This window comes from Colletes gigas, unplaced genomic scaffold, assembly GCF_013123115.1.
Source record: "Colletes gigas isolate AHSC1104 unplaced genomic scaffold, ASM1312311v1 Colletes_gigas_Sc00054, whole genome shotgun sequence".
In the NCBI taxonomy this organism is placed as follows: Eukaryota; Metazoa; Arthropoda; class Insecta; order Hymenoptera; family Colletidae; genus Colletes; species Colletes gigas.
The window spans coordinates 1-144,179 of record NW_025106683.1 but is presented as its reverse complement, the minus strand read 5'-3'; the positions used below and the strand labels follow the sequence as shown (position 1 = coordinate 144,179).

Sequence of the window (144,179 nt, the reverse complement as noted above, 5' to 3'; positions counted from 1 at the left end):
GACATTTCTAGCTTGAAATTATATTTTCGGTAAGGAATTTTTTTCTCGAAAATGGTTAGGAATTCGAAGGTATGTCTATTGACCAAAAATGATTGTAATTGACCCTAGCATCCAAAAATAATTTTTTCACAATGATTTAAAATTTTTTCTAAATATTTGTACACCTACCCCTGTCAATTTTTCTTATAAATTCGTTTTTTGATTTTTAATACATACAGCAATGGGTAATGTAGTAATACAATTTATTAATAAAGAATAAAGTATATAAAATTTGTACACTTTATTCGTCAACTGTTTTTAGTATCGACGTCACTGTTGGATGCATTCAGTCTACTATAGTTGTATTCTTCGTGTAGAGGATGAAGAGCCCTTTAAAATGAAACTCGTTTCAAGTGGATAGCTTTATTAGTTCCGGAGATATAACGATTTTTGTTTCAAATCGATAGTAAAAAAAAAAAAATATAAATCGTGGTAGGCAAGACAGACTACATATTTTCCTCAGAAGTAAATATTAACAAATTCATTGCATGTATATTATAAGAAAAATCGTCAAGTTAAACGACCCTAAAAGAACATTGAATGAAGAAATTTTAGAAACTATCATTTAACCAGTCGGGATAGATTTAGTGTTAATTGTCGCGAGAAAGCTGCAAAGAAGGAAGAAAGAATCCAAAAGGGCTGGATCGAGAAACGTGAACGAGTACCCCGACAAGTAAAATGCAAGGAAATTTCGTGAAATCGTGGCTTCATCCTCTAATCGATGAGTGCTTTCCTTCTTCACCTGTAGACGGCTTCGTAGATAAGAGCAGTCAGCAATGCGTCAATAGAGACGAGACGTTCCTTCGAGCCGTTTCTAAAGCAATCTGCATCGATCCGAACACTACCTTTATGCAGGCTCTCGAGTGTGCCTGGTAAACGCTGCTCCTTGGATGAGCGTTAAACCAAGAATTACGATTATCTTATTGGGCCAGGACAAGCTAAAGCCGTGTAAACCTCACGGATAGTCTTCGATAAACCTTGAATCGACTACCCATAGTTTTCGGCGTTTGGTTTATTTTGTTACGCTTTGGAAACTCGTTCCTCAAACGTCAGACATACAGTGGCTCACGAAAGAAATAAATGAAACGAAAGAGATATTTATGTTAGAGTTCAGTTTCGATGATAACATCTTAATAGCTATTAGACACAAGTATCAGGATAATATGTGCAAAATTTCAACTCGATCCAACAGTGTATATTGAAATTAAGAAGAATAATGCATTTATTATACAAACGTACTGCATGAGGGTCACGAAAGTGTTCAAACGGAAGAAATAATTTACATTTTTCACTACGTTCGTATTTGGTTGGACCTCCTTTTGCCTTAATTACTTCACTTAGACGTCGTCCCATGCTGTGCACCAAGTTCTCCGTCACTGTGAGTTCAATGGAATTCCATATTTGTAATATTTTTTGTTTTAATCCATCCTTTGATGAAATATTGTGGTTTTTTAATCTTCTACCGATTTTGGCTCACAAATGCTCGATGGGGTTCATGTCTGGACTTTGAGCTGGTGTATTATATAATAATCTTGCACAATCTTGGCTTTGTGCTTAGGGTCGCTATCTTGCTGAAAGTAAAAATTTTCTAACAAGCCTAATTTGACAGCACTTTCTTTTAAAATATGTAAATATTTGGCCTTGTCTAGAATACCGTCTATAAATACAAGATTTCCTACCCCGCTTGCTGCCATACACCCCCAAATCATAACCTCCTCCGTGTTTCACAGTTAAATTTCTCATATTCATTTCCGTATTCGGTTTTCTCCACACAAATCGCTGTCCATCCGACCCAAATATGTTAAATTTACTTTCGTCGGAGAAAATAACTCCGTTCCAAAAGTTACAATCTTTACTTTCGTATTCTTTTGCAAACTTTAATCGTTTAGCTTTATTCGCTTTACCGATGAATGGCTTCTCCCTTGGTACTCCACCATTAAAATTATTTTTCCGTAGTATTCCGCGGCATAATTCGGGGTGAACAATTTTTCCAAAATCCTCACTAACCATTCGAGCAAGTCTTGTTGCCGAAATAGTCGGATCTTTTTTAATTTCGCGAACAACAATCTTCTGTTCCCTTGCACTTAACTTGGTCGGCCGGCCTGCACGCTGTTTGTTTATCACTGTACCTTCAATTTTTAACTTTTTTATAATAAGTGGGCACAGTTCTACCTACACACTTAGCTATTTCTCGATACGATTTTCCATCTTTGTGCATCCTCGCTACAATTTCCCTTTCGCATATTTGCGTTTCTGTTCTCTTTGAATTCATTGTCACCGAACACACGATAATCGACAACTAACGACATAGAATTTACCATACGATGCCTAGAGACGGGATCAACTTACAAATGTTTACATATTTCGAAGCAAAACAATGTTTACTTCAATGAATTCCTCGCGTTCAAACACTTTCGTGACCCTCGTGCAATACGTTTCTATAATAAACGCTTCTTAATTTCAATATACACTGTTGGATCGAGTTGAAATTTTGCACATATTATCCTGATACTTGTGTCTAATAGCTATTAAGATGCTATCTTCGAAACTGAACTCTAACATAAATATCTCTTTCGGTTCATTTATTTCTTGCATGCGTTCGAACACTTTCGCGAGCCACCGTACGTCTGACATTTTCTTTCCACGGAAATTATTCTTCTCTTGTCGTGTAATTAATACAGCTCACGGCAGTGTTTCTCAAACCTCGTATTTTCAACATTCAAATAGTTCTCATATTTTAATTAAAACTTTTTAAACGTAAATACCTAACGAATTCTTGCGGAATTTTGTTGCATTTATCTTACGTCAGAGTAGAATTAAATTATTACATTTTTTAACTATACAGGGTATTTTACCTAACTTGATCACTTTAAATTATTATTTTGTATGATAGAAAAAATGTCAGGATTAGAAAATATTCTGTTCGAAAGCACCAATACGGTGATGGGTCAAATATAAAAAACTATAATTTCCCTTTCGCATATTTGCGTTTCTGTTCACTTTAAATTCATTGTCACTGAACACACGATAATCGACAACTAACGACATAGAATTTACCATACGATGCCTAGAGACGGAATCAACTTACAAATGTTTACATATTTTTAAACAAAACAATGTTTACTTCAATAAATTCAAAATTTAAAACACTTTCGTGACCCTCATGCGGTACGTTTGTATAATAAATGCTTCTTAATTTCTATATGAGCCGTTTATTTTGAAAGTGGCCTAACTCCATTTTTCAATTTTTTCCGGTTACCATGGTTACATGTACAACTTCGTGTTATTTATCAGTAAAGCATTTCAGGTTGCTTATATTCCGAGCAAATACGATCATTCTTGACACATAAGTTTTCAGAGTTAGTTCAATAATTGAACCGTGTAGTTTGAAAGTGGCCTGACTCCATTTATACTTAAATCAAGATATTTAATGTTTACATGCACGTTTGGGATGAAACTATTGCATCCAGAGGTGCTCAAGAAATTGTTTCATGCATCCTAAAACATGTTAAAAATTTAAGAAATGAAAGACACATTATAGCTTACAGTGACATGTGCGCCGGGCAAAATAGAAACATTAAAGTAGCTTTAACGTGGTTAAAAATTGTCCAAACTTTGGAAAATAATGTGGAAATCATAGATCACAAATTTTTAATATCAGGACATTCGTTTTTACCAAATGATAGAGATTTTCGCGTGGTAGAAATGTCATTAAAAAATAATAATTTACCGTTCGTTCCCCGAGATTATTACTAGATCATTAAAAAGTGTCGGAAAGGTAATAATTTTATTGTAAATGAAACGAGACAAGAAGATTTTGTATCAACAAAATTATTCGAAGACGCAATTTTTAAAAGGGTAAAGAATTCTGATGGAGAATCAATAAACTGGTTAAAAATATGTTGGATGCGTTTTGTCAGAAATGAACCGTATAAAATTTTCTATAAGACATCGATGAATGAGAATGAAAATTTTAAAGTCCTGAATTTATTACCAAGTCGGGGTAGACCAAGAAAGTTCGAAAATATTGTATGGACACCACTGTATAAAAATATCAAACAAATTACAACAGCAAATTTCAAGGACATAACTGACCTATTACGATATATACCACCGGAACATCATGATTTCTTCAAATCCCTTTCACACCCACAAAATGTAGATGACTAGTAAATTGTTTTGTAATAAATTTATGTTTGTAATTTTGTACGTTATGTAGTTAAAAAATGTTTTGAATGGCATAAATTATGTTTCCAAAGTGTTTTAAAGATATGTAAAATAAATTCAGTATTGTTTTTTTTCAATTTGAAGCATCTTAAATTATGTCGAATGGACTTGGACACCTTCAAATTTTATAATGAATCTGGTTGTTAATTTTGAAAGTGGCCTAACTCCATTCTTGATAAGAAAACGCATATTAAGTAATAATTGCCAGTATTTTAATAGGAACTATAAATTTAACACCCTTAGATACACTTAAGCAGTATGACTCATTAGTATACGTATATTTTTAAATTCATTGAAACGCAAACCCTTAAATATCTCGATTTGAAGTTAAATGGACTTAGGCCACTTTCAAAACAAACGGCTTATATACACTGTTGGATCGAGTTGAAATTTTGCACATATTATCCTGATACTTGTGTCTAACAGCTATTAAGATGTTATCATCGAACCTGAACTCTAACATAAATATCTCGTTCGTTTCATTTATTTCTTGCACGCGTTCGAACACTTTCGTGAGCCACCGTATGTTTCAATTTTCACTCGTTCGAACGTTTCACACGTATTTGATGTATAGAAATCGATAAATACTTGCAGCAGCAACTGTACCACATTGATCCACAGCAATTCGCAAGTGCTCGTAATACTCAGTCGAACACCAGCGATAAGCCATGGATCGTTATCCACTCGATATAGTTTCCGGAAACGTATCGACACCGTTTCGACGAACGGAAACAGAGGTGATCACTGACAGATGCTGCAAGGGCTTAATGGTAAGCAAAGTGAAACGCAGAACTGTAGAATTCTGTGCAAAGTGTTCCAAATCCTTTCGATAACCGTTGCACTGATTTACGTCGTTAGAAATATATTAATTCATTTCTTCTTTGCCTCTTACTTTCGTAAGTTATTCGATCGGTCGAAGAATCGATTGCAGTTAAAAACAGAAAATTCAATTGCAACTAATTTCAATTTTCTTAATATATAATACAACTTGTACGGGATTAAATTCCAGATAATTTCACACTTGTTTTGATGTTTTCTTAACTGTAATCGTTGATCTCTACACTCTGAAGAATCCATGTATTAAACCTACGTCGAAAATAATTTACTGTTCATTTAATATTCTATTGGTATAATTTGGATGTTTTATTGGAAAATTTGGTATAATTCCTCATATATTTTCAGTCATAAATTGTTTACTACTTCTGACATATATTTTTGCATAACAAAATGAACAAATTTTGATCGAATGTACAATAAGTAAAAATAATAATTCGTACTGTCACGTTAGTTCGCGATGCTATGTTTAGTTTCCTATTCGAAGAACGAGTAATAGAAATTATTGGAAACAAGAAAATAGTACACCTTATTACCTGACCTACAAATGTTATCGCATGATGGTTAAATACATATGTACAAAAAAAGATTAAACCTCGTATAGTGGAAACAGGTTTTACTGTGCCTTGATAATGCTAGAGTACAGGTAGCAAAAGAACCTGAACAAGAAACAGAGAATTACTCTTTGGAATTATGTCGCATCCGCTCAACTTTCCACGCGGATTCTTCCAAGCGACTGTTTCCACCACTTTGAAACTATTCAACCGGTGAACAAATTTAAAAACGAAAAGGTGGAAAGAACTATCGAGGCAGAGTGGAACTCATTTATTCGATTTAGTATGAAAACACGTTTCCCAGGGGTGAATTTGCATAAAGATCCGCAGTCTAGTGATTATTTTTGTATGGATCATACAGATAGTAATCTACACCCAATAAGACTACACGAAATTAATAGACACACAAAACAAACCCTACAAAACCCACACAAAACCCTCCAGAAATGGCAAGAAGAATGGAACACAACAACTACACAGCTAAAACTAATAAAATCAACAAAAAAAATGGGCAAAATGGGAAACAAAAAAGACAAAACAATACTAACAAGACTCAGGATAGGACATACACAACACATAACCATTTATTCGAGAATAAAGAACCGCCAAAGTGCCCCGACACGTAAAACAACAATCTCAATTAAACATGTTTGATTGTTTAGTGCACAGGGATCAATGCCACAAATAATTGTCCATATTTCGAATACAATATCGACACACTTGGCTAATATTAGGTCGGGGAAAAAGAAATCCATTATTTTGTCGGTAGATGTCTGTTAGTGATCGATATCTCGTAAAGTATCGATCAAACAATTTTAGATTTATGCTCTTTGCAAGGTGACATTTCACACTAAAAAATTTCTTTTGTTGTTTTTTTATTTGGTCTATTCAGTTGTGAGTTACAGGGTGTTAAAAATGGAAGTGAAGAAAAAGGAAATTCGGTACATTTTATAGTTTTTCGTTGATAAAGGCGAAAATGCAAGCCAGGCGGCTGAAATTGTAATTAGTGTTTATGGTCCCTATACTGTAACGGCTAATTACGTGCAATTTTGGTTTCGTCGATTCCGTTCAGGTATTTATGATGCTAAAGATGCACCTCGCACAGGCAGGTCCGTCGTCGAAAATGTCGATAAAATTACAGAAATAATCGAAGTTGACTGACACGTTAGTAGTTGTAGCATCGCCCAGGAGCTAAAGATCGACCATAAAACAGTTTTAAACCATTTGCACAAAGCTGGATTCAAAATGAAGCTCGATGTTTGGGTGGTACACCGATTAACACCAAAAAACATGATGGATTGAATTTCCATCTGCGAAGCCTTAGTCAAACGGAATGAAATCGACCCATTTCTTAAACGGATGGTGACTGGGGATGAGAAATGGGTCACATACGACAATATTGTGCGAAAACGATCGTGGTCAAAGCGCGGTGAAGCAGCTCAAACGGTGGCCAAACCAGGACTAACGGCCAGGAAGGTTCTGCTATGCATTTGGTGGGACTGGAAAGGAATCATTTATTATGAGTTCCTTCCATATGGCCCAACACTAAATTCGAATCTCTACTGTCAACAACTGGACCGTTTGAAGCTAGCGATTGACCAGAAACGGCCAGAATTGGCCAACAGAAGAGGTGTTGTGTTCCAGCAGGACAACGCTAGGCCACACGCGTCTGTAGTGACTCGCCATAAACTCCGGGAGCTTGGTTGAGAAGTTTTAATGCATCCACCATATAGTCCGGACCTGGCACCAAGTGATTACCATCTTTCTCTCGCATTGCAAAACTACCTGAGTGATAAGAAATTGGCATCAAGAGAATATTGTGAAAATCGGTCACTAGAGTTTTTCGCCAACAAGGACCAAGATTTCTATGAGAGAGGCATTATAAAGCTACCTTTAAAATGGCAATAAATTATAGAACAAAACGGCGCATATTTGACCCAAATCGGAAAATCCGAAACATGTTAAATAAAGTCTTGAAGTTCACGCATAATGGATTTCTTTTCCCCCCAACCTAATAATACTCGACTAATCAATTTCTAGTCTTTACACACGTGTAGTTAGAGACAGAGTGGGCCCAAACATGCCCCGTCTCAATGCAAAACAAATGATGTCGCGATTTCGGTGCTAATTCCTCGATAAACTAGTTTTCTATATAATAAATACAAAACACATAATAGAAGACTGTCCAGCCCACGATAGACTGATGGACAGATTACAAATGAAAAGGTCACTGCACCAAGCACTAAACAATGATAATAATATAAATAACATAAGAAAAATACTGACATTTTGCAGAATAACGAATATAACAGAGAAAATAACAGGAAAACAAAGTAAGAAAAATAATGCAAGGATTATATAATACATACAAAATTACAAAAAAAAAAGTTGTTGAAAATAACGTCCCTCGTAAGGTATTTAAAGATCGATAAAGAGGTAGGTATCTTAGATCTATAACAAAACTATTTACCGCGTTTGGTATGCGATTGTTCGACTGTGCGCCATTATGGGCACGTTCTTTATCGCTTTATTATCTCTCACGAGTCATCGCGTACGTAAAACATGTTCGAATCGAATTCCGATGGCGCTTAACCCTTTTAGTGCCGAACGACGATATATCGTTGCGTGTGCGATGGTGCCTTATTCTTCGCATTAGGAGAAAGATCTGTCACAAAAAAAATTTGTAAAACATTATAAAGGGTCTAATTTTATTGCAAAAGCATTTAAAAAATTATTTTTGGGTTTAACCCTTTGCCCAGACGAACCAACAACTCGACACTACTTTGTGGCGGAAACGTATGTGTTCTGGAGTCGTCATATTGTACAGGGTGTTCGGCCAACCCTGGGAAAAATTTTAATAGGAGATTCTAGAGGCCAAAATAAGACGAAAATGAAGAATATCAGTTTCTTGACTGAGGCCTCGTTAAAAAGTTATTAACAATTAAATTAAAAAATTTCAAACTGTTCTGGAAAAATTATCTTCGATTGCAGGGGGCAATTACAATCATTTTTGGTAAATACACATACCCACGAATTCCAACCCACTTTCGAGAAAAAAATTCGAGTAGGTACTGAACTTTTCAGATGAAATTAAAATATTTAGAATCACACTAAAAAAATTATATTTAGTTACAGGGGTCAATTGCAATCATTTTTTATCATTACACATACCCACGAATTCCAACCCACTTTCGAGAAAAAAATTCGTGTAGGTACTGAACTTTTCAGACGAAATTAAAATATTTAAAATCACACTTAAAAAATCATATTTAGTTACAGGGGTCAATTGCAATCATTTTTTATCATTACACATACCCACGATTTCCAACCCACTTTCGAGAAAAAAATTCGTGTAGGTACTGAACTTTTCAGATGGAATTAAAATATTTAAAATCACACTAAAAAAATTATATTTAGTTACAGGGGTCAATTGCCATCATTTTTTATCATTACACATACCCCCGAAATCCTACCCACTTTCGAGAAAAAAATTCGAGTAGGTACTGAACTTTTCAGATGAAATTAAAATATTTAAAATCACACTAAAAAAATTATATTTAGTTACAGGGGTCAATTGCAATCATTTTTTATCATTACACATACCCACGATTTCCAACCCACTTTCGAGAAAAAAATTCGAGTAGGTACTGAACTTTTCAGATGAAATTAAAATATTTAAAATCACACTAAAAAAATTATATTTAGTTACAGGGGTCAATTGCCATCATTTTTTATCATTACACATACCCCCGAAATCCTACCCACTTTCGAGAAAAAAATTCGAGTAGGTACTGAACTTTTCAGATGAAATTAAAATATTTAAAATCACACTAAAAAAATTATATTTAGTTACAGGGGTCAATTGCAATCATTTTTTATCATTACACATACCCACGATTTCCAACCCACTTTCGAGAAAAAAATTCGTGTAGGTACTGAACTTTTCAGATGGAATTAAAATATTTAAAATCACACTAAAAAAATTATATTTAGTTACAGGGGTCAATTGCAATCATTTTTTATCATTACACATACCCACGATTTCCAACCCACTTTCGAGAAAAAAATTCGAGTAGGTACTGAACTTTTCAGATGAAATTAAAATATTTAAAATCACACTAAAAAAATTATATTTAGTTACAGGGGTCAATTGCCATCATTTTTTATCGTTACACATACCCCCGAAATCCTACGCATTTTCGAGAAAAAAATTTCTTACCGAAAATCTAATTTTTCTTCCAGACCTAACCTAGACCTGACCCAAACCTAATCTAGACCTAACCCAGACCTGACCCAGACCTGACCCAGACCTGACTCAAACCTAACCCAGACCTAACCCAGACCTAACCCAGACCTAACCCAGACCTGACCCAGACCTGACCCAGACCTGACCCAGACCTGACCCAGACCTGACCCAGACCTGACCCAGACCTGACCCAGACCTGACCCAGACCTGACCCAGACCTGACCCAGACCTGACCCAGACCTGACCCAGACCTGACCCAGACCTGACCCAGACCTGACCCAAACCTACCCAGACCTGACCCAGACCTGACCCAGACCTAACCCAGACCTAACCCAGACCTAACCCAGACCTAATCCAGACCTAACCCAGACCAAGATGCCTAAATTTTTCGAGGAAAAAAAAAAATTTCTAATCGTTCTGGAAAAATTATTTTCGGTTGTGGGAGTCAATCACAATAATTTTTGGTGAATAGACATACCCTCGAAATCCTGCGCGTTTTCGAGAAAAAAATTCAGAACAGGCTCCACTTTAAACGTTAATAACTTTTTAACAAAGCCTCATCATATTTTGAATTGATAATTTATTAAAAAATCGTTGAAAATCAAATACTTATACTTTATGCTACGTGACCTACATGAAACTGTGATCAAACAATTCTTATTCTTATGTGTAAATATTGTTTGTAGAAGAGAAACTTGTTCCATGTTTTTTATCATATTTATAATTATGTTATTTATATGATTTGCAATAAATATTGAAATGCAATTGTCATTACATTATTCTTTCTTTATTTCGTAATATGCTGCTTTTTGAATTTTGTAAATATCATTCTTAGTTTGGTTTTTATGAGCTTTTTCTCCAACTATAACAAATTCGTCAAATTGGGTTAAACGTATATTATGGATTTACCATAAAAAAAGACAAGATGACCTTGAAATAACCTTGAAAACGTTATCTAATGTAACCTTGAATAACCTTAAAAGACTAGTAGTGCCATCTGGCTCTCCACTCGAAACACTAAAGGACATATGTCAGTTTGGTTTTCAACCATAACAAACTCGTCAAATTGGCTCGGTATTCTTCGCATAGGCACTAAAAGTGTTAATACCGGCTCCTAATCGTCGATTTGGGGCCAATCGATTCGAAAGACAAGACACGGTTTCGATCGCGGTCTTCGTGCCCCCCTGGTTCCCAGCGCGGTGTAATTTTACCCCCGTAATGACGACGCTGGGCATCGGTTTGTTGACCAGAGGGGGAAACGGATGAAAGTTCTTTATTTTTCGATGCCCGGGGGCTGGTTCTGGAATCGCCATCATCGTAGCGGGAGAACGCTGGGTGGTTCGGACGAGTGGGTGTCGGTGTAACTGTCGAGGCGAAGACAAAGTGTAGAAAGGGCCCGAGGAAGGGCGAGAGCGGAGAGTGGACGATAAAGAAGGAAGAAACGATCTCGGCGGAATGGCAGAAGGGAGTGAGCTATCGTTTTCACTGGCGTTCCCTGAGGTTAAGGGGGATCCCTGGATCGGGGCAAGTGTGGTTGCGCTCTGGCCCGGTTTTTCCGACCATCTCTCCGCTCCTGCTCGCCGACGAGAAGAGAAAAAACGAGGAAGCAGCCGGTTTTCCCGGTGTGGATTTTCCAAGCAGAAGATTGGCCGTCGTAAACTCCGGGAAGGGCGTCAGACTTTCGACGAACGAAGCCCGCGGAGAACGATGAATCACGAAGTAGGTCTGGGGTTTTAGGGAGAGAAAATGAGACACGCGAACAAGCCTGATGATTTTTAAAGGAATCGTTCCGTCCGTCTAATTTAAGGGGGAATCTCGCGTAACAGGTATAAAAAAAGTCGATAGCACGATACGTCCTGCGCAATTTTATTTTTGTATGCCTCAGAGTTCGAGGAGATTTCCAACAATTTATCTTAGAGGATACTGTTGGAGTCCAAGGAAAAACACGAGTTAGTTGCGTAGACTGGTTTACAGTTTCGACTGGACACAAGAAGGGCCTTTTTCCGGGGGTTTTGTCCCTATTTATCGGTTTGTAGTTAGAGGGGAAGGATGACTACTCTAGTTGCACATGGATGAGTCCTAGTGTTGATGAGTAATACCGTGTCCTAGTGTATACAATCTAGTGTTGACAATCTAACTAACAGACTGAATAACTAAGTAGTTAACTAACTAACTAACTAACTAAGTAACTGACTGACAAACTAACGATCTAACTGACAAACTAACTATCTAACTAACAGCAAACTAACTAACTAGCTCATATACTATCTATCTAACTAAGTAACTAACTAACCAACTAACTAACTAACGAACTATATAACTCACTGCAAACTAACTAACTAACTGCAAACTAACTAACTAACTGGCAAAACTAACTAACTAACTATACACTGACTTTGCACAGTCTTACTCAGCTGTTGGATGACCAACCTCCTTATCAATGTATATTCTGGCTCATCGCCTCTTACAAGGAACCATCGCGAACGGTCCGGCTTCGATTTTGATGAAACTTTGTACACTTATAAAGCAGCCAAAAATAATCGACACGTATTTTTTTTTAGCTGCGGTAACTCGAGTTTAAGGGGTGAAACCACCCCTTGAAGTTTTGGCTCGAAACGGCTATCTCGAAAACGGAAAGAGATACAAAAAAATTGTTACTGGGCGAGGTTGATGGTTTCTTATGTACAATAACATGGTGTTAAAAAATTTAAAAAAATACAATTTGTTTATAACAAAAAAAAATTTATTAACTTAATTTTTCATTTTATTGAAATTTTCATAATGACAAAAAATGACGAGCATTTTATTCCAAATCCATTGGTATGCGATTTTTTAAAATTGCCTCCTACAGTTTTGCAGATTTTGATGATTTACATCTTGCGCGCACATCCATTATGGTAGTAGCTGTCCTAACTTTGATTTTAATGAAGCACTGTAGGCTTGCACTACTTCTAGAGGACAAAATCGGGAAAAATACAAGAATACCAATTTGTTGATGGAGGCTTCGTTAAGAAATTATTAACGTTTAAAGTTCCGCCCGTACTGAATTTTTTTCTCCGAAATGCCCAAGATTTCGGGGGAATGTGTAATGACCAAAAATGATTGTAATCGACCCCTGCAACCGAAAATAATTTTTTCAGAATGGTTTGATATTTTTTAATTTTGTTGAAAAATTTCACACATTCTCGAATTTTTTTCTCAAAAGTGCGTAGGATTTCGGGGGTATATATATTGACCAAAAATGATTGAAATTGACTCCCGCAACTGAAAATAATCTTTTTAGAACGATTTGAAATTTTTTTTTTCGCTGAAAAATTTAGGCTACGCCCTGTCGATTTTTCATAAAAATTCGTTTTTCATTTTTAATAATTTTGTTTGACGCCCTACAAAAAAGTTGGCCAATACTTTTTTGTAGGTACATATGAGCTCTACTTCAGAAAAAAGTTTCATTGAAATATATTCACTATTGTAGGAATTATGGCTGTTTGAAGATTGGACCATTTTTATGGGGTTTTTCTCATTTTGCGGGGTCAAAGATCAACTTTTTGCATATTTTTGCGATTTCTACATATTCTTGATTAAAATACGCGTCGTTTGCATTTTTGAAAATTAAAATCCTTCAATCCGTTCAGAAGTTATAACATTTTAAAGATCCGCATGAAATTTTCGGGCAACATTCTTCTGGCCATAAATTACATTTTCGATTAGGAATTTTTTTCTCGAAAGTGCGCAGGATTTCGTGGGTATATGTATTGACCAAAAATGATTGTAATTGGCCCCCGCAACCGAAAATAATTTTTTCCTGGAGGATTTGAAATTTTTTAATTTAATTTTTTAATAACTTTTTAACGAAGCCTCCATCAACAAATTGGTATTCGTGTATTTTTCCCGATTTTGTCCTCTAGAAGTAGTGCAAGCCTACAGTGCTTCATTAAAATCAAAGTTATAACGGCTACTACCATAATGGATGTGCGCGCAAGATGTAAATCATCAAAATCTGCAAAACTGTAGGAGGCAATTTTAAAAAATCGCATACCAATGGATTTGGAATAAAATGCTCGTCATTTTTTGTCATTATGAAAATTTCAATAAAATGAAAAATTAAGTTAATAAATTTTTTTTTGTTATAAACAAATTGTATTTTTTTTAATTTTTTAACACCATGTTATTGTACATAAGAAACCATCAACCTCGCCCATTAACAATTTTTTTGTATGTCTTTCCGTTTTCGAGATAGCCGTTTCGAGCCAAAACTTCAAGGAGTGGTTTCACCCCTTAAACTCGAGTTACCGCAGCTAAAAAAAAATACGTGTCGATTATTTTTGGCTGCTTTATAAGTGTACAAAATTTCATCAAAATCGAAGCCGGACCATTCGCAATGGTTCCTTGTAAGTAACTAACTAACCAACTAACTAACTAACAAACTATATAACTCACTGCAAACTAACTAACTCACTGCAAACTAACTAACTAACTGGCAAAACTAATTAACTAAGTATACACTGACTTTGCACAGTCTTACTCAGCGATGTGACTCAAGGAGAAAAATACCATGATTCATGCGTGTCATCCGACAATACATCATTTAGTTCAATATCACTTGATTTGGTAATTTAGCAATGTACCTTATTTTACAAAGGGAATTGTTGGATTTCTAATATATAATATAATCTATAGATTTAATTAAATAAATTTTGAGTTTTTTTATTGAAATATTTATTTTATAGTTTTAAATGTAATTTAAAAATTATATATTATAAATTGACTATAGCAATATCTTGAAATGATATGCAATGAAATTCTTATGAAATAGCCCGATATGATACAAAAAAGCTATTTAATAATAGAGAAAACTCAATTTTTAAGTGGATATTATAAATTGATTATAGCAATATCTTGAAATGATATGCAATGAAATTCTTATGAAATAGCCTGATATGATCCAAAAAAGCTATTTAATAATAGAGAAAAATGAAAAATTTTCGAAGTAGAAGAAAAATAGAAGCAAAATAATCTCGAAAAAATTGAAATTGTTTTAAATAAAAATGCAATAGAATCTATCGTGTGAGCATATACATACATATAGCTAGTACCTTTAACAAGTACAACAATATCTTGATAACAATGCGAACGGTTCATTTAAATATCGGAACAAATAGTTACAATTTCGATAAAACATTGACTGAAAAAATCTAAACTTTTAGTAATTAATTACAAAAATAAATCCCAAACTTTATTTTTAAGGACGCTTCTACCATATTGAGGGGAAAAATCGATATTTTTAACATTTTCTGAAAGTTTTGTGAAGTTTTAAGTAAAATTTCGAAAAATCGAGACCTGCGGGGCTATTTTAAGAGATCCATTTTATGTTCTCGGTAATCTAACTTGAAACTTTAAAGCTGTTTTTCTTAAAACAGCATTTTTCAAACTGGCGACGGAAATATCTCGGAAAGTAGTGCAGCGGACGGTGTAACATATTATATTTTATAAACGTGAAAAAACATTCTCCCCGGAATAGACTGCAGGGAACAAAAAGTGCTCGATAGCGTTTTTTCGTAAACATAAACGCCTGTGTTACTTGTTTAGAAAAGGTTTTTCTCTGTCTAAATGTATATTCTAGTGTAAAACTTTCGAAAAATTAACTTTTTTTCTCTTCATTTTCTTGGAGATCAGTTATGGCTGGAAACAGACGAGCGACTTTTCTATCTTCAATCTTCGATTCTACGTTTTTCCTTGCCTTGGAATTAAAAACTACCAAGGCAGACATAAAAATGTCGATATTGTCTACCTTCCTCGTTTTAATTGCAAAACAAGGAAACACATAGAGATGTGATGTTGCAACAGGAAAAGTTCCTCGTTTATTTCCAGCCTTATACCAGGGTGTTCGGCCACCTCTAGCAAAAATTTTAATGAGCGATAGTAGAGGCCAAAATAAGACGAAAATCGAGAATACCAATTTGTTGATGGAAGCTTCGTTAAAAAGTTATTAACGTTTAAAGTGCCGCCCTTACTGAATTTTTTTCTCGAAAATGCGCAAGATTTCGGGGGTATGTCTATCCACCAAAAATGACTGTAATTGAACCCTACAACCGAAAATAATTTTTCCACAACGATTTGCAATTTTTTAATTTTCTCGAATAATTTCACACCTTCTCTATTTTTTTTCTCGAAAGTGGGCAGGATTTCGTGGGTATGTCTAATGACAAAAACTGATTGTAATTGACCCCCGCAACCGAAAATAATTTTTCCACATCGATTTGCAATTTTTTTTCTCCGTTGAAAAATTTAGGCACCTAATTGGATTTTCAGTAAGGAATTTTTTTCTCGAAAGCGCGTACAATTTCGGAGGTATGTGCAATGATAAAAAATGATTGTAATTGATCCCCGCAACCGAAAATAATTTTTTTAGAACGATTTGAAAAATTTTTTTTCGCCGAAAAATTTCACCACCTACTCGATTTTTTTTCTCGAAAGTAGATAGGATTTCGGAGGTATGTGTACTCACCAAAAATGATTGTAGTTGACCCCCGCAACCGAAAATAATTTTTCCAGAACGATTTGAAATTTTTAAATTTAATTGTTAATAACTTTTTAACGAAGCTTCCATCAACAAATTAGTATTCTTGATTTTCGTCTTATTTTGGCCTCTACTATCGCTCATTAAAATTTTTGCTAGAGGTGGCCGAACAACCTGTATATGCTCAAACGCCATATTTGATAGAAGCTATTTGTAGAAAGATGATCAAAGAAAAAATTACAACTCTCACGATTTTTAATATTTTTGGATGAAAAAGATACTGTGTATACTTGTAAGATGAATAAATATATCTGCAAAACCTCGATACAAAGCAACCTACCTACCATTAACACTATGACTGCCACGTGACCCATATATGAGTCACAGAACTTTTAACAGTAGAACTATAACAACGAATTCTCAAGTTGAAATGCTAAAGAAAATAAATTTTAATAGTCTTCGTAAATTTTAACGAGGTTACAAAAGTAACTACTACGACCATTTTTAAGTTGTGTAGTTTACAATTGCCTAAAATGAAAGTTTTTGGTCATGTAAACAATTTTAAGATTTTAGATTGGCAGTGAACGTGTTAAAACGAAAGTGGTTGATTTCAAATGAGATTGAATTTATTTTTTGCCTTGTAAATGCAATCAACGATATTGTTTGGAAAAGAGTGGTCTTCAACACTTTGACTGCCACGTGCCCCATATATGGGTCACAGAACTTTTAACAGTAGAACTATAACAACGAATTCTCAAGTTGAAATGCTACAAAAAATAAATTTTAATAGTCTTCGTAAATTTCAATGAGGTTATAAAAGTAACTACTACGACAATTTTTAAGTTGTGTAGTTTACAATTGCCTAAAATGAAAGTTTTTGGTCCCGTAAACAATTTTAGGGTTTTAGACTGGCAGTGAACGTGTTAAAACGAAAGTCGTTGATTTCAAATGAGATTGAAATTTAGTTTTTGTCTTGTAAATGCAATCGACGATATTGTTTGGAAAAGAGTGGTCTTTAACCCTTTGACTGTCGCGTGCCCCATATATGGGTCACAGAACTTTTAACAGTAGAACTGTAACAATGAATACTCAAGTTGAAATGCTACAAAAAATAAATTTTAATAGTCTTCGTAAATTTCAATGAGGTTATAAAAGTAACTACTACGACAATTTTTAAGTTGTGTAGTTTACAATTGCCTAAAATGAAAGTTTTTGGTCATGTAAACAATTTTAAGATTTTAGATTGGCAGTGAACGTGTTAAAACGAAAGTGGTTGATTTCAAATGAGATTGAATTTATTTTTTGCCTTGTAAACGCAATCGACGATATTGTTTGGAAAAGAGTGGTCTTCAACACTTTGACTGCCACGTGCCCCATATATGGGTCACAGAACTTTTAACAGTAGAACTGTAACAACGAATACTCAAGTTGAAATGCTAAAGAAAATAAATTTTAATAATCTTCGTTTTTAACGAGTTCATAAAAGCAACTACTACGACCATTTTTAAGTTGTGTAGTTTAGAATTACATAAAATGAAAGCTTTTGGTCCCGTAAACAATTTTAGGATTTTAGACTGGTCAACGTGTTGAACAAAAAAATCATAAAAAAGTCCAACAAAACGAGAGTTTGAACAGCGATAATCCCTTATACCATTTGTACCATTTTGGACCAAATTGGGAGTTCATTCAACCGATCTCCAAATTGAATACTCACGATCATCCTCGAGATTAAGAAAGGAATGTAGCTTGTCCTGATCCTCGTTTCTGCAGAAGATATCCCGTTACCTATGCCTCGCACCTAACACTGTGCATACCAACAGTGCTGAAAAAATCAACTGCACGACACAGGAAATTCTACGAGGCAGGTTATGCACTTTCTGTGCTTTTAGCACGGACACTAATTACCTGTTACAAGTATACCAGCGGCTTGTCGCAAAAGCTAGTCAGTTCCTCGTTCGACCTCCAGAGAGTAAAATCCGCTGGAAACGTATACTTCTGCACGCGCTGGGATCAGTTCAGCAAAGACGACTACTTGACCCGTTTCGCTAGCAACGCACATGGTGATCTATTTTCCAATGGTGCTCTCATTCGGTCGCGTGTCATCGCTAGTATGTAATTTTATCAATTTCCTTTTACTCACTTCTGTCAAGTGTTACTGGAATAACCCGTATCATCCTCATAGTATTTCAAACAGTGATAAATGGATAAATGGAACTATGAAGGAAAGCAAGAGTTGCTAGTAGCTGTTTAACGAAGCGTCGCATAGTGGGGCAATTGGCATACCAAACTGATAATAAATGGGATTTTTACCATATTTGTCACGTAATTCTAGATCTATTAATCATGTTTACTATTTTTCAAACGTAGAATCCTGCATTTTCATACGCGTCCATTTTGATTTCTTCTTTAGAACTCGAGACTTTGCCTAGCTTCCTAAATTATTTTTTGGTTTCTACAGCAACGAGGTCACGACGAGTATAAAAATGACCAGGGAAAGAGAGCCAACAACATGACAACAACAATTGGTAAGTCGTACTGAAAAATTCATTCTTAAATAATAAAAGTATTATGATTAAACAAATATCAGTTCGATCTGGGCCAGAGAACCATAAACTTTGCAAGCGTGTCTGAGGATCATAAGGTCCTATCGAGAATGCAGCAAGGAAGTACCGTTTAAATCATCGTATCGAAGTTTCATCGATTCTTTTCTCTTCCACAGTCGCGAACTAGCACCAGCGAAAGTCGAGCCGTGGAAGTATGAGAGAAAGAAAACCTAACGGCGCAGGAAGCTGAAGAAACAATTTCGAACAAGTACCACGGGGGAGTTTCGCGGCAGAACTGAAAGCTACCATAAAATATCGAAACCGGGGAGACGACGTTTAAAATGAAAGTGGTCTCGAAGTTGGCCGTGACTCGTTAGAGAGGCTCAGGAGAGGATGAAGACAAGGTGGTCGGAAGTCGAGGGATTCGCGGTTTAAGTGACGGAGAAAAGGAACGCTGACGAGGCTAGTTCCTGGCCATTTATTTCAACCGGGTGAATTTACATAAGGATCGATGTCGCCGGTTCTCGTGCTGTCGTTCCTGCTGGTAACGCCGTTGGCGAAAACCGAGGAAATGATGGATCCGTTAGCGCTGATACGACAGACGCTCAAATATTGGCGCAGAATCTACGAGATGTACCACGAGGAGGTGGCTCTCGGTTATTGCTGGACAGAGTATTTCCTGCGGTCGGAGAACGGCACGAACAATGTGCGGACGTTGCGCTCCTCGGTTCACGATTGGTCGAATTTCGGACCCGTGGAGGACCAATTGCACACGGAGACGCGAGAAGACTGGCTTCATTCGTCGGATAGCCGCCGTGGGCACGCTCGTCGCGAACGTTCCTACGAAATATTGAACCCCGCCGACGGAGACGTGGACGAAATTTCGATAACGAATCATTCTAAGCAAAGATCGCCTACTTCTGAAAATGGGCACAATCCCGAGTCGATCAAACGTCGTAAACGCGAGCTTCGAAGGAACCGTGTGTCGGTATTCGAAGAGAACAGGGAATTATCATCGATTCTTACGCGACTCTTCAACGCGTTCAAAAGTTATTTGAAACTAATGGACCAGAGATATTCGTTGAATGGAACTGCATCGAACAACAGGATGCTTTCTGTCCAAAAAGCAGACAGTTTGAAAACCTCCAAGAAACACGTGCTTAGAAACGTGGACGATCAGGTGTTAGGCATGGAATCCTTTCTTCCAGCTTCATCAAACGCAACGAGAGAAGAAATCTCGACAATTTTTAAGAAGGGAGTAAGAAGACATGAAAAGGAAGTGTTTAATCAAAAGAAAAGTCGCCAGTTTTCAGGTACCAAGACCCCCAAACGATCTTTCCATCCCCTTCCATCTTCATCGAACAAAATGAAGATAATTTCCATCCAAAAGACAGGAAGCTTTGAGGTCAACCCAAAACCCAGAACATGGTACGATTTATTTGGAAGGAACGTAAGCAACCAGGTGACAGATTTTGGAGAGGTTAAGAAATTGTCATCATTACTGTCGTCTGAAGATTTGACGACTTATAAGATGGAAGTTGGAACACACGGTCAGGGGAAAGTTTCTATTCGAAAATCCGTTACTGGAAATAAAGTACAATCGATAAACCGTCAGAAACATGTGTTTCGTCGTCGAGGAAGGGGAAATAACTTCTCAGGCGTAGAGGAACTCGAGGGATCTGTCCACTCTCTTCCATACTTGTTGAACGGGTCCCTTTCAAAGATTTTCAAGATTTCTACGAACTCGACAAGGAATGACAACAGAAGATTCATTCAAAAATCTGCAAGTTCGAGGATCCACGCAAAAACATCTAGAATGGATCAGAAGGAACAAGTGTTAAGGAGAAACACGAGCTACAAAGATGTCGAAAAGTTGTTTACGCTATATCCATCGTCGTCAAACGCATCAAGAGACAACATTTCGACTATTTATGAGAAGAGAGTGGGTGGATACGATCAAGAGAAGGTTTCTGTTCGAAAGTCTGGAGCTCTCGATGAATTAGAATCGACAAATTTTTCTTTCTATTCTCTTCCATCTTTGCTAAACAGAATCCGTTCGAAGAACGGCAACAGGATATTTTCTGTACAAGAGTTGGAAAATTTGAAGGTTTACCTAAACTGTTTCAAGACGAAGTACGAACTGAAACTCCCAAGTTGGTGCAAACAAGCGTTTCGGACAGGTTTCGAAGGTGTTAAGAAATTGTCATCATCCGGAGGAGATATTTCGACAATTTATAAAAAGCAAATGGAAGATCAGGGGAAAGTTTCTTTTCAAAAGCCTGAAGATAGAAGCGAATTGCAATCGATAAACAGAAGACTTTTCACTCAAAAATCTGCAAGTTCGAGGATCCACGCAAGAACATCTAAAATGGATCAGAAGGAACAAGTGTTAAGGAGAAACACGAGCTACAAAGATGTCGAAAAGTTGTTTACGCTATATCCATTGTCATCAAACGCATCAAGAGACAACATTTCGACTATTTATGAGAAGAGAGTGGGTGGACACGATCAAGAGAAGGTTTCTGTTCGAAAGTCTGGAGCTCTCGATGAATTAGAATCGACAAATTTTTCTTTCTATTCTCTTCCATCTTTGCTGAACAGAATCCGTTCGAAGAACGGCAACAGGATATTTTCTGTACAAGAGTTGGAAAATTTGAGGGTTTACCTAAACTGTTTCAAGACGAAGTACGAACTGAAACTCCCAAGTTGGTGCAAACAAGCGTTTCGGACAGGTTTCGAAGGTGTTAAGAAATTGTCATCATCCGGAGGAGATATTTCGACAATTTCTAAAAAGCAAATGGAAGATCAGGGGAAAGTTTCTGTTCAAAAGCTTGAAGATAGAAACGAATTGCAATCGATAAACGGAAGACTTTTCACTCAAAAATCTGCAAGTTCGAGGATCCACGCAAAAACATCTAGAATGGATCAGAAGGAACAAGTGTTAAGGAGAAACACGAGCTACAAAGATGTCGAAAAGTTGTTTACGCTATATCCATCATCGTCAAACGCATCAAGAGACAACATTTCGACTATTTATGAGAAGAGAGTGGGTGGACACGATCAAGAGAAGGTTTCTATTCGAAAGTCTGGAGCTCTCGATGAATTGGAATCGACAAATTTTTCTTTCTATTCTCTTCCATCTTTGCTGAACAGAATCCGTTCGAAGAACGGCAGCAGGATATTTTCTGTACAAGAGTTGGAAAATTTGAGGGTTTACCTAAACTGTTTCAAGACGAAGTACGAACTGAAACTCCCAAGTTGGTGCAAACAAGCGTTTCGGACAGGTTTCGAAGGTGTTAAGAAATTGTCATCATCCGGAGGAGATATTTCGACAATTTCTAAAAAGCAAATGGAAGATCAGGGGAAAGTTTCTGTTCAAAAGCTTGAAGATAGAAACGAATTGCAATCGATAAACAGAAGACTTTTCACTCAAAAATCTGCAAGTTCGAGGATCCACGCAAAAACATCTAGAATGGATCAGAAGGAACAAGTGTTAAGGAGAAACACGAGCTACAAAGATGTCGAAAAGTTGTTTACGCTATATCCATCGTCGTCAAACGCATCAAGAGACAACATTTCGACTATTTATGAGAAGAGAGTGGGTGGATACGATCAAGAGAAGGTTTCTGTTCGAAAGTCTGGAGCTCTCGATGAATTAGAATCGACAAATTTTTCTTTCTATTCTCTTCCATCTTTGCTAAACAGAATCCGTTCGAAGAACGGCAACAGGATATTTTCTGTACAAGAGTTGGAAAATTTGAAGGTTTACCTAAACTGTTTCAAGACGAAGTACGAACTGAAACTCCCAAGTTGGTGCAAACAAGCGTTTCGGACAGGTTTCGAAGGTGTTAAGAAATTGTCATCATCCGGAGGAGATATTTCGACAATTTATAAAAAGCAAATGGAAGATCAGGGGAAAGTTTCTTTTCAAAAGCCTGAAGATAGAAGCGAATTGCAATCGATAAACAGAAGACTTTTCACTCAAAAATCTGCAAGTTCGAGGATCCACGCAAGAACATCTAAAATGGATCAGAAGGAACAAGTGTTAAGGAGAAACACGAGCTACAAAGATGTCGAAAAGTTGTTTACGCTATATCCATTGTCATCAAACGCATCAAGAGACAACATTTCGACTATTTATGAGAAGAAAGTGGGTGGACACGATCAAGAGAAGGTTTCTGTTCGAAAGTCTGGAGCTCTCGATGAATTAGAATCGACAAATTTTTCTTTCTATTCTCTTCCATCTTTGCTGAACAGAATTCGTTCGAAGAACGGCAACAGGATATTTTCTGTACAAGAGTTGGAAAATTTGAAGGTTTACCTAAACTGTTTCAAGACGAAGTACGAACTGAAACTCCCAAGTTGGGGCAAACAAGCGTTTCGGACAGGTTTCGAAGGTGTTAAGAAATTGTCATCATCCGGAGGAGATATTTCGACAATTTATAAAAAGCAAATGGAAGATCAGGGGAAAGTTTCTGTTCAAAAGCCTGAAGATAGAAGCGAATTGCAATCGATAAACGGAAGACTTTTCACTCAAAAATCTGCAAGTTCGAGGATCCACGCAAAAACATCTAGAATGGATCAGAAGGAACAAGTGTTAAGGAGAAACACGAGCTACAAAGATGTCGAAAAGTTGTTTACGCTATATCCATCATCGTCAAACGCATCAAGAGACAACATTTCGACTATTTATGAGAAGAAAGTGGGTGGACACGATCAAGAGAAGGTTTCTGTTCGAAAGTCTGGAGCTCTCGATGAATTAGAATCGACAAATTTTTCTTTCTATTCTCTTCCATCTTTGCTGAACAGAATCCGTTCGAAGAACGGCAACAGGATATTTTCTGTACAAGAGTTGGAAAATTTGAGGGTTTACCTAAACTGTTTCAAGACGAAGTACGAACTGAAACTCCCAAGTTGGTGCAAACAAGCGTTTCGGACAGGTTTCGAAGGTGTTAAGAAATTGTCATCATCCGGAGGAGATATTTCGACAATTTATGAAAAGCAAATGGAAGATCAGGGGAAAGTTTCTTTTCAAAAGCCTGAAGATAGAAGCGAATTGCAATCGATAAACAGAAGACTTTTCACTAAAAAATCTGCAAGTTCGAGGATCCACGCAAAAACATCTAGAATGGATCAGAAGGAACAAGTGTTAAGGAGAAACACGAGCTACAAAGATGTCGAAAAGTTGTTTACGCTATATCCATCATCGTCAAACGCATCAAGAGACAACATTTCGACTATTTATGAGAAGAGAGTGGGTGGACACGATCAAGAGAAGGTTTCTGTTCGAAAGTCTGGAGCTCTCGATGAATTAGAATCGACAAATTTTTCTTTCTATTCTCTTCCATCTTTGCTGAACAGAATCCGTTCGAAGAACGGCAGCAGGATATTTTCTGTACAAGAGTTGGAAAATTTGAGGGTTTACCTAAACTGTTTCAAGACGAAGTACGAACTGAAACTCCCAAGTTGGTGCAAACAATGGTTTCGGACAGGTTTCGAAGGTGTTAAGAAATTGTCATCATCCGGAGGAGATATTTCGACAATTTATGAAAAGCAAATGGAAGATCAGGGGAAAGTTTCTGTTCAAAAGCCTGAAGATAGAAGCGAATTGCAATCGATAAACCATCGCAAACACATGCATCCTCATCGAAGAGAAAGAAGACGCCAGTTTTCAGGCTTTTTCCGTGTCAATGGGCCTTTCTCTCTTCTTCCATCGTTGCCAAACGATGACAACGAAGAACTTTTGGAGATCTATCCTAAAAACATGAGAACGTGGCACGATCTAATATCGATAGACCCCCATAAACGCGCGTTTCGATGCTTTAGCGATCTTTCAAAGGACAATAACGTTGCGGGATTGTCTTCCCTACCATCGTCGTTGAAAGTCTTCATCCTCAAGGGTAGCTCGACGCCCTCGAAGGGCGGAAAGATCCTCGAAATCCCATTCGATTCGGAACTTAAGGGAAACAGAGCAGAAAGCGATCGGGAACTTGGCGGGAATTCGAAGGGCCTCGAAGTGAATGCGAGTCGTAAAGTTTTATTCGTTTTGAGAAGCCAAAATTTGCTCGACGACCGTTTGCTTTCTCTTCGTTCGCGATTTAAGGATGGTACGATTAAAAATTTCGATATTACAAAAAATCCTCGTTGCGAGAAGAAGTTGAGTCCTCAGTTCCAAAAAGCGGAACAACGTTCGATAAAAAGGAATTACCAACATATACGTCCGAAACGCGATACAAATAATCGGACAAAAAGAAAATTACCTTCCGCCGCTGTGACGTCTTTCAACAAAACCGGTGGATTTCTTGCGTGGTCGGTGTACACAACGCCAAAGAGCACCGCGCGGAGAACATTTCGCTCCAGAAACAATGGAAGAAGAGCTTGGAAGGCGGAAAACAACGCTGGGCACGCGTCTCGGCCGGAAATCGTTGGCCCCGTCTATGAACCTCTAGCAAAGTCGTTCCATTCGAAGTATTACGAGAATATATCTCGAAGAAGCACGCATCGATCGTCCATATTTATAGATACCCAGATCAAAAACGTCCTATCGCCATTTACAAGCAATCGCTGGACGTTTCGTCCGTTAAAAAACTATGTGTACCTGAAAGTTTCAATAGAAAACCCAAAACAAGGCAATTCTAAGCAATTATCGACCAGGAACGATAACGATTATCAAGAAATGGAACTGCATTTACCTCTGGAAAAGTCAGAAACAGGAAGAAAGGAACCCACTCGGGATCCCTTAGAACGACCCTCGTTACTTCCTGTCAGCTACCAACGATTTATGGGGGATTATGGGAACCCAACGAGCGGAACAAGTCGGAATTCGAGACCAAGTCGATCGTCGGGAGCCAAAGATCAAGGTCGACGATCCTCGAATAACGTCGTCGAAGCACGTGGACTCGATAGGGCGATGGCCACGCTATTCAATCTTCGCGCGGCATTTATGGTGTTTTTAAGGAACCTTGGATTTTTCGTTCAAGTCGGTAGACAAATTATAGACTACGTGGAATCTAACGCGGCGCTTGCCTGCACCAAAGATTATTTGTGGAGCAAAGCTGTTCAATGGATAGATTCTTAAGCTAACAAGAAACGCTACCAAAACGTTCAAAATGGATTTCGTTTTTTATGAAATACATTGTTAATCCTTTGCACTCCGAATTATATTTAAATCTTGTTACCAGCTGCTCCCCAATGCTTTTAAGTGTTTCGTTTGAAATTTACGTTGATTAAAAAATATTGTATTTTGTCATTTTCAAGTGTATATCTCTTTGGTTTGTTTCGGACTGTTATAACTGCTTTATTATACGAAAGTTTAATTTACAACGAGGCAACGCGAACCAAGGAACAGATCAGACAGACGAAAGAAAAGAAAATGTGCCCTGTGTATCGTTTATTCTAACAAAGATTAATGTTGAAGATAGACAGCAATAGATATCGTTTGCTAGAGGACTTGTCAGTAAGGCTAAGACTGAGATATTTCTGAAATTTCTGGGTTGGTCGAGCGCTTGTGAGAGCGCGAGCCCTCTGGCGGCGAATTATATTTAAATCTTGTTACCAGCTGCTCCCCAATGCTTTTAAGTGTTTCATTTGAAATTTACGTTAATTAAAAAATATTGTATTTTGTTATTTTTAAGTGTATGTCTCTTTGGTTTGGAGTGGGACTCGACAAAGGAGTTCCTGAAATAAAAACTGACGTCGAGTAGCATTCGACATAAGAGTGCAGAGGGTTAAGGGAAGATTCTGGTTTGGATTTCTTATTCTATTTTTACTTTTTGCGCCCTTTATGTGTGTAGAATATGCCAGCAAATAACTTAGGTCAGTATAAGAAATTATTGTTTATTTCGTTTATTTTTTTTGGGACATTTAACCGCTAACCCTTTCAGGATGTAACTTTAATTCATATATCAAATTTTAGTAATTGTATGATCTGTAAATAGTGATATTTTGTATTATGTATAACTAAATGATACATAAAATATTATTACAGTATGCATAAATATGTTTATAGATAGTAAACTTTATATGTGAAAAAAGACTAATATAATGTATGTTCTATTAATAATTATAGTCTAGTATGTACTTACAATTATTAGTGAAACAGTATTCTAAATAAACTAATATATTAATAAATGTTTAATTTTTCTGTAAATTCGCATAATTTTACTCACTTCGCTATCAGACAATATATTAGCCAATAATTAAAAACGTTATCATAAATTTTGTACAACTTAAAAAACTATAGAAAAGATACTACGTTCAAAACTAATCACAAAGTTTTGACAATTTAGAAAATTTTAATTCGTTAACAAAATTTGAAAACATTTTTTCTAGACGCGCATAGAACAAGGTATAGGATGATACTTGCATTTTTTATTCGTCGACTTTGATACAAAGTCATCAAATTATATTTGAATGTGAGATATGAATAATATAAAAATCAATCATCATATATTCAATAATCGTCATTTATAAATCAAAGATTTTTTTATTTTTTTATTTATATTATGAGCATTACTCTACGATATATTTTCATGTCATAATAATCGCGGAGTACAAAAAGACCCTAGCCTGAACTACAAAATAAAACAATGTACATATGTTCCTATTCACGGGTATAAAAAATACCCACGGTCGCTATACTCGCCAAAAGTACAACGTATACAACCGGACACCCGTGTTGATTCGGACCTTTCGTCCTACAACATGATTGGGTGCCAGAGGAACGAAAATAACATGCGGCTCACCAATGATGAAGTAGTACCCCTGCGACGAGTCCATGACGATGATACTGCCCAACGAAATTCATCAGCAAAGTCATCTGCATGGTCCTGCTGGTTTTCAGGATGTAGGGATGAGATTCGCAAACTGTAAAGAAAAAGAAAATAATTATAATCTACCCTAAAAATTATAGATATTTCGTAATTTAATATAAAAGATACTACGTTCAAAACTAATCACAGAGTTTACAATTTAAAAGATTTTAATTCGTTAACAAAATTTGAAAATATTATTTTTTCTAGACGCGCATAGAATAAGGTAGGATGATACTTACATTTTTTATTCGTAGACTTTTGCTCAATACATATGTCTCTTCAATGATGCACTGACTCTACACCGGTAACGTAGTAATTTGAATTGTTAAAGGAAAAATAAAAAAAAATATTAAACTAACGCGACTGAAAATCGACATCGGCGAACAAATGACTCTACCAGTCGCGAATTGTAAAAGAGAGCCCCGATGCTCTGGAAGAAATTTACAGGCGTGCAATATACGTACACACTGACTCGACCTTCGCGCGTGCCTAAAGTATAAACGAAACTCTACCAAGTCACTGCGGTTCGAAAAACAATAAACTATACTACGCAACAAGCACTGATTCTACCCACCGCATTGCGCGCGGTTATCAAAATTTCTGAAAAAAAAAACTGGGGTTAGAAATAAGAAATAATTAAGTAATCACACAAACCTGTCTATTTATCGATCTAGTATTAAATTTAATCGATAAAGAACAAAAATATATAAGCATATATAGGTACATACTCGTTTGTTACAACGAAGTCGACTTTGCCAATATACAGTTTCGAATTGAATGACGAACAAATATGGCGTCGATTGCATGCCGGTGGCGTCACTTCCAGTCGAATTGAAACAACCAAAGTCTATAACAGCGAGAAAACACAAATTACGATCCAATGCGTTAAAATAAATGTACCTACGACTTAATTAAATATCGACCGAATACGAAATATGGTCTATGAGTTGGTAATTTCGTTTCGAGATATCATAATTGACGACAATTAAACATGGAAGAAAAGTCGCGAAACATATCGTACATTTTTCGCGGGTCCGATTGAACGTATAATAGAAACGAGTTCGTATTAAACAAAACACAGTGACGGAGTGTAGCAATAGCGATTAGAAATATTTAGATGACAATAATTAAAGCGTACGTATCTCATTAGACGCGAAGCCTGTCAATGTATCCCATCACACCAGTTTCCACAGCACGAATGACGAACGCAGAGAGTAGCCGTCAACCGACGCGAATTAATAGGTGGCGGTGGGGTGAGGTTCCAACGTTTCGATTTTCGATCTGCATTTACAAAGGAAAGGTTAAACCTTATATCTCGAATAACTGAAACTAAATAAAGTAAATATATAAAATAAATAAAATAAATACAAAAAGATATCAAACAAACAATTAATTAATAATTTATTACCTTTATTCTCCTGTGACGTCATAATGCGAAGCAGCCAATCAGTGGCGCTGCTTGAACATTGAATATCGATTTGTTACGGGATGCATAAGTAACTAGATCGATTGTAATATATTAATTCTAATCATAGAAACGTAGATAACTCGGTTAATCGAAATATGTAACTAATAAAATGTGATTATATTGATTTTTAAACGAAATTTTAATCAATGCTTACATATAAATTTAATGAATGCAACAACAACAGACAAATAATATTTATAGAATACAAACAACATTTATTTTTCTAAATATTTCACTATATACTAAATCACATATCACTAAATATTTCACTAAATACATAGCTATTTTCAAACGGAACGGTTCCACCGTTTCGCAAGTGATCAAAAACTGCAACACTTATGAAATAGGGGGTTTCGTTAGCTACCACTGTTCGATAAATGTACCAATCCACTGACCTTGCGAAGATACGAGTACACAATATTTAATTCAATATTATGGTAACAAATATTGGCCGATTTATATCGTGTTTAGTCTCATTTTAATTAGAAAAATCTTCCCCACATGATAGTAAAATTTTTATTAAAAAAAAGTAAAAAATAAAAAACTTTCTTCTTGTACAGTAGTGTGGTCGTACTGACAGGAACATTTAAACTAAGATGACGAAGGCAATAAAGATTTTTAAAGAAAGCCGCTACGTCTCCGGTTACACTTCGCCTCACTGGTTCAAGGGGGATCCCCCTAGTGGTGGGGATAAAAATGTATCATTTATGGAACAGCTCTTGAGGACATTTATCGAGTCTTCACTGTACTATCCTAGTCTATTATTCGTCTGTACCTACATCTCGTGTATTCTACAGGATTTTTAAAAAATAATTTTATTCTTACCATTGGTAGTATTCCTACGCGAGGGTCAGTAATCCGATACGCTTGCAGTTTTTTTAAGTCTGTGTTTACGTTCTCGGCCGCTGGCCGCTCGAATTCACCTTGCAGTTGGGTTCACGAATCCTTGTCCGTGTGACACGAACAAGTATTGCTTTACTCGTCTTCACTATGCATTGTCTGTGCTCTTAATCCGTGTGTTACGTAAAAAAATATTGCGTGTACGTCTACTGCAAACTTCGTCTATGCCTGGACCAGACTCCTTACCACAACTGTGTCAAGTTCAATGTTATCGACATCGCGCCAAAAGAAGATTGGTACGTAATCTAGTGAGAATTAAAACAAATATCTTTAGAAAATTTAGTATAAACATAACAAACTTTTATATGAGAAACTTCGTAAAATTTACGTTGAAAGTTAATATTTATACATTATATGTTTCTATGATTTGAATTAATATATTACAATCGATTTAGTTACTTATGCATCCCGTAACAAATCGATATTCAATGTTCAAGCAGAGCCACTGATTGGCTGCTTCGCATTATGACGTCACAGGAGTGTAAAGACAATAAATTATTAATTAATTGTTTGTTTGATATCTTTTTGTATTTATTTTATTAATTTTATATATTTAATTTATTTAGTTTCAGTTATTCGAGATATAAGGTTTAACCTTTCCTTTGTAAATACAGATCGAAAATCGAAACGTTGAAACCTCACCCCACCGCCACCTATTAATTCGCGTCGGTTAACGGTTACTCTCTGCGTTCGTCATTCGTGCTGTGGAAACTGGTGTGATGGGATACATTGACAGTCTTCGCGTCTAATGAGATACGTACGTTTTAATTATTGTCATCTAAATATTTCTAATCGCTATTGCTACACTCCGTCACTGTGTTTTGTTTAATATGAACTCGTTTCTATTATACGTTCAATCGGACCCGCGAAAAATGTACGATATGTTTCGCGACTTTTCTTCCATGTTTAATTGTCGCCAATTATGATATCTCGAAACGAAATTACCAACTCATAAACCATATTTCGTATTCGGTCGATATTTAATTAAGTCGTAGGTACATTTATTTTAACGCATTGGATCGTAATTTGTGTTTTCTTGCTGTTATAGACTTTGGTTGTTTCAATTCGACTGGAAGTGACGCCACCGGCATGCAATCGACGCCATATTTGTTCGTCATTCAATTCGAAACTGTATATTGGCAAAGTCGACTTCGTTGTAACAAACGAGTATGTACCTATATATGCTTATATATTTTTGTTCTTTATCGATTAAATTTAATACTAGATCGATAAATAGACAGGTCTGTGTGATTACTTAATTATTTCTTATTTCTAACCCCAGTTTTTTTTTTCAGAAATTTTGATAACCACGCGCAATGCGGTGGGTAGAATCAGTGCTTGTTGCGTAGTATAGTTTATTGTTTTTCGAACCGCAGTGACTTGGTAGACTTTCGTTTATACTTTAGGCACGCGCGAAGGTCGAGTCAGTGTGTACGTATATTGCACGCCTGTAAATTTCTTCCAGAGCATCGGAGCTCTCTTTTACAATTCGCGACTGGTAGAGTCACTTGTTCGCTGATGTCGATTTTCAGTCGCGTTAGTTTAATATTTTTTTTTTATTTTTCCGTTAAGAATTCAAATTACTACGTTACCGGTGTAGAGTCAGTGCATCATTGAAGAGACATATGTATTGAGCAAAAGTCTACGAATAAAAAATGTAAGTATCATCCTACCTTATTCTATGCGCGTCTAAAAAAAATAATGTTTTCAAATTTTGTTAACGAATTAAAATTTTTTAAATTGTCAAAACTTTGTGATTAGTTTTGAACGTAGTATCTTTTATATTAAATTACGAAATATCTATAATTTTTACGGTAGATTATAATTATTTTCTTTTTCTTTACAGTTTGTGAATCTCATCCCTACATCCTGAAAACCAGCAGGACCATGCAGATGACTTTGCTGATGAATTTCGTTGGGCAGAATCATCGTCATGGACTCGTCGCAGGTGTACTACTTCATCATTGGTGAGTCGCATGTTATTTTCGTTCCTCTGGCACCCAATCATGTTGTAGGACGAAAGGTCCGAATCAACACGGGTGTCCGGTTGTATACGTTGTACTTTTGGCGAGTATAGCGACCCTGGGTATTTTTTATACCCGTGAATAGGAACATATGTACATTGTTTTATTTTGTAGTTCAGGCTAGGGTCTTTTTGTACTCCGCGATTATTATGACATGAAAATATATCATTGAGTAATGCTATTAGCGTTGCGAAATACGAATTATTCGCTTATTATTGTTTCATTATCTAGCTAAAGATACAAATAATTTCCAGAGTAGAGTTGCGTATAAACATTAATCTCGATTTGACGTAGCGTTGCGAAATACAAATAATCGCGTTGCAAATTGCAAATAACATGGATTTCATCGGGATTGTTTTTAGTGTTGCGATTATTTTTTCGCGTTTTCTTTTCAGGGTAGTAGCCAGGAAGTAGTAGGAATCACGAAGCAGCTAAATTGGATGCATTAGCTGTGATTCCCCGTAGCCTAAAACTGACTACTAAATTTTCGAACGCATCCATCTGACGTTAGATGTCCCTTGAGGAGGATAATCGACCATTTGCCACAACAGGGTACAGTTAACGGAACGATAACGCGAGTGTCGTCGACAATTCGAGATTACAATTAAGAGCGGCAATCGATCCCCAGAAACAGGTGTCCGTCGTAGTCGATAGCATTGCGAATGAATTTTTGATGCCACCTGTTGCAGTTAACTCCCTCTTTCTCACTCTCTCTCTCTCTCTGTGAACGTAATTTTTTGTATTTATTACACTATGAACCCCCTACGAGCAATGTGCATGTCAATATACAGAAAATTAGAACATCTGAGAAACGCTAACAAAGAGAATTTGCATTAGTAGGGTCACCATATTTATTCAAACCTCTTCTTGTAATTATAGAGCAAATATAGAGAGAAATTATTTCAAAATTCGTTCAATGCTCAATTTAATTTTTGAATTGCTATATACAGGGTGTTCAACCACCCCTGGGAAAAATTTTAATGGGAGATTCTAGAGGCCAAAATAAGACAAAAATCAAGAATATCAATTTGTTGATTGAGGCTTCGTTAAAAAGTTATTAACAATTAAATTTAAAAATTTCAAATCGTTCTGGAAAAATTATATTCGGTTGCGGGGGTCAATTATAATAATTTTGGATGAATAGACATATCCCCAAAATCTTTCGCATTTTCGAGAAAAAAATTCGAGAAATGAAACTTTATGACAAAATTAACAAATTACAAATCGTTCTGGAAAAATTATTTTCAGTTGCAAGGGTCAATTACAATTATTTTTGGTCAATAGACATACCCTCGAAATCCTATCCACTTTCGAGGAAAAAATTCCTTACCGAAAATATAATTTGAGGCCTGAAATGGTCCCCCAAAATTTCATGTGAATCTTTGAAACGTCATAACTTCTGAACGGATTGGAGGATTTTAATGTTTAAAAAAGGAAACAACGCGTATTTTAGTGGAGAATATGTACAAATTGCAAAAATATTCGAAAACTTGTTCCTTGACTCCGCAAAATGAGAAAAACCTCATACAAATGGTCCAATATTCAAACAGCCATAACTCCTACAATAGTAATAATATTTCATTGAAATTTGGGGGAGGACTAGAGTTCGTGGATACCTACAAAAAAGTATTAAACAACTTTCCTATACAGCGCCAACCAAATTTATTAATAATAAAAAACGAATTTTTAAGAAAAATCTTTGGTGCCTCAATTTGTCTACGAAAAAAAAATTTCAAATCGTTCTGTAAAAATTATTTTCGATTGAGGGGGTGAATTACAATCATTTTTTGTGAATAGACATATCCCAGAAATCCTACGCATTTTCGAGAAAAAAATTCATAAACGAAAATATAGTGTATGGCTAGAAATGTCCCCTGGAAATTTCATGTGAATCTTTAAAATGTCATAACTTTTGAACGGATTGGGAGATTTTAATGTTTCAAACGGCAAACAACGCGCGTTTTAGTGGAGAATAAGTAGAAATTACGACAATATTGAAAAAGTCGTTCCTTGATCCTGTAAAGTGAGGAAAACCCCATAAAAATGGTCCAATTTTCAAACAGCCATAACTCCTACAATAGTAATAATATTTCATTGAAATTTGGGGGAGGACTAGAGTTCGTGGATACCTACAAAAAAGTATTAAACAACTTTCCTATACAGCGCCAACCAAATTTATTAAAAATAAAAAACGAATTTTTAAGAAAAATCTTTGGTGCCTCAATTTGTCTACGAAAAAAAAATTTCAAATCGTTCTGTAAAAATTATTTTCGATTGAGGGGGTGAATTACAATCATTTTTTGTGAATAGACATATCCCAGAAATCCTACGCATTTTCGAGAAAAAAATTCATAAACGAAAATATAGTGTATGGCTAGAAATGTCCCCTGGAAATTTCATGTGAATCTTTAAAATGTCATAACTTTTGAACGGATTGGGAGATTTTAATGTTTCAAACGGCAAACAACGCGCGTTTTAGTGGAGAATAAGTAGAAATTACGACAATATTGAAAAAGTCGTTCCTTGATCCTGTAAAGTGAGGAAAACCCCATAAAAATGGTCCAATTTTCAAATAGCCATAATTCCTACAATAGCGACGATATTTCAATGAAACTTTTTTCTGATGTAGAGCTCATTGGTGACTACAAAAAAGTATTAGACAACTTTTCTATAGAGCGTCAAACAATATTACTAAAAATCAAAAACGAGTTTTTAAGAAAAATCGAAGGAGGTGCCTAAATTCGGCGAAAAAAAAAATTCAAATTATTCTGAAAAAATTACTTACATTTGCGGGGATCAATTACAATTATTTTTGGTGAATAGATATACCCTCGAAATCCCATTCACTTTCGAGAAAAAAATTCGAGAAGGTATGAAATTTTTCGACAAAATTGACTAATTTCAAATCGTTCTGAAAAAATTATTTTCAGTTGCAGGGGTTAATTACAATTATTTTTGGTGAATAGACATACCCCCGAAATCTTATGCATTTTCGAGAAAAAAATTCCTTACCGAATATATAATGACTGACCATGAATGAATGATTCCCCTGAAATTTCACGTGTTTCAAATTATTCTGAAAAAATTATGTTCGTATGCGGGGGTTAATTATAATCATTTTTGGTGAATTTACAAACCCCCGAAATCCTACTCATTTTCGAGAAAAAAATTCAGGAACGTGGACAAATTTTTTAGCGAAATTAAAAAATTTACAATCCTTCTAAAAAAATTGTTTTTAGTTGCGGGTGTCAATTACAATCATTTTAGGTGAATAGACATACCCCCAAAATCCTACGCATTTTCGAGAAAAAAATTCGATTAAATGGACAAATTTTCCAGCAAAAAAAATTTCAAATCGTTCTAAAAAAATTATTTTCGGTTGAGGGAGTCAATTACAATAATTTTTGGTTAATAGACATACCCCAGAAATTTTATGTACTCTCGAGAAAAAAATTCTTTACCGAAAATATACTGTGTGGCCGGAAATGTTTCTATAACTTTTTAACGAAACCTCAATCAACAAATTAGTATCTTGAATTTTCGTCTTATTTTGGCCTCTAGAACCTCCCATTAAAATTTTCCCCATTAAAATACATAATAATTCATTTAGCTTTAACAAAATGGTCACACTGCCAAAAAATTTATGTTTTACATGTTTTTATGATGCATACCACTCGAGACATGGTAAAAAATAATTAAGAAAAGAAGCAAATTTAGAAACAAAAATAAAAGAACAAATTCAAAAAAGGAAAAAAATGTTTTTACTTCGTGTAAGATTCAAAACCGGAACACTTTGGGGTATAAATCTATTACCATTCACCATCATTGTTAATTCATTAACAATTCATTGTAATTACTTGAAGAAACTACATATACATATACAAAACTACGAAAATTCAATATTAACTATTTTTGTAAATAACGAATATTAGAAAAGAAGCTTGCATATGTGTCTGCTTATTTTTGCTATAGAATTGTTAGAAAATGTTTAAATAAAATTGTTGATCCCACAAATGCGATCTCTCCTTGTAAATATAAATTACACATGAGAATTGAAAGTAAAAACTAGTTACATTTAATAGTCAAAAAACTAAAATGTCGTCCTATTACAAAAATGACGAATACTTTCAAAGAAATTTATAAATAATAGTCGACGCAGAGAAGAAGAGATTCCCTTTAAAAAATACATAAAACGCTTGTTTCAATTAAAAATCTTCGTTCCGACAAGAATCGACGTTCATTCACAAGTTGGTAACTGAAATCAGGAAGGAATTTATTCATGAACCCGGTACTACAAAAAGAGTTTGTCCTTTACATCGAGACAGTCAAGAAACAATTCAACCAGGAGCACCGAACGACCGATACCGTGCAACTAACGAGATGCAACAATTCCAGAGCAATTACCGTCGAAAAGGATAATTATTTCCAGACAAAAGGTACGCCGTAGTGCTCTCGATAAAAAGGAAAAGCGATTTTCCAAAGGGGTCGATGGAAAAAGAGCAGCCAGAAGAGAACTGAATCCTCGCCGCGGGTATCTATACTATTATATAAAGAGAGAGCCGATTTTTATGTTCGCGCAAAACTCAAGACCTATCGAACCGATCTTCCTCAAATTTTGACACGTTATTCCTGCATACTCTAAGACGGACATAGGCTATGTAGCATGTCTCAGAAGCGCGTTATTAACATGTAATTTATATGCAAAGATTTCATGTGTACGACTGTTTGGCAGACCACGTGACCCCTGTATACGACAGTCTACTTGTGCGCGCATGCGCGTATTCGGCCCGCGCGATACCTCGCCCGTAGCAGTACTGCGATGTTACCGCCAGGTGGCGAAGCTTCTCGAGCGCTTTCTCGCGAGAGAATTGCACTATCGCGGTTATATATGTCAGGACGATCGTCTGGTCATAAATTGCTTTTGCACAAGGTCGGGCGAAGCCGTGACGGGGCATGCTAGTAAGGTATATACTCCTTGGCTATTTATAACTCATATCTGTCTGAAATAACATAACCATCATCTAAATTTTATTCATTCGTATCAGCCTGTATTACTTATGGCTTCAAAACACTATTGTCGTGTTATATAGCATAGATCTTAAATCATAAATAAATATACAGGGTGTTCGGCCACCTCTAGTCTTTCTCGTCGGAGAAGATCCATCGACAGTACTAATTTCTGTCTTTAACACATTTAGTATATACTATGTTTTCGGATCCTTCTTTCTAACTCATTCCATATATGTTCATATGCGATCGAGAATTATATCTCCGTGTTTAACCTGGGTTAGGTCTGGGTTAGGTCTGGGGTGAGACCGCCAGAGGAAAGGAGGCAAGCGGTCGAGGAGACGAGGCGCCATGCCCAACGGACCGTTGTATTTATGTGGTTCCAGCAAATGATTCCGGCTGGAGCCACGCAACGGTCCGTTGGTGCAGTCCTGCCACATTGGCAAGAGTGGCAGGATAAACCGGGTAGGCTGTCCTACAGGATGACACAGGTACTCACCGGGCATGGTTGCTTTGATGAGTACCTGTGTCGAATCGGGAAGGAGGCGACGGCGGTGTGCCACCATTGTGGAGGACCCCAGGACACGGCGCAGCACACGCTGGAAGTCTGCCCAGCGTGGGTAGATGAGCGCCGTGTTCTGGAGCAGGAAGTGGGAAGAAATCTCTCGCTGGCTACCATAGTGGGAAAGATGGTGGCCAGCGAGAAAACCTGGCAAGTGGTGGCCTCCTTCTGTGAAGTTGTTATGTCACAGAAGGAGGCCGCCGAGCGGGAGCGCGAGCGGACCGCGCATCCCGCTCGGAGAGGGAGGGCTCGGAGAGGGGCCAGAGCGAGGCATCCTTCGCCTCCTGGCCCCCTCCGACGCCCTTGAGGTCTAGTGGGACCTCCAGAAGTGGGGCGGCCCGCCAGCACTCTCCTCCGACCACCACGTCGGTGGTCAGGAGATTGGCAGGCCGCCCCTGGGGGTTGCAGGTGCTCGGTGCAAGGGGCCCGAGCACCGAAGGCAGCCCCGGGGCTGCGGGCGTCGGGTGACCTGGCGTCCGTGGCGGAGAAATCAGGGGGGGAAGGACATGTCGTCCTTCCCCCCGGGATGAGCCTCGACAGGCAAGGCAAGGCGGGGGACTCTGTGATGTCTCACTAGAGTTCCCGGTCCCTCGCCGCAGCGCCGGAGGACGGTCACCGTGGGGTTTTAGCCGGTAAGAGTCCGGCACTACCCCGAGGCCCCCCCTACTTAGGGCCACGGGGTGTCCCTGAGGATTTCCCCACGTACAAAAAAAAAAAACTGTCCGGGTTAGGTCTGGGTTAGGTCTGGGTTAGGTCTGGGTTAGGTCTGGGTTAGGTCTGGTTAGGTCTGGGTTATGTCTGGGTTAGGTCTGGGTTATGTCTGGGTTAGGTCTGGGTTAGATTATTTGGGTTAGGTCTGGGTTAGGTCTACTTGCGCGCGCATGCGCATATTCGGCCCGCACGATACTTCGCCCGTAGCAGTACTGCGATGTTACCGCCAGGTGGCGAAGCTTCTCGAGCGCTTTCTCGCGAGAGAATTGCACTATCGCGGTTATATATGTCAGGACGATCGTCTGGTCATAAATTGCTTTTGCACAAGGTAGGGCGAAGCCGTGACGGGGCATGCTATAATAAGTAAATACTCGAAACGGATTCATTTGGTTCGTTAAATTCGACGATTCGATGTCTACTGGTGAACAGTCGCTGAGACGATGGACAGATGCTCGCGAAAGGATTAAAAGTCGTGAATGGACTCGCGTGGATAGCACGGAGGAGATCAAACAGAAAGGGAGACGAGGCATCAAAGGGACAAGGAGCACGATGAAAAGCGGAATGATAGGGGCAAAGAAATAGGAACGATCATTTATGTAGGCGGTAGGAACTCGCGTGAAACGAGGACCGCACCGCTTATATTCTCGGTCGACTTGTTGACATTGTCTTCGTATGGAAGGAACCGAAGTGAGATGTTGATTAAACGCTGTCCTCTATGTATGCGATGCCCTCTTCGTTCGTTTTTGCAATCACCCTTGATCTTAGATCTTTGTTTACACGACCGCGTTTATACAAGGCGCGCACAATCATCCAAACGATGATGAACTTCCGGGATTTTGGACAAATTCTGCGCCCCTATGATCTCATGAAAACACGAGAAATCAGTTAACTATATTAATATTAATTCTTGAGGGGATTGGCACAAAGTTGTCAAAAAAGATTTTTATTATATTAGTGTATCTTCTCATTCAAAACAATAGATAGATAGTGTATTAATAAATAAAATAAATATTTATTAATATATAAATATTAAAATGATTATTAATAAATTATGAATTGTAGATTAATAGATAATCTATTGATTGTATAAAATCATAGATATTTATATATTATCAAACTCTAGATATTAAATTAATAAATTTATATAGATAATATAATATACTTATTATCTATAAAATAATTATTAATAACATTCTTTGTATATGAGGCAAAGAACTAGTGTCAATTGCTTTTACAATCAGAAGGGGGTTGGCTTTAAGTTGACAATTTTGTTGAAGATTAATGTTGAAGATAGACAGCAATAGATATCGTTTGCTAGAAGACTTGTCAGTAAGACTTTCTAGCAGATTCTGCCTCAGACGACTGAGATATTTCTGAAATTTCTCGGTTGGTCGAGCGCTTGTGAGAGCGCGAGCCCTCTAGCGGCGAGCATGAGAAGCAACGCCACAAATGTGATTTCTACCCGAAAGATAAATGACCCACGACGACTGTCTGTCATTGATAGTTATATTTCGAACAATTTAAAGGAATAATCTACGAATTTGGACCCAGGCCTACTTTCTAACGATATAATTTTTCACGGCAGTTCGTCGCTTTATCGCTGCCTCTTTAAGCGTGGAGAAGCTCTCGAGAAAAAGAGAACGAAGAACAAACCAAAAGTATGCTCGGAGCCCCAGATATCCATCATTCACCGGTACTCATCTGCACTAATATTCGCAGTTGTTCATACATTGAATCCGCTCATACGCCGTGGCAGGGAAGAAAAAGAGCCACCGTAAATGTACGGGTTCGCGTGAGAGGGTGTCGCTACCGGCCAGCATTCAGAAGGGAATTCATTATTAAGGAACTCTTAAGGATCGTCTTACCGAGGACAGTCCGACGCATCGTTTCCCGGCACCGTGGCTATAGAAAGAAGGGTGAAAGACACGACGCTTTCGTACCGCCTCGAAGAACCACACCTATTTCCATCCCCTTTTCAGCCCTCTGTCCCGCGGTTTTCATCGTCGCCTATTCACCACGAGCGACGTCATCAACGCGACTCGAATTCCCGCAAAGGGCCGCGGACACGATCCCCTATAAATATTTAATTTTTAATCACGAGGTCCGTACACTCCCAAACGGAAAGACGATCTAGAAGTTTACGGAAATACAGCACTCTCTTGTTCCAATTAAATCGAGTCGAATTCAAGCACGAAATGCGTACACATCAACCACCACGAAAGAGAAAGATGCACGAAGAGTATATTGTTCATCAAACGTTGGTGGTTCTACTATTGTCATACGTAACTTTTGCTGTATCAGAAGGATGTTTAAATAGAACTGATAAAGTTACGATCTTTGATATTCACGATGTGTGGTATGTTTTAGATATAATAGTGTTTAATTAAGCATATTAAAACTATTGCTAGTAATAAAGAGAAAACGATTATTTACAGTGTTCAAGTTGGTTATAAAACAGAGAAGTTCTCAGTATCGAGCCACTCCTTTTTACCGAATGATTCAGATTTCAGGCTATTTATGTTACTGAAGATTGGTAGTTGTGTCAACTTTATAGTTCGTGAAATAGAAATAAAATGAATTTTTTTCACCCAAAGAGTTAGAACGATCTATAAACGAAGCATAACGAAAAACAGTTGTAGCAAACTGTAAATTGGCTTTAACTCCCTTTTTCGAATAAACGTTCACTCATGCTTGAACGAAGAATATACAAATAAAACACTTCTTGAGAATTCCGTAATTTCGAAAGTTCCGAAACATTTCCTGAAAAGTCCCTTGAAATTCCGTCATCCTTTCAAGCCTCTGTCCCGCGATTTTTACCGACGTCTATTCACGACGAGCGACGTCATCAACGGGACGCGATCTTCCGTAAATATTTAATTCTTAATCACGCGTCCGTGTACCGTAAAACACCGTGGAATGAAAAAACAACCCCGTGAGCCTAGTGAAGAGACATCCCCTACGTTCTCCCGCCACCCCCTCCTCCCACTCGTATTCGGTACACGTCGCCGCGATTATTCCTGGGCCTCTTTTCCGAGGCTGTATCAACCCCCGTTATCTTTCTCTCTCTAGGCTTTATATCACGCGCTGTTATACGTATTGTATACCTAACTCGCGCGTGGGTCGGATGAATGGTCTTCTAACTATCCGACAGTCTCTCGAGTTCTTTCGAGGGTTGGAGTAATTAGTCCTGCTCCGAGCTCCCCCTCACCCCCCCTCGCCCTTTGGCTTCGTACAGCTGCATTCGGTAAATGCGTATATAATCGAGACCTAGAGAAATCTAGAGTTCTTTCGAAATATATATTACGTCGAGTCATAAGTAACTTCCGATGCAGCTAAGTAGAATCTATTGTTCGTATCTACCCGCTGTGAGTTACCGTAACAACAAGTTTTTGTTTTCACTATATAGACGAGGCTTCGGTTAGTCTTTTGTCAACTGTTTTGTGTGATACACGTTACGTTAAACTGTTTTTTTAACCTCTGAAATGGAGAGTCAAAAAGTACATATTCGTCGTGTAATGCTTTGGGAATGTAAACAAGACAATAGTGCTAAGGCGACAGCTGAAAAAATATGCAGTGTATATGGTTGAGGACTAATAAATGTTCGGGCAGTTAGAAATTGGTTTATAAAATTCCGTTCTGGAGATACGACCTTAAAGGACGAACCGAGGGCGGGACGTCCTTCCGACTTTGACGACCACCTTTTAAAGGCAATATTGGAGCAAAATCCACGTCAATCAACAAGAGGTATACCAAAAAGGTTGAATACATCACAATTAACTATTAACCACCACCTGGAAAAATTAGGGAAAGTCAGCAAGTTAAGAGTATGGTTACCTCACAATCTCAATGAATGGAATAAAGAAGATCGCATATCAATCGCCACAAGTCTGCTCTTACGGGTAAAAATTGAGCCTTTTTTAAACAGGATTGTAACAGGCGATGAAAAATGGGTTTCCTATGACAATATAGTCCGCAAAAGACAGTGGCTTGATAACAATCAACCACCTCTACCAGATCCGAAAGCAAACATCCATGGCAAAAAGATTTTATTGTGTGTATGGTGGGATTGTCAAGGAATAATTCACCACGAGTTGTTGAAGTCAAATTTAACGATCACTGCGGATAGATACGTTCAGCAGTTGCAAAGAGTAAAAGAGAAACTCTATGAAAAGCGTCCTGCACTCGTTAATCGCAAAAGCGTCATTCTTTTACACGAGAATGCGCGATCACATACAGCAATGGTGATTCAAGAAAAAATTCTTGAGCTTGGATGGTCTGTTTTACCACATCCACCTTACTCCCCGGATCTTGCCCCGGCAGATTACCACCTTTTCTGTTCCTTACAAAACTTTTTGTATGGAAAAACCTTCAATTCTGAAGAGCAAGTCAGGCAGGCTGTCGAAAACTTCTTCCAGTCCAAACCAACCACATTTTACAAGGAAGGAATTGATAACCTGCCAGGAAGATGGGAGAAGGTGATAGATAATAGTGGTGAATACATAATAAATTAATATAATTTTGTTATTTAATGGGAGCAAAATAAATGTCTGATAAAAGAACGGAAGTTACATATGACTCGACCTAATATTTTGTGTTGGAATTGCGGCCAATGTCGGCATGGTTGCCGGGCCTGCAACCGTTGGGTAGAGAGGGGGAATCGGGGTTTCCCCGTTCGTGAACGCTCTTATGTTGTTTCCTGGCCATGAGGCGACTTGTAATATTCCATAACTACGATATTGTTATTAATCAGTTTTGTTATAATTTGGTATAAATAAACTTTATACATGTGTTCAGTTGTAACCTCTAATAGTTATAATTTGGTATAAATAAACTTTATACATGTGTTCATTCATAACCTCTAATATTTTGTTTATCTACAATGGCGGCCATAAACACGAAGAAAAGTAAAAATGAATGTTAAAATTGCAGATATTGGGTTGTTCGATAAATTCGTAGTGTTTAGTAATGTTCAAACTCGATATATATATTCGTTAAGTTTAACAAGTTTTATAACTGTTTTTTGAAATGTTTGGACGACACGAATCTTCAAGTTTATTTAGCTGAAAAAGAAACTTTCAGCGAAAGTAACAAAGTGTAACAAAAGGGGTTAGTAATTAATAACATTTCCCTTATTTTTAAGCAACGTTCTCATTCGTTTCGACATTAGCTCGATTCAACTTGTTCCAAGGTTATTTGGAATTTTAATATTAACTTTTATTTTACTTAGTCCAAATCCTATTAAAATGTGACTTTGGGCCACGCAACAAGTTTGAGTAACTCTAGAGTATCTAAATAAATAATTTTATTTATGGAAGGGGATCATGAAGAAGAAGACCGATGAGAGGCCATCTTACATTTAGTGGGCTATACACCTACGCCACAATGATCCAAAGATCTCATAAACATCTACCCCCTATCTTCACATATCTACCAGGGGGCCATAACTCCGAATTATTATACCTCTCAACGTTTTTCATAGCACCCAGGGTAGATGTTCGATGGACCATTTTGACTCCACGTAAAAATTGCCTATAAGGACATTTTTTCTGTCTTTTGCAACGCCATCCTTGATCTACGAGGTCTGTTAAAAAAATAACCGAACTATTTTTAGAAAATTTTGTTTATTTAATGTACAACTTATTGCTCTTTGTCTTCTTCAAATTTGCGATAACATAGATAACACTAAAACTTCGAGAACTCTATTCAAGATTTAAATTTTTTCTCGAAATTTCGAACACGCGCAGGATTTCGAGGGTATGTCCATTCACCAAAAATTATTGTGATTGACTCCCACAACCGGAAATAATTTTTCCAGAACAATTTGAAATTTTTTAATTTTGTCGAATTTGTTCACCTTCCTGAATTTTTTTCTCGAAAGTGCGTAGAATTTCGAGGGTATGTCTATTCACCAAAAATTATTGTGATTGACTCCCTCAACCAAAAATAATTTTTCCAGCACAATTTGAAACTCTTTAATTTTGACGAAAAATTTGTCCAATTTCTGAATTTTTTTTCTCGAAAATGCGAAGGATTTCGAGGGTATGTCTATTCACCAAAAATTATTGTGATTGACTCCCACAACCGAAAATAATTTTTTTAGAACGATTTGAAATTTTTTTTTTTTTGTCGAAAAATTTAAGCACCTTGGTCTGGGTTAGGTCTGGATTAGATCTGGATTAGGTCTGGGTTAGGTCTGGGTTAGGTCTGGGTTAGGTCTGGGTTAGGTCTGGATTAGGTTTGGGTCAGGTCTGGGTTAGGTCTGGGTTAGGTCTGGATTAGGTTTGGGTCAGGTCTGGGTTAGGTCTGGATTAGATCTGGATTAGGTCTGGGTTAGGTCTGGATTAGCTCTGGGTTAGGTATGGGTTAGGTCTGGGTTAGGTCTGGGTTAGGTCTGGATTAGGTTTAGGTCAGGTCTGGGTTAGGTCTGGGTTAGGTCTGGATTAGGTTTGGGTCAGGTCTGGGTTAGGTCTGGATTAGATCTGGATTAGGTCTGGGTTAGGTCTGGGTTAGGTCTGGATTAGATCTGGATTAGGTCTGGGTTAGGTCTGGGTTAGGTCTGGGTTAGGTCTGGATTAGGTTTGGGTCAGGTCTGGGTTAGGTCTGGAAAAAAAATTAGATTTTCTTCTAATTCTTTTTTGTAGGTGTCCATGAGCTCTACTCCAGAAAAAAGTTTCATTAAAATATATTCGCTATTCTAGAATTTATGACTGTTTGAAAATTTGACCATTTTTATGGGTTTTTTTTCATTTTACGGGGCCAAGGAACAAATTTTCGAATATTTTTACGATTTGTATATATTCTCAGTTTGAAATTTTTCAATTTAATTGTTAATAACTTTTTAACGAGGCCTCAGTCAAGAAACTGATATTCTTCATTTTCGTCTTATTTTGGCCTCTAGAATCTCCTATTAAAATTTTTCCCAGGGTTGGCCGAACACCCTGTATAATACGACGACTCCAGAACACATACGTTTCCGCCACAAAGTAGTGTCGAGTTGCTGGTTCGCCTGGGCAAAGGGTTAAACCCAAAAATAATTTTTTAAATGCTCTTGCAATAAAATTAGACCCTTTATAATGTTTTACAAATTTTTTTTGTGACAGAGCTTTCTCCTAATGCGAATAATAAGGCACCAATCGCATACGCAACGATGTATCGTCGTCCGGCACTAAAAGGGTTAAAAATCGCCCGTCCAGGTAGCGATCTTCTCTCGCGAGCGTCATCCCAGGTGTATAGACTCGCCTGGGAGCCACACAAGGGATAAAATACAAGCTCGCGCTACAATTATCCGTATTAAGCCGTCGTCGAATTATTTCTGGTGCACGTCAGCCGTGCATTCACGCGTTAGTTCTATCGAGTTATCGTTCGTCCTCGCCTCTTACGCTTTCGTCGTTGTTCGAAATAGCTGTTCCCCGGGCTTCTCGTCTCGAGGAAAATCGCATTCCTCGATGTCGCGTGGTATTAACCGTATCAGCAACCTTCATCGTGTAAGGTTCTCTCTCGACTTTGCTCGGCGTATTACGCCTCGTCGTCTACTCGTCAGCCCATTTACCGGGAAACATCCCCTTTTGTTCTCAGACACGTTCCTCCTATAAGATCCTCCACCTTGACGAGCCCCGCTCGTAGCTGTTCCAGATCTACGGGAATGCTCGATAATCGTATTATTTTTCATCATTCTTCATCGAGAGATTCTCATATCCCGCTTTTGATTTTTTCCCTCATCAAACGTCGCCCTTGCTACCGGGTATTAAATTCCACAGTCCTCCTTGGTTAATCGAGAGACGCTAGCTGCGATCGTCCATTTTAATTTATGGCTTAATACCGCGAACGGGGATACAAGGCAGGAAGCTTTACAGCAGTTGCGTAACTAGACATTTATCTATTTTCATTGAAAACAACTGTTGGATTATTAATAAATAATCATTCACAAAGCTGAATCTAACAGTGAGAAACACTGTCCATTGTCTGTAGTCGAAGACCGTATTGGCACCATCGGTTCTAGGGGCCTGGGTCTGTCTTTGTCATCGAAGGCAAGGGAAATAAACACGATGCAGGCAATGGGTTTCTTTCATTTTAAGTGGACACCAGTTTTCCTTTTTAGGGGACCTAAGCGTCGCGTCACTTCTTGTTCAGTTTTAGCAGAGTAATGACGTCCTTCTAAACCAAAGAATAAATTTTCATTTAGTAAAAGAAGGACTACTACTTTTTCACCCAAATCCAAAAACAACAATGGAAACAAATAATTCGAGACTTTGAGATTTCAACAGTTTCGTGAAATTGCTGAGGAACGTGCATTTCTTATCCCCTGAGAGTTATTTGAACAATAACTACGAGCGTCAACTGGGTCAAAATGGCACTTATAAAGATGTTGTAATGTCTAGAATCCTTTCACAATCATTTTTTGTACATCGAACGCGGTTCTGAAATTATATTCATGTTTCGGGGAATAGGTTGCACCGTCCAGTGTATTTCCGCGGCGTCCTAATTGACTTGTACAGCTGAAAATTCAGAATTTCGACCGTTCATGCTGCGTAACCGGAAATCATACAACCAACGTTTAATTGCGTAGCACTATGCCCGAAAATAGTAGGACTATTTACATGAAATCGCGACGCCATTCTCTCGAGGTAGCCACCTGTTGTGGTGACACGCGCTGAACCGAACGACGATCGTGCCCTATCTGCTCGTTCTCGTCAAACAAACCGTTTGCATAGTGTTAATTAACCGTTTTCCTGGTCGGCATAGGTCAGCCACAATCATCTGGATCGCGAACGACAGCCAACGCGATTACAATTTGAAAAACTTGCCGCATTCCTGTAACGTGACGACGTATTATTTGTCTTCGTAATTAATCTATTCGGAAAGAGGCCAATTTGTATGTTTCCTGAATCGTGTATCCTTGTCTCCTGTTCGTTACATGTGCATACAAACAACGATAAAGACATCCGCGTTGTTGCACCTATGATTAATCGACGCGTCCTGCTAACGACTTCGGAACGTGGCCAAATGTCTGTGTACGTTCTAGCTCGTTCAGGACAACAGGAATGAATATACAGTAGTTATACAGGGTGTTCGGCCACCTCTAGCAAAAATTTTAATGAGCGATAGTAGAGGCCAAAATAAGACGAAAATCAAGAATACCAATTTGTTGATGGAAGCTTCGTTAAAAAGTTATTAACGTTTAAAGTGCCGCCCTTACTGAATTTTTTTCTCGAAAATGCGCAAGATTTCGGGTGTATGTCTATTCACCAAAAATGACTGTAATTGAACCCTACAACCGAAAATAATTTTCCCACAACGATTTGCAATTTTTTAATTTTCTCGAATAATTTCACACCTTCTCTATTTTTTTTCTCGAAAGTGGGCAGGATTTCGTGGGTATGTCTAATGACAAAAACTGATTGTAATTGACCCCCGCAACCGAAAATAATTTTTCCACAACGATTTGCAATTTTTTTTCTCCGTTGAAAAATTTAGGCACCCAATTGGATTTTCAGTAAGGAATTTTTTTCTCGAAAGTGCGTACGATTTCGTAGGTATGTGTAATGATAAAAAATGATTGTAATTGATCCCCGCAACCGAAAATAATTTTTTTAGAACGATTTGAAAAATTTTTTTTCGCCGAAAAATTTCAGCACCTACTCGATTTTTTTTCTCGAAAGTAGATAGGATTTCGGAGGTATGTGTACTCACCAAAAATGATTGCAGTTGACCCCCGCAACCGAAAATAATTTTTCCAGAACGATTTGAAATTTTTGAATTTAATTGTTAATAACTTTTTAACGAAGCTTCCATCAACAAATTGGTATTCTTGATTTTCGTCTTATTTTGGCCTCTACTATCGCTCATTAAAATTTTTGCTAGAGGTGGCCGAACACCCTGTATAGTAGTTATAAGTGTACGAATAATTACACTTTCATTATCTCGAGGATTTTTTCTTCTTTTTTAATTAAGTGATAGCTTCTGGCTCTTCTTCGTTCCGTAGTCGTCGACATTTTTCAGCAGATTGTATTATACTTTGTAACTTCTATTAATTTCCTTTGTAACTACCATAATGATATACTTACAAAGAAATAATTAATTAGCTGTAGAAATATTAAAGACAATAAAGTTTGAGTGTGATGTCAGTTTTGTCTGTATTTTCATGTTATGCAACCGAAGAAATTAATTTTTTGTTTGAGAGTGTGCCTTAATCCTTTAACGTTCATGCCCGAGTCTGACTGCTTTGAAAAACAATATTTGTTTAATCCAACGGTTTAAGGGATGATAATATTTGTTTTCCTTCAAATTATACGTTAGATACAACATTGTAATTAACAAAAACCGTATTTTTAGAAACAAATCCAATAAAGAAAACTGATCATTGTTGGTTAACCCGAAAAATATGAGCGTTAAGGGGTTAAGGGGCCTTTCTACTTTGTGAGATTAAAAAAATCGAATTTTCTTTTGCATTGTCTTTTAGTATGTAGTCTCGAAAATATATCTACCAAATATTAAATTGAAATTTGGAAAAGTAACGAAGCTATAGTCTGCTGAAATGTATAGCGCGCAGGTAAAACCACTGGACGTGAAACTTTAAGTTGCATTTCCATCTTGTGCGATTAAAAAAAATCGAATTATTTTTTTTTGTGTGTTGTCTTTTAGTATGTAGTCTCGAAAATATGTCTACCAAATATTAAATTGAAATTTGGAAAAGTAACGAAGCTATAGTCTGCTAAAATGTATAGCGCGCAGGTAAAACCACTGGACGTGGAACTTTAAGTTGCCTTTGTACTTTGTGGGATTAAAAAAATTGAATTTTATTTTGCATTGTCTTTTAGTATGTAGTATCGAAAATATGTCTACCAAATATTAAATTGAAATTCGGAAAAGTAACGAAGCTATAGTCTGCTGAAATGTATAGCGCGCAGATAAAACCACTGGACGTGGAACTTTAAGTTGCCTTTCTACTTTGTGAGATTAAAAAAATCGAATTTTTTTTTGCATTGTCTTTTAGTATGTAGTCTCGAAAATATATCTACGAAATATTAAATTGAAATTTGAAAAACTAGCGAAGTTATAACAACTGGACGTGTGATACTTTCAAGCTGTTTTTCTCGAAACTATTTGTCAACATTGCATATGTGATAACGAAAAAACTATTCAAAATATCAACATGAAATTTATACAGTACCTTTAGAACTGGTCTCCCTATAGCATGAACTAGGATAATTGCGTTATATGCAATACTTTTTCTTTTATTAACAAAAAAGCAACCGAATATACGAAAATATTCAATATTTTTTCGTAAAATAGCTACCATTTTGCCAATTTTTTGTTTTTTTGAAAAAATCCTAATTCATGCTGTAACCACATTCATCTATATTAAGAATATCTTTGGTTTTTGGATTTCGGATAACATGTTCTCAAAATATCACCTAAACAGTCGAGCATCGTTCGTAAAAACTGTTGTTCATTGATCAACAAAAAACAGCGTAATCGATAGATATTATGCGTTGCAAAAATTCGTAAATATAGCTAAATATATAATAAATGTATCTACAAAACCTGAAATTAATCGCTCTTTAATAGCCCCCCCAAAAAAAATCACAAAGTAACATGTATTTTTCGAGCCTACAAGGTAGAATGGCCCCTTAATTATATCAACAAAAACAGCGTAATCGATAGATATTATGCGTTGCAAAAATTCGTGAATATAGCTAAATATGTAATAAATGTATCTACAAAACCTGGAATTAATCGCTCTTTAATAGCCCACAAAAAAAAATCACAAAATAACATGTATTTTTCGAGCCTACAAGGTAGAATGGCCCCTTAATTATATCAACAAAAACAGCGTAATCGATAGATATTATGCGTTGCAAAAATTCGTAAATATAGCTAAATATATAATAAATGTATCTACAAAACCTGAAATTAATCGCTCTTCAATAGCCCCCCCAAAAAAAATCACAAAGTAACATGTATTTTTCGAGCCTACAAGGTAGAATGGCCCCTTAATTATATCAACAAAAACAGCGTAATCAATAGATATTATGCGTTGCAAAAATTCGTAAATATAGCTAAATATATAATAAATGTATCTACAAAACCTGAAATTAATCGCTCTTTAATAGCCCCCCCCAAAAAAATCACAAAGTAACATGTATTTTTCGAGCCTACAAGGTAGAATGGCCCCTTAATTATATCAACAAAAACAGCGTAATCGATAGATATTATGCGTTGCAAAAATTCGTAAATATAGCTAAATATATAATAAATGTATCTACAAAATCTGGAATTAATCGCTCTTTAATAGCCCCCACAAAAAAAATCACAAAGTAACATATATTTTTCGAGCCTACAAGATAGAATGGCCCCTTAATTATATCAACAAAAACAGCGTAATCAATAGATATTATGCGTTGCAAAAATTCGTAAATATAGCTAAATATATAATAAATGTATCTACAAAACCTGAAATTAATCGCTCTTTAATAGCCCCCACAAAAAAAATCACAAAGTAACATATATTTTTCGAGCCTACAAGATAGAATGGCCCCTTAATTATATCAACAAAAACAGCGTAATCAATAGATATTATGCGTTGCAAAAATTCGTAAATATAGCTAAATATATAATAAATGTATCTACAAAACCTGAAATTAATCGCTCTTTAATAGCCCCCCCCAAAAAAATCACAAAGTAACATGTATTTTTCGAGCCTACAAGGTAGAATGGCCCCTTAATTATATCAACAAAAACAGCGTAATCGATAGATATTATGCGTTGCAAAAATTCGTAAATATAGCTAAATATATAATAAATGTATCTACAAAATCTGGAATTAATCGCTCTTTAATAGCCCCCACAAAAAAAATCACAAAGTAACATATATTTTTCGAGCCTACAAGATAGAATGGCCCCTTAATTATATCAACAAAAACAGCGTAATCAATAGATATTATGCGTTGCAAAAATTCGTAAATATAGCTAAATATATAATAAATGTATCTACAAAACCTGAAATTAATCGCTCTTTAATAGCCCCCCCAAAAAAAATCACAAAGTAACATGTATTTTTCGTGCCTAAATAACCAGAATCTCTGTCGAAGCTGAATGACTACAATTGTTAAAAAATGTAATAAAGGGAAAGATTGGTAGAAAGGAAAGAGCAGTCGTGATTGGAGGGCAGATGTGACCCCCAAACGAGATAATAAAAGTATTTATTCAAGAACTGTACAGATTATAAAAACACGCTGCATGGATTCACGCAATTACAACGATCTTGTAAAAAGCGAACAATAAGGTTAGAAATTGTTACCATTTTTGCAGTAACTTTTGTCAGGGGATCGTCCCATGGAAAAGAAGGGTCCTTAGTCGTGTTTCCCAATATTCAGGCCTTTTTCAGTCAACCACGAGGACTCGATGACGGACAAACCACGAAGATAACATCTTCCAGTGGCTACGACCTCCGTGAACAATATTAGCGGTGGCTTGGTACCGTGTAACGTCGAGGAAGGATGTATAGCTACCGGCTGCTTCGAGCTCACCTACACAGACGTACAATCCAATTACTCCTAAATTCTCGTTACTCACTCGCTGAGAGAAAACTTACTTAAACTGCGTCCTATATCCGGCAAAATTTGTTTAAGCTTCGAATTCCCGGCATGACTACAAAATAACGCTAACAGTCTCCAAAAACGTCACGTATTCTATGCAGTGTATACTATTCGCACCCTCCTTTCTCGCAACGTAACGAACGTACGCTCCTGAACGTTGGACGATTGACCCTCTCGGAATCGTGTTCTTTTAATTAAAGAAAACCGACAAAAAATTGCATGCTTTAAGCCACCGTGAACTCGACGTTACGTAGTGAGGGTAAAAAGTAATTCTACAGCGAGGAACTACAGTGAAACTTTCTGTAATCTCGTTTCTTCACCGATTGATAAATACAAATAAATTCCGCGCAAAAAATTAATCGAGAGTTGTTTAATTAAAGGAGCTTTGCAGAAAATGAAAATTTTTATTTTGAAACGGAAGAACCACTTTTGATAGATGCGTTCTTTGATTCTCTCTGTATATTTTTCATTTTTTATAGGTTTGCGATTCATTGATTTCTCTTGCAAAATATAATAACATGATTTTTGATACCCATTTGCAAAATTATTCCGGAATTATAAAACAAATCTTGATGAATGAAATGTGCTTTCACGATGTGAAATGAAATTAACTGGAGGTTTATACAACACTAATTTCAATTTTAAAATCATTCAAATATGAACGTCCCGGCTTATGAATGAATATTGTATTGATAATAGTCGATACCGTGTGCACTGACTTTTGAAAAGCTTTTGATTCTATTCATCGAAACGAATTCAAATATTTATATTCAAGAGAAATAAAAATTATCTCTGATGTTTCATAATGTTCTCATTTTGGGACCTTTCTTATTTATATTATACATATGTATATTGATGACATCTCTAAAGTATTCCAACACACTAAATTTGTATTATATGCTGACGATCTTAACACTTTACCGACCGGTAGCGGTTGATTAATCGGCTATCGGTCGGTAAGCGTTGGTCGGTAAAGAAGTTGATTAATACGCTATCGGTCGGTAAGCGTTGGTCGGTAAAACAGTCGATTAATAGGCTATCGGTCGGTAATGTGTTAAGAGGGTAATTCCTGGCGATCTTTGTTCCTCAAAATTAATTATGTGACTAGTTAATGCTCATCGTTTTCCAGATTTTTGTCATTTTTATTTTAAATTAATCATTATTAATGAGTGCTCAGTTTCGTATACAGGGTGTTTCCTTAACTTTTGCCCACCTTTTTTCAGTTCAAGGTCATCCGAAGGTCATGCTATAGCAGGTCGTTGAATTCGTAAAGCACCTAATTTTGGCTACAAGAATGGTGCTCCTTAAATAAATTGTCTTTCAATCTAGATAAGTGTTTTATCGTTAAAATTTGTAATAAGAAAAATAACCTAGTTTGTGATTATAGTCTAAATGGTATTTTAGTCACCATACTTACAATTAATCATGTTAAAGACCTCGATATTACCAGAGACGGGGTACACGAATAGATCTTACACCCAATGTATTTTTTCGACCTATTTTTCTAGAGCTGCGCGCATTTTTGTGCAAAGGAAATGAAACAGAAAATAAAATTTCAAAAATGTTACTGTTTTTTAACGGAATAAAAACTGTACGGTCCAGAATTGAGTATCAATCGATTAATATCATTTCAAAATACGCGTTTGCATTTTAAAATGCTAAAATTCTTCAACCCGTACGTGAGTTATGATTTTTTATATCGAAATTTCGGGGAAATATTTCTTCTGGCCACACATTATATTTTTTTTCTCAAAAGTGCATAGGATTTCGGGGGTATGTCTATTGACCAAAAATGATTGTAATTGACCCTTGCAACTGAAAATAATTTTTCTAGAAGGATTTGAAATTTTTTAATTTCGTCGAAAAACTTGTCCACTACTGAATTTTTTTCTCAAAAGTGGATAGGATTTCGGTGATATGTGTATTCACCAAAAATTATTGTAATGGGCCCCTATAACCGAAAATATTTTTTCCAGAAAGATTTGAAATTTTTTTTTCATCGAAAAATTTAAGCATTGTCGATCTTTTTTAGAAATTCGTTTTCCATTTTTAATAAATTTGGTTGGCGCTCCACAGGGAAGTTGTTTAATACTTTTTTGTAGGTATCCATGAACTCTAGTTTCCCTCAAAATTTCAATGAAATATATTCACTATTGTAGGAGTTATGGCTGTTTGAAAATTGGACCATTTTTATGGGGTTTTTCTCATTTTACGGGGTTATCGAACAACTTTTCGAATAGTCTTGGAATTTGTACATATTCTCCACTAAAATACGCGTAGTTGGCTTTTTGAAACATTAAAATTGTCCAATCCGTTCCGGAGTTATGATGTTTCAAAGATTCACATGAACTTTTGGGGAACTATTTCAAACCTCAAATTTTTATTTTCGGTAAGGAATTTTTTCCTCGAAAGTGAATAGGATTTCGAGGGTATGTATATTGGCCAAAAATGATTGTAATTGATCCCTGCTACCAAAAATAATTTTTTTAGAACAATTTGAAATGTTTCAATTTTGTCGAAAAATTTCACACCTTCTCGAATTTTTTTCTAGAAAGTCAGTAGGATTTCGAGGGTATGTCTATTGACCAAAAATGATTGCAATTGATCCTTGCAACCAAAAATAATTTTTTTAGAACAATTTGAAATGTTTCAATTTTGTCGAAAAGTATCACATATTCTCGAATTTTTTTCTAGAATATGGGTAGGATTTCGGGAATATGTCTATTCACAAAAAATTATTACAATTGACCCCTGCAACTAAAAATAATTTTTCCAGAACGTTTTGAAATTTTTTAATTTCGCCGAAAAACGTGTCCACTACTGAATTTTTTTCTCAAAAGTGGATAGGATTTCGAGTGTATGTCTATTGACCAAAAATGATGATAATTGATCCTTGCAACCAAAAATAATTTTTTTAGAACAATTTGAAATGTTTCAATTTTGTCGAAAAATTTCACATCTTTTCGAATTTTTTTCTAGAAAATGGGTAGGATTTCGGGAGTATGTCTATTCACCAAAAATTATTGCAATTGACCCCCAAAATTAAAAATAATTTTTTCAGAATGATTTGAAATTTTTTAATTTTATCCAAAAATTTAGGCTCCCTGTCGATTTTTCAGGTCAATATGACAGCCAGATTAGGCCACGAAAGTCCATAAAATATAAGATCTATTCATATACATCGTCTGTGGTATTACTTTCTCTTCTAAAATATCTTTCAAAGCACATTATGAAAAAATTAATTCACATAGTCTCAGCTCTCTGAGACTTATTCATAGATCTTCCAAATTCTTTGACAACAATGATACAATAAAAATTCTCTACTGTGTTTTGACAAGTTTCCATACTTTAGAGCATATCAATAATTATGATGACTCACTTAACAATACAAATTTTCAAACATTGCATAATAGACATATGTAATCAAAGATCGTATTTCAATCGTTCCTCTCGTATGTGCCATCAAAATATCAAAAAAAAATCTGCAAACCACCGCACAACATATGGATCTCAAAACTGCATAAATAGAATGATCGATAACTCCGTACATACAAAAACAAATACGATCAAACATAAGAAGTCTAAAACTATCTTTGCAACGTATTGTACATCAGTTATTTTACTAAATTTAAAAAATTTTTAAACGATAAAATTTTCCCTTTTATAATTTTTAACAATGTAAAAATATAAACGTGGTCATTTAATAATTTCCATTAAAAAAAAATATTTTCATACTTTTCGAATTTTTTAAAAATCCATTTTGCGGTGAAAAATTCTGAAAAAATTCACAAACACGTACGCCGTAGAGCAAAATACACCCAATTTTTTTCAAGATCTTTGATACGATACAACAAAAGATATACTGCTTAAACTGAAAATTGCGTTTACGCCCTGTAACTACCATCTCAGTAAGGGTAGGGGGTTGATATTTGACACAAATGGTTTTCTTTGAATGGTCTATTAACTGATCAGTTTGGCTCAAGGGCACTTTTGACCATCCTATCCGGCTATACCCTTTAATAATCGAATACTCACGGTGACGTAGGTTTGATCCCTCTGCAATTCCGCTAGATTGTCACAGAGGCCCTCGAGGAGCGCCTTTCTCAGTTGCTCTGTATTCGTACCGCAGCTCGTCTTCTCTAAATTCGCGCGTTTCGCCAATGCGGCGAGCTGCTGTCGCACCTCCGCGGCGTACTCCAGATTTCTATGATGCAGAAAGTTCTCGTGACACCAGACCTTCCTCTGCTTCGTGTTCATGTATGCGCGAAAAACGTTCAGCAACGTGACATGGTCTCCCTCGGGTGAAGCAAATCTGGAACGAACGAAACACCGGCAACGTGCCACGTAACAAGCTACAAGTATCGATCACGCTTCGGACCATTTCACGTTTAAAAAGAATACCGGGCTACGCTGCTCCAGATTCTGCAGATTTTTAAACGACGTGACTTCCGAGACCACTGAAAGCCCACGGATTCTCGAAGGCTCGCTATTTACTAGTTGTTTATGGAAACGGTCGATTAAAAACTGCCTTTCAAACGGATCCTCCACTCTTTCAAACACACTCCACTTGGATCTTTCACCAAATCGTTCTTTTAGTTTTTTTTATCGTATGGAAATCATTACCAAAATATAAATTACCAGCAACCAACAGTTACCGTATCAATTCTTTTTCTTAACATTTTACCGACCGGTAACGGTTGATAAATCAACTATCGGTCGGTAAGCGTTGGCCGGTAAAACAGTTGATTGATAGGCTCTCAGCCGGTAAGCGTTGGTCGGTAAAACAGTCGATTAATAGGCTATCGGTCGGTAATGTGTTAAACACAAAGTTGTATTAGATAGTTGACGTAGATTTAACGAACAATAATCGAGGGCGATTTAAGACTTTTCAAACGATATCTTGTTTAGGTTCTTTGGAACATGGGCTCTGGGTACTATAATGCCTACACTTTAAAAACTGAAATATAAAGAACTTACTATACTTGTTTAATTGTTTAAATACGCCTCTGTTAGGTATCTGAACCAGATTTTAACACATTACCGACCGATAGCCTATTAATCGACTTTTTTACCGGCCAACACTTACCGACCCATAGCGTATTAATCAACTGTTTTACCGACCAACGCTTACCGACCGATAGACGATTAATCAACCGCTACCGGTCGGTAAAGTGTTAAGATTGAAATGTGAAATTCTAGCTTTTGTAAGCATTTATTCGTTGTTCGCTGAGAAATTGGTATCTTATGAGATAAATACCTTGCTCTGGCAACGTAAGCTTGTTGTCTCTTAGCAGGTGGATCGGTGAAGACAGATTCTCCTGACAATAACGCAATGACTGTAAGCGCTTCCTCGAGGCACTGATGATCCACCGACGCAAGAATCACTTTGGTGAATCTTGGATCCAATGGGAATAAGGACATCGTTCTGCCAAGTGTAGTCAGCTGCGGCGGAGAACCTATTCGCGTGAAAATCAAACGAGAAAGTTTTGTCTGATACGGCTACACAGCATACCAACACCGTGAATCGAAGAAAAATAAATCGATTGACCCCGATTGTTCTTATTCCTTTTGGCGACCGAGTTTGCACTTTTCGTTGGATCTTAATCCGAGTCTTTCTCGTCGGAGAAGATCCATCGACAGTACTAATTTCTGTCTTTAACACATTTAGTATATACTATGTTTTCGGATCCTTCTTTCTAACTCATTCCATATGTGTTCATATGTGTTCGAGAATTATATCTCCGTGTTTAACCTGGGTTAGGTCTGGGTTAGGTCTGGGTTAGGTTAGGTCTGGGTTAAGTCTGGGTTAGGTCTGGGTTAGGTTAGGTCTGGATTAGGTTAGGTCTGGATTAGGTTAGGTCTGGGTTAAGTTAGGTCTGGGTTATGTCTGGGTTAGGTCTGGGTTAGGTCTGGGTTAGGTCTGGGTTAGGTTAGGTCTGAGTTAGGTTAGGTCTGGGTTAGGTCTGGGTTAGGTCTGAGTTAGGTTAGGTCTAGGTTAGGTCTGAGTTAGGTTAGGTCTGAGTTAGGTTAGGTCTGGGTTAGGTCTGGATTAGATCTGGGTTAGGTCTGGGTTAGGTCTGGGTTGAGAAGATCCATCGACAGTACTAATTTCTGTCTTTAACACTAGATTGCCCAAGGAAGTCATTTTGACTGCTTTTTAATTTCAATTAGAAAAACAATTATGTATATAATGACACAATTTCTTAGAATTTTGTGACTTTTTGTACAACATATGAATGCGTTTATTAATAATTGTAGTTACCTCCCCCTCCTTCATTTCCGGTATATATACAGGGTGTTCGGCCACCTCTAACAAAAATTTTAATGAGCGATAGTAGAGGCCAAAATAAGACGAAAATCAAGAATACCAATTTGTTGATGGAAGCTTCGTTAAAAAGTTATTAACGTTTAAAGTGCCGACCTTACTGAATTTCTTTCTCGAAAATGCGCAAGCTTTCGGGGGTATGTCTATTCCCCAAAAATGACTGTAATTGAACCCTACAACTGAAAATAATTTTTCCACAACGATTTGCAATTTTTTAATTTTCACGAATAATTTCACACCTTCTCTATTTTTTTTCTCGAAAGTGGGCAGGATTTCGTGGGTATGTCTAATGACAAAAACTGATTGTAAATGACCCCCGCAACCGAAAATAATTTTTCCACAACGATTTGCAATTTTTTTTCTCCGTTGAAAAATTTAGGCACCTAATTGGATTTTCAGTAAGGAATTTTTTTCTCGAAAGTGCGTACGATTTCGGAGGTATGTGTAATGATAAAAAATGATTCTAATTGATCCCCGCAACCGAAAATAATTTTTTTAGAACGATTTGAAAAATTTTTTTTCGCCGAAAAATTTCACCACCTACTCGATTTTTTTTCTCGAAAGTAGATAGGATTTCGGAGGTATGTGTACTCACCAAAAATGATTGTAGTTGACCCCCGCAACCGAAAATAATTTTTCCAGAACGATTTGAAATTTTTGAATTTAATTGTTAATATCTTTTTAACGAAGCTTCCATCAACAAATTAGTATTCTTGATTTTCGTCTTATTTTGGCCTCTACTATCGCTCATTAAAATTTTTGCTAGAGGTGGCCGAACACCCTGTATACCGGAAATGAAGGAGGGAGGAGGTAACTACAATTATTAATAAACGCATTTATATGTTCTATAAAAAGTCACAAAATTCTAAGAAATTGTGTCATTATAATAATTGTTTTTCTAATTGAAATTAAAAAGCAGTCAAAATGACTTCCTTGGGCAATCTAGTGTTAAGTTAAATTTAATTAACTCAACCCTTCGCACGGAAGATATTTATTATTTATTATTAATATTGACGCGTATTTGTTTCTGTCAATTTTATTCGAAACGATAGATCCTCGTCTTAAATCTCTCCTACTTTACCTCTAAAAAGAAGGTTTTAATGCAAAATCTTGCTTCCAAAAGACCTTAGTTCTAAGCTTCTCTAATATCTAACACAAATTTTTCTAACAGTTGCAAAGTTAGAATCCGTAACTTTGTACCTTAATTAAATCTCCGTTTAGAGAACCTGCACACTGCAATTATTTTACTCGAAAGACTAAATTAAGAAGAAAGTATTTTGCTACGTTCTTTAAACATGGTCTGAACAAAATGAGATTAAGAGAAGCTGTTGAAAATCATACAGATTCTAGGACGCTCGAAAGCTCAAAATCGATGAAGATTGATCTTATGGTACCTTACATTCGAACATATAACTCGTCTAGAAAGCTGCTGAAGACCTAATTAGTAACACAAAATTAATTTCAGGCGGCTTCTTGCAATAATTAAATCAAAAGAATTAGTTTGCATCTCGATTCTGCTGTTATTTTCCAAAATACATACTTCAAAAATAAGATTCACCCTCATATTATTTTGAATGTTTGTTTTTGACCGATTAAACCTAGATATATTTGCTCCAGTGGTCTGATTATAAAAGGCAGCCATTTTCCCAAAAATCCGTGTTACAAAATCAGGTCACTGCAGTCGCATAATCGATTTTAATCAACTTCTTTTTGGTAAATCTAGAATTACACTAGGTTTGTGTTGGAGAACAACGATATCCGAATGAATGAAGTACGCGGAGTGACGTTGATATCATCGATCTGTGATAATGCGTTTTTTTGTTTCCTCTTTAACTGTTTTTGTTCATTCTGTTCAGTTCGTTCTGTTTCTATCTTCGTGTCTAATAAAATTTATATATTGCTGCTTACGCTAAAGTCCACTGTTATTATACTGTTAATAAACCAAGTTCAACAGTTTGGTACGCGTGTATTTAAATACGAAGACTTTTTACACGAAACCATTTATACCCCCTTTCGATCGTTTCTTTTTACCGTCGGTAGCAGCGGAAATAATTTAGATGTTCGATTTAAATGGGGCTGTATGTGGCTGTAGGCGATTGATACATTCGTAAAAAGACGAAAAAAAGAATTGATCGAAATCCGCGAACTATTCCTGGATCTTCTCGTCAGAGAGAATCAATCTTTCGATCGTCGAACAAATAGAGAATGGTCTCGAATCGTGGTTAGGTCAATACTTTCTCTACGAAACATAATCACGCTCACCTTTAACGGCGCCGAGGTTTTCCAAGCAGGTCACCGCGACATCGACGGCTTCCTTTGGCGGTTTGTCCATAAAATCAAAGGTAGTGATATCCACCCCGATAGCGAGCAGCTGTAGCGCCACTCCCGCGAGGGCACACCTTTGTATCTCGGGCACAGGCATTTCCTTCATCCTATCAAATTCTTCTTTCGTGTAGGTTCTGTAACATTTTCCTGGCGCTTCCCGGCCCGCTCTGCCCGTCCTCTGCCAGGCCTGTGCCTTTGAGACTTTTTCCACCCTGAGCACGTCCAATCCCGTTGTCGGGTGATGAGTCCTCGCTTTGACCACTCCGGTGTCGATCACATGTCGAATTCCTGTGTAATTTCATCGTGAACGTCTGTGTACGCCGAACGCCACGGACCTCCTCGCGGAACGTAATCACGAGAACGAGCCGAGCAATCAAGCCTGTCGCGAACGAGTAACCCGGTTTACGGCTTGGGGATATTAACAGATTGCGGCGCACGCGGAAAATGAAATCGACCCCTCGCCAAACGGACAATTTCCCGAATTAAACCGTTCCAAGACGAGCCACGAACCGGAAAACCTATCTTTTCTTTTCGACAAATTGTCAAATATGCTTTTCAAGTAAAATTGGTCCGGAGAAACCAAAATTGCAACTACGGTCAGTCCCATAAGAGACAGGGTATAGTCGAATAAGGGGGTCAAATGTGACCCCAAACCGAATTGAACGAACGATGGGTCATTCGATAGCTCATCCAAAAAGAACCCTCTGTGCCAATTTTTAACTTGAAATCTCGACCGTGGGGGTAGTAATGGGGTGAAAACGAAAATCATGTTTTTGTACAATTGCTCTAGGTTTTTATTTTTTTTCACTGTGACGCACCAAAGTGAAAAATCTGAAAAAAATTGAGAATAATAGTAACAGTAATACCTGTTTACTGTAAAAGTATCAAAGCAGTTCCGGACCTCATTCGATACGTAATCGACATTTTTCGGCATTTTTTGCGGTTTTTTATTTTTTACTACGTGGTTCTTTAAACAAAAAATCTGAAAAAAATTGAGAATAATAGTAATAGCAATACCTGTTTACTGTAAAAGTATAAAAGCAGTTCCGGACCTCCTTCGATACGAAATCGACATTTTTCGGCATTTTTTGCGGTTTTTTATTTTTTACTGCGTGGTTCTTTAAACAAAAAATCTGAAAATCTCCCGAAATGTGTGCCCCGGTACCCGAAATGTCTCTGAATTTTTTTACATTTTTTTACCTGATAGGTCTAGAGAAATTGTACAATAAACATGATTTTCGTTTTCACCCCATTACTACAAGTTAAAAATTGGCACAAAGGGTTTTTTGGTTTTTGGTTTTTTGAGGGTTTGGGGGCACATTTGACCCCCTCATTCGACTATACAATTTGTTGAAATCAAAGGATTTAAAGTTTCGCAATAAATTTTTTATTACAAACGAACAAATCTATAAAGTTTATTTATACCAAATTATAACAAAACTGAGTAACTAATAACAGAAATATATTGATTTTACTCCGCATAGTAGATAATAGTAGTCCAGAGAAGATTTTGTCAAAAAATCGCATATTATAGTAACTCTTTCACTTTGTATTAATTTTCGACTTAGTTTTGACGAGAAACGCCACCTTCATTTCGAGGCTCAAAACTTTTCAGACGATCCTTGTACTTCCACCCATTATTTTTGTTATTTCAACATAACTTTCACTCTCTTGGTATAATTTAACACTTTACCGACAGGTAGCGGTTGATTAATCGGCTATCGGTCGGTAAGCGTTGGTCGGTAAAACAGTTGATTAATAGGCTATCGGTCGGTAAGCGTTGGTTGGTAAAACAGTTGATTAATAGGCTATCGGTCGGTAAAGTGTTAAAAATTATTTTACGCTCTTCTAGAATAATCTCGCACTTTTTGCGACTCATTTCTGATCACTGATGTTATTTTGACACAATTTCGAACTATACAAATTATTTTCGATGTGAAATGACATTCGAAACAAAAGAAAATCGACCCTTGTACTTCCACCCATTATTTTTGCTATTTCAACGTAACTTTCACTCTCTTGGTGTAATTTAAAAATTATTTTACCCTCTTCTAGAATAATCTCGCACTTTTTTCGACTCATTTCTGATCATTGATGTTATTTTGACACAATTTCGAACTATAAAAATTATTTTCGATGTGAAATGACATTCGAAACAAAAGAAAATCGACCCTTGTACTTCCACCCATTATTTTTGCTATTTCAACATAACTTTCACCCTCTTGGTGTAATTTAAAAATTATTTTACCCTCTTCTAGAATAATCTCGGACTTTTTTCGACTCATTTCTGATCACTGATGTTATTTTGACACAATTTCGAACTATACAAATTATTTTCGATGTGAAATGACATTCGAAACAAAAGAAAATCGACCCTTGTACTTCCACCCACTATTTTTGCTATTTCAACATAACTTTCACCCTCTTGGTGTAATTTAAAAATTATTTTACCCTCTTCTAGAATAATCTCGCACTTTTTTCGACTCATTTCTGATCATTGATGTTATTTTGACACAATTTCGAACTATAAAAATTATTTTCGATGTGAAATGACATTCGAAACAAAAGAAAATCGACCCTTGTACTTCCACCCATTATTTTTGCTATTTCAACATAACTTTCACCCTCTTGGTGTAATTTAAAAATTATTTTACCCTCTTCTAGAATAATCTCGGACTTTTTTCGACTCATTTCTGATCACTGATGTTATTTTGACACAATTTCGAACTATACAAATTATTTTCGATGTTAAAAGACATTCGAAACAAAAGAAAATCAACCCTTGTACTTCCACCCATTATTTTTGCTATTTCAACGTAACTTTTACCCTCTTGGTGTAATTTAAAAATTATTTTACCCTCTTCTAGAATAATCTCGCACTTTTTTCGACTCATTTCTGATCATTGATGTTATTTTGACACAATTTCGAACTATAAAAATTATTTTCGATGTGAAATGACATTCGAAACAAAAGAAAATCGACCCTTGTACTTCCACCCATTATTTTTGCTATTTCAACATAACTTTCACCCTCTTGGTGTAATTTAAAAATTATTTTACCCTCTTCTAGAATAATCTCGGACTTTTTTCGACTCATTTCTGATCATTGATGTTATTTTGACACAATTTCGAACTATAAAAATTATTTTCGATGTGAAATGACATTCGAAACAAAAGAAAATCGACCCTTGTACTTCCACCCATTATTTTTGCTATTTCAACATAACTTTCACCCTCTTGGTGTAATTTAAAAATTATTTTACCCTCTTCTAGAATAATCTCGGACTTTTTTCGACTCATTTCTGATCACTGATGTTATTTTGACACAATTTCGAACTATAAAAATTATTTTCGATGTGAAATGACATTCGAAACAAAAGAAAATCGACCCTTGTACTTCCACCCATTATTTTTGCTATTTCAACATAACTTTCACCCTCTTGGTGTAATTTAAAAATTATTTTACCCTCTTCTAGAATAATCTCGGACTTTTTTCGACTCATTTCTGATCATTGATGTTATTTTGACACAATTTCGAACTATAAAAATTATTTTCGATGTGAAATGACATTCGAAACAAAAGAAAATCGACCCTTGTACTTCCACCCATTATTTTTGCTATTTCAACATAACTTTCACCCTCTTGGTGTAATTTAAAAATTATTTTACCCTCTTCTAGAATAATCTCGAACTTTTTTCGACTCATTTCTGATCACTGATGTTATTTTGACACAATTTCGAACTATAAAAATTATTTTCGATGTGAAATGACATTCGAAACAAAAGAAAATCGACCCTTGTACTTCCACCCATTATTTTTGCTATTTCAACATAACTTTCACCCTCTTGGTGTAATTTAAAAATTATTTTACCCTCTTCTAGAATAATCTCGGACTTTTTTCGACTCATTTCTGATCACTGATGTTATTTTGACACAATTTCGAACTATACAAATTATTTTCGATGTGAAATGACATTCGAAACAAAAGAAAATCGACCCTTGTACTTCCACCCACTATTTTTGCTATTTCAACATAACTTTCACCCTCTTGGTGTAATTTAAAAATTATTTTACCCTCTTCTAGAATAATCTCGCACTTTTTTCGACTCATTTCTGATCACTGATGTTATTTTGACACAATTTCGAACTATAAAAATTATTTTCGATGTGAAATGACCTTCGAAACAAAAGAAAATCGACCCTTGTACTTCCACCCACTATTTTTGCTATTTCAACATAACTTTCACCCTCTTGGTGTAATTTAAAAATTATTTTACCCTCTTCTAGAATAATCTCGGACTTTTTTCGACTCATTTCTGATCACTGATGTTATTTTGACACAATTTCGAACTATACAAATTATTTTCGATGTTAAAAGACATTCGAAACAAAAGAAAATCAACCCTTGTACTTCCACCCACTATTTTTGCTATTTCAACATAACTTTCACCCTCTTGGTGTAATTTAAAAATTATTTTACCCTCTTCTAGAATAATCTCGGACCTTTTTCGACTCATTTCTGATCATTGATGTTATTTTGACACAATTTCGAACTATACAAATTATTTTCGATGTTAAAAGACATTCGAAACAAAAGAAAATCAACCCTTGTACTTCCACCCACTATTTTTGCTATTTCAACATAACTTTCACCCTCTTGGTGTAATTTAAAAATTATTTTACCCTCTTCTAGAATAATCTCGCACTTTTTTCGACTCATTTCTGATCATTGATGTTATTTTGACACAATTTCGAACTATAAAAATTATTTTCGATGTGAAATGACATTCGAAACAAAAGAAAATCGACCCTTGTACTTCCACCCATTATTTTTGCTATTTCAACATAACTTTCACCCTCTTGGTGTAATTTAAAAATTATTTTACCCTCTTCTAGAATAATCTCGGACTTTTTTCGACTCATTTCTGATCATTGATGTTATTTTGACACAATTTCGAACTATAAAAATTATTTTCGATGTGAAATGACATTCGAAACAAAAGAAAATCAACCCTTGTACTTCCACCCACTATTTTTGCTATTTCAACATAACTTTCACCCTCTTGGTGTAATTTAAAAATTATTTTACCCTCTTCTAGAATAATCTCGGACCTTTTTCGACTCATTTCTGATCATTGATGTTATTTTGACACAATTTCGAACTATACAAATTATTTTCGATGTGAAATGACATTTGAAACAAAAGAAAATCGACTTTGCTAAGAATGAAACGAATACTTTTATGGACTTTTTTACTACTTAGAGTAAAATCAATATATTTTTGTTATTGGTCAATCAATATTGTTATAATTTAATAGAAATAAACTTTATACATGTGTTCATTCATAGTAAAAAGTTTATCACAAAATCTTGCATGCATCGTTTTCAAAAAATTTCTCAAAATTTCAACAAATTTCTTAAAATTGTTTTGTTACATACAGTTGATCCCATAAGTATTCGTACCCTCATTACTTATGGGATTAACCGCATGTAACAAAACAATTTTGAAAGATGCACACGTTCACTCTATGAAATAGCGAACATAATATGAAAAATAAATCGATGATCCTTCGATTTAATTAATAAAATGAATCTAAACGTATGTCACGAATAAAAAAGAAATAATTGACCCGTACCTTGTAATCGTAAATATCTCCTATTAACACTTTACCGACCGATAGCGGTTGATTAATCGTCTGTCGGTCGGTAAGCGTCGGCCGATAAAACAGTTGATCAATAGGCTATCTGTCGGTAAGCGTTGGCCGGTAAAACAGTCGATTAATAGGCTATCGGTCGGTAAAGTGTTAAATTTTGTTCTAACTTCGACTGTAATTCGATTTATACTCGACTTACGCGCGGAAAGCTTCGGTGCTAATTAACCGCCGTAAGTCAACGACTCGCGATTTATCATTGTCAATGGATAATCTCACAAAAGTCAGGCGGATTAACGTAATCGTAACTTACCACCGATGGTAACAGACGTCTCGGCTACGTTGGTAGCTACGACAAGTTTCCGCATTCCCGTCGCGGATGGTTTAAACGCTTCCAATTGCTGATGCGTCGGCAAAGCAGAGTACAATGGGAAAACCTTCAACGGTGGGCATCCCTGCCCATCCAACTGCTTAGCTACCTGTCTTGCGCTCGCTACTGCAGCTTCGATTTCTTCCTGGCCGGTTAAAAAGACCAGAATGTCCTCGCTGGATAACACACAGAAACATTCAAATTCAGAAATCGACGTTCGACGCGTTGGTATTGAGATCTTTAAGCATTCGAACAGCTTTCTTTTAACCGATACAAAATTCCATATTTTTCATTTCAATGAAACTATATTAGCTCGACGTTCGACGCGTTGATATTGAGATCTTTAACACTAGATTGCCCAAGGAAGTCATTTTGACTGCTTTTTAATTTCAATTAGAAAACCAATTATGTATATAATGACACAATTTCATAGAATTTTGTGACCTTTTGCACAACATATAAATGCGTTTATTAATAATTATAGTTACCTCCCCCCTCCTTCATTTCCGGTATATATATATATGTGTTATACCTACATCGCCCAAAAGCAGTCATTTTGACTGCTTGGGAAATTTTAAATAATCAAATGACTCTTATTATTGAATTGAGTAAATTTCTTATATGACCAGTTCGACTCTGTATTGAAATAACAGTTTTCATTTTTTTTCGATTACCAACACATGATAACATACAAGTACATGATAAATTGTCGATTTGGGCGTACCTAACCCAGACCTAAAACAGACCTAATCCAGACATAACCCAGACCTAACCCAGACCCTAGATCTGGGTTAGGTCTGGATTAGATCTGAGTTAGATCTGAGTTAGGTCTGGGTTAGGTCTGGGTTAGGTCTGGATTAGATCTGAGTTAGGTCTGGGTTAGGTCTGGATTAGATCTGAATTACATCTGGGTTAGGTCTGGTTTAGGTCTGGGTTAGGTCTGGGTTAGGTCTGGATTAGATCTGAGTTAGATCTGAGTTAGGTCTGGGTTAGGTCTGGATTAGATCTGAATTAGATCTGGGTTAGGTCTGGATTAGATCTGAATTAGATCTGGGTTAGGTCTGGTTTAGGTCTGGGTTAGGTCTGGGTTAGGTTTGGATTAGATCTGAGTTAGATCTGAGTTAGGTCTGGATTAGGTCTGGATTAGATCTGAGTTAGCTCTGGGTTAGGTCTGGATTAGATCTGAATTAGATCTGGGTTAGGTCTGGTTTAGGTCTGGGTTAGGTCTGGGTTAGGTCTGGATTAGATCTGAGTTAGCTCTGGGTTAGGTCTGGATTAGATCTGAATTAGATCTGGGTTAGGTCTGGTTTAGGTCTGGGTTAGGTCTGGGTTAGGTCTGGATTAGTTAATAATCCAAATTATCTTAACCCTTTGCACTCCTATGTCGAGTGTGATTCGACATCAATTTTGATCTCAGGAGCACCTTCGTCAAGTCTCACTCGACATTCTTTCAAGTCCAAACCAAACATATATCATACACTTGGAAATTACAAAATACAACAACAGTGTAAATAAAACACTTATTTTAACAGGTAAATTTCAAATAAAACACTTAAAAGCATTGTTCGTCAAGTCCCATTCGACATTTTTTCGAGTCCAAACCAAATCATACACTTGGAAATTACAAAATACAACAACAGTGTAAATGAGACCTAACCCAGACCTAACCCAGATCTAATCCAGACCTAACCCAGATCTAATCCAGATCTAATCCAGACCTAACCCAGATCTAATCCAGATCTAATCCAGACCTAACCCAGACCTAACTCAGATCTAATCCAGACCTAACCCAGACCTAACTCAGATCTAACTCAGATCTAATCCAGACCTAACCCAGATCTAATCCAGATCTAATCCAGACCTAATCCAGACTTAACCCAGATCTAATCCAGACCTAACCCAGTCCTAACTCAGATCTAACTCAGATCTAATCCAGACCTAACCCAGACCTAATCCAGACCTATTGATAAATTGCAGTTTCTCAATAAGCTAAAGTAGTACTTGTTATTCGAATCTTTATGCAGTGATACTTGTTCTAACAAGTTGTTTATTTTATTTCTGCGCCCTAAGTTCATAATATTATAACATAATATTAAAAATTAATTTTAAACAAATTTCTTTACACATTAGTTAGTCTTTCACAATACAGTCATTTTGACTGCTTTTGGGCAATATAGGTATATACTAAGTTTCAGTCTTTCTAGTGTTAAGCATTCAAACAGCTTTCTTTTAACTGATACAAAATTCCATATTTTTCGTTTCAATGAAACTATATTAGCTCGACGTTCGACGCGTTAGTATAGAGATCTTTTAGCTTTCTCTTAACCAATACAAAATTCCATATTTTTCATTTCAATGAAACGATATTAACTCAACGTTCGACGCGTTGATATTGAGATCTTTTAGCATTCTTTTAACCAATACAAAATTCCATATTTTTCGTTTCAATGAAACTATATTAGCTCGACGTTCGACGTACGCGTTAGTATTTAGATCTTTAACAATCCATTCAACCGTAGACAACGGATAATATAAAATAGAATGGAAAGGTGGGGAAGGTAGATAAAAGTCCCGCTTACTTGGCAGGATTATCACGATGAATCTGAAAGGCGGTAACAAGGGCAGAGAACGCATAATCTTCTTGCGACTTGACGGCGTGATAAATCTTCACGGGATGCTGACGACCCTCTAAGTACACCGTCGGTGCTTGAAAATACTTGGCGAACTTATCGACGTCCATCGTCGCCGACATCACGAGCAGCTTCAACGGCGGCAGGTTCTTAAGCTTTCGTAAATTCTGCGCCCGTCGAGCCACGCCGAGCAACACGTCAGTTTGCACCGATCTCTCGTGAGCCTCGTCGAGAATCACCACGGAATAATCCGATAGGATTTCGTCGGTCATCGCCTCCCGGACCATCATTCCGTCGGTGAGGTACTTGATTCTAGTCTGCGAGGATGTCACGTCCTCGAAACGCACGCAATAACCGACCAATTTCCCCGTCTCCACGCCCTGTTCCTGGGCCACCCTTCGCGCCACGCTCACAGCCGCCACCCTTCTGGGCTGCGTGATACCGATGCAACCGGATGCACCAGCGACTCCGCAAGAAAGAAGCAACTGAGGGATTTGGGTCGTCTTCCCGCTACCAGTCTCACCGATTATGATCAGGGTACTGTTCCTCCGAATCTCTTCGAGCAGTCTGCAATCAATCAAATCGAAAACATTACCTTCTGGAATCAATCCAATCGGAAACAAGATGTTCGCCACTTCGAAGAACAGAACAATGAAAAGAGATTTTTAATTAGAACGCGTTTAAAGGTGTTTACTATCTTCGTGAACCAAGAGAATAGAAAACTAATAAAGAGTTTGGATATACATCTTTGAAACCAAGAACCCCGTAAGTCGTTAAACGATTGCGTACAAAAGGTGTACGAGTTCGACCATGAAGAGCAAAGATAATGAATTACGAATCAATCAACTAACTTCTGTTCTCTTCCCCAAGGGTTATTTCTTTTTATAACTTCTTACAACTCTTATACACAACAATTTCCAAATATTCTAACAGACTGTTCAGACGATTACCCCTTTTATTTTTTGTATTTGCTAGCTCTTTACTTGTTTTCCAACCAAGTTGATCCGGAACTGCTTATCGCATTACTTCAGGCCAACTTGGGCTCTTAGGATCTCACTTGGAGAATATCTCCTTTCTCGGGTGTCGGTTTCATCTCTCTCACAACTCTTTTATTGAACTCGCTATATCTATCCTATCTTCACTTAATTCCAAAGTTTGCCTTCGTTTGTCTATTGCAGTAATCATCTTTGAAGAATACTTAAACTACTGTGTAAATCTCATAATTTTTGATCGAGCTACTCATTGGAATCTTAGAATTGATGTACAGGGTGTTCGGCCACCTCTAGCAAAAATTTTAATGAGCGATAGTAGAGGCCAAAATAAGACGAAAATCAAGAATACCAATTTGTTGATGGAGGCTTCGTTAAAAAGTTATTAACGTTTAAATTCGGCGAAACTAAAAAATTTCAAATCGTTCTGAAAAAATTATTATCGGTTATAGGGGTCAATTACAATCATATTTGTTGAATAGGCATATCCTCGAAATCCAACGCATTTTCGAGAAAAAAATTAGAGAAGATGCCTAAATTTTTCGACGTAAAAAAAAAATTTCAAATCGTTCTGGAAAAATTATTTTTGATTGCGAGGGTCAATTGCAATCATTTTTTATCAATAGATACACCCTCGAAATCCTAACCATTTTCGAGAAAAAAATTCCTTACCGAAAATATAATTTCAGACCAGAAATGTCACTCCAAGATTTCATGCGTATCTTTAAAACGACATAACTTCTGAACGGATTGAAGGATTTTAATGTTCCCAAAGGCAAATAACGCGTATTTTAATGAAGAATAGGTAGAAATTCTAACAATATTGAAAAAGTTGTTCCTTGACCCCGTAAAGTGAGAAAAACTCCATAAAAGTGGTCCAATTTTCAAACAGCCATAACTTCGACAATAGTGAATATATTTCAATGAAACTTTTTTCTGAAGTAGAGCTCATGGGTATCTACAAAAAAGTATTAGACAACTTTTCTATAACATGTCAAACAAAATTACTAAAAATCAAAAACGAAGTTTCAAGAAAAATTGACAGGGGGTAGCTTTTATCGGCAAAAAAAATATTGGAATAGTCCTGGAAAAATTATTTGCCGTTGAGGGTATCAATTACAATCATTTTTGGTCAATACACATAACCTCGAAATCCTAACCATTTTCGAGAAAAAAAATTCCTTACCGATAATATAATTTATTAACGTTTAAAGTCCGAACTGAATTTTTTTCTCGAAAATGCGCAAGATTTCAGGGCTATGTCTATTCACCAAAAATGATTGTAATTGACCCCAGCAAACAAAAATAATTTTTTCAAAACGACTTGAAATTTTCTTTTTTCCATCGAAAAATTTCACGCATTCTCGAATTTTTTTCTAGAAAGTGGGTAGGATTTCGAGGGTACGTCTATTCACCAAAAATGATTATAATTGACCCCCGCAAACAAAAATAATTTTTCCAAAACGATTTCAAATTTTTTTTTTCGTCGAATTTAGGCACCTAATTAGATTTTCGGTAAGGAATTTTTTTCTCGAAAGTGCGTAGGATTTCGGGGGGATGTGTAATGACCAAAAATGATTGTAATTGACCCCCGCAACCGGGGATAATTTTTTTAGTACGATTTGAAAAATTTTTGAATTTAATTGTTAATAACTTTTTAATGAAGCCTCCATCAACAAATTGGAATTCTTGATTTTCGTCTTATTTTGGCCTCTAGAATCCCACATTAAAATTTTTCCCAGGGGTGGCCGAACACCCTGTATAAGGTGATAAAAAAAAAGTGGTTTAAAATCTCACTTTTCTATCGAGTTTCGTATTTATCTACCCTAAGACAACTGAAAGTGTCTTCTATTTACACCCATAACAAAATAAATGTACCCTATAATTAGTCATAAAGAACGTTAACATAATAATAAAATCAAACACGCGTGAAAAATGAAAAGGAAACCTAAGAAATACAATATTTTCATTTCATTGTACTTATAATAATTTTTAAAATCTTGAAATATTAACAAATGTCATTTTAAGTGCGATAATTCATTGAAAATTCTTTAATTTTATCCTCCATTACAAGAAATCGTCTTTTACTCTAATCATAACATTCTTCATAAGCAGAAATACTAATAAATATTATTTATATTTAAAATCATATTAAAAATGAAAAGAATACCTAACCAATACAATATTTCCATTTCATTGTACTTGTAATAATTTTTAAAAACTTGAAATATTAACAAATGTCATCTTAAGTGCCATAATTCATTAAAAATTCGTTAATTTTATCCTCCATTACAAGAAATCGTCTTTTACTCTAATCATAACATTCTTCATAAGCAGAAATACTAATAAACATTATTTATATTTAAAATCATATTAGATTTAAATCCCGAAACGAAATCCCGAACGAATTCATCAAAAGATTTTTGAAATATTTAAAATACGCGCGCTTTGAATACAGTGGCGCCACAATGAATACAATGTCATTTTAAGTGCGATAATTCATTAAAAATTCTTTAATTTTATCCTCCATTACAAGAAATCGTCTTTTACTCTAATCATAACATTCTTCATAAGCAGAAATACTAATAAATATTATTTATATTTAAAATCATATTAAAAATGAAAAGAATACCTAACCAATACAATATTTCCATTTTATTGTACTTGTGATAATTTTTTAAAAACTTGAAATATTAACAAATGTCATCTTAAGTGCGATAATTCATTAAAAATTCTTTAATTTTATCCTCCATTACAAGAAATCGTCTTTTACTCTAATCATAACATTCTTCATAAGCAAAAATACTAATAAATATTATTTATATTTAAAATCATATTAGATTTAAATCCCGAAACGAAATCCCGAACGAATTCACCAAAAGATTTATGAAATATTTAAAATACGCGCGCTTTGAATACAGTGGCGCCACAATGAATACAATGTCATTTTAAGTGCGATAATTCATTAAAAATTCGTTAATTTTATCCTCCATTACAAGAAATCGTCTTTTACTCTAATCATAACATTCTTCATAAGCAGAAATACTACTAAACATTATTTATATTTAAAATCATATTAGATTTAAATCCCGAAACGAAATCCCGAACGAATTCACCAAAAGATTTTTGAAATATTTAAAATACGCGCGCTTTGAATACAGTGGCGCCACAATGAATACAATGTCATTTTAAGTGCGATAATTCATTAAAAATTCTTTAATTTTATCCTCCATTACAAGAAATCGTCTTTTACTCTAATCATAACAATCTTCATAAGCAGAAATACTAATAAACATTATTTATATTTAAAATCATATTAGATTTAAATCCCGAAACGAAATCCCGAACGAATTCACCAAAAGATTTTTGAAATATTTAAAATACGCGCGCTTTGAATACAGTGGCGCCACAATGAATACAATGTCATTTTAAGTGCGATAATTCATTAAAAATTCGTTAATTTTATCCTCCATTACAAGAAATCGTCTTTTACTCTAATCATAACATTCTTCATAAGCAGAAATACTACTAAACATTATTTATATTTAAAATCATATTAGATTTAAATCCCGAAACGAAATCCCGAACGAATTCACCAAAAGATTTTTGAAATATTTAGAATACGCGCGCTTTGAATACAGTGGCGCCATCAGTGCGGTGAGTTACCGAATGATTAATCACGCACAGTCGATGAGTCTCCATTTTGTTTTACATTACGTTTCCGAGTACGCCGTGAATGTTCCTCGCAGGAGAAAATAACAGGAAAAATCGATCAAGAAACAAAAGAAATTGATGCAGCACTTACCGCTTACGCAGCCTGTAGACTGGTAACGATTTCCTCTGTTGTTGTAAATTAACGTTTCCTCTGTCCGCACTTTCTGTCTGAACATTTTTACTGTCCTCGTGTTTTTGAATTTTGCTGGGACTCTCGTTAAACACGACGGCAGTAGGACGTTTCGGTGCTAATTTTGAAAAGCTGGAAGTACCTATAACATTGTACTTCGAATCTGTGTTGTCGTGGACGCCCATGTCGCCTATAATTCTACCACAAACGACGGACTTACCAACGGTAACTCTGTCCACGAGCACGCACGTGTTGCACACTATAGCTGTGTACAAATAAGCGCTTTGACAGAACCAAACAGTAGCCAATGGCGTAGCATCACCGATTTAGGCTATTTGTTTCACATTTCTCTTTCTGAATATGACAAACATGCTTTATACGACCGTGATAGCGATAGTGATGTTTCTTTTTCGATTATTCTGCTTTTGCAATAATTATGTGAAACAATCGTTGCACGATAGGAATAATTATTTTATTTGCAGCGTTATGAGAAAAACGTGATCACATTTTTTAAATCACGCGACATATGTCCATGTTATCTCCATCGCACAAATTATATTAAAAGTCTTTTAAATTTTAATTTGTTTGCTATGACATCGTTTATCGTACGCTCGTGCGATAACAATACTTTAATTTCATAATGAAGGAACATATTAATCTTGTAAATGCAAAATTTATATGCTAATATACGTGTATAACAAAAATTGATTCGGAACATAAAAATAAGAAAAAAGGGTGCATGAGAACTATACCCTATTTGACCTTGTTTACAGCTTGTAGTATATTTTGTTATAATAATCTTATTCGTTTCTTTTATACAAATTAGCTTGACCTCGTGACCCTGAAATAACATGGAAACACAGTACGGTAATATCAAATTGCTTTATATGTACTTATGTTCTGTACAACTACGATTATTATAACACAAAACTTTTATCTTTACTTTTTATCTTAGTTTTATGTCTCAAATCAATTCCTGTACTTCCTATATCTAACGGAATACCAAAGTGCGTACGTAACTGTATATTAAATATCTTCGGGTATAAAATAATGCAAAGAAATTAAATGGTTCTTATTTTGATTTAACCACACACTAAAATGTACATTTAAATACAGCGATATATTACAACATATTAGAGATCTTACGTAATAATAATTAATTTAATATCTACGCATGGTTTTTGTTTTCAAATAGAAGATAGAAAATAATTCTTGTTTTATTTATATTATAAACATGTTCCTGCATAATGATTAGTGAGATTCGATTATTATTATACTTTACTACTACAGTTAATGTGAAACAAATATATGTTATTTGTCAGTTGTCAGATTAATCTAACGATAAAAAAAAAAATTGCTTGTCGATCGGGTTAAAAATGAATCAATAATCGGTTTTAAATGTATCGATTAAGAAATTATCACAGATTAATGCTGTGTAAGAGGAAGACACAGTGAGCAATTTTTTTAATGATGTTTCAAACGAAAATAGCTATTTATATTCGGAATTTTTAGCTAAATGGAATGTATCATCGCAATGGTCGGTGGATCTGCGCTTTCGCAGAAGGAGGTATCTGAAAGCATAAAAAAAAAAAGGTTATGCAATTTATAGATTCGGTCGTTTAAATTACATTAACATATTTAATAAATTACCATTGCGCCAATACGGGACAGGTAACGATTTCTAATGTTAATGTCGGACTGTGTTTGCAACAGATCGTCGGTCGACAAATCCGAAGTAGACTCCGGGGATAGTAATTTCGCCCTCTCGAGACTTTCAGGCGTGCGTCGGATTTCCTCGTATTTCTCTCTTTGACCCGGTGTCATGTTCAAGTAACCACCGCTTAAGGTCATATCCGATACCCAGATTGCACCAGAAAGTATCAAGGAAACTATTTAAAACACGTCAATTATTAAACTTTGTACATACACGTATCTCTATTAGAATATTTAGTATATATACAAAAATTAGGAAACATACTCCATAGCCAACCCAAGAAAAATATTTCAAGCATAAAATAGCCGCCCTGGTCCACAATTATACCAGTTAAAATCGTAACTACAGCCAAACCTAGATTTTGTACAGATTGTGCTCTGCAAATAGAAGGTATAACATTATGTATCGCAGGGATACCTTAAATATATTACGCTTGAACTTACCAGGAGAGCGCAAGTCCTGTGGGTCGCAGATTTATTTAAACTATTTATATTAGAACTGATAAAGACTTGCACTCTCCTAGTTAGTTTTACTTACATCCCATAAGCAGTACCAAGCTGATATTCTGGGGTAATGAGAGCGATTAATGGCCATAAACTACTGGCAAGCATAGAGTATGCTATTCCCATAAGAGTCATGCACATATAAGGATTTACATATGTGAATGCAAGTAATGCATGAGCCACCATAGTTGTAAGAACACTGATAAATACCCATAAAACATTCTTCCCAGTTTTATCAACCACATACCCCAACATGGGGGATGCAATGGCTGATATGAGATACACAAGAGAATTGACCGTGTTTGCACTTTTTGGCTCATACGCGTATTTTCGTTCAAAAAAGACCCTGGAAAAAATGATTATGTAATATACAGAGGCAAACCATAATTACAGAACTTCCGTATTACATGGTACGTACTTTCCTAAGGAGATAAATGGAAATATTGCCACGTAATAAGCAATACAGAGGAGAGTGATTAACCAAAATATAAGCTTAAAATCCTTAACATCCGATAGACCAACAACCTTGTGTTCTTGACCCTCGCCTCTTCTCAATAATCTTTCCGCACGCTTATCGATAATACCTAAAGCACATGCACATATCAAAGAACCCACACATGTAGTAGCGGCAAGGAAAAGTACTATGCCGATGCATTGCGGTCCCTTGTAATACTGGGACACATAATTATAGACCGGATCCATAACTAAAAAATTCACTGTCGATCCGAGTCGTGCAAAGCTCAGTTGCAAACCGAACACCATGTTTAATTCTTTTCCCTTGAACCACAGAACGGCATAATTATTCTGAGCAACGGCCAATGATTCTGAGCCAATGCTGTAACAGATACATTGAAATTATTATCAATAATTGTTAAAAACACCAATTTGGTTTAAATTTATGTTCTGTAAATTGTAGTTATATAAAACGTCAAAAACATACCCAAACACGAACCGGCCAAGCATCATGAGCCAAAAAACATTGATCATAGCACCCGCCGCAAATATGATTTGGCCAATTAAAGACAGCCCCATATATACAATTGCTCCTAAACGTATGCCAAAGACACTGTCCAATAAAAATCCTCCGACAAAACAGAAAATCACGTTTGGCCATGAATATATCGAATAAAGTAAAACAAATTTGCTAGTCGGCATCAGCAAGTCACTTTTAAAATTATCTTGTAGCGCGCTAGGATTGTCGAAGCAAAAAACCGAACCTGGAAAAAAAAAAAAATTGCATTAATAGGTACGAATTTTCATCCTTCGAATAACAAAGCATCTTAATGGGGGTCGATGATCTGATCTAAACGTGCTTTAGAGAACACTTGAAAAACGTGACTCATACTTCGAACTGGCATAAACACGCGTTTTTTCGTATTACATGTTTTCTGAGATGAACCTTAACAGCGTTTCAATATCAAAATGTTAACAAGGGGGGGGGGCAAGGAATTTTTACGGAGAAATAACAGCCAATGATATGTCTTATCTCGGGTACAACTGATATTCGATGCAATAGAAACTAAAGCATGATTATTGACACAAATATATGTCAAATTTTCCCAGTGCAGTTATTAAAATTATAATTGCATACAAAGTATTGCAACACGAATAATATGACGTTTATCGTAACTCGGTATGATTATTTCGCGATATTTCTCCGAAAATGTTTCTTTGTGTCCAGCGGAACAATTTATACGTTCGTTTCGCGCTTCGTGAAAATCATAACAAATTTCAAATTTACAAATAACGAATTTGACGAAGATAGAATGCTTTTTTTATCGTTAAATATTAAATATAATATGCAATGTTTACATTTTATTTGTTGATTAAACTTTATCCATTATAATACTATGCAAACAAAAGAATGTTTTAAAACTGTAAATTTCTGTAAATAGTGTATACTATTAATGTTAACGTTTATCTCGAGAATAAACAATTTGGCATGCCATAAAGTAAATGTGGTTAACGAGGTTGTATGAGAAAAAAATGAAACTGACATAAACAATGGTTATTCGATTAGATCGTAAAGGTAGTATTAGAGTAACAATCTTACCAAAACCTAACAAACACATAAGTACCAGTCCAAGACATCTGAATGGTAGCTTTTTAGGGCTGCAGAAGCCTTGTAAGGCGATTTCATCGTCGGATGTGTCCAGTGTGGTTTCTGGAGTTTCTAATATGCCTCCTTCCATGTTATGTTTACGTCGAATTGAGTTTAAATTTTATTGTTTACAACTGACACATACAGCCACAGGTGCCTCGATTTGGCGATGTCCACTAGAGTTTACCGTACTTGTCATTACACATTAATCGAACACACACGAGCCAATCCCTGTTTATGACGATTCGGTTGCAAGTCGATTCAAAAAAAGAAGAATTGTGCTAGGGATCAGCTCGTGAATGCTGTCGATTAACTACTTCAGCGACTTAGGTGCGATGTCAGTCGTCTCATTACTAATCTGTCAGTCGTATACGTCACGCGATAACCTAACGTAAGCCACAAAACACGCGAATACCAAAGGATCGACGAAAAAGTCCCTATTTAAGAAAAAAATATCATAGTGAACACGAGTGAACGTTGGCAACCATGACAGCTTTCAATGATTTCCCGTTCTGTGGCGCCACCATTCAGAACCTTAAGAGATTGGTCGGTAAAGTAGATCCCTGTAAAACGAATCTTCATTTCACTCTTCCGCTAGTCCTTCAACGTCCACCTCCGATTCTGGTGCAACGAGAAAATCCCTATGTAAGAAAAAAATATCATAGTGAACACGAGTGAACGTTGGCAACCATGACAGCTTTCAATGATTTCCTGTTCTGTGGCGCCACCATTCAGAACCTTAAGAGATTGGTCGGTAAAGTAGATCCCTGTAAAACGAATCTTCATTTCACTCTTCCGGTAGTTCTTCAACGTCCACCTCCGATTCTGGTGCAACGAGAAAATCCCTATTTAAGAAAAAAATATCACAGTGAACACGAGTGAACGTTGGCAACCATGACAGCTTTCAGTGATTTCCTGTTCTGTGGCGCCACCATTCAGAACCTTAATAGATTGGTCGGTAAAGTAGATCCCTGTAAAACGAATCTTCATTTCACTCTTCCGGTAGTCCTTCAACGTCCACCTCCGATTCTGGTGCAACGAGAAAATCCCTATTTAAGAAAAAAATATCACAGTGAACACGAGTGAACGTTGGCAACCATGACAGCTTTCAATGATTTCCCGTTGTGTGGCGCCACCATTCAGAACCTTACGAGATTGGTCGGTAAAGTAGATCCATGTAAAACGAATCTTCATTTTTACGAATTTATTGAGAAACATAATTTATCGAATGTACATTATTAATACTTAACGCTAAACATATATTGTACGAAAATTATCTTAACTTTAGAGATCGAGATATGGAAAACTCGCAGTTCGAAAGATCACAACGACTTAAGACGCGACTTCTTCCGTCGCGCCCTCGAACTCGAGCTTCACTTGACACTCTTCCGGTAGTCCTTCAACGTCCACCTCCGATTCTGGTGCATTTAGCATGTTTAGCGTTACTTCCGCTGACTTTCCCATTAACCCTTGATTCCCGGTTTGTTGCTTCGACACTTGCGACTGTTGTGACGACTGTTGAGACAGTATCTGTTGCCTGATGGGCACCCCGGCCTCTTCGAAGGCTTTCTTCTTTAACGTTGTCCGAATCTGAGATCTGAAACGCAAAAAATTGTCCCGTTAACGTTGAATCGAGACTGACGTAGAGAAATTGAGGAACAACCGTGGGCTCGATGCAGCCTTGTTAACTTACACCGTTCGCCCCTTGATGTGTTCACTTATTTTGGTCAAGTCTTCACTGAAGGTCTTTACCGAGTGACGGAGCATCTCAATTTCCTCGTCAGTCCATTTACTACAGATCAAGCGACACAGGAAATTATGTCAAAATTCAGCCACTAATTTGCAACTCATTTTTAAACATACATGCAGTAACAGATACGATCACAAACAATATTTATCACAGTTATTCAGAAATTAAGATAAATTATTTACGAAGGAAACGATTTTAATAGTCTTCGACAATTTTCAATTGTAATTTATTCCTATCGATTTATTTTCAAAACATTCGAACGAAGCAAATATGGCTTCGTGCTTCGTATTGGTTAACAAGCGGTACACGTGACGTTTTCCCGCGCTTTTCTACGGACAGAGCAGTCGTGTGAATTTAAGCGAAAGCGTTAGACGCGTCGTTGCTACTCGAAAGCAATGTTATATTTGTTTCTCGTTAAATTACCCAGCTGGTGAGTCCGTCGTGGGGTGCAACTGCATAGTCAATTCACCGAGCTTATTGAATGCTGCCCCGGCTGCGGTGAAAATTTCACCAACCTGAAACAGGAATGAAATATTCGTCGGTCGTACAAACACATAATTAGTATCAACTTGGCTCTTTTCTTCTCGTACAAGTTCGTTTAGAAATTAAGTGAACACACTGTGCCACGACACATCGAATGATCGTGTAATAAGATGAAACGTAGTAAAAAAAATGTTCTATCAGAACGTGATCATAACCTAACCTTCTGACCGCTTGTAGACTCCATTACTAGGGTACTCGAGAGTTAAAGCACGTGACTCGCGTAGAAAAAGAAAGATGAGCGATTGGGGAGAAGCGACCGTTAAGTGTTATGTGGCGGGAAACTGCCTAAAATCGGCAACAGCGTCTGCCTTTTCGCTTACCTTACTCGCAGAGTTCATGTCACTTTCTGTTGTCGTACTTCGTCATCAGCTGAACCGACGTTTGCACGCTATCGCCATCTTGCGTCGTTCGCGGAATCTTTCTCTTTAAACAATTACTTCCACTTCTCTGGCTGTTGACTCTTCTCGATTATCTTCCTCCGTCGTATTCTTTACTTAACATATTATTACCGAGTCTGTTAATATACGCGTTATTTAAATAAACCTGTTATCGATTCATTCCCATGTAAATGTACAAATATATGTATTGGGTTATCAATGATATATCTAATCGAATAATATTAATTAGATCGTTCTAATCATATAATTAAAATAGTTTATTACTCTAAATATCTGTTACACATTATACATGTTAGAAAAGACGATTGGCAACGGTCGAATCGAGTTGAACGTTCGAAATATATTATAATTAGACTGCGGATTTTTATGCAAATTCATATATTTGTTAATAAAATTAATAAAATAATAGCTTCGTAGAGGGTTCTTTCAACCTCTAAATACAATAATTCTTATCTTACTTGAGTTTTTGTTATATTTATGCATATTAAATGCATTCTATAGTTTTTTGACAATCTAAATTTCCCATAAATGCATAAATATCCGCAGTCTAATTATAATATACAGGACGATGACAGTATGTGTATATGTATGTGATTCGAAACGAGCGTGTGGTGTGTCTAATGTGTTTTGATATTTAGAAATCTTCTTTAATCATTTTTTTTCTATTATTACCACATTAAATATACAGGATGTCTGACCAACCGTGGGAAAAATTTTAATGGGAGATTCTAGAGACCGAAATAAGACGAAAATCAAGAATATCAATTTGTTGATTGAGGCTTCGTTAAAAAGTTATTAACAATAATTAAATTAAAAAATTTCAAATCATTCTGGAAAAATTATTTTCGGTTGCGAGGGTCAATTACAATCATTTTTGGTGAATAGACATATACTCGAAATCCTGCGCATTTTCGAGAAAAAAATTCGAGTAGGTGGACAAAGTTGACAAAATTTAAAAATTTCAAATCTTTCTGGAAAAATTATTTTTGTTTGCGGGGGTCAATTACAGTCATTTTTGGTGAATAGACATACCCCCGAAATCCTACGCATTTTCGAGAAAAAAATTCGAGTAGGTGCTGAAATTTTTTGACGAAAAAAAATTTGTCAAATCGTTATAAAAAAATTATTTTCTGTTGCAGGTGTCAATTACAATCATTTTTGGTCATTACAATTATCCTCGAAATCCTACGCACTTTTGAGAAAAAAATTACTTACCGAAAATCTAATTAGGTGCCTAAATTCGACGAAAAAAAGATTTCAAATCGTTCTGGAAAAATTATTTTCGGTTTCGGGAGTTAATTACAATCATTTTTGGTGAATACACATACCACCGAAATCCTACGCATTTTCGAGAAAAAAATTCTTTTTCGAAAATATCGTATGAGGTTAGAAATATTGCCCCGAAAATTTTTAAAACATCATAACTTCTGAACAGATTGGAGGATTTCAATGTTTCAAAAGGCAAACAACGCGTATTTGGATAAAGAATATATAGAAATTTCAAAACTATTCGAAAAATTGTTCCATAACCCTGTAAAATGAGAAAAACCCCATAAAAATGGTCCAATTTTCAAACAGTCATAACTCCTACAGTGATCAGTATATTTCAATTAAATTTTTTTCTGAAGTAAAGCTCATGTATACCTACAAAAAAGTATTACACAACTTCTCTGTGCAGTGCCAACCAAATTTATTAAAAATGGCAAACGAATTTCTAAGAAACAAATTTCTAAATTTTTCGGTGAAAAATCAAAATTTTAAATCGTTTTGAAAAAATTATTTTCGGTTATAGGAGTCAATTACAGTCATTTTTGGTGAATAGACATAACCCCGAAATCCTACGCACTTTCTAGAAAAAAATTCGAGAAGGTGTGAAATTTTACGACGAAAAAAAAAAATTTCAAATCTTTTTGGAAAAAATATTTTTGTTTGCGGGGGTCAATTACAATCATATTTGGTGAATATACATATACCGGAAATCCTACCCACTTTCGAGAAAAAAATTCTTTTCTAAAAATATAATATAAAGTTAGAAATATTGCCCCGAAAATTTTTAAAACGTCATAACTTTTGAACGGATTGGACGATTTTAATGTTTCAAATGGCAAACAACGCGTTTTTGGGTGAAGAATATATAGAAATACCAAGAATATTCGAAAAATTATTCCATATCCCCGTAAAATGAAAAAAAACCCCATAAAAATAATCCAATTTTCAAACAGCCATAACTCTTACAGTAATGACTATATTTCAATGAAATTTTTTCCTGAAGTAAAGCTCATGTATACCTACAAAAAAGTATTACACAACTTTTCCATATGGTGTCAAACAGATTTAATAAAAATAAAAAAAATGCGTATATTTAAAAAATCATAACTTCTGGACATATCGAAGGATTTTAATGATTCAAAAATTCAAACAATACGTATTAATGGAGCTTACGAGCCCGTTTTACAGGCGGAACTTTAAATGTTAATAACTTTTTAACGAAGCTTCAATCAACAAATTATTCTTGATTTTCATCTCATTTTGGCCTCTAAAATTTTCCATTAAAATTTTTTCCAGGTTCAAAAACACGTTTTACCATCATTTATTTGCAATCAATACACATCATTCATGTTCATAACTCATGTGTTATACAAAATGCTTTTGCCTGCCGCGTGAGTCTTTCTTGGCAAGGAATGATTTATAACAATTGATATAAACATACGCATTAACACTATGACTGCCACGTCATCCACACATGGGTGACAGGATTTACCATTATGATACTAGAACAATTAATTCTCAGGATGAAATGTTTTTCTCCGTTTGGAGTCAGTTGTGCGACAACCCTGACCTCGAAGAATGTCTTTTACTTAGTTTTTCGCCTCCGTGTCTTGTAATATCCATTATTATACTTTTCAATAAACCATTTTTTCTTCTGCATGTAAGCGGTTGAGTTCAATCTTTCATAACGATAGTTCCTCAACAGATAGAAAACACCATCGTACTGGAAACTGTTTCTTTTGAGGTGGGTCCAGTCGTGTAGGTGACGAGCATTGAAAGTTTTACGATGAACAACGTAAACATTTAATGAAATCATGGCCAAGAAACAATAAACTAAAAAAAGTTTGCCTACCCATCAGGCGCGAAAGACCAAAATTAAAGATCGCCGTGATTCTTTACTGGTGCAATTCCCATGCTCAAAATACTTGCCTATGGGGCCTCTACTTACCCTATGATTTTTGCCAAAGTTATCGTTTACACCCTGTATAACAAAACAGATATTATCTACGGTGACTCAGAGTCAAAATCGGCCGCATGACGATCTTAACACTTTACCGACCGGTAACTGTTGATAAATTCGCTATCGGTCGGTAAGCGTTGGTCGGTAAAACAGTTGATTGATAGGCTCTCAGCCGGTAAGCGTTGGCCGGTAAAACAGTTGATTGATAGGCTATCGGTCGGTAAGCGTTGGTCGGTAAAACAGTTGATTGATAGGCTATCGGTCGGTAAAGTGTTAACATGTTTGAGCATGACTTTTACACTCGTGAAACTTCATACTATCCATTATACCAAGTCTTTGTATTTTTATTTCCTTATTCAACCATTTGATAAATTAGCTTATTTCTAGTTCTTACAAAGCTTCTGAAGGATCTATTTTGCAGATATTATTTATTAATTAATGTTGAGAAGACCAGTTTAAAATGGTACCTTAACACTTTACCGACCGGTAGCGGTTGATTAATCGGCTATCGGTCGGTAAACGTTGGCCGGTAAAACAGTTGATTGATAGGCTATCGGTCGGTAAGCGTTGGTCGGTAAAACAGTCGATCAATAGGCTATCGGTCGGTAAACGTTGGCCGGTAAAACAGTTGATTGATAGGCTATCGGTCGGTAAGCGTTGGTCGGTAAAACAGTTGATTGATAGGCTATCGGTCGGTAAAGTGTTAACATGTTTGAGCATGACTTTTACACTCGTGAAACTTCATACTATCCATTATACCAAGTCTTTGTATTTTTATTTCCTTATTCAACCATTTGATAAATTAGCTTATTTCTAGTTCTTACAAAGCTTCTGAAGGATCTATTTTGCAGATATTATTTATTAATTAATGTTGAGAAGACCAGTTTAAAATGGTACCTTAACACTTTACCGACCGGTAGCGGTTGATTAATCGGCTATCGGTCGGTAAACGTTGGCCGGTAAAACAGTTGATTGATAGGCTATCGGTCGGTAAGCGTTGGTCGGTAAAACAGTCGATCAATAGGCTATCGGTCGGTAAACGTTGGCCGGTAAAACAGTTGATTGATAGGCTATCGGTCGGTAAGCGTTGGTCGGTAAAACAGTTGATTGATAGGCTATCGGTCGGTAAAGTGTTAACATGTTTGAGCATGACTTTTACACTCGTGAAACTTCATACTATCCATTATACCAAGTCTTTGTATTTTTATTTCCTTATTCAACCATTTGATAAATTAGCTTATTTCTAGTTCTTACAAAGCTTCTGAAGGATCTATTTTGCAGATATTATTTATTAATTAATGTTGAGAAGACCAGTTTAAAATGGTACCTTAACACTTTACCGACCGGTAGCGGTTGATTAATCGGCTATCGGTCGGTAAACGTTGGCCGGTAAAACAGTTGATTGATAGGCTATCGGTCGGTAAACGTTGGCCGGTAAAACAGTTGATTGATAGGCTCTCAGCCGGTAAGCGTTTACACCCTGTATACGTAGCCTTTGTCCGTGGCATGCTTTCAGGGACTACACGTTCTAACGATGGCATTAATATTCTCTCAGCGGTGGCCGCATAAAAAGATCTCCATTCATTCGTTTGACGTCGATTAACTTACGGAAATGCATCAATCTTGAGAGCGGTTGCTCACGTCCTCTCATAAATTAATAGTCTCCGCTTCCACTCGTTGTCGGCGGTGACGGCCACTCGTCGAAAGTTACAAATATTCGTCAATATACGTTCGATATGCGCTGCTGGGTCGCCAGTGAGCTCCAGAGTCTTCAATAAGGGGAATCCCTCGCCTTTCGATCGCCTCAATCGTCTCGACGCGTTTCTGTAACATTTCCAAAGTTGAGGCTCGATCACGACCATCCGCGCGAGGGAGCAAGCTTTTCGTAGAAATTCCGCCAGTCCTTTGTCCCCGTGATTCAAATGGATCCACATCGTCACGGAGAAACAGAATACCACGTCGAAGCGTGACTTCTCGAAACGGCGAAGGTAGCCCTCGAAAATATGGTTGCGATCGTCGGTAACGAAATCGAGGCACTCGAAAATGATCTGATCCGGTCGTGGGTTCCGTTCTCGTGCTCGTTCGATCAGTATCGGATCGAGATCCACGCCGAGCAACGAGATCTCCGCTCGATCGGTCGATACGGCGTTCACGAGGAAATCGTGCAACACGAACGTTAAATCCTGAAAATATTATAATAATTTGCGATTTCTTGAGGTTGAAGGAAGGAAGTGCAATAACAAGCAATTTTTAGTATTTATATAACGAGATCTTATACAGGGTGTACCTGGGAAAAATTTTAATGGGGGATTCTAGAGGCCAAAATAAGACGAAAATCAAGAATACCTATTTGTTGATTGAGATTTCATTAAAAAGTTATTAACGTTTAAATTCGGCGAAACTAAAAAATTTCAAATCATTCTGAAAAAATTATTTTTAATTGCGAGGGTCATTTACAATCATTTTTTGTGAAGTGACATACCCCCGAAATCCTTCGCATTTTCGAGAAAAAAATTCAGAAAGTGGACAATTTTTTCGACATAATTAAAGAGTTTCAAATCGTTCTGGAAAAATTATTTTTGATTGCGAGGGTCAATTACAATCATTTTTTATCAATAGACAAACCCTCGTAATCCTAACCATTTTCGAGAAAAAAATTCCTTACCGAAAATATAATTTCAGACCCAGAAATGTCACTCCAAGATTTCATGCGTATCTTTAAAACGATATAACTTCTGAACGGATTGAAGGATTTTAATGTTTCAAATAGCAAACTACGCGTATTTTAGTGGAGAATATGTACAAATCGCAAAAATATTCAAAAAGTTATTCCTTAACCCCGTAAAATGAAAAAAAAACCCATAAAAATGGTCCAATTTTCAAACAGCCATAACTTCGACAATAGTGAATATATTTCAATGAAACTTTTTTTCTGAAGTAGAGCTCATGGGCGCCTACAAAAAAGTATTAGACAACTTTTCTATAGCGCGTCAAACAAAATTACTAAAAATCAAAAACGAAGTTTCAAGAAAAATTGACAGGGGGTAGCTTTTATCGGCAAAAAAAATATTGGAATCGTCCTGAAAAAATTATTTGCGGTTGAGGGTATCAATTACAATCATTTTTGGTCAATACACATAACCTCGAAATCCTAACCATTTTCGAGAAAAGAAATTCCTTACCGATAATATAATTTATTAACGTTTAAAGTCCGAACTGAATTTTTTTCTCGAAAATGCGCAGGATTTCGGGGGTACATCTATTCACCAAAAATGATTGTGATTGACCCCCGCAAACGAAAACAATTTTTCCAAAACGATTTGCAATTTTGTGTTTTCGTCGTAAAATTTCACACCTTCTCGAATTTTTTTCTAGAAAGTGAGTAGGATTTCGAGGGTATGTCTATTCAACAAAAATAATTGTAATTGACCCCTATAACAGAAAATAATTTTTTCAGAACGATTTGAAATTTTCTTTTTCACCGAAAAATTTAGACACCTATTCGATTTTTTTTCTCGAAAATGCGTTGGATTTCGGGGATATGCCTATTCAACAAATATGATTGTAATTGACCCCTATAACAGAAAATAATTTTTTCAGAACGATTTGAAATTTTCTTTTTCACCGAAAAATTTAGACACCTATTCGATTTTTTTTCTCGAAAATGCGTTGGATTTCGGGGATATGCCTATTCAACAAATATGATTGTAATTGACCCCTATAACCGAAAATAATTTTTTCAGAACGATTTGAAATTTTGTTTTTCATCCAAAAATTTAGGCATTATCGATCTTTCTTAGAAATTCGTTTTCCATTTTTAATAAATTTGGTCGGCGCTGCACAGGGAAGTTGTTTAATACTTTTTTGTAGGTATCCACGAACTCCAGCCCCCCTCAAAATTTCAGTGAAATATATTCACTATTGTAGGAGTTATTCAGCATTTTGGTCGTAATTAGTACGAATACTTTTTACACTCGCCATAGGCAACTAAAGTTTCCCTATTTTACGATTCTATTTACGGAAACGTCGAGAGTAGGAATGCCCGTTCGCGTTATAACAAAAACCGAACGAATTTCCGGAAGCATCCAAGTTTTCGAGCAATTCTGTAAAAGGGATAACTCCGCTAAATTTAGACACGCGTCGTTTGTAATTTCGGATCACGGCCGACTCATCCTATTTCGTCTGACAGCTGTTTCAGTCTTACCCCCGCGTTACAACCGACGTCTAGGCCTACGTATTTCCGGTCCGGATGGGCCGGCCGCCACACGCCACGCGGAAGTTGTCGCACGCGCTCTTCCGCAGGATGGAATTGGTAATAATTCATGAAGTTCCCGTGTCTACTAGCGCCCGGATCCGTCTTATCTTCCTTCTCCTCCTTGCACGCTGTCAGCGACTCGTCGTTTGACATTTTCGAAAATCTGAAATACCGTGTGTCGTGGTTTTGTAATGATCACATTCGATATAACTGTTCGATATAAACGTAGATTTATAATAGAAGTAAATTAAACACGTGTGCATAAAAAAGCGATGCCGTACTCTCAGGGAGACATATTTGGGCTGAACAACAACAGAAAAACAAAACAATATGTTCGTATCGTAATTAATGTTTTGATATAATTCCTTTTTTGTGATTCCTTGTCACGAATCGTTTTTATCAAGCTTAATTGTTTCTTTATTAGAGAGGATGTTTGTTCAACTTTTTAATGTTAAATTCAATACTTAAAGGTATTATTAAAAATGGTAACGAATAATACATATATATGCATTGTTACAAACACGGGATTTTAAAATGGAATATTATTAAAAATCTCAGAATCATAAAATAATATGAAAATAAAATATGGAGACTACTTTTCGCAAAGCAATACTCTTCGACATATAACTTTAATAGTATTTTACTATACAGGGTGTTCGGCCACCTCTAGCAAAAATTTTAATGAGCGATAGTAGAGGCCAAAATAAGACGAAAATCAAGAGTACTAATTTGTTGATGGAAGCTTCGTTAAAGAGTTATTAACAATTAAATTCAAAAATTTCAAATCGTTCTGGAAAAATTATTTTCGGTTGCGGGGGTCAACTACAATCATTTTTGGTGAGCACACATACCTCCGAAATCCTATCTACTTTCGAGAAAAAAAATCGAGTAGGTGGTGAAATTTTTCGGCGAAAAAAAATTTTTCAAATCGTTCTAAAAAAATTATTTTCGGTTGCGGGGATCAATTACAATCATTTTTTATCATTACACATACCTCCGAAATTGTACGCACTTTCGAGAAAAAAATTCCTTACTGAAAATCCAATTAGGCGCCTAAATTTTTCAACGGAGAAAAAAAATTGCAAATCGTTGTGGAAAAATTATTTTCGGTTGCGGGGGTCAATTGCAATCAGTTTTTGTCATTAGACATACCCACGAAATCCTGCCCACTTTCGAGAAAAAAAATAGAGAAGGTGTGAAATTATTCGAGAAAATTAAAAAATTGCAAATCGTTGTGGAAAAATTATTTTCGGTTGTAGGGTTCAATTACAGTCATTTTTGGTGAATAGACATACCCCCGAAATCTTGCGCATTTTCGAGAAAAAAATTCAGTTAGGGCGGCACTTTAAACGTTAATAACTTTTTAACGAAGCTTCCATCAACAAATTGGTATTCTTGATTTTCGTCTTATTTTGGCCTCTACTATCGCTCATTAAAATTTTTGCTAGAGGTGGCCGAACACCCTGTATATGGTGGGCGTTATTAATGTGATTTTAGTATACTATGAATAAAAAGTACATTTAATTGATTCTTTATCAGAGAGAATGTTTATTCAACTTTTTAATGTTAAATTCAATTCTCTCTAAGGCATAATTAAAGGTATTATTAAAAATGGTAATAAATATATAACTTTAATACTATTTTACTATATGGGGTGTGTTATTAATGTGATTTTAGTATACTATAAATAAAAAGTACATTTAATTGGTGCTTTATTAGGCAGGATGTTTATTCAACTTTTCAATGTTAAATTTAATTCTCTCTAAGACGTAATTAAAGGTATTATTAAAAATGGTAACAAATAATACAGAAATCAGAGAAAACCCCAAAAAACTGTAAAACTTTTTGCTTACCTTATTGAAGGTTATTTCGACTAGTAAAATATAATAAGTATATTACTATATAATTCTAATTTAGTTATTTTTTTTTTTAAGTTATTTATTTAATTTAATTATAATAGTATATTACTGTATGTATGTATTCATTTTAATGCTTCCCCTTAGGGTTACACTTATAATAGTATATTACTGTATAATATAGTAATGTATAATAAGTTTAAAAAATCAGTTGAGTAACATTCATTTCATTTGCAACAAATCGATTGCGTTATGCAATAGTTAAATTATCGTTAATTTTGTTGCATCTTTAGCGCTGGTGCAATCGGGTCCAATAAAGAAGTCGTAAGAATATTCGGTTGATTTATCCGGACAGACAGAAACGGTGGAAAAAAAAATGTACAACTAATCGCGAGGCGACTATAAATACATACGTAATAAAGACTGATAGCGAGACAGAAATGGGGGTCAGAGACGTGGTAAGAGCGGAAGGATCGAGGAGATAATTCGCTGGTGTCCGCGACCCAAATAAATGCAGCCTTCGACCAACGTTCGTGCTTGGCCGCGAGAAATCGATGATGCATTGTCTCGCTGCTCGCGGAGAAACTTGCTTCGTGACGCTGTTACTCGCGATATTTTCCTATTTTACCGAGATTACGTTCCCTTGCGTCCTTTTAACCAGTTAAGTGTCTTCGACGACTGATATCCGTCATGGAGATGTGGGCTGAATTTTGTATCATGACGACTATATCCGTCATGCGTTAAATTTTGTTACAATTTGAGATTTAAATTGCAATTTTGACGAAAACTGAAGTATATTCGTAAATTTTAATGTTTTTATTCAAAGTATTATATATCATATTTTTTATGAGTTTCCCTAACATTCCCTAAACATCCATTAAAACTCTATGTTTCTACGTATTCTCTCGATGAAAAAATGCAATAGGCATTCCACATTCCCACTTCTCCCAATTTGCTTCAATCTCTGCGACAGTTAACGACGAACCAATAGCAAAATTGACGAAAACTGTACTATATATGAGCCGTTTATTTTGAAAGTGGCCTAACTCCATTTTTCATCATAACCGAACCTCCTCCGTGTTTCACAGTTGGGCGTAAATTTCTCATATTCATTTCCGTATTCGGTTTTCTCCACACATATCGCTGTCCATCCGACCCAAATATGTTAAATTTACTTTCGTCGGAGAAAATAACTCCGTTCCAAAAGTTACAATCTTTACTTTCGTATTCTTTTACAAACTTTAATCGTTTAGCTTTATTCGCTTTACCGATGAATGGCTTCTTCCTTGGTGCTCTACCATTAAAATTATTTTTCCGTAGTATTCCGCGGCATAATTCGGGGTGAACAATTTTTCCAAAATCCTCGCTAACCATTTGAGCAAGTCCTGTTGCCGAAATAGTCGGATCTTTTTTAATTTCGCGAACAACAATCTTCTGTTCCCTTGCACTTAACTTGCTCGGTCGGCCTGCACGCTGTTTGTTTATCACTGCACCTTCAATTTTTAACTTTTTTATAATAAGTGGACACACTTCTACCTACACACTTAGCTATTTCTCGATACGATTTTCCATCTTTGTGCATCCTCGCTATAATTTCCCTTTCGCATATTTGCGTTTCTGTTCTCTTTGAATTCATTGTCACCGAACACACGATAATCGACAACTAACGACATAGAATTTACCATACGATGCCTAGAGACGGAATCAACTTACAAATGTTTACATATTTTTAAGCAAAACAATGTTTACTTCAATGAATTCCTCGCGTTCAAACACTTTCGTGACCCTCGTGCAATACGTTTCTATAATAAATGCTTCTTAATTTCAATATACACTGTTGGATCGAGTTGAAATTTTGCACATATTATCCTGATACTTGTGTCTAATAGCTATTAAGATGCTATCTTCGAAACTGAACTCTAACATAAATATCTCTTTCGTTTCATTTATTTCTTGCATGCGTTCGAACACTTTTGCGAGCCACTGTACGTCTGACATTTTCTTTCCCCGGAAATTATTCTTCTCTTGTCGTGTAATTAATACAGCTCACGGCAGTGTTTCTCAAACCTCGTATTTTCAATATTCAAATAGTTCTCATATTTTAATTAAAACTTTTTAAACGTAAATACCTAACGAATTCTTGCGGAATTTTGTTGCATTTATCTTACGTCAGAGTAGAATTAAATTATTACATTTTTTAACTATACAAGGTATTTTACCTAACTTGATCACTTTAAATTATTATTTTGTATGATAGAAAAAATGTCAGGATTAGAAAATATTCTGTTCGAGAGCACCAATACGGTGATGGGTCAAATATAAAAAACTATAATTTCCCTTTCGCATATTTGCGTTTCTGTTCTCTTTGAATTCATTGTCACCGAACACACGATAATCGACAACTAACGACATAGAATTTACCATACGATGCCTAGAGACGGAATCAACTTACAAATGTTTACATATTTTTAAGCAAAACAATGTTTACTTCAATAAATTCAAAATTTAAAACACTTTCGTGACCCTCATGCAGTACGTTTGTATAATAAATGCTTCTTAATTTCTATATGAGCCGTTTATTTTGAAAGTGGCCTAACTCCATTTTTCAATTTTTTCCGGTTACCATGATTACATGTACAATTTCGTGTTATTTATCAGTAAAGCATTTCAGGTTGCTTACATTCCGAGCAAATACGATAATTCTTGACACATAAGTTTTCAGAGTTAGTTCAATAATTGAACCGTGTAGTTTGAATGTGGCCTAACTCCATTTATACTTAAATCGAGATATTTAATGTTTACATGCACGTTTGGGATGAAACTATTGCATCCAGAGGTGCTCAAGAAATTGTTTCATGCATCCTAAAACATGTTAAAAATTTAAGAAGCGAAAGACACATTATAGCTTACAGTGACATGTGCGCCGGGCAAAATAGAAACATTAAAGTAGCTTTGATTGATTTGATTGATTTGGAGCTTTTCGGCTCGCGCGGCTCTGGTCGTCTCGTGTGCAACCATACATTGTAGCGGCTTCGAACGACTAAGGCGTATGTGGTGCCTTGGCCGCCACAATATTATAAAATTATAAAGTTATAAAGTTATAAAATTATAAAATTATAAAGTTATAAAGTTATAATATTATAAAATTATAAAATTATAAAGTTACAATATTATAAAATTATAAAATTATAAAGTTACAATATTATAAAATTGTAAAATTCTAAAGTTATAATATTATAAAATTTTAAAATTACAAAGTTATAAAATTATAACATTATAAATATTATACTTAGTTTCGTCAGTGAATAATACTCTTTCCAAAAATTGTATATTCTCGTTTTCATGTTTTTTTTTGCGAATTCAATTCTCTTGGAACTGTTGATGTCACTGACTAAAGGTTTCGATTATTAGGTTCACGATACCCAGATTTTTTCAAAATTCTTCGAATATCTTCGGGGTGTATCATTTCCCCAAAATCATTTTCCACATCTGAGGCTATTTTTCGAGCACTTAATTTTGGATTTGGCGAATAATTTGCAGTGCATTATTATTATCGATTATTAGGTTCACGATACCCGGATTTTTTAAAAATTCTTCGAATATCTTCAGGGTGTATCATTTCCCCAAAATCATTTTCCACATCTGAGGCTATTTTTCGAGCACTTAATTTTGGATTTGGCGAATAATTTGCAGTGCATTATTATTATCGATTATTAGGTTCACGATACCCGGATTTTTTAAAAATTCTTCGAATATCTTCAGGGTGTATCATTTCCCCAAAATCATTTTCCACATCTGAGGCTATTTTTCGAGCACTTACTTTTGGATTTGACGAATAATTTACAGTACAGATCGAACATCACTATTATTTAGAATTTCAGGACGACCACGGCGTGTTTTATTTTCATATTTACCAACTATTTTAAATTTTTTTATTATTTACTGAATAGTAGAATATTTTCTGTCCACAATGTTAACAATTTCACGTAGCAATTTTCAGAGTTAGTTCAATAATTGAACCTTGTAGTTTGAAAGTGGCCTAACTCCATTTATACTTAAATCGAGATATTTAATGTTTACATGCACGTTTGGGATGAAACTATTGCATCCAGAGGTGCTCAAGAAATTGTTTCATGCATCCTAAAACATGTTAAAAATTTAAGAAGCGAAAGACACATTATAGCTTACAGTGACATGTGCGCCGGGCAAAATAGAAACATTAAAGTAGCTTTAATGTGGTTAAAAATTGTCCAAACTTTGGAAAATAATGTGGAAATCATAGATCACAAATTTTTAATATCAGGACATTCGTTTTTACCAAATGATAGAGATTTTCGCGTGGTAGAAATGTCATTAAAAAAAAATAATTTACCGTTCGTTCCCCGAGATTATTACAAGATTATTAAAAAGTGTCGGAAAGGTAATAATTTTATTGTAAATGAAACGAGACGAGAAGATTTTGTATCAATAAAATTATTCAAAGACGCAATTTTTAAAAGGGTAAAGAATTCTGATGGAGAATCAATAAACTGGTTAAAAATATGTTGGATGCGTTTTGTCAGAAATGAACCGTATAAAATTTATTATACGTATAAGACATCGATGAATGAGAATGAAAATTTTAAAGTCCTGAATTTATTACCAAGTCGGGGTAGACCAAGAAAGTTCGAAAATATTGTATCGACACCACTGTATAAAACTATCAAACAAATTACAACAGCAAAATTCAAGGCCATAACTGACCTATTACGATATATACCACCGGAACATCATGATTTCTTCAAATCCCTTTCACACGCACAAAATGTAGATGAGTAGTAAATTGTTTTGTGATAAATTTATGTTTGTAATTTTGTACGTTATGTAGTTAAAAAATGTTTTGAATGGCATAAATTATGTTTCCAAAGTGTTTTAAAGATACGTAAAATAAATTCAGTATTGTTTTTTTCAATTTGAAGCATCTTAAATTATGTCGAATGGACTTGGGCACCTTCAAATTTTATAATGAATCTGGTTGTTAATTTTGAAAGTGGCCTAACTCCATTCTTGATAAGAAAACGCATATTAAGTAATAATTGCCAGTATTTTAATAGGAACTATAAATTTAACACCCTTGGATACACTTAAGCAGTATGACTCATTAGTATCCGTATATTTTTATATTCATTGAAACGCAAACCTTTAAATATCTCGATTTGAAGATAAATGAACTTATAGGCCACTTTCAAAATAAACGGCTCAGATAGTCTGTTAATATTCTTTGTATATGAGGCAAAGAACTAGTGTCAATTGCTTTTACAACCAGAAGGGGGGTTGTTGCTTTGAGTTGACAATTTTGTTTAGGCCATTTTCAAAATAAACGGCTCATATATGTGTATAGATACAAAAAACAAGCACTGCATATTAAATCCCTAATTAAATAAGGATGGCGTTATTATCTTTGCACCTGGGGGGGGGGCCCAACAATTCAAGGCCAGTAAAGATTCAGGATTTTTCTGCCTACACTCAGCATTCGTGGCGGGTCGCTGGAACGGTACGCGTAATATTTGAATAAACGATAGCGCGATAAGAGAAAATGTTTTACCAAAGGAACAGCAAGATCCACGATTCTCACGAAACGTCCGGCGTGTGTCACAACAATTTGGCAATCAGAGAGCACACTCAACCTATACGCGTTGCGAAACGTTTCCTACCAAACGTCGTTTTCATCCGTACACGTGTCCCCAGACTTTTTTTGCACCCCGTTTGCGCAACGAGCGATCATAGTTCGGAGGAAAGAAACTGTCGAAACAAAGGATGGAATCTAAAGCAGAGGTAGCCATGGTGTATCGTGTTTAACATACGAATTCCACGGAGTCACAAAGGAATGCCTCCGGTCGGCGAGTTTCCGGAAATTTCGGATAAGCCAAGGCTGACCGTAAAACCAAGCAAGGATCAGGTAACCCGAAGATCGTTGAGCAGCACGAGCCCTGCCCTCTCTCCTTCCTCGTCCGTGTTCCCTTTATTTTCTGTTTCTCTCGGGTCCTCGTCCCGTGCCATAAGGTAATCAGGGGAGAACCAGGAACGGAATAGCTGGCAGGGCAGGTGTTAGGTATATACGAGCAGCACCGGTTCAAGAACACAACCGACCATTCTCCGTGGGTCTGCTCGCGGCAATTTCCTCTTTCTTTGCCAGCGGCAGATGTGCCAGGCCGGTGCAGGCCACGAGATAACCAGGATTACCAAGGATACCTTAGACCTGGCAAGCTGCCACCAAGTATCGTGTGCCGCGCGCAGGCTGCACTTTTTCTCTTCGTTCCGCTACCCAATGGCACTCTGCGCCTACCTGGACTATCGAGAGTCAACAGGGAACCGACAATTTAACTCTTTGCACTACGAATTATTTTTCTATTTTGCTGTAACAGCGCTAAAATTTGAAGCTTCCTTTTTCCTTTTTTTTTTTGGAAAGAATTAACAATTGCATTGTGCTTTTAGACTTTTAGGGACACGAATAGGGACCACTAAATCGGACGATAATATTTTTTTAATTCATTTTTTATTTACAATTTAACTCTTTGCAATCTGAATTATTCTTCAATTTTGCTGTAACAGCGCTAAAATTTGAAGTTTCCTTTTTCCTTTTTTTTTTTGGAAAGAATTTACTGTTGCATTGTGCTAGACTTTTGGGGACACGAATAGAGACCACTAAATTGGACGAAAATATTTTTTTAATTCATTTTTTATTGCCTTTTATTAAACAGTAGTTAAGTTTTTTAATCCTATTCGACAATGGTAATTATAGTCGGTGTACACCATTCATCATAGAAATTAGAATGCAACAAACGAAAAAGTTTCTAATAAGGTTGATTTTGACTGGTACTGAACCTAGTTTGAAACTGTAAAAATTGTAGTTTAAATGTTATAGTTTAAAAAATATATTTTTTTATTTTTTTTATTTTTTTTATTTTTTTTAGTTCATTTTTTATTATCTTTTATTAAACAGTAGTTAAGTCTTTTAATTCTATCCAACGATGTTAATTATAGTCGGTGTACAACGTACCATACATCATAGAAATCAGAACACAACAAACGAAAAAGTTTCTTAAGGTTGAAATATTTACTGGTACTGAACCTAGTTTGAAACTGTAAAAATTGTAGTTAAAATGTTACAGTTTAAAAAATATTTTAAGTGTTTAAAAATATTATATTATGTTTTGTAACTTATATTTGCAACGTTGTTAAAATTCATAAATTTTATTTAAAATACAACAAGTTAATCCAACAGTTTTTATATTAAAAGAATATTGAACTCCATTGAAGTGGATATTTGCGTTATAATGTTTGTCAATATTTGTAATGATTTGTCTGATTCTTCACAATTGAAATACGGTTTTAGAAGCATCATGATATTTTTGTTTTTTTTATCAAATTTATTTTCTAGAAAATCGAAAAAATGGCTTATGGCTATATAGTATAATAAATGTATATTAAAGGTTCAATTTTCCTTAAAAATCGGCACGAATTTTCCGGAGAACCGAATGCAAGTATAGCAGGTGTCCTAAAACCGATTCGTTCGAGCTCTCAGCGATCGTTTCGTTTCTTTGTTTTTTTACCGCTGGCTCTTGGCCGGTGTTTCCGCCATATGTAGAGACACGTGGCCCGAGATAACTGGGGTACAACGAAGGATACCTTCGAGGCAAGGTGGGTAACTCGTGTCGTGTCTCGCATTCTTCGCAAACTCATCGCCTCTATGGCTTCCCCGCGTAAACGTGTGCTGCTATCGAGTCGGAAAATTATTTTGAACGCGTGGAATGCACCTGGGAATGTCGAAACTTCTGCGATCCCGACTAATCAGGCTCTGAATTACAGAAATGCCTCTTTTAAGCCAAACTTTTCAAGTTTGCGCAAGCCATGTTGTTTAAGGGGCTGCGCAGCTATTAACAATGGCGAATTATTTGAACAAGAGGCACCTTACACTCCATTTTATGTGCGTTTAACACACGAGACGAAGCTATTTGGCAACACGAGTGCCTGGCTACGAGGTAGCCAGATAGCAAGGAGTGAGCTAGGCAGCTAGATAGCAAGGAGTGAGCTAGGTAGACAGATAGCAAGGAGTGAGCTAGGCAGCTAGCTAGCAAGGAGTGAGTTAGGTAGCTAGCTAGCATTGAGTGTGCTAGCTAGCCAGATAGCAAGGAGTGATCTAGGTAGCTAGATAGCAAGGAGTGAGCTAGGTAGCTAGATAGCAAGGAGTGCCCCTATGTAGCCAGTTAGCAAGGAGTGAGCTAGGTAGCTAGCTAGCATTGAGTGTGATAGGTAGCTAGCTAGCAAGGGGTCAGCTAGGTAGCTAGCTAGCAAGATGTGAGCTAGGTATTTAGGTGGCAACCCAGACTCTGAAGCGATTTGGCAACTCGAGCAGAACATGAAGACAAACGTCATTGTGGCTGCTTGGTTCTGTCGTAAACTCTGTTACGAGTATCGAGTTGTTGGTAACAAGAGTGAGAAACATTATTTAACCCCTTGCACTACGCTGAAATTCGAAAGAAGCCGTGCCTAACTCATACGCCCGAATGATAGGAATCAGCCCTAATATCGGAACTTGAAACACGATATGTCGATCGACGGAATATCGATATTTACGAGTTCGACTCGTGATATTCATGTTTTGACGAAATTGTCAATTACGAGTCAGACTCGTGAAAATAGTGCAAGGGATTAACTAATCAGAATTTAAAATTTGTCGACAGGATCAGGAATAAAGAAACACTCTTCAACAAACAAAGAACGATCCTCCAGTTATGTTTACTGAGGAAATTTACAAAAGCAACCCTGAAATACTTGGTCTACTTTCTATTTTATTTCCAGCAAAAGTTACCTCTTTAAACTAGTGTTCCAACACTTTATTGAAGAGAAGAAACTCGTACAATGATTACGTCGACTGAAGACTCGTCTCTTTCTGACTGTTTTTCGGTATTGCGGGCGTTTATAAGTTATTGGCGGAGATGGGTAGGGGTAGGGACGATGATCAAGGGATAGTGTGACTCAGGAAGGGTACTCAGGATGAGTAAGGATTAGAAATCTGGACTAGGATGTTTTGGATGAGTGGTGTTTGTTTGGTCGTGTTGGTCATCCAACACTATATCTGTCAATTGTAATTAATTAATAAAAAGCAAACTCTTTTGTTTTCGATAAACAAATAAAGCCTTCGAAAGGTCTAGGATTAAACAACAATTCCTGGTTCACATTTCCCTCGTTGATGGCGTCGTATTATACTTAAACTGAGACTGATCTTCCTTTCTCTTCCCAACACAAATTAAACAAATCGATTTACTAGGAAAGTCTTGGAACGAGACGTGTAAGGATTTCTAATTGTGTTTCTTTAATTCCAATTCTGTCAGGATGTGAGTCTTAGTTGCATACCAAGCTTAAATGTACGATTCGTAAGATACAGAAAAATGAAACATATTGTTTGCTTTAAATGTCCGACATTACATATCGTCCAACTTAATTGTTAAATAAAGATGCGTGATGCAAAGTTTCTATTAACTGGTTTATTATAAAATTGTTTCTACAGTTGTACTTCGGTTCTCTAGGCTCACGGTAATTCTTGTTGTTCTTCTACTGCCCACTTCGCCCTAGATGGCGTTGTCTCACTCATGAAACGTGTTAAATGAAAATGTACCTTAATACTCAACATTAATATTGTGTAAATTGTAAATTAATAACACGTAAAATATCCTTGATAGAAAATTCAATTGCACACAAATTTTGAGGATTAGGGTTAAATGGAAATATTTAAAAAAATTGCAAGAAAGTTATAAATTCACGCGACACATTACTATGGTTATAGATAGTTCGAGAGAATTTATTTATCGAAGAGTTAATAGACATTTATGAATAAACTCGCGACGCTGTTTGTAATTGCGTGCACAGTGGTTTGTCTAATTACGGGAGGCCTCGAATTCGCGGACAGATTGCATTCCACGGCATGATTAGCCCCACGTGACCTTCGTCGAACGGTTAGGTTGATCTAGAAACGACGTTTTATGTTCCAAAGCAGCCGTAATAATTGCATACGTCGGTAGATGGAAACTCTCGATATTATTTCCATAAACGTTTGACAAATAAGATCTACTGATACGTTGGTGTTAAAATGGTTAAGAATTCGAGGATATATCTATTGACCAAAAATGATAGTAATTGATCCCTGCAATCGAAAATAATTTTTTCAGTGTGATTTGAAACTTTTCAAATTCGTCGAAAAATTTAGGCACCTACTTTTCTTAAAAATTCGTTCTTGATTTTTAATCATTTTGTTTGACGCCCTACAGAAAAATTGTCTAATACTTTTTTGTATGTGTCCATGAGCTCTACTCCAGAAAAAAGTTTCATTAAAATATATTCGCTATTCTAGAATTTATGACTGTTTGAAAATTAGACCATTTTTATGGGATTTTTTTTCATTTTACGGGGCCAAGGAACAAATTTTCGAATAGTTTTGCGATTTGTACATATTCTCCACCAAAATACGCGTAGTTTGCTTTTTCAAACATTAAAATCCTTCAATCCGTTCAGAAGTTATAACGTTTTGAAGATACGCATGAAAATTTTAGAGTGACATTTCTGGTCTGAAATTATATTTTCGGTAAGGAATTTTTTTCTCGAAAATGGTTAAGAATTCGAGGATATATCTATTGACCAAAAATGATTGTAATTGATCCCAGCAACTAAAAATATTTTTTCCAGAATGATTTAAAATTTTTTAATTTTTTAGAAAAATTTCAACACCTAACCCTGTCAATTTTTCTTAAAACTTTATTTTTGATTTTTAATACACACAACCGTGTATAATGTAGCAATATAATTTATTAATAAAAAAATAAAATATATAAAATTCCAACTCTTTATTCGTCAACTGTCTAATATCGACATCACTGCTGAATGCACATGTGACTCCTTTGTTTGTATGAAATATAATCCATAACATTTACCGAAAAATTGTCGGGGTAAATATACCGATTAGGATGCCAGATAATCGGAACTCTACTATATTTTCGTTTTAAGTGAATTAAAAAACAAACAAATTCAAAATTCTTTTCAAGCATGTAAATATTATCCATGTATTAATAAAAATGATAACGTTTCTTAGTCGTTCTTACAATAACTCAATTGTATTGGTTATTAAACGCAGTTAAGGGAATATTTATTAAGAGCTCGATATAATATACGCCATAAATATAGAACAGCTCGTCGGAGATGCGACATGTAACACATAAGGTATGATTCCACCGAGGCAACACTATGCCACATGTCGTTCGGTAACACTATGCGACCTGTAAGCATGCTACTTGTCATTAACTGACGACATTGCTCGACATGTTCGATCTTGTCGATTACGACGAAACAATATCAAATAATATCCTCCAAATTCAGGAAACGAACCATGAAATCACAGAAAATTGCCACAAAATAATACTCGCATGGATACCGGGATACGTAGCCATTCCAGGAAATGAAAAAGCCGATCAGATAGCAAAACAAGTAGCCAACTCACCAATTAGCTACCAAAATATTCCCACCAAAGAGGATTTAATCAAAGAAATCAGAAACAAGTTAAAACGCCAGTGGGAATCTGAGTGGAGAAACACAGCTCCATCGCGCATCAAAAACATAGATGACGCCTTTTTTACGGAAAACACAGCAACTACTTTAACTAGAAAAGAGCAAACTATAACCCGAATAAGAATTCGGACACTCGAAAATCTCCCACTCGTACTTATTATCAAAGGAACCCATCCCAATATGCGAACAATTACAACGGACCACCTAATCCTTGACTGCCCAAAATACAATATTCTTCGCCGTAAACGCAAGCTGGAACCTCAACTTGAAGAAAACCTCGCCAACAGAAAGCTAGACAACCTACTGGGATTCGTCAAAGAAACAAAATTAATCGACAAAATATTAGAAAAAAAACCACCCGACCGACGCCGCTGATAACCTCGCAGTGGATGCGGCGCAAATAAACCACCAAATAATAAAAAATATCAAATAATCCCGCGTTTCTTTATTTCGGAAAGGAAACTAATGAATGTGTAGCAAATACACGTATCAAGTGTCTACGTAACGTCGATTTCATGTTGCATGCGTCGTAATCGCGTGCGACATGTTGCCTACATGTTGTCTTAATAAAATCGTGTTTCGTCTCAAGGTATGATTCCACTGAGGCAACACTATGCCACATGTCGTTCGGTAACACTATGCGACCTGTAAGCATGCTACTTGTCATTAACTGACGACATTGCTCGACATGTTCGATCTTGTCGATTACGACGAAACAATATCAAATAATATCCTCCAAATTCAGGAAACGAACCATGAAATCACAGAAAATTGCCACAAAATAATACTCGCATGGATACCGGGATACGTAGCCATTCCAGGAAATGAAAAAGCCGATCAGATAGCAAAACAAGTAGCCAACTCACCAATTAGCTACCAAAATATTCCCACCAAAGAGGATTTAATCAAAGAAATCAGAAACAAGTTAAAACGCCAGTGGGAATCTGAGTGGAGAAACACAGCTCCATCGCGCATCAAAAACATAGATGACGCCTTTTTTACGGAAAACACAACAACTACTTTAACTAGAAAAGAGCAAACTATAACTCGAATAAGAATTCGGACACTCGAAAATCTCCCACTCGTACTTATTATCAAAGGAACCCATCCCAATATGCGAACAATTACAACGGACCACCTAATCCTTGACTGCCCAAAATACAATATTCTTCGCCGTAAACGCAAGCTGGAACCTCAACTTGAAGAAAACCTCACCAACAGAAAGCTAGACAACCTACTGGGATTCGTCAAAGAAACAAAATTAATCGACAAAATATTAGAAAAAAAACCACCCGACCGACGCCGCTGATAACCTCGCAGTGGATGCGGCGTAAATAAACCACCAAATAATAAAAAATATCAAATAATCCCGCGTTTCTTTATTTCGGAAAGGAAACTAATGAATGTGTAGCAAATACACGTATCAAGTGTCTACGTAACGTCGATTTCATGTTGCATGCGTCGTAATCGCTTGCGACATGTTGCCTAAATGTTGTCTTAATAAAATCGTGTTTCGTCTCAAGGTATGATTCCACTGAGGCAACACTATGCCACATGTCGTTCGGTAACACTATGCGACCTGTAAGCATGCTACTTGTCATTAACTGACGACATTGCTCGACATGTTCGATCTTGTCGATTACGACGAAACAATATCAAATAATATCCTCCAAATTCAGGAAACGAACCATGAAATCACAGAAAAGGGCCACAGAATAATACTCGCATGGATACCGGGACACGTAGGCATTCCAGGAAATGAAAAAGCCGACCAGATAGCAAACCAAGTAGCCAACTCACCAATTAGCTACCAAAATATTCCCACCAAAGAGGATTTAATCAAAGAAATCAGAAACAAGTTAAAACGCCAGTGGGAATCTGAGTGGAGAAACACAGCTCCATCGCGCATCAAAAACATAGATGACGCCTTTTTTACGGAAAACACAGCAACTACTTTAACTAGAAAAGAGCAAACTATAACCCGAATAAGAATTCGGACACTCGAAAATCTCCCACTCGTACTTATTATCAAAGGAACCCATCCCAATATGCGAACAATTACAACGGACCACCTAATCCTTGACTGCCCAAAATACAATATTCTTCGCCGTAAACGAAAGCTGGAACCTCAACTTGAAGAAAACCTCACCAACAGAAAGCTAGACAACCTACTGGGATTCGTCAAAGAAACAAAATTAATCGACAAAATATTAGAAAAAAAACCACCCGACCGACGCCGCTGATAACCTCGCAGTGGATGCGGCGCAAATAAACCACCAAATAATAAAAAATATCAAATAATCCCGCGTTTCTTTATTTCGGAAAGGAAACTAATGAATGTGTAGCAAATACACGTGTCAAGTGTCTACGTAACGTCGATTTCATGTTGCCTCAGTGGAATCACGCCTTTAGAAACAGTAACAAGAACAGATGAGGCTAATGCCTGAGTACAAGTAGGCGCCGGAAGGACGCGTTCTTAAAATGTCCGTGCATCGTCGTGTGAACATACCCAATTTCTCATAAATTGTAACAGAACTCACACAACACAAGAAAGATTGTCTACCATGGCGACTCCGGAGGATCAACAAAAGCTTCGAAAATCCGGTAAGAAATTTGAAGATGGTAAACCCCTGAAGCAGATTCGAAAACGGTGAAACTCGGCCGCGAATGAAGTCGTGTTTGCGGATTTCGTTCAACGAAAAATCCCCGAAAAATCGGCTCGGTCACGCGCGTGGCAAATACAAGGCAACTCTCTGTTCGCCATTGAAGGTGACAAGCGGTACACATATTATTCCAGGTACTTCCTGTACAAATTCGAGCGGCTTAAGCGCGAGGGATTCTTTGTCGTCGATCGCTAGTTGCCACGTATTCGTTTTGTCGAATAGAAAAATCCGGAAAAAGCGGATTTCCCGGGCGATGAAAACGCCGTGTCGCTTTGAATGCGCCGGATGCGAGAGGATCGCTTTACGGTCGACTTCCGGGAACGTTTTGCTTTACCTGGCCGTGAACAGTTTCCCGGGATTTCGAAGACGCGGAGAAAGGGAACGAAGGGAGAAACGACCGATCCAGCTGTTTCAGAAAAATATTTACCTTTACCCCCTTCCCTTGCCGCGGCCATTGTTAGAACTACTAGAACTACCGACAATTATAGTGTGTTTATTTGTACCATGGAAATTGAAACGATAAATACGCGAAGAAATGTATAATGCAATGGAAATAAGCGTTTATTTATTCTCTTATAGAAAATTACAATTTCCAAAAAATCGAGTAAATTTTTTACAGGTTTTATTAGAAATTACAAATGGGTCATTTTGACTGGTTTGGTAGTTCTAGTTTTTTTTTTTATTTGGTGGTTTATTTACGCCGCATCCATTGCGAGGTTATTAGCGGCGTCGGTCGGGTGGTTTATTTTCTAATATTTTGTCGATTAATTTTGTTTCTTTGATGAATCCCACTAGGTTGTGTTAGCTTTCTGTTGGCGAGGTTTCCTTCAAGTTGAGGTTCCAGCTTGCGTTTACGGCGAAGAATATTGTATTTCGGGCAGTCAAGGATTAGGTGGTCCGTTGTAATTGTTCGCATATTGGGATGGGTTCCTTTGATAATAAGTACGAATGGGAGACTTTCGAGTGTCCGAATTCTTATTCGGGTTATAGTTTGCTCTTTTCTAGTTAAAGTAGTTGCTGTGTTTTCCGTAAAAAAGGCGTCATCTATGTTTTTGATGCGCGATGGAGCTGTGTTTCTCCACTCAGATTCCCACTGGCGTTTTAACTTGTTTCTGATTTCTTTGATTAAATCCTCTTTGGTGGGAATATTTTGGTAGCTAATTGGTGAGTTGGCTACTTGTTTTGCTATCTGATCGGCTTTTTCATTTCCTGGAATGGCTACGTGTCCCGGTATCCATGCGAGTATTATTCTGTGGCCCTTTTCTGTGATTTCATGGTTCGTTTCCTGAATTTGGAGGATATTATTTGATATTGTTTTGTCGTAATCGACAAGATCGAACATGTCGAGCAATGTCGTCAGTTAATGACAAGTAGCATGCTTACAGGTCGCATAGTGTTACCGAACGACATGTGGCATAGTGTTGCCTCGGTGGAATCATACCTTATGTGTTACATGTCGCATCTCCGACGAGCTGTTCTATATTTATGGCGTATATTATATCGAGCTCTTAATAAATATTCCCTTAACTGCGTTTAATAACCAATACAATTGAGTTATTGTAAGAACGACTAAGAAACGTTATCATTTTTATTAATACATGGATAATATTTACATACTTGAAAAGAATTTTGAATTTGTTTGTTTTTTAATTCAATTAAAACGAAAATACAGTAGAGTTCCGATTATCTGGCATCCTAATCGGTATATTTACCCTGACAATTTTTTGGTAAATGTTATGGATTATATTTCATACAAACAAAGGAGTCACATGTGCATTCAGCAGTGATGTCGATATTAGACAGTTGACGAATAAAGAGATGGAATTTTATATATTTTATTTTTTTATTAATAAATTATATTGCTACATTATACACGGTTGTGTGTATTAAAAATCAAAAATAAAGTTTTAAGAAAAATTGACAGGGGTAGGTGTTGAAATTTTTCGAAAAAATTAAAAAATTTTAAATCATTCTGGAAAAAATATTTTTAGTTGCTGGGATCAATTACAATCATTTTTGGTCAATAGATATATCCTCGAATTCTTAACCATTTTCGAGAAAAAAATTCCTTACTGATAATATAATTTCAGGCCAGAAATGTCACTCTAAAATTTTCATGCGTATCTTCAAAACGTTATAACTTCTGAACAGATTGAAGGATTTTAATGTTTGAAAAAGCAAACTACGCGTATTTTGGCGGAGAATATGTATAAATCGCAAAAATATTCGAAAATTTGTTCCTTGGCCCCGTAAAATGAAAAAAAATCCCATAAAAATGGTCTAATTTTCAAACAGTCATAAATTCTAGAATAGCGAATATATTTTAATGAAACTTTTTTCTGGAGTAGAGCTCATGGGTACTTACAAAAAAGAATTAGACAACTTTTCTGTAGGTCGTCAAATAAAATTATTAAATATCAAGAACGAATTGTTAAGAAAAATCGACAGGGGGTAATTTCAACGAAATTAAAAAATTTCAAATCATTTGGAAAAAATTATTTTCGATTGCAGGGATTAATTACTATCATTTTTGGTCAATAGACATACCCCCGAAATCCTTCCCACTTTCTAGAAAAAAATTCGAGAAGGTGCAGAAATTTTTCGAAGAAATTAACAAATTTTAAATCATTCTGAAAAAATTATTTATGGATGCTGGGGTCAATTACAATCATTCTTGGTCAATAGACATACCCTCGAATTCCTAACCATTTTCGAGAAAAAAATTCCTTACCGAAAATATAATTTCAAGCTAGAAATGTCACTCTAAAATTGTATGCGTATCTTTAAAACGTCATAACTTCTGAACGGATTGGAGGATTTCAAAGTTTCAGAATGCAAACAACGCGTATTTTAGCGAAGAATATGTAGAAATTGTAACAATATTCGAAAATTTGTTCCTTGGCCCCGTAAAATGAAAAAAACCCCATAAAAAATGGTCAAATTTTCAAGCAGTCATAACTTCTACAATAGTGAATATATTTTAATGAAACTTTTTTCTGGAGTAGAGCTCATAGACACCTACAAAAAAGTATTAGACAACTTTTCTGTAGGGCGTCAAATAAAATTATTAAAAATCAAGAACGAATTGTTAAGAAAAATCGATAGGGCGTATGTGCCGAAATTTTTTGGTGAAATTAAAAACTTTCAAATGATTCTGAAAAAAATTATTTTCGGTTTAAAATAAATTATAAATCATTTATAATGTAAAAGAACACCCGAACCGTTAATTCGTTAACATCCTGTACAAGATTAAGCATTTGCATAAACTTCCGCAGTCTAGCAATGCCTATCGGATGGCTTATCGCGACGGAAGCTTGTCTTGTAAGCGTCGCCGTCATATCCGGGAATAAGAGCCGAAGAATTCTAATTCAGTCGAGCCGGGTGCCGTCGAAATCTGTTTACTCGATCGATTTTTACCATCTTTATACTACTTAATTGTTAATTACTAATCCAACGTACACTGTCGGTCATAAGTATCAGGGCATTTAATCAACAATGTTGATCTTCCTTGTCAATCTTTGAACTATCCAAAAAACTCTCAAAAAACTACAGAATGCATTTAATATGGAAAAATATAAGAAATACTTGAAGTAAGTGTTGGATTTATGGGGCTTCACAAAATTAACAACACTCTGATAAACAGTTTAATATATATATACATATGTATTGTACATATATATATACATATATATTGTACATATATATTGTATATATTTGTTTCTACAATGGGCCATGTAGCCACACGCGTTCATTCGACCATCGACCAAAAACCGCTGCCTTCGTTCTCGGGCCACGCTTCTAGCCCCGGCAACCGACTCGCCCCGAAGGCTCCCGAGCCTACCCGACTCGCCCCGAAGGCTCCCGAGCCTACCCGAATCGCGCACGGAAGACGTGCAGTTGCATCGCGCTCCTTTCTTCCAACAGTAAGATACGAATTATTATATTTATTTTACAAACTAACAAACTAACAAACTAACAAACTAACAAACTAACAAACTAACAAACTAACAAACTAACAAACAACAAACTAACAAACTAACAAACTAACAAACTAACAAACTAACAAACTAACAAACTAACAAACTAACAAACTAACAAACTAACAAACTAACAAACTAACAAACTAACAAACTAAGAAACTAAGAAACTAAGAAACTAAGAAACTAAGAAATAACTCTACAAATCTCCAATTTCATTAATTCTATTAATAAAAATATGAATTTGCATAAAGATCCGCAATCTAATCATAACTTTGCGAAAAGAAGTACAATTATCTTCTTGGAGTCATTTTAAAGGATGAATTCTTTACTTTAGCGTCCCTGAGTTGAATTGGTAATCATAACTAGAGATTCCTCACCAATTTCGATGACCTTGAAATATGTTGTCAAGGTCGCAATTATGAAAATTTCTTCTTTATACATGTTACATTTTCTATTTCAATTTTCTTTATTGATATTATCAGATGTGGGAAAGATTTCAGCCATTGTTTCGAAAAATTTCATTATTCGATCATTAAAATCATATTGTCGATCATAATTCAGCTAAATAGCCTACATAGTGTATTTTGGCGAGTTCCATACTTCGGAATATACGAACCTTTGACAGCAATGCGTATAATTTTAACTAATATCCTATAAATGTAATTATTATACAAACTAAAGTTTATACTTTTTAATTTCGAATTAAAATATTGATTATATCAATCTATATAAATTAAATTAACTTAATCGCTCTAAACAACCTAAATATCATTCTATTATTAATCCAATAATTAATATAAATAAAAAATATATAAACATAATAAGAAAGATAAAATAAAGGTGAAATTAAAACAATCTCAACATCGAAAATGAAAAAAACTAATGAAATTAACGCTTTAGGCGTAAAGAAATACTCTTTCACAAGTCTATCGATATATGTATATCTATGGCTTGGTAATATATAAATATCTTTGATTTTATCAAATTAATAAATTATCTATCGATGCATAGGTCATAATTTATTAACGTAAAGTAATTGCACAAAGTGACAAATATTAATAGCAGACGGGTACACGTGTTTCTTCGATGCGCATGCGCGCAATTGATGCGCAATGATACGGAGTGTTCGGGGTCGAGAACGAGCTACGCGTTTATTCGACTTTAGGTCCCTCTGGCAGCAACGTCGCTGTGACAGTATTTCGCGCGCTCGCTGCCAGATGTCTGCCCAGCTGAAATATTTCTCGTGCTCGTTGTCAGATGTCTACTCGGTCGAAACATTTCTCGCTAGTACTTGGTCGGCCTTTCGTTTCTATATATACGAGCTCCGAACACGGAGCCCTCGGGAACTAGGAGACGAGCCATTTGCTCAGAGTGCGTTTCCCGCAGTGGTGGTTTGCCAGGGTCCTCCCTGCCACTGCGTTATCAAATTACGCTGATTCCTATCGGGAGTCCGCTTCCGCTCCTACTACAGACGGACGATATTTTCCTCCTGTATAGTGCGGCAGGACATGTGATCGATCCGTCGAGTGATAGGATGTACAGCGTTGGTGCACCGGTAACGGTCTCCTAACCTTTTTGGAGTTTTTTTTTGTTTTTTGTAATGATAAATTTTGTCCTGTTTAAGTCGTTACTGGTCAAAGATACAGGTCAGGAACATCCTTCGGTTTGTATACGGTATTTTGTTTGTAGCCATGTATATGTTTCATTAAAATTTCTCTGATTTGAAAGATATTACTAGAAGATAAATTGCGATAACAAATATTTTTTAGTAGAAACACCGTAGAACTTTATTTACCTGTACCCGTCAAGGAAAAAACAGTAATACACTAATTTTTTTATTTTTTAGAGCAAACCGTAATAGTGGTTCTGTCTTTACTGATTGTTGTTAAATGCTGAATGGTTTCTCTTTACACCTTCAATGTTTTATTCCTTTCTCTATTTATAACAATCCATGCGCGTAACATTGTTTTTGTTATTTTGAATTTTTTTATTTTTCATCGATTGGGATTGTTAAAATATCGATAAATTGAGTTTAACTTAAATGCACAAAATATTGCTCCTACATTGACGTCAATTTTAAATAACATAACTTACAATTATTAATAAATATAGAGTAACAACAATTGCATGAATTTTATATTCCAACTGTTTGCTTCAAACTCATAATTCATTCCGGTGGTATTAGAATTTAATTTTATGGCGTAGCAAGAAATTTTTGGCAAATATCTCGAAAACTAATGTAATAGGGGAAATTTGCTTAGAATATTGATATTTACAACATATTTCAATATCATCCAAATGATTCGGAATAATTACCAGAAAATATGACGTAATGATGTAATGGAAAGTGCTACAATTTTTCAAAGATTATGATCACGGCTGTCGAATATTTATCTAGACCAAACACTTTTGTTCTAAGCGAGAAATTATTCTCTAAAATGAGGCAGGCACTTTTTCTAATATTATTAGAAATACACCAATACATCTCCTATAGTAAGTTCAAAAAATTTTAATAGGGGACACTAGAGAACAAGATAAGACGAAAATCAAGAGTACCAATTTGTTGATGGAGGCTTCGTTAAAAAGTTATTAACAATTAAATTCAAAAATTTCAAATCGTTCTGGAAAAATTATGTTCGGTTGCGGGGGTCAATTAGAATCATTTTTGGTGAAAACACATACCCTTCAAATCCTACCTACTTTCGAGAAAAAAATTCGAGTAGGTACTGAAATTTTTAGACGAAATTGAAACTTTCAAATCATACTAAAAAAATTATATTTAGTTACAGGAGTCAATTACAAGAATTTTTGGTGAATAGACATACCCTAGAAATCCTACCCATTTTCTAGAAAAAAATTCGAGAAAGTGTGAAATTTTTCGATGCAAAAATAAATTTCAAATCATTCTGGAAAAATTATTTTCAATTGCGGGGATTAATTACAATAATTTTTGATGAATAGGCATACCCTAGAAATCCTACCCATTTTCTAGAAAAAAATTCGAGAATGTGTGAAATTTTTCGATGCAAAAAAAAATTTCAAATCATTCTGGAAAAATTATTTTCAGTTTCGGGGGTCAATTACAATCATTTTTGTTGAATAGGCACATCCTCGAAATCTAACGCATTTGCGAGAAAAAAAATCGAGAAGGTGTGAAATTTTTCGATGCAAAAAAAAATTTCAAATCATTCTGGAAAAATTATTTTCAGTTGCGGGGCTTAATTACAATAATTTTTGGTCATTGCACAAAACCCCGAAATCCTACCCATTTTCTAGAAAAAAATTCGAGAATGTGTGAAATTTTTCGATGCAAAAAAAAATTTCAAATCATTCTGGAAAAATTATTTTCGGTTGCGAGGCTTAATTACAATAATTTTTTATGAATAGGCATATCCTCGAAATCTAACGCATTTCCGAGAAAAAAAATCGAGAAGGTGTGAAATTTTTCGATGCAAAAAAAAATTTCAAATCATTCTGAAAAAATTATTTTCAGTTGCGGGGCTTAATTACAATAATTTTTGGTCATTGCACAAAACCCCGAAATCCTACCCATTTTCTAGAAAAAAATTCGAGAATGTGTGAAATTTTTCGATGCAAAAAAAAATTTCAAATCATTTTGGAAAAATTATTTTCGGTTGCGAGGCTTAATTACAATAATTTTTTATGAATAGGCATATCCTCGAAATCTAACGCATTTCCGAGAAAAAAAATCGAGAAGGTGTGAAATTTTTCGATGCAAAAAAAAATTTCAAATCATTCTGAAAAAATTATTTTCAGTTGCGGGGCTTAATTACAGTAATTTTTGGTCATTGCACAAAACCCCGAAATCCTACCCATTTTCTAGAAAAAAATTCGAGAAGGTGTGAAATTTTTCGATGCAAAAAAAAATTTCAAATCATTCTGGAAAAATTATTTTCGGTTGCGAGGCTTAATTACAATAATTTTTTATGAATAGGCATATCCTCGAAATCTAACGCATTTCCGAGAAAAAAAATCGAGAAGGTGTGAAATTTTTCGATGCAAAAAAAATTTCAAATCATTCTGAAAAAATTATTTTCAGTTGCGGGGCTTAATTACAATAATTTTTGGTCATTGCACAAAACCCCGAAATCCTACGCATTTTCGAGAAAAAAAATCGAGTAGATGCTGAAATTTTTCGGCGAAAAAGAAATATTTCAAATCGTTCTGGAAAAATTATGTTCGATTGCAGGGCTAGATTACAATCATTTTTTGCCATTACACATACCTCCGAAATCCTACGCATTATCAAGAAAAAAATTCGAGAATATGCCTAAATTTTTCGCCGAAAAAGAAAAATTTCAAATCGTTCTGGAAAAATTACATTAGGTTGCGGGGGCAATTACAATCATTTTTGGTCATTAGAAATACCCCCGAAATCCTGCGCATTTTCAAGAAAAAAATTCGAGAAGATGCCTAAATTTTTCGCCGAAAAAGAAAAATTTCAAATCGTTCTGGAAAAATTACATTAGGTTGCGGGGGCAATTACAATCATTTTTAGTCATTAGACATACCTCCGAAATCCTGCGCATTTTCAAGAAAAAAATTCGAGAAGATGCCTAAATTTTTCGCCGAAAAAGAAAAATTTCAAATCGTTTTAGAAAAATTATGTTCGGTTGCGAGGGTCAATTACAATAATTTTTGGTCATTGCACATAACCCTGAAATCCTACGCATTTTCTAGAAAAAAATTCGAGAAGGTGTGAAATTTTTCGATGCAAAAAAAAATTTCAAATCATTCTGGAAAAATTATTTTCGGTTGCGAGGCTTAATTACAATAATTTTTTATGAATAGGCATATCCTCGAAATCTAACGCATTTCCGAGAAAAAAAATCGAGAAGGTGTGAAATTTTTCGATGCAAAAAAAAATTTCAAATCATTCTGAAAAAATTATTTTCAGTTGCGGGGCTTAATTACAATAATTTTTGGTCATTGCACAAAACCCCGAAATCCTACCCATTTTCTAGAAAAAAATTCGAGAATGTGTGAAATTTTTCGATGCAAAAAAAAATTTCAAATCATTTTGGAAAAATTATTTTCGGTTGCGAGGCTTAATTACAATAATTTTTTATGAATAGGCATATCCTCGAAATCTAACGCATTTCCGAGAAAAAAAATCGAGAAGGTGTGAAATTTTTCGATGCAAAAAAAAATTTCAAATCATTCTGAAAAAATTATTTTCAGTTGCGGGGCTTAATTACAGTAATTTTTGGTCATTGCACAAAACCCCGAAATCCTACCCATTTTCTAGAAAAAAATTCGAGAAGGTGTGAAATTTTTCGATGCAAAAAAAAATTTCAAATCATTCTGGAAAAATTATTTTCGGTTGCGAGGCTTAATTACAATAATTTTTTATGAATAGGCATATCCTCGAAATCTAACGCATTTCCGAGAAAAAAAATCGAGAAGGTGTGAAATTTTTCGATGCAAAAAAAAATTTCAAATCATTCTGAAAAAATTATTTTCAGTTGCGGGGCTTAATTACAATAATTTTTGGTCATTGCACAAAACCCCGAAATCCTACGCATTTTCGAGAAAAAAAATCGAGTAGATGCTGAAATTTTTCGGCGAAAAAGAAATATTTCAAATCGTTCTGGAAAAATTATGTTCGATTGCAGGGCTAGATTACAATCATTTTTTGCCATTACACATACCTCCGAAATCCTACGCATTATCAAGAAAAAAATTCGAGAATATGCCTAAATTTTTCGCCGAAAAAGAAAAATTTCAAATCGTTCTGGAAAAATTACATTAGGTTGCGGGGGCAATTACAATCATTTTTGGTCATTAGAAATACCCCCGAAATCCTGCGCATTTTCAAGAAAAAAATTCGAGAAGATGCCTAAATTTTTCGCCGAAAAAGAAAAATTTCAAATCGTTCTGGAAAAATTACATTAGGTTGCGGGGGCAATTACAATCATTTTTAGTCATTAGACATACCTCCGAAATCCTGCGCATTTTCAAGAAAAAAATTCGAGAAGATGCCTAAATTTTTCGCCGAAAAAGAAAAATTTCAAATCGTTTTAGAAAAATTATGTTCGGTTGCGAGGGTCAATTACAATAATTTTTGGTCATTGCACATAACCCTGAAATCCTACGCATTTTCTAGAAAAAAATTCGAGAAGGTGTGAAATTTTTCGATGCAAAAAAAATTTCAAATCATTCTGGAAAAATTATTTTCGGTTGCGAGGCTTAATTACAATAATTTTTTATGAATAGGCATATCCTCGAAATCTAACGCATTTCCGAGAAAAAAAATCGAGAAGGTGTGAAATTTTTCGATGCAAAAAAAAATTTCAAATCATTCTGAAAAAATTATTTTCAGTTGCGGGGCTTAATTACAATAATTTTTGGTCATTGCACAAAACCCCGAAATCCTACCCATTTTCTAGAAAAAAATTCGAGAATGTGTGAAATTTTTCGATGCAAAAAAAAATTTCAAATCATTTTGGAAAAATTATTTTCGGTTGCGAGGCTTAATTACAATAATTTTTTATGAATAGGCATATCCTCGAAATCTAACGCATTTCCGAGAAAAAAAATCGAGAAGGTGTGAAATTTTTCGATGCAAAAAAAATTTCAAATCATTCTGAAAAAATTATTTTCAGTTGCGGGGCTTAATTACAGTAATTTTTGGTCATTGCACAAAACCCCGAAATCCTACCCATTTTCTAGAAAAAATTCGAGAAGGTGTGAAATTTTTCGATGCAAAAAAAATTTCAAATCATTCTGGAAAAATTATTTTCGGTTGCGAGGCTTAATTACAATAATTTTTTATGAATAGGCATATCCTCGAAATCTAACGCATTTCCGAGAAAAAAAATCGAGAAGGTGTGAAATTTTTCGATGCAAAAAAAATTTCAAATCATTCTGAAAAAATTATTTTCAGTTGCGGGGCTTAATTACAATAATTTTTGGTCATTGCACAAAACCCCGAAATCCTACGCATTTTCGAGAAAAAAATCGAGTAGATGCTGAAATTTTTCGGCGAAAAAGAAATATTTCAAATCGTTCTGGAAAAATTATGTTCGATTGCAGGGCTAGATTACAATCATTTTTTGCCATTACACATACCTCCGAAATCCTACGCATTATCAAGAAAAAAATTCGAGAATATGCCTAAATTTTTCGCCGAAAAAGAAAAATTTCAAATCGTTCTGGAAAAATTACATTAGGTTGCGGGGGCAATTACAATCATTTTTGGTCATTAGAAATACCCCCGAAATCCTGCGCATTTTCAAGAAAAAAATTCGAGAAGATGCCTAAATTTTTCGCCGAAAAAGAAAAATTTCAAATCGTTCTGGAAAAATTACATTAGGTTGCGGGGGCAATTACAATCATTTTTAGTCATTAGACATACCTCCGAAATCCTGCGCATTTTCAAGAAAAAAATTCGAGAAGATGCCTAAATTTTTCGCCGAAAAAGAAAAATTTCAAATCGTTTTAGAAAAATTATGTTCGGTTGCGAGGGTCAATTACAATAATTTTTGGTCATTGCACATAACCCTGAAATCCTACGCATTTTCGAGAAAAAAAATTTTTTCCATAAGTTATTGATAACATATCGATGATCTCTGATCTATAATTATAATTATCCGTCTCTGAGTGAATATTATCGACCATAAATTACTAGAAAAACTTGTAAAGTCACTAGAACGCTGTGCAACGTGTCCAGTGATGTCAGAAGCAGAACTTTCGCGCGCGTCCGCATACAATTGCAGTTTTCGCGGATACACGTGCGCCAGCGAAACACACGTTGCATCCGGTTCGTCTCTAATTTGCCGTTAAAAGTCCCACGGTTCACAGGAAGAACGAGTAAAACTGGATCGCGGATGAAGACACATTAAGTTCTTCACGAGGGGAAAGAATACTTACATGTTTTAACCAGCGAATCAGTCCGTTAAACCAGAACACAAATACAACCGAATAAAATACAGAAACGAACGTTGCGTATTTTTAATACACGTTAATTTTATATAATCACAATTTTTTAAATTGTATACAGGGTGTTCGGCCACCTCTAGCAAAAATTTTAATGAGCGATAGTAGAGGCCAAAATATGACGAAAATCAAGAATACCAATTTGTTGATGGAAGCTTCGTTAAAAAGTTATTAACGTTTAAAGTGCCGCCCTTACTGAATTTTTTTCTCGAAAATGCGCAAGATTTCGGGGGTATGTCTATTCACCAAAAATGACTGCAATTGAACCCTACAACCGAAAATAATTTTTCCACAACGATTTGCAATTTTTTAATTTTCTCGAATAATTTCACACCTTCTCTATTTTTTTTCTCGAAAGTGGGCAGGATTTCGTGGGTATGTCTAATGACAAAAACTGATTGTAATTGACCCCCGCAACCGGAAATAATTTTTCCACAACGATTTGCAATTTTTTTTCTCCGTTGAAAAATTTAGGCACCTAATTGGATTTTCAGTAAGGAATTTTTTTCTCGAAAGTGCGTACAATTTCGGAGGTATGTGTAATGATAAAAAATGATTGTAATTGATCCCCGCAACCGAAAATAATTTTTTTAGAACGATTTGAAAAAATTTTTTTCGCCGAAAAATTTCAGCACCTACTCGATTTTTTTTCTCGAAAGTAGATAGGATTTCGGAGGTATGTGTACTCACCAAAAATGATTGTAGTTGACCCCCGCAACCGAAAATAATTTTTCCAGAACGATTTGAAATTTTTGAATTTAATTGTTAATAACTTTTTAACGAAGCTTCCTTCAACAAATTAGTATTCTTGATTTTCGTCTTATTTTGGCCTCTACTATCGCTCATTAAAATTTTTGCTAGAGGTGGCCGAACACCCTGTATACAAATAATGACAAATCTAAAAATCTTACAAAGCTTTAATAAACTTAAGTTAATAAACTTGAGTTAATTAACTTTCATGACGTAAACAATTTGTTCGTATTCCCAATGGTGGATACAAAGAAGAGGCATTTATAATTGAGAAATATTTTAATTATCCAAAAGAATAGAATTTTAAATCGTCGATCAAGTGATTTCTATATCAAATTGGTATTATTTAACATTGTTACACAGAAACACGAATTCATTACACAACCTAATATTTTTATCATATTTGTGATCATGTCCAAGTGTCTGGTATTGATCGATCTAGTATAAACAAATGTCCTAATACATTTTTTTTTTTTTTTTTTAAAACAGATACTATTGCAATTTGCACTAAGAAAGCATTCGAACATTAAATATGATATTGTGATCACGTTAAAATAATTTTAGTGTTTTAGGACCGGAATGGTATCTTTACAAGCAAATAAATTGTCATTGACAATTCAGATTAATTTTCTCTTCTCTTCTTTTATATTCGACAAATATGACACGTTTTTCCTGTAAAGATTGCAACAATTTGCTTGTACTTGTAGAGGAATCGAATCAATATTGAAACGTGGGATTAAATTGTTCCATTTTGTTCGGAAAGAACAAAGAACTGGAACAACGAATACAATCGAGGGCAAAGAATACATAAATTTCATAAACAAATAAAATATATTTATATGTTAATTATTTGATGCAATTGTCGAGAATTCTAATCTTCTATGTCCTTATTACTTGTGGAAAAAAGACAAATCCACTGGATATTTGATTCGTTCGTGCAAGACGTATCGCCTTTTACCTATCTACTTGTCGTCGGAAAAGATTCTCTCGGTGGCCTTCGGCTCTGCACTCGATAAATTCTCGTACATACGATTTCAAGGGGTTCGAGCTTGTAACTGGGTCATCTCAGCAAGGATACGTCACGAATGCAATTTATCGAGTAACTCCGAACCAACGAGGAAACCTCGAGCGATGTCAAGTTCGACTCCTCGCGATCCTTTTAACCTTTTGACTGCGGCGCGTCATAAGAAGAATCCATCAACATAGATGGCGCGGTCGTCGCATGACTGTCGCTGCGACTGGTGACCAAAAAAGTACCCGGAAAAAATATATCTTTAAAATGGACAATTAACAAAATTGCATTCGAGTAGCCCAGCTACATCTATTAAATTCTTAGAGTGCAAAGATATCAAACGATGACTAATTTGAAATTATTAATAATGGTGAAACAATTCAGTTGGGTTTTTGTTACTATGATAAGGAAGGTCTAAGTAGAAATAGCTAAATTGTAACATTAACTTTTGACTGTGGCGCGTCCTAGGAAGAATCCATCAACATAGATGGCGCGATGGTCGCATGCCTGACCATAAAAGTACCCGGAGATTTAAGAGACCATTCTTACGGTTTAAAAAAGTAATAATGTTTTTATCCAATTCCATGTCGAATCAATTGGTAAAACAGTAAAAGGTGTTATAGTAAAAAAAATGCAGAGGGCGTAAATTTACGCTTTTCGTATATATGTATTGACAGACTTGTGAAAGCGTATACAGGGTGTTCGGCCACCTCTAGCAAAAATTTTAATGAGCGATAGTAGAGGCCAAAATAAGACGAAAATCAAGAATACCAATTTGTTGATGGAAGCTTCGTTAAAAAGTTATTAACGTTTAAAGTGCCGCCCTTACTGAATTTTTTTCTCGAAAATGCGCAAGATTTCGGGGGTATGTCTATTCACCAAAAATGACTGCAATTGAACCCTACAACCGAAAATAATTTTTCCACAACGATTTGCAATTTTTTAATTTTCTCGAATAATTTCACACCTTCTCTATTTTTTTTCTCGAAAGTGGGCAGGATTTCGTGGGTATGTCTAATGACAAAAACTGATTGTAATTGACCCCCGCAACCGAAAATAATTTTTCCACAACGGTTTGCAATTTTTTTTCTCCGTTGAAAAATTTAGGCACCTAATTGGATTTTCAGTAAGGAATTTTTTTCTCGAAAGTGCGTACGATTTCGGAGGTATGTGTAATGATAAAAAATGATTGCAATTGATCCCCGCAGCCGAAAATAATTTTTTTAGAACGATTTGAAAAATGTTTTTTCGCCGAAAAATTTCAGCACCTACTCGATTTTTTTTCTCGAAAGTAGATAGGATTTCGGAGGTATGTGTACTCACCAAAAATGATTGTAGTTGACGCCCGCAACCGAAAATAATTTTTCCAGAACGAATTGAAATTTTTGAATTTAATTGTTAATAACTTTTTAACGAAGCTTCCATCAACAAATTAGTATTCTTGATTTTCGTCTTATTTTGGCCTCTACTATCGCTCATTAAAATTTTTGCTAGAGGTGGCCGAACACCCTGTATATACGCCTTTAGCAGTCAAAGGGTTAACCCCTTAACGTTCATGCTCGAGTCTGACTGCTTTGAAAAACGATATTTCTTTAATCTAATGGTTTAAGGGACGATAATATTTGTTTTCCTTCAAATTATACGTTGGTTATATAGTTCTACTGTTAAAAGTTCTGTGACCCATATATGGGTCACATGGCAGTCAAAGTGTTAAAGACCACTCTTTTTCCAAACAATATCGTCGATTGCATTTACAAGGCAAAAACTAAATTCAATCTCATTTGAAATCAACCACTTTCGTTTTAACACGTTCACTGCCAGTCTAAAATCCAAAAATTGTTTACGGGACCAAAAACTTTCATTTTAGGCAATTGTAAACTACACAACTTGAAAATGGTCGTAGTAGTTAGTTTTATAACCTCGTTAAAATTTACGAAGCCTATTAAAATTGATTTTCTTTAGCATTTCAACTTGAGTATTCATTGTTATAGTTCTGCTGTTAAAAGTTCTGTGACCCATATATGGCTCACGCGACAGTCAAAGTGTTAAAGACCACTCTTTTCCAAACAATATCGTCGATTGCATTTACGAGGCAAAAACTAAATTCAATCTCATTTGAAATCAACGACTTTCGTTTTAACACGTTCACTGCCAGTCTAAAATCCAAAAATTGTTTACGGGACCAAAAACTTTCATTTTAGGCAATTGTAAACTACACAACTTAAAAATTGTCGTAGTAGTTACTTTTATAACCTCGTTAAAATTTAGGAAGACTGTTAAAATTTATTTTCTTTAGCATTGCAACTTCAGAATTCATTATTACAGTTCTAAAAGTTGTTAAAAGTTCTGTGACCCATATATGGGTCACGTGGCAGTCAAAGTGTTATTTTACAAAAAAATGGATATTGTAAATTTAATATTCCAAACTTTAGAGCTGAACCTTAACCGTGCACGATAAGAGCAATTAATAAATAATAAATAGTGTTAAATAAAATGGGATACAATTATTATTGCGTCATTCCAAATTGTTGGAGAGTATAAACAAAATGACGCATTATTGAAAAATACATCCAGAGACTATCAATTATTATTAACATCAAATTTTTAAATAATATTCATCGTGTTTCTATGAAACTATTGCAAATTATAACTAGCTTCTGATGGTTATAAATGTTATTTTTATCATCGTTACTAAAAAATACCTTTTTTCTAATTAAACACGTTATGCATAACTGTTTTCTCTTAGCAGATCTTACAAATTGTATTTGATCACGTAATATTAACAACATAAGTGACCTTAAATTTGTATATCCTTCAAAAATTAATTCTTATCCAGTGCCTATCATATTATATTCGATTCATGTTCCGTACAGTTGATTTAAATACGCTTATTATCTACATTTGCAAGCACACTGTTGCAGAGAGGATCTTCCCAATCGGTTGGTAACGCGTTAACACATGGAAAATGGCGCTCATTAGCGCGGAACTCGTTTAAGCTCGACCTTTCAAAACAATGATTTCATACCTTTTTCTCGTGAGTGAATTAGTAATCGCGAAGGTGAGTTGTAGAATTTCCTGTGACTAGTCTACCAGGAATACCGCAATCTGCAAAATAATCGATACTCTGCCTCTTATAATACTTTTATTCCGATCCATGAGCCAATTTCTATCAGGTCAATCCACAAGCAACGCGAGTATTTCGAGAAATCTACAATAGAACGAAAAGATCTATTAGGTCGAGTCATAAGTAACTTTCGATGCAGTTAAGTAGAATCTATTGTTCGTATCTACCCGCTGTGAGGTACCATAACAACAAGTTTTTGTTTTCACTATATAGACGAGGCTTCGGTTAGTCTTTTGTCAACTGTTTTGTGTGATACACGTTACGTTAAACTGTTTTTTTTTAACCTTTGAAATGGAGAGTCAAAAAGTACATATTCGTCGTGTAATGCTTTGGGAATGTAAACAAGGCAATAGTGCTAAGGCGACAGCTGAACAAAATATGCAGTGTATATGGTTGAGGACTAATAACTGTTCGGGCAGTTAGAAATTGGTTTATAAAATTCCGTTCTGGAGATACGACCTTAAAGGACGAACCGAGGGCGGGACGTCCTTCCGGCTTTGACGACCACCTTTTAAAGGCAATATTGGAGCAAAATCCACGTCAATCAACAAGAAGTATATCAGAAAGGTTGAATACATCACAATCAACTGTTAACCGCCACCTGGAGAAATTAGGGAAAGTCAGCAAGTTAGGAGTATGGGTACCTCACAATCTCAATGAACGGAATAAAGAAGATCGCATATCAATCGCCACAAGTCTGCTCTCACGGGTAAAAATTGAGGCTTTTTTAAACAGGATTGTAACAGGCGATGAAAAATGGGTTTCCTATGAAAATATAGTCCGCAAAAGACAGTGGCTTGATAAGAATCAACCACCTCTGCCAGATCCGAAAGCAAACATCCATGGCAAAACGATTTTATTGTGTGTATGGTGGGATTGTCAAGGAATAATTCACCACGAGTTGTTGAAGTCAAATTTAACGATCACTGCGGATAAATACGTTCAGCAGTTGCAAAGAGTGCAAGAGAAACTCCATGAAAAGCGTCCTGCACTCGTTAATCGCAAAAGCGTCATTCTTTTACACGAGAATGCGCGATCACATACAGCAAGGGTGATTCAAGAAAAAATTCTTGAGCTTGGATGGTCTGTTTTACCACATCCACCTTACTCCCCGGATCTTGCCCCGGCAGATTACCACCTTTTCTGTTCCTTACAAAACTTTTTGTATGGAAAAACCTTCAATTCTGAAGAGCAAGTCAGGCAGGCTGTCGAAAACTTCTTCCAGCTCAAACCAACCACATTTTACAAGGAAGGAATTGATAAACTGCCAGGAAGATGGGAGAAGGTGATAGATAATAGTGGTGAATACATAATAAATTAATATAATTTTGTTATTTAATGAGAGCAGAATAAATGGCTGATAAAAAAACGGAAGTTACTTATGACTCGACTTAATATTTTGTGTTGGAAATGCGGCCAATGTCGGCATGGTTGCCGGGCCTGCAACCGTTGGGTAGAGAGGGGGAATCGGGGTTTCCCCGTTCGTGAGCGCTCTTATGTTGTTTCCTGGCCATGAGGCGACTTGTAATATTCCATAACTATGATATTGTTATTAATCAGTTTTGTTATAATTTGTTATAAATAAACTTTATACATGTGTTCAGTTGTAACCTCTAATAGTTATAATTTGGTATAAATAAACTTTATACATGTGTTCATTCATAACCTCTAATATTTTGTTTATCTACAATGGCGGCCATAAACACGAAGAAAAGTAAAAATGAATGTTGAAATTGCAGATATTGGGTTGTTCGATGAGTTCGTTGCATTTAGTAATGTTCAAACATGATATATATTCGTTAGGTTTAACAAGTTTTATAACTGATTTTCGAAATGTTTGGACGACACAAATCTTCAAGTTTATTTAGCTGAAAAAGAAACTTTCAGCGAAAGTAACAAAGTGTAACAAAAGGGGTTAATAATTAATAACATTTCCGTTATTTTTAAGCAACGTTCTCATTCGTTTCGACATTAGCTCGATTCAACTTGTTCCAAGGTGTTATGGCCGCCATTATTCCATGCGGTTCGAATAGATTGTTCCAACACTTGGATGGACGAATGTTGGCGTCCATTGTCATAAATTCCTCGCATCATTAATCCCCATACATCGGATTAGTGCCAAGCGAGATCACTGGCCACTCTAATGCGAGGATATTTGCGTTTTCCAGTCGCGTCTTTGTCGATTTGCTGTTGCGAATTGTTGCATTACCGTGCATAAACACCAGATTCGCATCTTTGAAAGTGTAGAAACAAGATTGCAAGTGGTTTGCAAGAACTATTCAATTGGTAATCGACTCTAATCGTTCGATTAGATATTACAGCGAGATCGACCTTACCAAAACCATTACAAAACCGCCTAAATCATTGCAAAGCAGAGTTAACTCAACAATTGTAGCCTGCTGAGCTTTGATTCTGATTTTACCAACAAAAAAACAAAGATGTATGACTTTGTAGGTAAACAAAATTGTCGAATTTGGGTCGATGCTAATTTTCGGAGTTATTTTCACTTATTTTCTTTTTTTTTTTAACGAAAAAGGTGTGACTGTGACTATTACAAGTGACAACTTAAGTGGATTTGATTTGTGAAAGGGGTGGTTTCACTAAGATGGCGCCACACGCCATACTTGACGCCATTAAACTATTTCTTGAGGGACCATCTTGAGTCTCTTGTTTCCAACAAATTCCAAGAAACTATGAACCTATTTGCATATGTATATACTACTCCACCAAATGCAATCGCGGTGGTCATTTAACTGACATTGCATTTCATATATAATATAATTAAAAAAAATTTTAAGAACACGAGGTTTACACGATTAAGAAAAATTTCAAATCGTTCTGGAAAAATTATGTTAGGTTGCGGGGGTAATTACAATCATTTTTTACCATTACACATACCTCCGAAATCCTACGCATTTTCAATAAAAAAATTCGAGAAAGTGCGAAAATCTGAAATTTTATGCAAATTCTTAAAATGTCATAACTCCTGAACGGATTGGACGATTTTAATGTTTCAAAAAGCAAACAACGCGTATTTTGGTGTAGAATATGTGGAAATTCCAAAAATATTCGAAAAGTTATTCCTTGACCCCGTGAAATGAGAAAACCCCCATAAAAATGGTCCAATCTTTAAAGGACCATAACTCCTACAATAGTCAATGTATTTCATTGAAATTTTTGGAGGAAATAGTGCTCATGGGTACCTAAAAAAAAGGTTTAGACAATTTTTCTATATGGCGTCAAACAAATTTATTAAAAATCAAAAACAACTTTTATGAAAAATCGACAGGGGGCAGATGCCTAAAGAAATTAAATAATTTCAAATCGTTGTGGAAAAATTATGTTAGGTTGCGGGGGTAATTACAATCATTTTTGGTCATTAGACATATCTCCGAAATCCTACGCATTTTCAAGAAAAAAATTCGAGTAGGTACTGAAATTTTTAGACGAAATTAAAAAATTTCAAATCATACTAAAAAAATTATATTTAGTTACAGGGGTCAATTACAAGCATTTTTGGTGAATAGACATATCTCCGAAATCCTACGCATTTTCAAAAAAATGCCATAAAATCTGCTGCTTCTCCTACCAAGCCTGTTTATCAGAATGCCTTCTCAAATCGAAATTATGCCAAATTTTAACTGCGTGTAAGTGGTCCCAAACCTCTCTATCACAAAATCCGTACTTACGAAAATTAACTAAATATCAAATCAGCCCATCCAAACCTCAGAAGATTACCTAAATATCCTCCTCGAACCTTGCCTCCTCTCAAAATTCCTGATGACCTAGAGACGTACAAAAAGTCGGAAACCAACCTGTTGGGGTTTTGTAATGAGCTGACACATTCGATATAACTGTTCAATATAAACGTATATTTAGAAGTAAATTAAACACGTGTGCATACATAGGCGATGCGTACTCTCAGGTAGACATATTTGGACTGAACAACAACCGATAACGGCCATCGTCGATTCTCTAACACAACCCAATAGGGTTGGTACCCCTTTGCATCCGCCACTGTGCATGCTCTCTTAACACTAGATTTACGGAAATCGTCAATTTGACGGATGTCTGATTCCATATTTAAAATTGCAGAACGTGTAAATATTATTTTTTTAACAACTTACGTTGAATTTGACTGATGCAATGGCATGAATACATATTCTAATTAACCCCTTAGCTTACAATGAGGTCTCAGAGACGTGACAACTCTACCGGGCCAAACCTTGGTGTCGGTTTTGGCACGCACAGGAAATTAAATCGTAAGGCAAGGGGTTAAAAGAAAAATCGTATTGCAAGGCAATTGTCAACATGAAAGGTATCGATAAATATACGTGTGATCGATGCCCGTAGATCTAGTGTTAACTCCGGATTAGAAACGTAAGATCGGCACGACCTCGAAATCGATATTGCAACGAGCGTCTGAAGCGGTCCTGGCTGACCGAATCCGACGTGTCTGGGTGACTCGAGACGAAGGTCGGTGCCGTGGAGAAAAAAAGGTGGGATGATGGTTTATCGTACAGAATGGAGCGCCGATCCGTGGCACGGGTTGCGAAACGACCGGTTGCTTCGTTCACGGCAACGAGGGGATTGGCTCGATTCGCTCACGTGCCACCGCGGCGACCGATTGAGAAACGGCCGTGATAACGAGATCCATAAAATCCACCAGTTCTCTCGTCTCGCCCGGAGATTGTTCATTCTCCTTTGTATTCGCGAACTGAACTGTTACACCGGCCAGATTTATCGCCGGTTACCGCAATTATTTGTCATTTTTTATTTCCCGACCTACAAGCTAGGAGAGTATTCGAGGAAAGTTTAGAAAACATTCTTTTTTCTACAGCAACACACGAGTCTAATCACGATGTTGGATATTATGGGATGTATTCAATACGACATTCCGTATAATCAAACGTTTATTAGTAGACTGGGGATCTTTAGGCAAATTCATATTTTTATTAATAGAATTAATGAAATGTGTTGGGGTTTTGAATAATTCCACTTGCACACATAACTCAATATATATTTTGTTATCACACATAATACAGATATATAATAAGCATAAAAAATACAAACTCAAATAAGCATACGCCTAAGCACGAGTACATGGCGCATACCAAGATGGCGCTGCGGTGGGACGAGCAAACCCCCTTCAAAATGGGTGTTTCGTAGATGATTGTAGATAGGAGAGTATTCGAGGAAAGTTTAGAAAACATTCTTTTTTCTACAGCAACACACGAGTCTAATCACGATGTTGGATATTATGGGATGTATTCAATACGACATTCCGTATAATCAAACATTTATCAGCAATCACGACTCGCTGTAGCGGTTGTTAGGACGCTGTCTATTGTTTTTAAACATATACGTATCTAGATTCCAAATATTCCTGAATCTATCGGGTGAATTCTTTTATACATCCACAGGTACAATGTTACATATCATTCATGCATGGGGCTGAAACGTTTGGTGGCTTGGGCGTTGGCTCGAGCATCTAGCGAGCAACCCTTTGAACGGGGTTGACTCATGCCGTATGCGCACACCCGGCCCAATTTTCATTGCCTTTTATGGTAATGCCCCGCCTTACTACTGAGCATTTTCAACTATATAAGGGCCGCGGTTTCTTACTCGGGGAGCTCAGTTTTACCTAAACTCTTGGCACGACGTTACTGTGACACTCAGGGCAAGATCGGGCTATAATCCCCTTCAAGCAACTATCTACGACTATCTACCTTAGCGGTTTATCAGTGAGTGTCCATTAATCGAGTAGAGCTCCCGCGAACGCGCCGCGTAAAAGCCGATAACAAATCTTTCGCCTTCGAGGCAATTTAGCAATTGTACAACTTCTTGTAAACCCATAGCTGTACTTGAGCATCGTCAAAAATATATATTCAAGTTATTGTTCCTTACGTGTGTTATTCACTCAAAGCAACCCTGAACCATATTAATCGTAAGGCTAGGGGTATCTCACGAACCCGGTACACCTTTACCGCTCGAGGTGTACCATCACGACAGAGAGCAAGATCCTAAAACATCCTAAAAACCTACGTGGCTCCCAGGGTATAGAGCCCCTGGTTCGTCCACTCCTACTAGCGGCTCCCAGGGTATAGAGCCCCTGGTTCGTCCGTGAAACCATTCATTTTCCCTATAAATCTAACCCCGTGGCTCCCAGGGTATAGAGCCCCTGGTTCGTCCACGTAACCTCCACCTACGGCTCCCAGGGTATAGAGCCCCTGGTTCGTCCGGACCTCCTTTCTTTTCCTAACCATACCCAAAACCACCGGTCGAGTACTGCCCCTCGACCGAATCCAGGATCTCGCGCTCCCGCTCGTAACAACAATAACGCCTATTTTACATTGGTCGTTTCAGTTTTGTATTGTATTTATAGGATTTCCAACACGCGATTTGGCTACTAACAAATTTTAGCTGTAGTTTCGAAAAGCCCCGATGGCCAATCGACATGAAATTTTTAGGAGCGGGAGGGGGGCAGGTACGAATCTCAAATATAAAATTTTAGCTTCGAGTATTTAATAGTTTCCAGGATTTTCGTGAAATGCTTTCACTCTATTATGAATTTCGTCTAACGTAGTATAGGCTGTATTTTCTAATGCAACAACTTTTCGATCAACGTGAAATTTATAGGGGATGCAGGAAAGAGGATATGGATTCTACATATGAAATTTTAGTTTTGAGAATTTAATAGTTTCCGAGATATCAAGTTAGGTTTTGCTATTTTTTATTTTATCATTATACATATTTGGGTTGAATCAGAATAGTATATTGCAAACTAAAAAAAACTCTGGGAAAAATAGTAATAGGGGACACTAGAGAACAAAATAAGACGAAAAACAAGAGTACCAATTTGTTGATGGAAGCTTCGTTAAAAAGTTATTAACAATTAAATTCAAAAATTTCAAATCGTTCTGGAAAAATTATTTTCGGTTGCGGGGGTCAATTACAATCATTTTTGGTCATTACACATACCCTCGAAATCCTACGCATTTTCGAGAAAAAAATTCGAGTAGATACTGAAATTTTTAGACGAAATTAAAAAATTTCAAATCGTACTAAAAAAATTATATTTAGTTACAGGGGTCAATTACAAGCATTTTTGGTGAATAGACATACCTCCGAATTCCTACGCATTTTCAAGAAAAAAATTCGAGAAGATGCCTACATTTTTCGACGAAAAAGAAATATTTCACAATCGTTCTGGAAAAATTATGTTAGGTTGCGGGGGTCAATTACAATAATTTTTGGTCATTACACATACCCTCGAAATCCTACGCATTTTCGAGAAAAAAATTGGAGTAGATACTGAAATTTTTAGACGAAATTAAAAAATTTCAAATCATACTAAAAAAATTATATTTAGTTACAGGGGTCAATTATAAGCATTTTTGGTGAATAGACATACCTCCGAAATCCTATGCATTTTCAAGAAAAAAATTCGAGTAGATGCCAAAAATTTTCGACGAAAAAGAAAAATTTCAAATCATACTAAAAAAATTATATTTAGGTACAGGGGTCAATTACAAGCATTTTTGGTGAATAGACATAACTCCGAATTCCTACGCATTTTCAAGAAAAAAATTCGAGAAGATGCCTAAATTTTACGACGAAAAAGAAAAATTTCAAATCGATCTGGAAAAATTATGATCGGTTGCGAGGGTCAATTACAATAATTTTTGGTGAATAGACATACCCCCCAAATCCTACCCACTTTCGAGAAAAAAATTCAGGTAGGTGCTGAACTTTAAATGTTAATAACTTTTTAACGAAGCCTCCATCAATAAATTGGTATTCTTGATTTTCGTCCTATTTTGACCTCTAGAATCTCCCATTAGAATTTTTTCGAGGGGTAGCCGAATTTAATCATTTAATGCAGCTTGAAAAAATGGCGGGTAAATTTTCTGTGGTACACTCTATAGAAACTGAGGCTTAATATTGCTATGCGTCATGGGGCTATTTAATAATCGACGACGACACTACTTCCCAGAAAATAAACGCATAATAAAGCCTGTGTCTCACACATACACTGTCACAGACGTATACATAGAGGCAGAATTCAATTGTCCAAAATTAAAGTTTTTTATCTCATGAAAAATTTGACGATTTTGGCAGTCAATGTGTTAATTTGTAGAACGTGCTTCCATGAGTCACATGGAAAATTTAAAAATGGTCGTATCTCTGTTGAAGATGATCCAAAAACAGAAAAACCACCAAATTCTACTAAAGAAAGAAAAAATTGAATTTTTTGGAAAAAAACTAAGAAAAAAAACAAAGATAACAATAATATCATAAGATACCTGAAAAGAACATCGTCAAATGTTAAGGTTCTTCAAGTTTAAACAATAATTTTGTTACGCTGAATCATACTAAATCTCATAGTTAAATAATAGTAAAAAGGATCTAAACGTGTAAAGTTGGAACGTTTGTGTTTGATGAATCTAAACATTATTACACACTTGTTAACGCAATTCGCTTCATTTATTTCTCAAATATGACAAGCATTACATATCATACGAATGTAATCGTTAATCTATTAATCACCAGGGAAATTAATTAACAATCATAAATTGTATTCGTAATCGTAAAATGAAGGATTGACATCAGTCTTTGCTAAATAGAAGTAGAAATATCTACAGAGAATGGTAATGGCGAGGCTCAGATCGCCGATGGAATGTTCTTTGGCAATAATTCCGCTGTTCTTGCGATAACTTAATATCGTAAGAGATGATTGATCGGCCAAGTTCGAGAAAAATTCTTCAATATGTTTTTTTCTACATTCGTAATGATATTTTTGCAAGAATTTTTCCATATTATCCTTCGAAGTTGCATCGATTAAGTTTCTCGGAAGCCGAACTGCAATCATCGGAGATTGCAAGTCTGATAACAAAAAAACACGCAAACAGAAGAAGACGTTACATTCATAGACAAGAAATTCTCATAGATACAATGCTCAAATATTCATAAAAAGTAGAATCTGGAAAATGGTCTTGCATGTTAAAAACATCATCGTATAAAAAGATTTATTAATCATAATTGGTAACTTGGAAATGGAAAACTAAAATCGAACTAAAAGGCTAAACACGATTATTTTTATGTAATAAACTTTTTTCCCGTATGTATAGGACCCTAAGACGTCAAAGAATAATTCGCAAAGCGGAAAGATATTAATAAGTGGTATGACTCGACAACGTCTGTCCGTTTTCGGCGATGGCGGAAAAGGTAGTCGTGGAAGGACAGCTTGTTGCACCTTTTGGGATTCCCAGGGATATTTAGTCGATAAATTAGGTCGTGGAAGTGTCCAGCGAGGATATTCCTCGCATAAAAAGAGAAAAAGCGCGACATAATTCGCGAATGGCCCGTAACAATAAGCGTCTACGATCTCCGTAACACGAGACCACACTGTACACATGCGCGAGCACTTCGCTCAAGCCCTCCATCTATCGCGTTCGATTGGCTGCGCGCGCAGTATGGGCTAAATACCTTGGCGGCTGGCCGTGTTTCCTTTACGCCCAATCGTAATCGGCGCCCGTCGAGTTTAACGCTTTTCCGTACACGTGCACGCTCGCTGAAAGGTGTTACGAAGCCGATACCCGGCGCTGCGGTGCAATTACGCGCGTGTGCGGTTCTGTTGTAAAGGCGATGCGTTGTTGCGGCCACGTAGGAAGGTGATGCAAAGTTTCAACGTACGTCCAACGAGGGGCAGGAGGGGCGACCGCGTGGCACTATAATAGACATTTCGGGAGCTCGACACCGTCTTATCGCACTTTAGAACCGGTGTATTTTTGGCCCACGCAGTCAGGATTCTTCCCACGGTCGTGAAACCCGCAGATCATTTCTCGATCATCGTTTCAACCGTCGAACGTTGCGTTGCTCGAGTTATCAATCTTAGTATCATCGATGATATTTCTCACTCTCGTCTCCTTATTAATTTTACTTTCTTACGAATTAGTTATTTTAAGTTTTATTAGGTTGGTGATAACTAATAATTATATCGATTAAAATAAATAATAATTAGTTGAATCGAGAGGCAAATTGATATGTTGTGACTTCGTCACCCAAATACCTCAATTTTCTTCAATTTTTACTCGCAGTGTTTAAAGATGAAAGATCCAGTTTTTTGGAAAAATTTAAAACTGAAAAGTGTACCGACTTGACCCAGTCTCCCAAATCTATTCCATTTTCTTCGCGAGCACCGCGGGATCTGTTGCGTCACCTGCGCAGCCACATGCGCGTAGGCGTGAAAAGTGTTGCTCGTTTGATGTATATTTAAACGTTGCATCGACCGGTGTTCCTGAATCGAGACATCGTCTGGTGGGGACTGCGAAACACGGCAACGCGAACCTCGCTCCGAGGTCGACATTCTCTCATGACTGTCGTTTCGCTCGTTCGTCGAGCAGTGTCCTCGAAAATCAACGATTCGAGCATTCATTGTCAGTATTGCCAGACGACACCCCGGCAGTATCGGTGTGCTGACTTTGAAACGTGTCATTGGTCGGTTCTGAACACGTGTACCTTCCGACGTAAACTATCGTTTTCCTAACCTCTCCGACCTCGAAATTACACGCGAGTTTCGATCGCGTTTCGTTGCTCGACAATCGTCTTTTCGAAACAATTCTGAACAAATCGCAAAGAAAAAGTAGTCGTATTAGTTTAGTTACAGGAAACAATAATAAATAGATTTTCATTCGACAAACAAGAGTGGGCTCTTGACTACAAAAGAATGCAATTAACTCTTTCGTATACCCTAACCACTGCATCATTTCCATATAAACGAAATAATTTTCTCAAAGAAATTTACCCACCTACTTAACACTAAAACTACCGACAATTATAGTGTATTTATTTATACCAAAGAAATTAAAACACTGGATACATAAAGAAATGTATGATGCATTAAAAATAAGTGTTTATTCATTTTCTTATAGAAAATTGCAGTAAATTTTCAAAAATTCAGTCAAGTAAATTGTTTACAAATTAGAAATTATGACTGAGTCATTTTGACTGCTTTGGTAGTTCTAGTGTTAACACTAGGTTTACGGACACTCGTTGCGCATATTTTTATTGCAATTCGCTGTGTTAACAGTTATATTAAAATGCAATTTTTCTTTTAATCAGAGTGTATATTCATATCATTACATCAATTTAATCCAACATAAATTGCTAAGAAATAATATTTATGAGTTCTGTAACGTTAGGTTTAGAATCTTAATGCGTCAAATTGACGTATTCCGTAAACCTAGTGTTAATAACAGGATCAAATCACCGAAGCTAATTAACATTCGCATTGCTAATATATTGGAACGGTTGCACATACCGCTCCCTAATATCTTCCAAATTAAAGTGATTAACACTCCACCCTGAACATTGAAAATACCAACATTGACCTCAACATTCCATCGAAGAAATTTGAAAGCCAAGATCTCTTGAAAGCATCCTTCCTGGAAAGTTACAGCCATTTTTCAGACTATTCACCTATAATATACTGTGAGGGATCTAAAACAAAATTGGATGCTGGCTCTAGTGACTCCCAAAAGAAATATTGGCTTTTAAATTGCCAGAATATGTTTCAGTTCTCTCATGCGAGGCATATGCTATATTGGAGGGACTGAAGTACATCAGAAAAGCTAATAACAATGACAAATTCATTATCTACTGAGACTCTATGAGTGCACTCACTGCCCTTCATGTTACTGAACCCAGAAACCCTATTATTAGACAAATTATTGAGAAGTGCAACGAAATTCTGTCAAACAAAGAAGTTACTGAAATTTTGTTCGGGTGGGTTCCATCAAAGTCGCAAAAGAGGCCTCCAATTCACTCCGTCATCCCTTCGATACACCTATCTATCACAAAGAAGTCTCCAAATCATTTTTCAAGATTCTCAAAGAACACTGGAACCTGTTCTGGGGAAAATGGCCATAACTCACACATTCATCGTACCAGGAATAATATCTATGAGATTAGTCCTGCATTATCGTTCGACAGAAGACACAAAATTGTTTTAACAACACTAATACACGCCCACCAATTGGAGAAGAAAAACCCACAAATGTGAAACACCTGCCAGACTGTTAATTCGATTGAACATATCGCTACCTCTTGCCCGCAATACCAATAGAAGAAAACATTCTACCAAACTGATGGAAACTCCAAAAAAGTAACCACGACTGCAGATTCATGCTCAAGGGTGCTAAAATTTCTTAACCATATAAACATATTTCATTTAATTTAACTTAATCTGTGTCCAGCGTACCTTATATTTCTATGTTAAAATAATAAAAGCGTACTGCTGTATCTAACGTTAGTAAGGTATTGTGGTTGCTAATTACCCTAATGGGTTGACGCAACAGTAAAAATTGAATTAAAAAGAAAAAATGAGTGGATTGTACTTCTATTTAATGTTCTAAATTTAGAGAGGATTCTCAGCACGGATTAAAACGTTTAAGTAAGAAGTATTACTGGATGTTAACCTATAAAACGTTCGTGATACGAAGATTGAACAGAATATCGATCAAAGCACGTTGTTTAATAGAATTAAGTATGTTTAATATTCATTGTTACTTCGGTGAAAAGAGTTTATGAGAAAATTATAATCAATTTAGTCGATTGATCGAAACCGTTCAAGTGGCTGGTATTTTCCCGCGTAGTAATCGATAGCACCGACATCGGGAATTAGCGATCGATCGAACGGAGTCATTCCTCCCCGGGCAAGCACGTGATCGTTATCATTAAACATTTTTTTTTTCGAAACGACAGTCTGGCGCAATCGCGACGATCATTATCGATATAACCGGAGGTGTGCGCGCTCGCATACCCGATTAAACGATACTTATTGTTACCAATGAATCAGTAGGCGCATACCGATGCAATATTTACCGATGTCCGGAGTGCAACGCGCCATGTTTGCCAGGGAACGTCACAGCCACTGCGTGCCAATCGTTACCGTGTCACTGGAACAATCGGAATTTACGTAAGAATATTTCAGCGTGAAATCATACGACTCCGTTACTATGGAAAGTTTACGCGATAACGATAAATACCCCGGCAAAGGTAAATGTACTAACCTACTAGAACAAATAATTTCTTCATAACCTAACCACCGATGCAAATACTAATTATTATTAAGCATACATACAAAGTAAGAGACTATTTATATTATTTAATCGTACAGTTCTACATACATTAAAATTACAGTTTCAAAAAATTGGCTGCATCGTTGCAATTATTAACGAGAGTGCTCACATGTTAAGATAATTATTATAATTATGAAATTTTTAGTACAATTTATAAACTTAGAAAGTGTTGTGTCAATCAAATTTTATATAAAAATTTAAATGGCTAGGTACACCGATATTCTAGTCCATTTAGTGGCTAATTAATCGTCCAGTTATCAGAAAATTTTCCTTTCTTTGCTCTTTTATCTTGGAAGGCTAATGACACCAGCATCTCGGGTTGATACAAAAAGGTGAATGGCGGAGTGAGAGTCGCCTTTCGAGTTACCGCAAAACACCGACTGGCGAGTGAGAGTCGTCTTTCGAGGGCAAAGGATTAATAACATCCTATCGCTGAATTTGACACAGGCAAATTTCTTCTTCAGATACGAATTATAGAAACAGTTTCGTTAGAAAATCAGATACATAACCTTACTTACGATCACTTACAAGGAACCATCGCGAACGGTCCGGCTTCGATTTTGATGAAACTTTGTACACTTATAAAGCAGCCAAAAATAATCGACACGTATTTTTTTTTAGCTGCGGTAACTCGAGTTTAAGGGGTGAAACCACCCCTTGAAGTTTTGGCTCGAAACGGCTATCTCGAAAACGGAAAGACGTACAAAAAAATTGTTAATGGGCGAGGTTGATGGTTTCTTATGTACAATAACATGGTGTTAAAAAATTTAAAAAAATACAATTTGTTTGTAACAAAAAAAAATTTATTAACTTAATTTTTCATTTTATTGAAATTTTCATAATGACAAAAAATGACGAGCATTTTATTCCAAATCCATTGGTATGCGATTTTTTAAAATTTGCCTCCTACAGTTTTGCAGATTTTGATGATTTACATCTTGCGCGCACATCCATTATGGTAGTAGCCGTTCTATCTTTGATTTTAATGAAGCACTGTAGGCTTGCACTACTTCTAGAGGACAAAATCGGGAAAAATACAAGAATACCAATTTGTTGATTGAGGCTTCGTTAAAAAGTTATTAAAAAATTAAATTAAAAAATTTCAAATCCTCCAGGAAAAAATTATTTTCGGTTGCGAGGGCCAATTACAATCATTTTTGGTCAATACATATACCCACGAAATCCTACGCACTTTCGAGAAAAAAATTCCTAATCGAAAATGTAATTTATGGCCAGAAATGTTGTCCGAAAATTTCATGCGGATCTTTAAAATGTCATAACTTCTGAACGGATTGAAGGATTGTAATTTTCAAAAATGCAAACGACGCGTATTTTAATCAAGAATACGTAGAAATCGCAAAAATATGCAAAAAGTTGATCCTTGACCCCGCAAAATGAGAGAAACCCCATAAAAATGGTCCAATCTTCAAACAGCCATAATTCCTACAATAGTGAATATATTTCAATGAAACTTTTTTCCGAAGTAGAGCTCATAGGTACCTACAAAAAAGTATTGGCCAACTTTTTTGTAGGGCGTCAAACAAAATTATTAAAAATCAAGAACGAATTTTTAAGAAAAGTAGGTGCCTAAATTTTTCGGCGAAATTGAAAAGTTTCAAATCACACTGAAAAAATTATTTTCGATTGCAGGGATGAATTACTATCATTTTTGGTCAATAGACACACCCCCGAAATCCTAACCATTTTCGAGAAAAAAATTTCTTACCGAAAATATAATTTCAGGCCAGAAATGTCACTCTAAAATTTTCATGCGTATCTTCAAAACGTTATAACTTCTGAACGGATTGAAGGATTTTAATGTTTGAAAAAGCAAACTACGCGCATTTTGGTGGAGAATATGTACAAATCGCAAAAATATGCAAAAAGTTGATCCTTGACCCCGCAAAATGAGAGAAACCCCATAAAAATGGTCCAATCTTCAAACAGCCATAATTCCTACAATAGTGAATATATTTCAATGAAACTTTTTTCCGAAGTAGAGCTCATAGGTACCTACAAAAAAGTATTGGCCAACTTTTTTGTAGGGCGTCAAACAAAATTATTAAAAATGAAAAACGAATTTTTAAGAAAAATCGACAGGGCGTAAGTGCCTAAATTTTTCAGCGAAAAAAAAAAATTTCAAATCGTTCTAAAAAAATTATTTTCAGTTGCGGGAGTCAATTTCAATCATTTTTGGTCAATATATATACCCCCGAAATCCTACGCACTTTTGAGAAAAAAATTCGAGAATGTGTGAAATTTTTCAACAAAATTAAAAAATTTAAAACCATTCTGAAAAAATTATTTTCGGTTGCAGGGGTCGATTACAATCATTTTTGGTCATTACACATTCCCCCGAAATCTTGGGCATTTCGGAGAAAAAAAATTCAGTACGGGCGGAACTTTAAACGTTAATAATTTCTTAACGAAGCCTCCATCAACAAATTGGTATTCTTGTATTTTTCCCGATTTTGTCCTCTAGAAGTAGTGCAAGCCTACAGTGCTTCATTAAAATCAAAGTTAGAACGTCTACTACCATAATGGATGTGCGCGCAAGATGTAAATCATCAAAATCTGCAAAACTGTAGGAGGCAATTTTAAAAAATCGCATACCAGTGGATTTGGAATAAAATGCTCGTCATTTTTTGTCATTATGAAAATTTCAATAAAATGAAAAAATTAAGTTAATAAATTTTTTTTAGTTATAAAAAAATTGTATTTTTTTAAATTTTTTAACACCATGTTATTGTACATAAGAAACCATCAACCTCGCCCATTAACAATTTTTTTGTATGTCTTTCCGTTTTCGAGATAGCCGTTTCGAGCCAAAACTTCAAGGGGTGGTTTCACCCCTTAAACTCGAGTTACCGCAGCTAAAAAAAAATACGTGTCGACTATTTTTGGCTGCTTTATAAGTGTACAAAGTTTCATCAAAATCGAAGCCGGACCGTTCGCGATGGTTCCTTGTTAGAAGCTTGGATTTTCCATCACGAAAACGACGAAAGAAAATATATTTATTAAAAGGTATAACACTGGTAGCAATGCGTGGTTTAAAGGTATAAAAGTATAGAATCAACTTTATTATATACTAGAACACAAGTGCGCAGAGCCACATAACCGCAAGCGGCGCGCGCATCGGAAGCCCCGCAGACCAGCATGCATTGCCAGCGTCTCAACAATATTCGACTGTGTTTTCTAAATTAACCTTTCAGGAAGAAATAAGGCCCAATTAATAATCACTTTTTTCCCCATTTTTGCCCATATATTTAAACTAAGTTGTTTCTAGGGCCTTGAGAAAATTTTACTGAAAAATACAAAAGATACAAAAATTCTAATTCTCATGAAGCATTTGAAGAAAAAAACATTACTGTAGATTCAAAAGAAATTTCCAGAAATTCTTGTCCTTGCTACTGATGATAGAATATAATTTTTTGAATATTTTAAAAATTTGACAACTTATAAAATAAGTATGTTTGGTAGTTTTTAATTAGTGTTGGTTTTTCGTACGATTAGCAACTAATGGGTTAAGATTATCTTTCTAGCGAAAGATGGTCGCGTACCTGCGACGAATAATAATACCATAAATCACCGTACGCGAACCGGGATGCTTTCTCCTAAACAGGATTTTCCAAAGGATACGCGCATCCTGTCCAATTGTAGTCCCCATTTTCCGTTGTACGTGCAGTCGAGCAGCTGCTACTATTTAGGAAACCGGACGAGGAAGAGGATGCTAACGCATGAGAGAGGCGGGCGAGGGATACGACTCGTTTCGCTTTAATTTAACCACAACCCTATGAAAACGTACGCCAGTGGTGTACCCCGGTACACGTGGCACGGTATTTTCGGTTTCGAACAAAATTGGGGGAGCCATCTGTCCAGCACCGTGTAAAGTAGTATCTGTTTGTATCATTTTTTTCATTCTGACAGACGTGCACGTTCTCGACAGAACTCGACACCGCAGTTTTAGAAACGAGAAGGGACCCAACCCTTGTATCAATAACTGGCCATCCTTCTCCGCGTTTCATCAAACACTTTTTATCGCAAAATCAACATTAGGGGCAAAAATATGTTCGAGCATCAAAGTACCCTGCATAGATCTTATGGAAAATGGCGCCCCTGGTCAAATTAGCTGAACTTTTGATCCTCTGTATCTCGGGAAATGTTCAATTTACGAGCTTTGGGCCCATTGGAATTTTTCATGGAGATATTATGAACTACTTTGTATCAAAAGTTCAGCTAATTTAACCGGGGCCATTTTCCATGAGATCTGAGCGGGGCCATTTTTGCATAGAGTAGAACCTCGTTTATTCGAACGAAACACTATTGAATTTCAGATATACAGACTCACGCATATTCGGCCGTAGCAGTACTGCGATGTTACCGCCAGGTGGCGCAGCTTCTCGAGCGCTTTCTCGCGAGAGAATTGCATTATCGCGGTTATGTATGTCAGGACGATCGTCTGGTCATAAATTGCTCTTGCATTGTTTATATTTAGAAAAATAATAAATCCCATTAAGGAAAATAATTAACAGCAATAAATGTAATTAGTTTTTACGTATTCACCAGCTTTGAACATGCAAGTTCTTTTAAGCTCAAGGGGCAATTAAATTCATATATCATTCGAAGCTCAATTATTGTTATTGAAAGCCCGAAAATTATTCGAATGATCTAGAAACTCTATTATTGAACCATCTAGGTTATCTGAACTGCCTTGTCCCCCCAATGTGTTAGGGTAAACGAGGTTCCTAGAGTGCCTCTAATATCTAACTTTTTATAGAAAATGTGCAGAGGAGAGCCACGAAATGATCGAATGATAAAGCAGACGGCGGGTAGATTTCACAATATTCCCTGAAATATCGAGAGATCATCCGCGCGCGGGCAGCGAAATTACAGAAAAAGGATCGACGGTTCGCGAACTTCGCAAGTAGAAAGCAGATCCAGACGCGAAAAGGTCATAGATCTCGTTGGAAGTCAAGCTGCGAGCGGCGGAGCGGCTTTTCCCCGAAAGTGTTCGGGAGAAAGCGAGATCGTGGATCGCAGGACCGTGTATCCACGGTTCCGGGATCGATAAAACACGTGGAAGATCCATCGCGAAGACACCGCGGCTCGATATCTCGCAGACTTATCTCGAATTTCTATCCTGACACCGCCTTTACGTAGTTCGCGAGCATCGTTTATGCGTGGGAGGATCCGCGTGTCCTTCCTAGAGTTCCTTCGTCTTTGGTTGCCCTGATCGAGGCTGTTGCTCGAGGTTGGCTTCTTTTTTTAAATGAAAAAGTAGTTGCACCAACGCGATCTACATTTATGAAAATCGACGTTTAGTTAAATACCAAGATGATGAGATCGAATTTGGAAAAATAAAGAAGATATATGATAGACGTGGATTGAAACTTTATTAAAAATTTTTAACACGTTTTTTCCAAAATCACATTCTCCTAATTGACATTTGGAATAACTGAAAAAGTTGATCAAAAATTGATCGATCAGTTTCGAACACAGTTGACGAAAATCAAGATTACCAACTTGTTGATTGAAGCTTCGTTAAAAAACTATTACCAAAATTATTGTTTAAAAATTATTAATAAAATTGGTCCAATTACACGAATTTTTTTCCCGGAAGTACGTAGGAATTCGAGGCTATGTTTATTAACCAAAAATGATTGTAATTAACCCTTGCAACGAAAAATAATTTTTCTAGAATGATTTGAAATTTTCTAATCCCGCCGTAAAATTTAGGAACCTACTCGAATTTTTTTCTCGAAAGTGAATAGGAATTCGATGGTATGTCTATTGACCAAAAATCATTGTCATTGACCCCTGCAACCGAAAATAATTTTTTCAGAACGATTTGAAATTTTTTAATTTCTTTAGGCATCTGCCCCCTGTCGATTTTTCATAAAAGTTGTTTTTGATTTTTAGTAAATTTGTTTGACGCCCTATAGAAAAATTGTCTAAACCTTTTTTGTTGGTACCCATGAGTACTATTTCCTCCAAAAATTTCAATGAAATCCATTGACTATTGTAGGAGTTATGGCTGTTTGAAAATTGGACCATTTTTATGGGGTTTTTTCTCATTTCACGGGGTCAAGGAATAACTTTCCGAATATTTTTGGAATTTCCACGTATTCTACACCAAAATACGCGTTGTTTGCTTTTTGAAACATTAAAATCGCCCAATCCGTTCAGGAGTTATGACATTTTAAAAATTTGCATAAAATTTCAGGGAAGCTTCAAATTAAATTTCCGATTCGGAATTTTTTTTCTCGAAAATGCGTAGGATTGTGGGGGTATGTGTAATGACCAAAAATTATTGCAATTGACCCTCGCAACCAAAAATAATTTTTCCAGAATGATTTGAAATTTTTTAATTTCGCCGAAAAATTTCAGCATTGAATTTAATTTTTTTCTCGAAAGTGAGCAGGATTTCGAGGTTATGTATATTAACCAAAAATGATTCTAATTGACCCTTACAACCAAAAATAATTTTTCCAGCACGATTTGAAATTTTTTAATTTCGCCGAAAAATTTAGGAACCTACTTGAATTTTTTTCTCGAAAGTAAGTAGGATTTCGAGGGTATGTCTGTTCACCAAAAATGATTGTAATTGACCCTTACAACGAAAAATAATTTTTCCAGCACAATTTGAAATTTTTTAATTTTGCCAAAAAATTTCAGTACCAACTCGAATTTTTTTCTCGGAAGTGAATAGGAATTCGATGGTATGACTATTGACCAAAAATCATTGTCATTGACCCCTGCAACCGAAAATAATTTTTTCAGAACGATTTAAAATTTTTTAATTTCTTTAGGCATCTGCCCCCTGTCGATTTTTCATAAAAGTTGTTTTTGATTTTTAGTAAATTTGTTTGACGCCCTATAGAAAAATTGTCTAAACCTTTTTTGTTGGTACCCATGAGTACTATTTCCTCCAAAAATTTCAATGAAATCCATTGACTATTGTAGGAGTTATGGCTGTTTGAAAATTGGACCATTTTTATGGGGTTTTTCTCATTTCACTGGGTCAAGGAATAACTTTCCGAATATTTTTGGAATTTCCACGTATTCTACACCAAAATACGCGTTGTTTGCTTTTTGAAACATTAAAATCGCCCAATCCGTTCAGGAGTTATGACATTTTAAAAATTTGCATAAAATTTCAGGCAAGCATTTCTGGCCTCAAATTAGATTTTCGGTAAGGAATTTTTTTTCTCAAAAATGCGTTAGGATTTCGGGGGTATGTGTAATGACCAAAAATTATTGCAATTGACCCTCGCAACCGAAAATAATTTTTCAAGCACGATTTGAAATTTTTTAATTTCGCCGAAAAATTTAGGAGCATGCTTGAATTTTTTTCTCGAAAGTGAGTAGGATTTCGAGGTTATGTATATTAACCAAAAATGATTGTAATTGACCCTTACAACCAAAAATAATTTTTCCAGAATGATTTGAAATTTTTTAATTTCGCCGAAAAATTTCAGCATTGAATTGAATTTTTTTCTCGAAAGTGAGCAGGATTTCGAGGTTATGTATATTAACCAAAAATGATTCTAATTGACCCTTACAACCAAAAATAATTTTTCCAGCACGATTTGAATTTTTTTAATTTCGCCGAAAAATTTAGGAACCTACTTGAATTTTTTTCTCGAAAGTGAGTAGGATTTCGAGGTTATGTATATTAACCAAAAATGATTCTAATTGACCCCAACAACTAAAAATAATTTTTCCAAAAAGATTTGAAATTTTGTAATTTAATTTTTTAAATAACTTTTTAACGAAGCCTCAATGAAGAAATCAATATTCTTGATTTTCGTCTTATTTTGGCCTCTAGAATCTCCCATTAAAATTTTTCTCAGGGATAACCGAACACCCTGTATACTTTCGCTTTCTTAGCACACGAGCCCCATAAACTATTCGTTCACACATATTGTTTACACTATAGATTAATTTTTGCTCTAGATTAAATTTACTTTTCAATATTTTCAATTGAAACTTCTCGACCTAATAACACTGCGCGTTCCAACAAACCGAATTCGTCGTCAGACTGTTCTTTGTTGATCGGTACGCGCCTTTAGAGGATCGTGGTCGCTGAAGAACGAAGCTTAGGAGATTTCGGAAATCCGATTCAGCGTGAAGATCAAAGAGGAGCGTGTAGATACGGTTATGCTCAGCGGCCACTGCCGGCTGCCACAGCTGCATCTTTATCCCGAATCAAAGGAAGGGCGGAACCTCGAAACCTCGTGAAACGACCTCGCTCGAGGTGGATTGCGACATTCGACAATGACTAAAGACAACAACCATTCACCGTAACATCCGTGGACACTGAAGCGGCGACACTTCACGGAAGATGCTCCGGCTACATCACGATTTCCTCTATACTTAACCCACCAACGACAAACAGGATAAATATCACAACAGAGGAAGGTCTCCATTGTCCTGACCCTGCTTTTCTGTGTTTCCGGGTTAACTGAGATTAACGACGTCCTTCAAATACACAGGATGTGGCGAAAAACAGGATTACTGTTTAGGATTAGAGTCCAAGAATCGATCCTCTGCTCCACGAGTGGACCATTGAGTGGGACTCTTTGTCTTTCGAGATTCTGGCATTTTAGAATTCCCTTTGGTTCGTAAATTCTCCAAATAAAATACTATTGAATATCAAAAACTATTTGCTCCATATAGTATCAAGTATAGAGATATAACAAATACACAGGATGTGGCGAAAAACAGGATTACTCTTAGGGATTAGAGTCCAAGAATCGATCCTCTGCTCCACGAGTGGACCATTGAGTGGGACTCTTTGTCTTTCGAGATTCTGGCATTTTAGAATTCCCTTTGACTCGTAAATTCTCCAAATAAAATACTATTGAATATCAAAAACTATTTGCTCCATATAGTATCAAGTATAGAGATATAACAAATACACAGGATGTGGCGAAAAACAGGATTACTCTTTGGGGATTAGAGTCGAAGAATCGATCCTCTGCTCCACGAGTGGACCATTGAGTGGGACTCTTTGTCTTTCGAGATTCTGGCATTTTAGAATTCCCTTTGGTTCGTGAATTCTCCAAATAAAATACTATTGAATATCAAAAACTATTTGCTCCATATAGTATCAAGTATAGAGATATAACAAATACACAGGATGTGGCGAAAAACAGGATTACTCTTTGGGGATTAGAGTCCAAGAATCGATCCTCTGCTCCACGAGTGGACCATTGAGTGGGACTCTTTGTCTTTCGAGATTCTGGCATTTTAGAATTCCCTTTGACTCGTAAATTCTCCAAATAAAATACTATTGAATATCAAAAACTATTTGCTCCATATAGTATCAAGTATAGAGATATAACAAATACACAGGATGTGGCGAAAAACAGGATTACTCTTTGGGGATTAGAGTCCAAGAATCGATCCTCTGCTCCACGAG

At 35.9% G+C, this 144,179-nt stretch overlaps 6 protein-coding genes across 9 annotated transcripts; 2 read left to right on the top strand and 4 right to left on the bottom strand.

Annotated features, from left to right (window-relative positions):
- Window positions 1–37,561: 37,561 nt before the first annotated feature.
- Window positions 37,562–38,041, top strand: LOC122403463. Its single transcript, XM_043406990.1, has one exon. The coding sequence runs from the start codon at window positions 37,562–37,564 to the stop codon at window positions 38,039–38,041; it is 480 nt and encodes a 159-aa protein (XP_043262925.1).
- Window positions 38,042–51,689: 13,648 nt separating this feature from the next.
- Window positions 51,690–74,424, bottom strand: LOC122403460 (ATP-dependent RNA helicase DHX33). The gene is made up of 7 exons (XM_043406987.1): window positions 74,140–74,424; window positions 69,295–69,912; window positions 66,659–66,891; window positions 60,631–60,981; window positions 57,301–57,499; window positions 56,079–56,355; window positions 51,690–51,974 (listed from the first exon to the last, which is right to left on the bottom strand). Exons 1-7 carry the CDS (start codon window positions 74,361–74,363, stop codon window positions 51,798–51,800), a joined length of 2,079 nt encoding a protein of 692 aa, XP_043262922.1. The 5' UTR covers window positions 74,364–74,424; the 3' UTR covers window positions 51,690–51,797.
- A 783-nt stretch (window positions 74,425–75,207) lies between these two features.
- On the bottom strand, window positions 75,208–78,853 carry LOC122403458 (major facilitator superfamily domain-containing protein 1-like). Its single transcript, XM_043406985.1, has 7 exons — window positions 78,449–78,853; window positions 77,336–77,612; window positions 76,814–77,230; window positions 76,430–76,741; window positions 76,157–76,269; window positions 75,829–76,067; window positions 75,208–75,749 (listed from the first exon to the last, which is right to left on the bottom strand). The coding sequence occupies exons 1-7, from the start codon at window positions 78,585–78,587 to the stop codon at window positions 75,705–75,707; spliced, it is 1,542 nt and encodes a 513-aa protein (XP_043262920.1). The 5' UTR covers window positions 78,588–78,853; the 3' UTR covers window positions 75,208–75,704.
- A 975-nt stretch (window positions 78,854–79,828) lies between these two features.
- Window positions 79,829–81,245, bottom strand: LOC122403461 (chromatin complexes subunit BAP18). 2 transcript variants are annotated; one of them, XM_043406989.1, is made up of 4 exons: window positions 81,110–81,245; window positions 80,670–80,761; window positions 80,190–80,288; window positions 79,829–80,093 (listed from the first exon to the last, which is right to left on the bottom strand). In XM_043406989.1, exons 1-4 carry the CDS (start codon window positions 81,125–81,127, stop codon window positions 79,829–79,831), a joined length of 474 nt encoding a protein of 157 aa, XP_043262924.1. In that variant the 5' UTR covers window positions 81,128–81,245. The 2 variants fall into 2 exon arrangements, with proteins under 2 accessions (XP_043262924.1, XP_043262923.1); XM_043406988.1 differs by lacking the exon at window positions 81,110–81,245 and adding an exon at window positions 80,950–81,030.
- Window positions 81,246–85,446: 4,201 nt separating this feature from the next.
- Window positions 85,447–134,981, bottom strand: LOC122403468 (probable RNA methyltransferase CG11342). 3 transcript variants are annotated; one of them, XM_043406998.1, is made up of 6 exons: window positions 134,865–134,981; window positions 134,687–134,689; window positions 134,484–134,572; window positions 88,621–88,834; window positions 86,025–86,599; window positions 85,447–85,944 (listed from the first exon to the last, which is right to left on the bottom strand). In XM_043406998.1, the coding sequence occupies exons 4-5, from the start codon at window positions 88,822–88,824 to the stop codon at window positions 86,054–86,056; spliced, it is 750 nt and encodes a 249-aa protein (XP_043262933.1). In that variant the 5' UTR covers window positions 88,825–88,834; window positions 134,484–134,572; window positions 134,687–134,689; window positions 134,865–134,981; the 3' UTR covers window positions 85,447–85,944; window positions 86,025–86,053. The 3 variants fall into 3 exon arrangements, with proteins under 3 accessions (XP_043262933.1, XP_043262931.1, XP_043262932.1); XM_043406996.1 differs by having other exon boundaries at window positions 85,447–86,599; XM_043406997.1 differs by lacking the exons at window positions 134,687–134,689; window positions 134,865–134,981 and having other exon boundaries at window positions 85,447–86,599; window positions 134,484–134,661.
- Window positions 121,905–122,934, top strand: LOC122403457 (histone-lysine N-methyltransferase SETMAR-like). The gene is made up of 2 exons (XM_043406984.1): window positions 121,905–121,950; window positions 122,033–122,934. The coding sequence occupies exons 1-2, from the start codon at window positions 121,905–121,907 to the stop codon at window positions 122,932–122,934; spliced, it is 948 nt and encodes a 315-aa protein (XP_043262919.1).
- Window positions 134,982–144,179: the final 9,198 nt, after the last annotated feature.

What these genes read in the sequence shown, in the direction of transcription:
- LOC122403461 (XM_043406988.1), bottom strand. Translation starts at nt 80,973, where the DNA reads ATGGAGTCTACAAGCGGTCAGAAG. An exon ending in ACGACGGACTCACCAGCTGG is followed by an intron (nt 80,289 to 80,669) that starts GTAATTTAACGA and finishes CTTGATCTGTAG; the next exon opens with TAAATGGACTGACGAGGAAA. An exon ending in CACATCAAGGGGCGAACGGT is followed by an intron (nt 80,094 to 80,189) that starts GTAAGTTAACAA and finishes TTTGCGTTTCAG; the next exon opens with ATCTCAGATTCGGACAACGT.
- LOC122403463 (XM_043406990.1), top strand. Translation starts at nt 37,562, where the DNA reads ATGATTCCGGCTGGAGCCACGCAACGGTCCGTTGGTGCAGTCCTGCCA.
- LOC122403460 (XM_043406987.1), bottom strand. Translation starts at nt 74,363, where the DNA reads ATGGGCGTCCACGACAACACAGATTCGAAGTACAATGTTATAGGTACT. An exon ending in AAACCTCGGCGCCGTTAAAG is followed by an intron (nt 57,500 to 60,630) that starts GTGAGCGTGATT and finishes TCACGCGAATAG; the next exon opens with GTTCTCCGCCGCAGCTGACT. An exon ending in GGGATCAAACCTACGTCACC is followed by an intron (nt 51,975 to 56,078) that starts GTGAGTATTCGA and finishes ACGTCTGTGTAG; the next exon opens with GTGAGCTCGAAGCAGCCGGT.
- LOC122403458 (XM_043406985.1), bottom strand. Translation starts at nt 78,587, where the DNA reads ATGGAAGGAGGCATATTAGAAACTCCAGAAACCACACTGGACACATCC. An exon ending in TATGTGTTTGTTAGGTTTTG is followed by an intron (nt 77,613 to 78,448) that starts GTAAGATTGTTA and finishes TTTTTTTTCCAG; the next exon opens with GTTCGGTTTTTTGCTTCGAC. An exon ending in CCATTTATCTCCTTAGGAAA is followed by an intron (nt 76,742 to 76,813) that starts GTACGTACCATG and finishes CATTTTTTCCAG; the next exon opens with GGTCTTTTTTGAACGAAAAT.
- LOC122403457 (XM_043406984.1), top strand. Translation starts at nt 121,905, where the DNA reads ATGGAGAGTCAAAAAGTACATATTCGTCGTGTAATGCTTTGGGAAT. An exon ending in TCGTGTAATGCTTTGGGAAT is followed by an intron (nt 121,951 to 122,032) that starts GTAAACAAGGCA and finishes CTGTTCGGGCAG; the next exon opens with TTAGAAATTGGTTTATAAAA.
- LOC122403468 (XM_043406996.1), bottom strand. Translation starts at nt 88,824, where the DNA reads ATGTCAAACGACGAGTCGCTGACAGCGTGCAAGGAGGAGAAGGAAGAT. An exon ending in ACGTCGGTTGTAACGCGGGG is followed by an intron (nt 86,600 to 88,620) that starts GTAAGACTGAAA and finishes TAATATTTTCAG; the next exon opens with GATTTAACGTTCGTGTTGCA.